Source organism: Corythoichthys intestinalis, chromosome 3, assembly GCF_030265065.1.
Source record: "Corythoichthys intestinalis isolate RoL2023-P3 chromosome 3, ASM3026506v1, whole genome shotgun sequence".
NCBI classification, from domain to species: domain Eukaryota; kingdom Metazoa; phylum Chordata; class Actinopteri; order Syngnathiformes; family Syngnathidae; genus Corythoichthys; species Corythoichthys intestinalis.
In genome coordinates this window covers 33,817,528-33,961,706 of record NC_080397.1, presented here as the reverse complement: position 1 = coordinate 33,961,706, position 144,179 = coordinate 33,817,528, and the positions used below count along the sequence as shown (strand labels likewise).

Here is a 144,179-nt window from a genome sequence, read left to right as displayed (position 1 = left end):
CACAAGAAAATCCGCTGTGCGTCCATCTCATGACAAAACAAAGAAACTTCTTTACGTGCGGTGTTTATTTTGTGTTTATTTTTCATGAACCCCAGTAAGCATCATGGAGTGGACGAAGTTGGAAAGCGCTTTCACTGCTGAGGCATTTTTTTCCCAAGCTGTCGCGCAATCGTCGCAACGCAATGTGCATTCCGTAGATATTTCAATATTGCCCCCCGTGATCGTATTCCTGGCCGGCAGTCAATTGTTTCATGAGTAAACAACTTCAGGGAAACTAAACCTGACCTCCCATGAACAGCAAGGACACCCCAAAACATTGATACAGTGAGACAATAATGTTTTGAGATCTCCCCGACGGTCTGTCAGCAAAAATGCATCTGCTCTTGGGTTGTCTGCTTGTTCTGTGAGACTAAGAATTGAAATTTCATCCCTAAAAATTAGTTATGGTGCAGGAACTTAATCCAAGCGATTTTATTGCTCGTGAAAATGCATGTGAGGCGCTTTGAGAGGCCAGGTTTCTTTTTCTTTCACTCGTTTCCCTGGTTTCGTTTCCCTGAAGTTGTTTACCGATAAAATAATCGACTGCCGGCCAGTAACATGACAACGGGGGGCAATATTGAAATGTCAATGGAATGCACGTTTCGTTGCAACGATTGAGAGACCGCTTGAAAAAAAAAAAAATTAAAAAAAAGCCTCAACAGCAAAAGCACGTTCCGACTTCTTCCACTCCATAATGCTCACTGGGGTTCCTGAAAAATAAACACAAATTAAATAACGCATGTTAAGAACCAAACTTTAAGCCCCACCCTCTCAAATAAGTCCATCCTTACCATTCTCAGATCAACCATTGCTTCAGGAAGCCAAATTTAAATAAGCAAGGTGCTCTGCCCCACCCTGTACATATATATATATATATATATATATATATATATATATATATATATATATATATATATATATATATATAAATGACCTTGAAATATAGTGAATAACATAAAACTCTTGACTCACATTCCATATTTTTCTGTAATAATGTTTATGTGTATAGCACATGTCTAATGTATCAAACTCATCATTATGTGGTACCGAGCACCTTCAGACAGACTGACAGATTCTTATTATATTGCCTTGCGTTGGCTATTTGTGGTTGTTGCAAAGAAAACTATTTAATAAATCAGTTTTTGCAGCTGTTCACATACTGCCCCTGGGTCTTACAAACAAGCAACAGACTCAAGCAAAGACAGATGAGACAACAAACATTAAACAGTCTTGAAAGAGAACTAATATCTGCTCAGGCTGGCGCTGAAGAAACTGCAATTAAGAGAACAACCTCTTTAAAAGCAAATTAATTGTGGGGCTCATGTCAACACAGTAGAGACATAGTTTGGCTATAGATTAATTAAGTGAGCGAATCATTAAAAGGTTATAGAAATACAACGAGGAGAATCATTATCATGCACGCTGTAACTTACTGAAAAGCAAACAGCACCTTTTATGTTTAAAAAAAAAAAAAAGCCATGAGCCTTTGCATGTTCCTGTAAATTCAATTTTGCGTTTTATAGCTATTTTATTTGCTTTATGTGCAGGCATGCATTGGTTACATCATAATAAAAGCAATATTCAATATTCGTCTTTGAATGGACTATGACATTGTTGTCAGAGTACTATTGCTAAATGGACCCAGTTGAAAGGGACAGAAGCAGTAAAAAAGGTTTCAAATAATCACAGCGACATTAGTGGTAGTGCACCTGGCCCCTGTGTCTCTACTGGATTTACCTTGGCGTGGACGGACTGCATTCCAAAATAAAAACAAAACAAACGCACAAAAAAGAACTCATTATTGTCCAGTTTCATTTGTAATCCATTCTTGATTAAATGTACACACTGACTGATTAAACCTGATCAAGGAGAGACTATTTAGCCTTGAGTTTGTTGATTGAATCCCATTTGATGGATTACCCGACATATGTAAAACATTCTTTCTTTGGTGTCAGAAAATACAGTTGAGTCTCCCTCATGAAAGGAAATGCTATATGAAGGATGTACCATATTGAACTTTAAACTATAAGTATAAATACTTATAGTATTAAACTACCGTATTGGCCCGAATATAAGACGGCCCTAATTATAAGACGACCCCCTCTTTTTCAAGACTCAAGTTTGAAAAAAGACTTTTTGAACACCAAATTAATTTTTATACAGAAAATAATTACAGTACATCTGAAACAAATGATTATAACAATATATTTGAGAGAAAAAGCATGTTATTTTGTCTCATTCAAATCTTAATATCTGAACATTTAAATATGTAAACTAAAGTGCAATCACATTCGTAAATGAATGGCTTCTGGTTTTTGAAATGTAAATAAACCAATCTATTGTGATAAAACAACAAAATTGTAATAACCATCAAAGTGAGGTCTAACTGGAACTGTAGTCTTGAAACAAATCTGAATAAGGAAAAACATAGCAATAAAATAATGCAAACTGGTTAAACTTGAGAGTAGCTGAGATCTATCATGACAGAACATTACTCCTCAAGTTCAGCATTCGCTTCAATGATATCTGGCGCCATCTAGCGTCGTGAATGGGTATAATGTCTAGACCCTGATTATAAGACGACTCCCACTTTTTGAGTCTTATTTCAATGCAAAAAACACTGTCTTATATTCGGGCCAATACGGTATATTTATAGGTACAGTATTAAAGTTTCATAAACTGAATATTTGGTAAGTAGAGATGCGTTTTCCCTGTAAATGCCCTAATACGTTCCAAGGTTAGCATAAAAAACATCAAAACATACAATCAATACATGTTATAATTAAATGATTGCACAATAAACATAAAATTAGAGTTGTGCAAAATGTAAAAAACAAAGAATAAAGAATAAAAGTTAATACACTCACGTAAAGCTGTCGGAACACCTGATGGACCGAGGGGTGAATGAAAAGGACGCTGAGATACACACATACACATACAGTAGAGGTCCCTTACAGCCAATGGAATGTCAGGAAGATGTTAGGCAATAGCCATTGACAAAGCAGCTATAAGTATGTTACGGTCAGTAAACTCTTAGAACTGGCAAAATTTCCCCCGCTGAGGCGTGTCGTAACCTGAAAATTCCTTATGTAGAGACGTTCATAAGTAGAGGTACTGTACTATGAATTTACATCGCATCCGCCAAGAAATACTATGTGATAGATGTACTGTATTTGAGTTCATACTATAGTATAAATAACGTTTTAATATACTATAAAAAATATAAGTACTATACGTTTATGTCACATCAGTCAAAAAATGCACAAAGAAGAGAAAAAAAAACATATTAGTTTAAGTGAAGTATATGTCGCATTTTTGGCGGGAATTTTATTTGCTCAGAGAACAAACATTGTACATACAGTACATTATAGTAATAATGCTAAAATTGAGAATAACAAGCAAGGTAGTTGTCTGAAAATGTAACCGGTTTAGATATCCAGATAACTATAGTAGAGATCTCCCGATCCGATCACATGATCAGAAATCGGGCCGATCTTGCATCGCCCCGTGGCAGTTCCTGGGCGTTCTCCTGCCTCCGCCTTCCCCTCTCTTCTCTGGCTGGGCATCCGCCCTGCGTTCCATCGCGGGTCGCTGGCTGGGCGCCGGTGTATCAGCGGGGTGTCGCCTGCACCGGCGAGGGACCCTGCCTTGCCTGGGGCTTGGTGGGCCGCTGGGGGTCCCGTGGCGTGCCATGCCGGTTGGGGGGCTGTGGCTGTGGCTCGTGGCCCAGGTGGGCGGGCGGGGTGGGTGTAGGCGTGGGGTTGGTCCCCTCCTGCCATCCCTGAAGGCCGGTTGATGGGCGCGCGGGTGGCCCGGGGGACCACCCTGGGTCCCGGGGGGGGGGAACGGTGGCTCCTTTGCTGGGCGGCGGGAGGAGGGATGGGCTGCGTATGACCCCCCCACCCCCCGCCCGCCCTCCCTCCCCGGGCTGGCTGGGTGGGGGCCGTGGCCCTGGGCTGGGTTGGTGCCCGCGCAGTTTCTCCGCCCGTCTGCGTGGCTGTCGCGCGCCCGGTGGAGCTTGCGTGCTGCTGGATGTGGTAGGGCATGCTCGGGTTGGGGGTTCCGGTGCCGGGATTGGCGATGCGGCGGCGTAGGGTTGGTCGCCAACGGGCTTACACTCATAAGAGATTCACACGATTACTGGGTTCTAGATCACAGAACTGATTTGTGTACACTCTACCCCTTTCAATCACTTAGCTTATAGTCTTATAGACACCCCCACCCCCATTCTCCTCTTTCACTGGCCAATTGGCCCCCACATGGTGTAAACCGGAAATACATCTCGCTGACGATAGCACCAGCATATTAGTAACTAGTTTAGATGTTCAATGTATTTCTTGTTGTTGTTTGTGTATGTGTTTCTTTTCTTTCTTCTCTTGTATTTCTTTTCTTCCGTCCCCCCATAATCCCTTCCTGTTCGCTGCTTTGTCATAATAAAAAGGTATTTTGAAGGATCACAATGGGAGTATGTCAGACTCTCCATGTGAAACATTAAAACTGTTCAGAATCCGGGCACTTAGACTTCCATTCTCTGTGTCAAACAGCTGAACAGGACAGGTTTTAAAAAAAAAAAAAAAAAAGAAAAAAGAAATCGGGCCGATCGCTTCATTTTTCAGAGGATCGGAATCGGATGAAAAGGATCGGGTTTGTCATTTAAAAAATATATTTTTGGTTTTTTGCTTCATGCTCGTACAGCCTCTTACCCTCTCTCCTGCCAAGCAGTGCGACCAAACTCATTTTCTTGATCACCAGTGCAGCTCGCGTTTGGTACATAAAGTTAACAATGATTGACAGTTTGTAGCTTTGATCTGGCCAGATACGTCTCGGTAGCTTTTCGATCAAAGGCACAAATGTGGTAATCATTGTTAAACTTGTATGTAACTTGTATGACATTTATGTCACTAGCCCAGCAGCATAACCATGTGACGTCACCGCCCTGGGACGTCAACAACAATGGCGACCTACTAGTTAAAAAAATTTTACAAATTGTATAAAAACGAAAACATCACGAGGAGTTTCAATATCAAATCATTTTAACTCATAATAACGTTTATCTTTTAAGAACTACCGTATTTCCGAACTATAAATCGCCTTTTTTCCCCTACATATTTTGTCACACATTATTACCAGTACATGATTTCATGATGAAATTTCATCTCGGCCACAAGAGGGTGCTCTAGGCCTGAGTTGATAATTTCAGCATTGCCGGTAACTTTTAAAAACAAGCTTAACAAAAATGGCACCGAAAAGGAAATCCTACTCTGCAGAGTACAAGCTACAAGTAATAAAGTATGCAGCCGAAAACGGCAATAAAGGTTAGTGACGGGATATGTCGTTCACTTGACGAAATGAATCCATTCCAGTTCGTTCAGTAAAAAGACTCGTTCAAACAAATCGTTCAGCGAATCGTTCGCCCACCTCATCCACCCACCCAAATGAATCGTTCGGTTAGTGAACAGGAAGTGACGCTGCCGAACGAATCTTCAAAGACCGCTTAGCAATATAACTGAACGGGAAGTGACATTGCTTGGTCCCTCCCCCTCTTGCACACAGGCTCCTATTGGCCGCTCGTTGTAGATTCAGAAGTGAGTGACAGTCTATATCATTCTGTTTTCACAGCCTCGTCTCTACCCCCCCGTTGCAATAGCGAGGGAGAACGTCCGCGTCGTCTGTCGTATTTCTATGGAATCAAAGTCATGTCTCGTGCTTGCATTTTGATTTAGGACACTGTTAAACATTTTCCCTTTGTGGATTTGGGCTCGGGGGCGCACGGACTTTCTCTAGCATGATCTTGATCACATGTACAATATAGACCCTACTCACATGACGTCACAACCACGCCTCCGCGCCATATTGTCCGTCTACTCGTCGTGTTGACACATTACCGCTACGTAAATTCCTCCTATTATGGCGTGTTTTTCTGCTCGTTAACATTAATAATCAAAATGGTGAAGGCGTGTGTGGCGGTTGGTTGCAATAACAGAGAAGATAGACGGAGAGACTTGAAGTTCTACCGTATTCCGAGAGACCCGGAGAGGAGAGCGAGATGGACTGCTGCAATTCGACGAGAAAACTGGGCTCAAAACGATTACCACAGATTATGTAGTAGTCATTTTATATCTGGTAAGATGCATGTAATATATATTTAGAGGGTTTTGGGCTTACAACCACAATTAAGATCATTGCGAGGCTAATCGCCGACAACATACAGTTTCAAATTCAAGATGCTTATTTCTTCCACCATCATTACATTTTGAATAATATTTAGCTGGTACCAAGTGAAAGAAGCTGGCCTTGTCTATGGATCATCAGTTAAACAGGTGTGTCCAAACCTTTTGCAAAGGGGGCCAGCTTTGGTGTGGTAAAAATGTGGGGGGCTACCTTGGCTGATTTACATAGAACAATATATTTAAAGAAATTTTAGCAAGCCCTTCTGTGTGTCACATTTGCTTTATTATTTTTTTAAATTCATAATTTCAACAGTCTCGTCTTTGTGGTGTTCTCTTTTGAGACTCGGGCTCTTGCGAAATACTGCTGCTGTGAAATTAAACTAGCTTCAAGTTGCTATAATTTCTTGCTGCGTATCTTCCCTGTAATGTTGTCGTACATGTCAGCGTGTCTTGTTCGGTAATATCATTATCGCGTCACATCGAACTCTTTGAAAACAGCGACTGTCTCTTTGCAAATGAGGCAGACACAGTTGTTGCGTGTTTTATTGAAGAAATAGTCCAATATCCACCTATCCTTGAAGCGTCGGCCATCGCAGTCAACTTTTTTTTTTCCTGATTGTCGCCATTTTAGAAAATTGGAAGTAAAGGGTCACACGGGGTAATGTTGCTTAGAGTGCTGCTCTTAAAGTTTTTCAAACTTTCGTGAGAATAGGCTGATTTTGTGTGGACAAGATAGTTGTAGATATCAGGGTAGCAGATGTCAGGCAGAGAGGGCGAAGACAGCGGGTCGAAAAATATCGATTTAGGCATCAAATATGGATCTAGCGAATGGATAGACTGAAGCTATACCACATAACGCCTTTTATGCAATGCATCCAATGAGTTTACAGCGTCTGAAAGCACCGGGGCTTCCATGAATTGCACTATAAATTGCACGACAAATTGAAACCATTGAGAATACGGATAAACAAAGACGGACAATATGGCGGCCGGATACAGCGACACGTCATTCTGTGACGTTGGTGAGTAGGGTCTATTGCCGCTACCAGCCTACGTGACACGCTTGCTGTCACGCAAATAAAAAGAGAAATCGAAAGTTTAATTTCTAAATATAGAACGACCAACACATTATATTTACCTCATGCTCTGTTGTGTTTTTGTTTTTATGCTCCTCACTATTATTTTTGGTAACTATCGTTAAAATTAAAGTGTAAATAGATGGTTGTCAAATGTATTGCTCTGAAATGACAACAATACTACATTTTGATACAAAACAGTGTCATTGCAAATCATTATTAAGATGATTGTATTGAAATATCATTTTGCACTTTAATAAATAAATAATCCAGTCAGCTCCCACGTCGTCCCCTCATCTCAGATTGTCAAATGCTGACGAGAAATAATTTCATAATTGCAACACGTCTACTCAGCGAGTTACGAGGCTCAACAACATCATCCGCTACAGTTAGCTCTTTACAATGTCGCCTTTCCACTCTTATCAGTCTGTTAAGAAAAATGGAGATATATTGCTACATGTTCCGTGCCCGCGTGTGTTGTTTTTGGGCGCTTGAGTAGCATATGATGGACGGATGGACATTAATTTGTCAAACCAACCAACACCCGACACGCTCTGACCCAAAAAAAAAAAATAAAACACTCGGAAAAAATTGACATGTACTGTATATACTGTTTCATTGCAAATCAGTATTATGGTGATCATACAAAATATTCATTTTCCTGTGCACATATGTGGTAAATATCGCTGCCATGAAGTTCTAACACCCCCCCGCCGTCACGCGTGCGCAGCTCACCTTTTGCTTGCCTCGTAGCTACTGGCGAAAGAGTTTTAAACTACTGTAAGTTTGATAGTATGTCGTCATATGTAGTCCCGAGTTTTTTGAGAAAAGTAGTACACTAAACCATGCTGACTAGGTTTGTGTGATGTTTTTGTGTGTTTGAGCAGCACATGATAGGCTCCACATTAACAAATATGCGAAAAAGTCATTTCCTTTCACTTTCTGACTCGTTGACTGCATGACTGCAAAGTCAAGTAAGCAGCAAGCTCGGTCAGGAGCCGGAGGACCGAGTCATTGAACGGGAAGTGACATAACTCAGTCTTGCCCCCCGCCTGCACGCTGGCTGCGTATTGGCCACACGTGGAAGTGAGTGACGGACGCTATGATTCTGTTTACGCTCCCTCCCCTGCCCGCGATGAGGCTGGCATCTGATTGGTCGTTCGCGATGTCAAGAAACTGCTGCTTGCTCAACACCCTCCCACGCAGCAAGCAAGCCCAAGCTTCCTAGAACTAATCAGTGCAGAAGGTGATTAGTTCGGTCTTGTTCATCCAAACAATTCGTTCAAAAAGAACGAATCGTTCACGACCGATACAACACTAATAGAGGTGCAGAAAGAAAGTTTGGAGTTAATAAGAAACTTGGCTAGCGAAAAGTGGAGAAAAAAAGCTAGGCTAAAAGCTAGGTGGCCACAGCTAGCGGAACGAGTTTGTACATAGGTGCTTGAACAACGTGCTGCCGGGAGAGGCTTGTCAACAGTGCAGTTGCGTTTTCAAGCTAAAGTATTTGCAAAGGAGATGAATATAAATGATTTTGCAGGAGGACCTTCTTGGTGTTATCACTACATGGAAAGCAATCGCCTCTCTATTAGAGCAAGGACAACGATGTCCCAAAAACTGCCAGCAGATTTCCAAGTCAATTCAATTCAATTCCTTTATTGTCATTGCAAGCCAAGCAAACGATGAAATTGGAAAGCTACTCTGTGGGACCATAAAACACAAGACAGTAAAATAACACACAGCTTAAACATACTTCTGAATAAAAGACAAAGAATAAATTATTGTGCAAAAGTGCAAAAGTCGCTACGTAGCAAAAAGTGCAAAAGTCGCTACGTAGCAGCATCATGAACAATTAGTGCTGTTCAGTCAAGGCCGACAGTTTCCGTGAGTTCATTAAGAAGCATGTAAGTGAGCACAACTTGACACCGGCTCATATTATTAACATGGACGAGGTCAAAATGTGACTTATACTCCAGTGCGACTCATTTATGTTTTTTTCTTCTTTATTATGCATTTTATGGCTGGTTCGACTTATACTCCGGAGCGACTTACAGTACGGAAAATACGGTACAAGTATTTCTATCCGTGGATCCCTTTAAGTACTGTATAACTCACAGGCCCAGCCGAACTACGAAAAAAAAGTGTGATTTCGGAGTCCGGAAAATACGGTATACCAAAGAAAAAGGACAATAAAGTTATCGGTCACATTGACACTTAGTCCATTGAATATAGTGTAATTATAGACAAGGCTGAATAAAAGGTCTGTATCTCCTTTGATTCCCATTAATGGTGCTTATGTTGACTTAATTGAGCTCATCTCCCTGGATACGAGACAAGAGGCTGTAACATTAGCCGTCTCTTGCATGCGGCTCATTGGGATGCAAGGAGTATGCTGTCAGAGTAAACTGCGCCTTGGCAGAGATGCGGTGGTGCCGCCGCTGCAGGGACATGACAACCATTCTCAACCCTTCCCTTCTCGTGCACGCTCCTCGGAGCACACAGCCACACCTGTGAATTCAGCTTTCAGCTGAAACATAGCCAAGTTCACTCTTTCCCGCTGTGTGCTATATCGGTGGGAGTCTGTGGTCAAGTGTGAGACATTTGTGCTGTTTCCTCAACATCTATCCTTCAAGAGGGATGCTTCATGGAGGGGAAGAGGGGAGCCGGTCTGTCTCAGAGTGTGTGTGGAGGCAATCATGCCATCTACTCCACATGTCCTGCACAAAATCAGAGGAGGTATCACAGAGCCAAATTGTCGTCTTATTTGCCATGAAAGCATGTCGTGTCTTCAGTGGACTGTGATGTCTTTCAAGATTTCCAGGCCAGATTTGGATAAAACATTCACTCACTGACTAATATATAGTGTGGGATGGGATGCAGGATTAAAATGTCACCTGCTCAATGTTGACAATAACTTGCAGCTACGTGTAATGACAGATTGGAGAGAGCTTTACTCAGCCTCTCTCATTCTGCTTCTCAGCTCAGCGTGATATGGCTTTGATTGTCAACTTGCAATTCGCCCAGCAACTGCTTCACCGGGTCTCATTCAGACCTTTTCTTAGATCTCTAAGGATTGCCTAGCAACCTTTTTTTCTCTGTCCAAATACCTGCCTGAGCACTGAGAAGTCAGCGGTGTTTAGTTAAATTATTTTTATTGTTGAATTTTAAAGTCGAACTAACTAAAATATTAACAAATATATGTCAAAACGAGTTGGTTTTTTTTCTAAATTATTATAATACTAATGTAGATGACAATTCTGCGATCTTGAAGTGGGGCTCTTGTCCAGTCACATACAGTACATTCAATATTAAATGAAACCTATCACTCAATTCTTGATACTTGTAGTAGTTTCTAAAAGGAGTGTCACATGGAGAAACTGATTTATGAAGACTGTCTATTATCCTCGCCACAAAAGCCGAGACAGCAGGCTGAAACGGCTCTGGCTGTGGTCGACAAACAGACCCGACTGACATTTCCTATTCCTCATCGAAAGGAAACAATGCTTGCCTTGTTGCACTATCACCAAATGTGCATCATTAATCCTGCTGTTAGTGGCCCGACTCTCTTGTACACTCTCTGTCTATACACATCTGCAGATTCAAGGAACATATTTCTTTGTATGATGGATGTATGAAACCTCAATCCTTGTGTGGATCGTGGCAATAGTAATGCTAGTCATATCCTTTATATTCGAAAATATCTTTCTAGCATGGTTTCAAATGGGGACTACAAAGCAAAATTTTAAAATTGAAATATAAACCTAGATATAAGGCAAATCGTCTTCAAGTCATTTTACCTTAGCTTAGAAAAATATCCATCCTGATGAATTTCAATAAGTTAGAAATAAATTGGTTGTCCCCGGGTTACGACGTTCCCGACTTATGTAATTTCAACTATACGGCGCAGGAGTCACACATATCTATACAAAGTGGGGCAAAAAGGTATTTAGTCAACCACTAATCGTGCAAGTTCTCCCACTTGAAAATATTAGAGAGGCCTGTATTTGTCAACATGGGTAAACCTCAACAATGAGAGACAGAATGTGAACCCCCCCCCCAGAAAATCACATTGTTTGATTTTTAAAGAATTTATTTGCAAATCATGGTGGAAAATAAGTATTTGGTCTATACCAAAAGTTCATCTCAATACTTTGTTATGTACCCTTTGTCGGCAATAACGGAGGCCAAACGTTTTCTGTAACTCTTGTAAGCTTTTCACACACTATTGCTGGTATTTTGGCCCATTCCTCCATGCAGATCTCCTCTAGAGCAGTGATGTTTTGGGGCTGTCGTTGGGCAACACGGACTTTCAACTTCCTCCTCACCCTTGGCGTCAAAATTATAACAGTGAGCAAAAATCCCAGAATCACACGGGGGGACCTAGTGAATGACCTACAGAGAGCTGGGACCACAGTAACAAAGGCTACTAGCAGGAACACATTGCGCCACCAGGGACTCAAATCCTGCACTGCCAGATGTGTCCCCCTGCTGAAGAAAGTACACGTCCAAGCTCGTCTGCGGTTCGCTAGAGAGCATTTGAATGATCCAGAAGAGGACTGGGAGAATGTGTTATGGTCAGATGAAACCAAAACAGAACTTTTTGGTAGAAACACAGGTTCTCTTGTTTGGGGGAAAAAGAATACTGAATTGCACCATACCCACTGTGAAGCATGGGGGTGGAAACATCATGCTTTGGGGCTGTTTTTCTGCAAAGGGACCAGGACGACTGATCTGTGTAAAGGAAAGAATGAATGGGGCCATGTATCGAGAGATTTTGGGTGAAAAACTCCTTCCATCAGCAAGGAAGATGGAGCATTGAAGATGAGACGTGGCTGGGTCTTTCAGCATGACAATGATCCCAAACTCACAGCCAGGGCAACAAAGGAGTGGCTTCGTAAGAAGCATTTTAAGGTCCTGGAGTGGCCTAGCCAGTCTCCAGATCTCAACCCCATAGAAAATCTGCAGAGGGAGTTGAAAGGCCGTGTTGCCCAATGACAGCCCCAAAACATCACTGCGCTAGAGGAGATCTGCATGGAGGAATGGGCCAAAATACCAGCAACAGTGTGTGAAAAGCTTGTGAAGAGTAACAGAAAACGCTTGTCCTCCGTTATAGCCAACAAAGGGTACATAACAAAGTATTGAGATGAACTTTTGGTAGTGACCAAATACTTATTTTCCACCATGATTAGCAAATAAATTCTTTAAAAATCAAATAATGTGATTTTCTGGTTTTTTTTTCCCACATTCTGTCTCTCATGGTTGAGGTTTACCCATGTTGACAAATACAGGCATCTCTAATATTTTCAAGTGGGAGAACTTGCACAATTAGAGGTTGACTAAATACTTATTTGCCCCACTGTATATATATATATTTTTTTATTTTTATAATGTTGACTTTTGTTTTCTGATGCATGCTTTTATCTTGGGGCGGGAAGCGCTGAGCAGGTAGTATGAATGGCACGCGAGTAAGCGCGCATGTACACATTAAGAAAAACATATTAGTGCACATGATGAAGAGCGCACAGGCACGCTCATACACGAGGAACAGCACAGCGCATTGGTTTCAAAGAAGAAGTCGCCTAGCCGAGCAAGCGAGAGAGAGGGGAAAGCCTGCACGCCTCCACGCACATTTGTTGCTTGTGAAGCATCTATAGAGGTAACATCTATACATATCACCTTTTGTACTGTTTATTGTGAGTTTTCGATTATGGTCGAATACTTGGGGCGAGTTTATGTGATTGTTTTTGATGATGTGCGGACGCTAACTGATAGATGCTAATCGTTTGTGTGGATTGTTATTTCTGTATCAGCAGCTTGATGTAAACAAATTTGAATTGCTGTTATTGAAGATGAAACTTATCTAATTTCAAACTTTTATTTTAATTACATTCTGCAAGTGTTGATATTATGAGCAGCTGAATAAAGTCAGCAAACCACACAAACGTCTGACAACGGCATTTTGGAGCTTAAAGTCGCCGTCTAGCTAGGACTTAGCTCCAACATCTTGACGAGGACAGTACAATGATGTATAATCAGGGGTGAAAGTGAAAGAGAAAGAACACCGTTCCGGCAAGAGTTTCCGAGCTGGAACACCGTTCCGGCGTACGGTGCTTTGATCCCGAAAATATGACGGCAACTGTCAAAACCCTATGTGATGGTTTGTTTAAAGCAGGGGTCGGGAACCTTTTTGGCTGAGAGAGCCATAAACACCACATTTTTTAAAATGTAATTCGGTGAGAGCCATACAATATGTTTAAAACTAAAAATACAAGTAATGTGTGCATGTTATGTAATTTCAACACTTTCAAAGTACAATAAGTCTCTAAATTCTTTTAGATAACATTGTTATGGTGTCGCTAATCAATGATGAGTGTTTCTTACCATTAATGTGACTTCTGGTGCTGCATGGTGTTGCTGATGGCTTTGTAGTCTGGTTGATATATTGTGAGGTTAAGCGTCATGCAGGCATGAGAAACTTAAGATACGCGTCTTTTCATGTTCTCGAAGAAGCGCGACGAATCCTGTTTTTTCCAACCATACACGGAGCACCATCAGTGCACACCGAAACAAGTTTGTCCATTGGTAGATTTTTTTCTTTAGCGAACCCAATGAAGGACTTGAATAAATCCTCCCCTCTTGTTGTCCCTTGCATTGCCAAAACTGCCATACTTCCCTCATGTAGTGTGTCACCGACAACCAGGGCCGGCCCAGCCTATACGCAGACTATGCAGCCGCATAGGGCCCCTGACCACTAGGGGGCCCCCAATCTGGCAATTGTTTAATTTATATTCTATTTTGTCTACTACAGTTCGCTTTATTTTACTTTTGTGAGTTTTGATACTTGATTACAAGCTTAAAAAATAAAAGTTCTTCCTTAGCTTCTTTCCTCCTTTAGAAAAAGGTTTGGCGCTATCTACTGTAAGTACCGACAATCATTTGGGGTGAGAAGTTTGAAGTATGCAGTGCAAGAAAATCTGATTAATATACAAAATATGGACGTTTGGGTTGGATTGCATGTATGGGTTTCACAGTAGACTGTGACGAAATGGTGGGCCAAAAATATGGGCCCCTTTGCATTATTTTGCTTAGGGCCCCCAAATGGCCTGGGCCGGCCCTGCCGACAACATACCTTGCGATCACGCTGAACTGAGATAAATTGTTTACGTCCGTTGACTCATCCAACGCGAGTGAAAAATATGGAGCCGAATTTATGTCCTTCACTTGCGTTGCCTCAATTTGATTTGACATCATGATGGGGCGATTGTGAACAGTTCTTGCTAACAGGGGCATGCCTTTTATCCGTTTAATAATCTTGTCTTTATCCGAAAAGTCATCAAAAAGTTCACTAGCAACATCAAGCATGAATGCTTTGGCGTACTCCCCATCTGTGAATGGCTTCCCGTTTCTCACAATTGCTAAAGCGCCAGCAAAGCTAGCCAAATTCCAGTCACCTTGTTTGGTTCAAACACGGAGTTGCTGCTGACTAGCTTGCACTCTTGATAGAAGCTCTTGACATGCTTTCTTCCTGTTGTTCCCCGCCGAATATTTCGACGCAAATGTAGTATGGCGGGTGTCGAAGTGCCGCTTTATATTTGACGTTTTCATAGATGCAATTTCATCATTGCATATTAGACACACCGCAGAACCTGCTCTCTCCACAAAGGCAAATTCTTCTGTCCATCCCTGTTGAAAAGTACAATACTCCTCCTCTTTATTTCTTTGTGCCATCTTCTCAAAAGTGTTTCTAAAATTCGTGGGGAAAACAAAACTAAAACCGTGGGGAAATTACTACGCACATGCGCACATCAGCCGCTCTTTTTGACAGCAAAATACGGCGACCCCACCCGATCAGTGTCTCTGCCTCATCTGCGTTGCCAATGCGATTGATAGACAGATAAGTAGATAGATAGATAGACACAACGACATGTATGTTTGCCACTTTCCAACGAAAATAACTGCGAAACGGCTTTCTAGTGGCCGGGGATCGTCGCCGTTTTGCGCAATGCGCGAAGGAGTATAACGAAGCTTTTTTTTTTTTTTTTTTTTTTTTTTTCTGTAATAATTAAAGATTTGTCTGCGAGCCAGATGGTGGTGGTGTTGGGTATGGCCGAACTCTTACCTTTTATGACTGAGAAGCAGACGTGTCTGACATGGCTAATGGTCAGCTACGCTCTGGTTCGGCCCACATGAAGCTGTAAGTTGTTTAAATTGATGTATGTTGGTGTAGGCCAGTACTTCTCAAATAGTGGGGCGCAGAGCGATGCCAGGGGTGGCGCATGTGACCTCGGGGAACATGCTTTTTCTTTTTTTGCCATACGAGAATAAAGTGTACTTGCGCATCCACTCAGTGGGTGGCAGTGGCGCTCTCATTTTCAAAGTGCGCGCAGTATTATTGAGGTAAGCAAGAGCACACAGACGAGATGAAGAAGAGCTATGCGTCGTTTTCGAAAGCCGTTTTCCGGCCGGGCTCACTCAGCGACCCCACTGTCTTCTCCGGTTCTCACGTGTCCGCCCGAGACGTGCCATTTTCGGCTTGGGATCTTCACGACGAACACCGTCACCTACGGTTCTCCCTCGGCCGCCGAGAATGCGCTTTTTTCGGGCCGTTTGCCTTTTGGCTTTGACATTTAATACAGTGGTAGGTGAGGAAAGACCATTGTTTACTGTGTCTAAAAATGATTATAGCGGACAGACGGAAGCCAAATCAATTAAGACGCCACTTAAAGACATTAGACCCCAATCTCATTGATAAGCCGCTTGGTTGTTTTTCAGCGAAAATGTGCCGAATATTGCCAGTAATCGTCCCGCTTTGTCAGTGTTATATAAGTAAACCAGTGAGCACTGTTAGCATGCTCAGTGGAAAATAACCCCACACTATTGCAAACTGGAGGTGATACTGTGAGCAGCGAGCAGCGAAAATAAAAACTGTCCTTTTGTCCAAAGACACTCTTTTTAAAAAAAAAAAAAAAATCCCTTCTATTCAGTTTTGATTTTTCGGTCAAATTTTTTGGCATATTGTCCACATGAGTTAATGTTTCTAATGAATTTGAATTTGTTATTATTTACTGATTTTATTTTTTCAGTATCAAATGTTAAAAATGTACCTTGAGTGTATTTTTACAGTTTGGATGTGACTTTTTTTTTTTTTTTTTAAATTCAGGCAAATTGATGCGCGTTAAATCTTGATAAAGTTATACTTTATAAGTTGATATTTTCTGTAATAGAAAAAAATGACAATGTGAGGCAGAGGCATACTTATAATAGTAATATTATAGACAAATGATACTATTTACAGTGGCGGCAGAGTTTGGGGGGGGCGCGAAACATTTACGTCTTCCTTGGGGGGGCGTAACAGAAAATAATTGAGAAGCACTGGTGTAGGCATTTGCGGTTAAGTTTGGAGATACTTTTTGTTTTGTTATGCTTAGCGATTTGCTATGAGAGAAGTGTAAATACGCTAGCATTTGTAACATCAAAGCTAGCGGACTTTATTATGCAGATTAGGCTGATTTGATTTACTAAATTTTCATATTTATTGTACTGGTGGAACGTTTGACGTATATCTTAACTCATTCACTCCCAGCCATTTTCATTGGTGCAACCCCCTTCGCTCCCGGCCGTTTTAATGGATTTTGACTGATTTTGCAAGGCCCACAGAAAATTCTGTTCTATTGCTATACAAACATGGAACCCACCAAAAGAAAGATTAGACTCTGTTCTTTCAGCAGAAAAAATGTTAGTTCATATCTTTTTCTATTCTTTAGAAATCAGCGTTAGAAAATAGCTTAGTTTGAGTAATTTTCCAATTTCTGCTGAAAAAACAGATAAATTGAGCTTTTTGTAAAAGCATACATTTCAAACATAACTTTGACTTTAACACAGCTATTTTTTGCTTTTGTGACATCCCAAACATCCCAGAAATATGTTTTACTTCTACAAAATAACATAAACAATAAGACAAATAGAGCTTTTGATGGCAAAGTAACAATTTATTTACACATAACTAAACTATTGAACTGAGAGATGACGCTAGTGTGGTCGCGACAGCCGGGGTAGACTTTTCCCTCATCGCCGCCTGTCTCATCAAGATGGATTTTTTTGAGTCTTTCTGTTGTGGTGACCACTGCCTCGTGGCGGAGTTCACCTGGGGAACTTGAGTGGGGGATGTTGTGTTCCTGGGGGGGAACTGGTTTGGCCGTGCATGTTTCCGGCTGAGTTGCGGGACACTGGAAGGTCGCGGGGGACGCAAGCAACCGATCACGGTGGTGCGGGTTCTGCTCGCACTCAACGGCATCGTCCGCTGTACTGGTGGTCCCGGTCGTTCTGCTCGGTCGTCCGCCGCCTGGCATCCTGGTCGTCGCACTTGCTCGTTCGTCGTCTGGCGTCCCGGACGTCCTCCCGGTCGTCCTGCTCGGGCTTCCCACGCCTGGCATCCTGGACCTCCTGGACGTCCTGCTGGTCGTCCATTCGGTCGTCTTCTGCCGGCGCCCCGGCCGTTCGTTTCGTTGAATCGGGTTGCGGGTCTTACCAAATGGGCTACTGCCCTCCAGTGGTCAGTTTTATTGCTTTAAAATGCATTTTCAGCATTGTGCTTTGGAGCGAAGTTGCATCAAAACCTAGAGATGTCTCTTGTGAAAAAAAACGTAAAAGACGTACAAATACGTTTTTGGGACACTGAAACAAAAATACAACGTATTTATACGTTTTTGGGAGCAAATGAGTTCAATAAAGAGAAAAACGAAAAGTAAATGTTTACATTCGCTACAATTTTAATGTACAGCCAATGTTCCCAATAACCCATAATTTCGGTTTTCCATGTAGGAAATGTGGGGGGGGGATTAGGAGATGGAGGTTGAGGTTACTGCTGTTTTTTTAAACTATTATTTTGCAAATCATTGAAAGAATACAATTTTGAATAAAAAGAGTTTTGTTGTTGTTGTTTGTATGTGTTATCGGAATAAATGTGCCAAAAGCAGTAGTGATTTTAGGAGGTTTGACGACCCCCCCACCCAAAAAAAAAAAAAAAAAAAAAAAAAAAAAAAAAAAAAAAAAAAAAAAAGAAAGAAGAAAACAATTCCGTGTTAGAGAGTTCGGGCAAGAAATTCTAGCCACTTTCACCCTTGTGAATAATACATTGATTTTGGATAGTTATTTTGAGATTTAGGGGGCTATTTAGGGGTACTTGAACGAGGACAGCACAATGACGTATAATACATGTTTTTGGATAGTTATTTTGAGATTTAGGGGGGTATCCAGGGGTACTTAAATGGTTAATTCCAATTTACGTGGAAATTTGGGTTATGTCGCCAGCATAGGAACAGAACTCTTTCGTAACCCAGGGACTACCTGTATTTTTGGACTATAAGCCGCACCAGCCCAAAAATGTACAAAGTGGAAAAAAATATATATTAAGTTGTACTGGAGTATAATTTGCATTGGAGGTAGGAAATTTATTTGATCAGAGACAAAGAAGAAAAAAGATACATTGTCGTAATACAATACATTGTAGTAATAACAATGTAATAGTGGAAGCACTGGCTAAATAGATAAGGTACACCTGAAGCCAGCCAGTGAAAAAAAAGTGAGACTTAATATCGGGAAAATACGGTAGTTCATTGATTGCAAACAATATGTGTTTCTTCTGTGTGCGACACTTTCTTTGTTGAGAAAAATCATCTTTGATCACTGTGAACACATTGCCATTTATTTAGCATAGTCACCATAATAACATGAAACTGGAGGAAATCTGTTGTTTAATATTTTTATTTCAAGTCAAAATGCAAACTGTTGGGGAATGCCAAGATGTGTCACTCGCATGCTAATTGGACATTCTGGTGGTGTACATTTATCGACCTTTTGAGGACAGTGTATCTCTATAGCTGTGTCTAATGAGACAAACAGAGCTCTGATTCATTGGCACAATTAAAACAGTAACAATAGCTTTGAAAACTTTGAAAGTCATCAAGAAATAGGTCAGATGTCTTGTGAGTGATTTGAAAGACAGTTTAGAAATATAAGACTTGATAGTTGGCCCTGTGAGGTGCTTAAGGTGAGTCTCAAGGGAAATAAAACTTCAAAAGCTGCCTTGCGTACCAGCTGGGGCATCACAATCGTGAAATGAGGACATGACTTGATTTCAAGCCTAAATTGAATGATCAATTTCACCCGAGCTGATCTGACGTGTGTGCTTAGGTTGTCTGTCTGTATGCTGTGACTGACAACCGGCCTAAAATGTTGTCAGCCTTTAGCCTGATGTCAGCTTAAGATCTTAATGTAACAACTTCACTGTATGCTACTATTCAGTGTTTCCATGCTGTTTGCAAAACTTTCTGCCCTTTAAACTGTGAAATCCATTAATTTTAAGCTAAAATAAAATGTATTTTTTTCTCACAGATAAAAGCTGTTGTTGACTCTCTATCTCGCTCCAATCAACTTACCTCAGCCTCTCGTGTAATGTCCAGGTGTCGCCTGTTGTCTTATTTTGTTTGTACTTTGTAAATAGTTTGCTGTTTTCTTTCAGTCCTTGTCAGCTGTTAGTTGCTGTCATCCCCATGTGTGTCCCTGTCAGTTCCTGCCATATTCTGTGCCCTATTATATTTTTCGTCCCTAAGTAAATTTATTCCTATTAGGTTCTCTTTTGGAACTTAGGTCATTCTTTTGATAAATAAATATATTTTGTTTGCACCTGCTACCTGGGCTTACCTCCGTTCTCCCAAAATGGGGTCCGTATTCCTACTTCTTGAATTTCTGAACGCATTTCTGACAAAAAGCTCAAATACGGGTTGATGTCACATTTTTACATCCAAAACTGATGATGTGACAGTTCGAACAAAATGAGCTGGTTTTGGGTTCAAACCATTAGATGAGAGATTTCCCATTCAGCTCATTGTTAAAGAAAAGCAACGTGCACAAAAACTACTCATCAAAATCCTTCAAAAAAGACAATTTTGAAATTCTGCATCCATCTGCCATTATCAGTGTCATTAATATTACTTAAAAAAAAAATTGATTACAGTTCCACATTACTTCTCCCAAAAAGCTATTGCGTTAGTAACTCAGTTACCTGAATGAAAGAGTAATTAGTTACTTGGCAAAGTAACTGGTGATGATTTTCTTGCCCCCCCCCCCCAAAAAAAAAAATAAACCACGTCACACAATGTGAAATTTAAAGGGTTTTTGGGACAACTGGCTACAGCCCAATTCTTTACCCTAAACTTAACTAGACACAGGGGGTATTGTAGATATTGCGATAACTAGATAGTCCCCTTTGCTTTGTGTGGAAGTCATTTAATGTTGTGAGTCAACCGTTAAAGTTGTTAAAATTGCTCCCGTTATTGCATTAGTTCCCGTCTGTCTATTTTCGACATGCGTAAGTTTTAAAACTGTTTCATCATTTAAAGATAGATTTAGGTTAAGTTTTGCCGATTTAGGAGCATTTTAGATAAAAAGTTACTAGGTTCGCTAGGAAAATTCTCTACAACAGAGCCTTCCTGAGAAGTCTACTGCTTCAGGATGGCGGATGTTTACTAACGCATCTAGTTCTTTGTTATACATGTAGCTAATGCTGCTGTGTCTGTCAGTTGCATGTAGTTCTGTATATATGTGATATCTACCAAAGCATCATGTGGGCGTAGTTTTTAGGCTATCGGCTACAGTCAGGTATTATTGGAGCCATTTAGCATAGTAGCATCGCGTTTGCAACGGCGTCACACTCCCTTGCCCCCTCCCCACTCCTGCTCTGCTCTCTCGTCTCTGTGATTCCGTCTTTTTCAGACTTTTCTCGCGTCAGTCAACCAACGTAGTAACGCATAGTAACGCACGCCTTTCCCGCCTCAGTCACGGTAACAGCGTTGCCAAGATGAGAAAAGTAATTAATTAGATTACTCACTACTGAGGAAAATAACGCTGTTATATTCTAACACCGTTATTACCAACACTGGCCATTACCATGACATCGAAGCACAACATCTTCATGAAGGCAGATGTGGAACCAAGCATGTGCCACCACAAAGCCCGGGTGTTGCTGTAGCCATGTTGCCGCTGGTGTCATGCAAGGTATGTTCTTATCCCTTCGTGTTCATGTGTCCGGTGCTCAAAACATTCTAAAGCTAAAATCCTGCCCGTGAAACGACTTGATGTCTTGGATATTATATTACGATGATGATTGTAATTATGATGATGTTTAATATTATTTACTACAACTATTTTACTGATGTGGCTACAACACATGCTATCTGCTGCTAGCCTGTTGCTAATCAGTACGTGTAGGATGGCACAATTATGTAAACGCATTAATGCAAGTGTTACAAGTTTTTCGTTTGTTTGTTTACAGGTGGAAAACGCTGTTAGGCAAGGGAAGAGAAAATTGATGTGCCTCACAACGACACTTACTGAACGTCGATGGACATATATCGAGACTACGTGCGTTCTACTTTGATGATGGAAGGCTCGACTTATGCTCCAGCTTCGTTAATATTTTTCCAATAATTTTATCAATTGTGATTTATTGACCTGTTTTGCACATGCACCAATCATTTTAAATAAAGCAAAAAATGGAATCATGTTGTCCAAATGTTTAATTGCAATCAATACCTGCAATAAAAAAGGAAAGACATACTATTTCTGTTTATATGTAGATACCTTGTACTATTTCCTTGTAACAACCAAATCCGTGTGAGCCCTTATGCATTTGGCAACTGTAATATTATTTGTAATTTCACCTCATTTTGGTTACTCAAGTCGCCGTCGTATCAATCTACACCTCAAGTCAACACAGACTGCACAGGTTGTTACAATTTTGTCAGCAAATGATCAACAAAGTGAAAACAATTTTACTTCTCAAGCTCTCAGACAGTTCTTTTGTCTTCTTTCTTTTCTCCATGCTCAATGTGGTACACACAAGGACACAGGACAGAAAATGAGTCAACTTTAATCAATTTTAACTGGCTGCACGTGTGATTTAGTCATTGTCACCACCTGTTATGTGCCACAGGTAAGTAACAGGTGCTGTTAATTACACAAATTAGAGAAGCATCACATGATTTTTCAAAGGGTGCCAATACTTTTGTATGGCCCATTTTTGGAGTTTTGTGTAAAACGATGATTTGAAAAAAAAAAAAAAAAAAAAAATCACATTCTCTTTTGTGTTTTTTCATTCCAAGCAAAATAAATGAAGATATTACTACCAAAGCATTTGTAATTGCAATCTTTTTCTGGGAGAAATTGAGCATTATTTGACAGAATTGCAGGGGTGCCAATACTTTTAGCCAGCACTGTAGATATGGGAACTATAAATGCTTACAATTTGGTGCTGACAGGTTTCTTTGCAAGTATACACTCTTCTGATTGCAAAAATGTGTATTTATGAGTCTTAGAATTGCATAGTACTCTCCTGATGATGTCCTAAATTCCAACAGAATTAGTTCATTAGATGAAATCAATGAACCACAATGAGAAAACCTTCTCTTATATTTTAAGAGTGTTTACAATGTCTGGCTCACTTTGACGGCTCCACTGAGGAAGAAAATAGTTTGTGTCAGCTTCCCGAGGATGTGCCGACCTGAAGACTAAGAAGGACCAATATAGATAAAATGTCAAGTGAATAAACAATACATACAAGATTAAAATATCTCATGCTGTGACACTTTCATTTTCTGAAGTTCAAGCCGGTAAAAGAAGCGGGCATATACTGTGCAACGATCCGTCAACCTTCTTAAGGGCATAGTTATTTCTTTCTTTTCAAAGCAGATATTTCAGTTTGACAATCAGAGGCCATAGTATCTCTTGATTGATACCTACATTACCTGTTTAAGGCAACCTACGGACATAAAACATCTCATATACCCGGGGTCCTCAATTAGCGGACCGTGGGCTACGACCGGACCACGGCACACCTCTCTACGTACCCACGGATGTACGAAAAAACGAAAGAAAACCCCCCCCGACTTTTTCCCAACATATATCATTTGTATGAATCGCCGATGTGTCGCTATGCGCTACTATTCTACCGCTAAATTCTCTTTGATTTTTAGTGAAATATCTTCCATGTTTACACTTCTGTTGTCATCGCTATCACAACGATACGCTGATTGGCTGAGAGAGCCTGCGTGGATGCGCTGATTGGCTGAGAGAGCGTGCATGGATGCGCTGATAGGCTTAGAGAGCCTGCATGCTACTAGCTAGCATGGACAAACCGCAGCAGTGTCAGCAATCTCAAACACGAGTCGCACCCGACACTTTGCAATCTGTTTGTACATGCTGTCGTGTACTTTATTTTTCAATCAAGAACGTGAGTCATACTGTGAGCAAACGTGATTTATTTATTTATTTCCCCGTTTTACCCTGGCACTCTCGCTGCATGCGGGCAACGTTCGAGATCACAACATTAAGCAACGTTTACTAACACCACAAATGCCACCAGTAGAAGATCACAATGTTAAGCAACGTTCACTAACACCACATGTGCCACCAGTAGAAGACCGAATCTAACAAAATGGCATGCTCAAAGTTCACCAAGAGAAGAAAAGTCGCCAATGAAAATTGCCGTTTCAGTGAGGAATGGAATGACAAATATGCGTCCATTTTACCAACTGCAAGTACCAAACCTATGTGCTTAATATGCTTAAAGACAGTTGCTTTGACATAAAGTGAAAATGTAAAACACCATGATCTCATTCACTCCCAGCCATTTTCACCGGAGAAAGGCCCTTTGCTCCCGGCCGTTTTATTGGATTTTGACTGATTTTGCAAGGCCCACAGGGAATTCTGTTCTATTGCTATATAAACATGGAACCCACCAAAAGAAAGATTAGACTCTCTTCTTTCAGCAGAAAAAAAAATGAGTGCATATATTTTTCTATTCTTTAGAAATCAGCATTAGAAAATAGCTCAGTTTGAGCAATTTTCCAATTTCTGATGAAAAAACAGAGAAATTGAGCTTTTTGTAAAAGCATACATTTGAAACATAACTTTGACTTTAACACAGCTATTTTTCGCTTTTGTGACACCCCAAACATCTGAATAATGTTTTCGTTCTACAAAATAACATAAACAACAAGACAAATAGAGCTTTTGATTGCAAAGTAACAATTTATTTACACATAACTAAACTATTGGACTGTTGCGCACATAACGGGAGACGCTCTCGGTTGCTCCTGGTTGAATGAGGTGACTCCCACTAATTTGATGAGTCCGGATCAAGATCGGTCTCTCTTTTTTCATTATCTTCATCATCTTCATTGTTGGTTTCAACCTCGGGCTCAGGAGTAACGCAACGTGAGCTCCACAGAACGCGTGTGGAACCTGACGCTGTTGTGGCCGTTACCGTCTGTCTCATCAAAATAGATTTTTTTGAATCCTTCTTTGATAATAGTTTCGTTTTCTTTTCAAAACACTCCTCCAGAGACATTTGCTTTTTTTTTCTGATGGATCTCCACATTTTTCTCAAATTCTCACGCGTCTTCACAAGATCTCTCCAACTTCCGTTTCCTGACTATTTTTCTTCACTTCCTTTCTTGGCCTGAGATGAGTTCCTACAAAATGCGCTATTGCCCTGCAGTGGCCAGTTTTATTGCTTTAAAATGAGTTTTGAGCTTTTTGCATTGCAGTTTAGGTGCAACAGAACCTAGAGATGCCTCTTACAACAAAAATACAACGTAATTATACGTTTTTGGGAGCAAATGAATTATTAATTAGTCAAGCAAGGTTATTGTTAAATCCATGACACAACAACAAATTGCAATTGAGTGCTCACTCAGAGTGTCGTGGGTGTTGGCCAAACATAAGAAGCCGTTCTCTGATGGAGAAATAATAAAAGAGTGTATGACTGAAGTGATGACAGCGATGTTCAAAGAGAAAGAAAAGGAGGAAATGACAACAAAAATCAAATCTCACTCTCAGATTTATCAACCACAAGGCGCACTGAAGTACTGGCTGATGATGTGGGTAAACAGCGTTGTGACCCCAAATGCCATTTCTCTGACTGAGCAGTGTTTTACAGTTGAAGTTACTGTCAATAATTGTTATTTTTGCACCTTTATGACAGAGCTTGTCATTTGTGTTCTGAACAAGTGAACCTGTACTGTACTACTTGCACATTTTCTTTTTTGTCCAGCAGCGTTTTACAGTTACAAAATGTACTGTCAATAGTTATTGTTTGCACCTTAATGAGAGATCTAGTCAATTATTTAGTGCACATGTGTAAACATTGTACTTGCACATGTTTTTTTGTCTTTTTTTGTATTTCTAAGTAAAAAAATGTTTTGTAAATTCATTTTTATTTAATCAGAATGTAGCTTGTATTTTTATTTGGTCAAAAGAAAACCACCTTTACCACCTTCAACCTGCCTTGTACTTGACTGACATTATCAAATGGACCCATGCTTGTATGAAAAAATATAATTGTGGACCTTCAAGATTTGAATTTGAGGATCCCTGTCATATACCAATGAATCACATAGCTGATTAAAAATGAGCTGTGGAAGATGATTATGTCTCATTTTGTGGTTAAAGTCAGAATGGCTCCAGAAGCGCTTATTGACTGGAGTATCATGAGTCACCAGCCTTTCTGCATAATTGCATTTAAACACATAAGTCTCAATGCAGCATCTGCTGCTTCTCGCTGTTCTTGATTTCTCAGCCAACACTATTCTGAACACTCAGAGTGAGTGCAGCATGCAATCTATCAGTGTCGTTAAACTGTTGAAACTGGGGTGTTCGGCTATAGCTCTGGCCTTCCAGCACTAAATCCTCAAGTAGCATGATTCCATCATGTATCAGACCACTTTTGCCATTAGTAGATACTGCTCAGTGCTCCATTTATGGTTTTATACCAAGCAGTGAGACACTAGTTTATGGCTGAACATGATGAATGTATTTGTCAGTCATCAAAAGGCATGAGTGGGGAAGGAGTTATTATGTTGTTATACGACAGATACTAACTACTGTGCTTGTATGAATAGTTTTTTTGAAACCTAAAATATTAACTCTTACAGTACCAAAGACGTAATGTCGTCACTGAAATCCAAGCAACCTTTGTCGTCAATTACAGTTTTTACAAAGATTGGAGGGTGAGATTCTTAGGTAGCTCTGATCAAAAGAAGTGACGTAGGTGGAAACAAAACGTTTGACAGCCAAATGCTAAAGAATTCAATCAGGTAGAGACAAACGATTTAAAATTTTTTTTTTATGACAGTCAACATCTTTCCATTGTCATACAACACAATAACATGTGGGCCTTGAAATAACAGCCAAAATGCTCTAAAATAAAATCAATGGCCTTTTCTGAAATTTCCTTGAAAGAGTTAAACCGAAAAAATATACATTAAGACAAAAACAACAATGAAAATATATTACCAGAAGTCCCACTGACCACCTTTGGTTGACCTGCCTATTGAAATATAAATTTTCTTATGTATTCATTTGGGAGAATTCTAAAGCAAGGAAGTAAATTAACTCCGAGTCTAATCAAACTATCCCTATGGCACTGGGAGTAAGGGGCTATTTAGTCAATGAACAGCAGCCTGCTAACTAGTACAGCTCTAGTTGCAGCAGTAAATCATGTTCTACACAATCCAATTTCTTGTTTGTGTATGTCGAAAGGCTAAATAAAATTAGGTGACCCTCCTAATTCCTTTAATGCAGCGTATCAATCTAACTCGCATACTACTTCCGCATGCAAATGTCGATTGCAAATCAATGATGCTATATAATGCTTCACCATTGCTAAAATCATATCTAATTGGGGCAAATGGGGTATAAATTAAATTCATGTTTGCTGCTTATTTTTTGGCCAGCACAATACTTTCAACAAACACAACCTTTTTCCTCACTTTTATTAAATCAAGATATACGGTATTTGGGTCATTACAGTATTGGAGGACATTTTACAACCCACCTTACAGAACGTCCAACATATTAAAACAGCAGTTTTAATATACAGTGATCCCTCGTTTTTCGCAGTTAATGGGTTAATGGGGATTTTTTTTTTTTTGGTGTGTTCAATGTATTTATTCAGATTTAGCATTGGAAAGAGATACAGATAAGAAATGTTTTTCCCTTTTTCCCCCAAAGCATAAAACCAAAATAACAATAAAAAAGTTCTAAACATGTTACTGTCCCACCGAATTAGTTTTAAACAAGAATAACGTAGTAAAATGCTTGTCTTTATTAAATGTTTCATTGAGTGAGTCAACTCAAATCCACTCTCGCTGCTGAGACCAGCCTTTCGTCCTTTACACAATGAGCAAAGACAGCACACTACCACTAATGTTTAACAAGCTAAACGATGATTGAAAGAACTGCGGTTTTGAAGATAGCGCTACCCAAGGCCTTAGAAAGAGGGTTACGACACTCCCATAGAGATCCATTATATGATTTTACTTTCGGGTACTTCCGGGTTATTGAGGCTTCGACGAGGGCGGACCGCATTCAGACGAATGGCTGGCTGTAAAGTATATTACAGGTAAATTGATGAAAAAACGACCCCTTTTGAATTTTCAACAGTCTGTATTCTATCAGAGGCGCTTTAGGATGTATATGTTGAGCTTTATTTTTAGGTACGTGGAGTAATTATACATATTTTTATCTTGGTTGACGAGCAATTTTCTGCTACTTTTTAAGCTGAGTCTGCTAACTAAGAATATATTGCCAGGGATAAATTCATTTCATTCATTCATTTCATTTTAAATTCACACACTCATCTGTATTTGTGAGTATTGGTAGACGACCGGCTTTCACGTGCTTATTAGCTAGATTTTGTAAGCTTTGAGGTAAGGTATCCCCCTCATGAAAGAATACCAAGTCAATGCATGACAACCTGTACTCTTTACACCAAAACGTTTGACATTATCATATTTTACAGATGTGTATAGATTGAAAAGTGATGTCAACAAAAAATAGACACATTTATAATAAAAAAAACTAATTTCATGTACGTATATTATTTTTTTAGGTTAGTCTTTCATAATCCGCATCATGCTGCTGTCGATCTATGCTCCTACCCTCACCTATGGTCATGAACTGTGGGTCGTGACCGAAAGAACAAGATCCCGTATACAAGCGGCCGAAATGAGTTTCCTCCACAGGGTATCCAAGAGACTATGTCTCTCGGCTGCCCTGGAAACGCCTTGGGATCCCGCCGGAGGAGCTGGATGAAGTGGCTGGGGAGAGGAAAGTCTGGGCTTCCCTGTTAAAGCTTCTGCTCCCGCGACCTGACCCCAGAGCAAGCGGAAGATGATGGATGGACATCATGCTGCTGGTGGTACCTGCTGATGGTGACTGCTGGCTGTGCGCACAAAGCCCATTTTTAAATAGCAACAAACAAACAAAAAAAGCCTTTTTTTTTTCATGTTTTGACGACTTACCATTGCCATCCATTTTTTCTGCTGCTCTTGGTCCTTAGGGAAACCATGCTGCACAACCAACCATCACAGGACACTGATCTATAAAATATTAGGTGTAAACAATCAACCATGACACCAATTTCACCAATTGTTCCATAAATATTGTGATTTTCTTTAGCAGAGGTAAAAAGTTGTTATTGTTATACATTACACCATGTTGAGGAATATCATAAAATGTTGTTCCTGTCTTGTAATCATTTTGTGTTGCTTCAGTCCAAAATGAAAAATGCCTCTAAAGAGGTACAGGTTTGGTTTTGGTAAAATTAGAGGCTATATTCAAAATTAAGTTGTTTTGCAGGAAATATTTGTTAAATGTCATTTGTTTGTGTTTCAGGTCAAACTAACCACCCGCGGCGAGAACAAAGAGTGTCGCGACTCTCTTTATACGGCTCTGGCGCTACCAAGCTTCTCTGGCAAGATCAAAGCAGCACCCTTGTCACTCATCGTTAACCTTAAAAAGCAAACTCCAACTGCCTGCTGCGTAAGAAGAGCAGCAGTAGGGAGAGTGAGAGGCTGTTCGCGATCCAATCAGGACATCGCTATAAAATACTGTATTTATTCATGTATTTTTTAATTGGAAAAAAAAAAAAAATCGTGATTGACTGAGGGGTGAAATTTGAAGCTCAAAATAGCAAGGAATCAATATATCCTAAATACTAAAACAGCAGTTTTAGTATTTAAAAAAAAAAAAAAAAAAAAAAAAACATGGTCAGCAGTAACAGCTGGCTAAACAGCTAGCTTTTACTCCTGAGAAAAAGGTAATATTAATATGAATATATTAATATCTTAGTTAATTAATAGTATATAAAATATCATAAATATCAATTAAGACTTGTAATAAAAATGTTAGCATTTATTTGTAGGCTGCGCATAGTATGGTAGTGTGTAGGATGACTGGTGGTGAGGAAGAAAAAGAGGGCAAAGGCAGAGCAGAGGACGAAATGGTGGAAGCTGAAAAAGAGAGTGTTTTAGGACTTTCAGAAAGGAGTTGAGACATGCTCTTGATGGTCAGGAGGTGCTTTCAGATTACTGGACAACTACAGCAAATGTGATCAGGTAGACAGGTAGGACAGTCCTTGGTGTGTCATCTGGAGGAAAGGAGATAAGGAGACTTGGTGGTAGAATGAGGAGGTGCAGACGTGCATTCAGAGAAAGAGGTTAGCTAAGAAGATTTGGGACATTGAGGAGAGTGAAGAAAGTAGACAGGAGTACAGAGAAATACGGCATAAGGTGAAATTAGGAGTGGCAAAGTTCAAACAAGGGGCTTACGATGATTTGTATGCTAGGTTAGACAAGGCGAGGCAAAGTGACAGAGATGCGAAGGACATGCAGCAGGTTAAGGTAGCAAAGGATAGGGATGGAAGTGTGTTGACAGATGCCAGTAGTGTGTTGAGGAGATGGAAAGTGTAGTTTGAAGAGTTGATGAATGAGGAAAATGAGAGAGAACGAAGAGTAGAACAGGTGACTGTTGGGGACCACGAATTAGCACAGATTAGTAAGGATGAAGACAGGCATTGAAGAGGATGAATGGCCCTACGTCCAGTTGATGTACCTGTAGAAATATGGAAGTGTTGAGGAGAGGTAGCAGTAGAAGTTTTGACAGAGTTGTTTAACAGAATCTTAGTGAGAAGATGCATGAGGAATGGAGAAAAAGTGTGCTGGTGCCCACTTTTAAGAACAAGGGAGACGTTGTGGCAACTACTGAGGAAAAAAGCTGATGAGCCACACAATGAAGATGTGGGAAAGAGTAGTTGAAGCTAGACTGAGGGCAAAAAATGCACAAATGCAAACTGCCACAACACGATCCCCAAAGCCTAAAGCACGATTGCAAATTGTCAAAAGCACGAACCCCAATTGCCACAACACGAATGCAAATGGCTTGCAACACAACTGCAAATGGCTCGCAAGACGAATGCAAAAAGCCACAGCACAACTGCAAAAACCCCAGCACGACTGCAAGAGGACGACCCGGAAGTAAAAAATAATAAAGGACAACCCTCTGTATATTGCTATATGTGCTTTGTGACCATCTCTATGGACCTCCGTATACATGTCAATCGTATGCGCTGTAAAAAAAATTTTCGTTTGTGCTGCTATCGTTTGATATATACTGCTCACAAAAATTAAAGGAACACTTTGTTCCTTTAATTTATGTGAGCAGTGTATACATTGAGATATTAATTTCGAGTGAGGACGTCATAACTCCCGTGGCTGATGAAGCGTAGCAACTCTTTCAAAAACAGAGGGGTGTCCAAACAACTAGCACAAAAGCATCAGAAACAAATGGCACCACTTCGGGTCCAATCAAGCTCCCCATTTACTGCAAAATGGACCCAAATTCGCTTGTGCTAGTTGTTGACACCCCCACTATTGAGAGCTTTGATACGCTCTGTCAGCCATGGGAGTTATGACGTCCTCACTTGAAATTAATATCTCAATTTCTATAAAATGATAGCAGCATGAACACCAATATATCACAGCACAAACAATTGACATCATTTTCATATAAATTTGCATCTGATTGGGGGGGCAACTTTACGAAGGTCCGTAGAGATGGTCACAAAGCACATATTGCAATATACAAAGTGTCATCATTTTTTTTTTTTTTTTTTTTTTAACTTGTGGCAGTTTTCATTCGTGCGTTTTTCTTTTGCATTCGTGTTGTGAGCCATTTGCATTCGTGTTGTGGCGATTGGGTTTCTTGCTTTTGCCAACTTGCAGTCATGCTTTGACAAGTGGCAGCCGTGTTGTGCCATCTTGCATTCCTGCTTTTTTTCTTTTGCAAAGTGTTTGCAATTGGTGTTTGTGCTTTTCAGCATGCGCATCTTTCGTGGCACGCCAGACCCACTTAGAGTCTTTGTTGCCAAAAAGCTCAATCTTGGTCTCATCTGACCAAAGCACACGGTCCCGGTTGAAGCCCCAATACCGCTTGGTGAACTCCAGACGTTTGCGTTTATGATTGTGAGTGAGGAAAGGTTTTCCCCGTGCATGCCTCCCAAACAGCTTGTTGGCGTGTAGACAGCACCTCATACCTACAGTGAAGTATGGGGGTGGGTCAGTGATGCTGTGGGACTGTTTCGCTTCCATATGCCCTGGGAACCTTGTTAGGGTGCATGGCATCATGAATGCTTTGAAATACCAGGACATTTTAAATTAAAATCTGTTGCCCTCTGCCCGAAAGCTGAAGATGGGTCGTCACTGGGTCTTTCAGCAAGACCCTAAACATATGGCCAAATCTACACAGAAATGGTTCACCAGACACAAAATCAAGCTCCTCCCATGGCCATCTCAGTCCCCAAACCTCAACCCCATTGAAAACCTGTGGGGTGAGCTGAAGAGGAGAGTACAGAGGAGAGGACCTAGGTCTCTGGATGATTTAGAGAGATTCTGCAAAGAAGAATGGCTGAAGATCCCTCTTTCTGTCTTTTCCCATCTTGTGAAACATTATAGGAGAAGATTAGGTGCTGTTTTGTTGGCAAAAGGGGGTTGTACAAAGTATTAACACCAGGGGTGCTAATAATTGTGACACACATTATTTGATGTCAAATAATTATTTCTTTATGTGGGATTTTTTCCCCACTGAATAAATGCACTTGTATTGAAGGTTGGATTTTTCTCTTTTTTTCCATTAAGGTCCCATATTATTTAGGAAAAAAAAAATATTAGAAGCTAAAAAACACATAATTATTATAAATCCAATAATTATGGAGGGCACTATAGATGTAGTTAAAGAGGACATGAAGGTAGTTGCAGGCATGCATGAAAATGGGTCAGGGGTTAAAAAGGTGAGGAGGGTGTGGAGGAAAAATGTTCCGGTACACTGTACAACTAGAGCTGTCCCAAAGAAGTTTCTCCCGATTAGTCAGATGACTATTTTTACAATTAGTCGACTAATCTAATAACCCCCTACCCCCCCCCCCCCCCCCCGACTTTTTTTTTTTACTATTTTAGCAATGAAATTTTTGATGATGCTTATTAATTCACAAAAACATTTTGGAACATTTAAATTCTTTATTAAAGTACAAATAAACACATAAATAATAACAATAAATCACTAATACACAATGAGGTCAATCAAATGCTGATAGCATTAACAAGTGCAAAAGAATGGAATATAAACAGTTTCAGAACACTGACTTCGCCTTTACAACATGATTCAAAACAATTATTGAAAAAAAAAATCTAGCATTAATATTGTAGTATACTAATAAATAATAGTAATAGTATTATAATCATTGCCAATCAGAATTTTCATAAAGGGTGTCACTTTAAAGCTATTTTTAGTATAGAATCTGAATTCTGAAGTATGTTCACTCTAAAAAATGATTCATGAGGCTAGTTGGTATGACTTGAAAACATGAGCTTTTTCAACATAAAAATGACTTCTTTTTTTTTTTTTACTATTTATTGTTTTATTAAGTTGGTAACTTCTTTTATGGAGTTAATCAAAATTAAATATTCAGAAAGACGTATTAACTTAAAAGTATATTGTTTTTGAATAAGCTTTTCTGCTTTCACGTAACAAAGGGAAAGATTAAGTGAGTGAAATTTAATTTCTATTCCATTATTAAGTTGTTGCAACTTCCTAAATTCCCATCACATGTGCATATTACCACGGGAAAAGAATTGGCCATTTTCTGCCTTACAATATTTGCAGTTTGAAAGAAAATGAAAACCGATTTCATTACCATACATCAAGCAGCATACTCAAAAAATTACAAAAATGTTTACAACATTTAAATAAATTATCTTAAAACAGGAGTTACTTTTCAATCACCCTATATTGTTTGTACATTTGCAAACATTTTGTTGTACACTTGTTTTGCACTGTGTGTTGTTGTGCCATATCTGTGTATCAAAGTACTGGAAGTACACTTTTCGTTTATACCTGCACCTGAAGTGAACTGTTGACAATGATTCGGATGTTTATATTGGTTTTGCTCTGCACTTTTATTTTGTCCATTCTTTTGAGTTTTGAAATATATATATTTTTTCAAATAAAACAGGAGTTGCCATGTCCAATTTATTTTAGAAAAACAAGTTACTCTTAGGCGGCACGGTGGCTGAGTGGTTAGCACGTCCGCCTCACAGTTCTGAGATCTGTTTGCATGTTCTCCCCATGCCTGCGTGGGTTCCCTCCGGGAACTCCGGTTTCCTCCCACATCACAAAAACATGCATGGTAGGCTGATTGAGCACTCTAAATTGTCCGTAGGTATGAGTGTGTGCCTGAATGGTTGTATGTCTCCTTGTGCCCTGCGATTGGCTGGCAACCAGTTCAGGGTGTCCCCTGCCTACTGCCCATAGTTAGCTGAGATAGGCTCCAGCACCTCCGCGACCCTCGTGAGGAAAAAGCGGCATGGAAAATGAATGAGTTACTCTTACTCAATAAATTTAAGTACCATTTTGCATCAACTTTTGAGTTGAGAAATTAAAATGAAGGAGTTATAGCAACCTAAATGAAGTAGTTTTATTTCTTATTAATGCTAAAACTTGGACTTAAAAATTGAGTTGGTTCTACACAATAAAGCTTGTGGAGGACAATAAATAATGATGGTTCAACTATACTAATTGAGTTAGTCCAGTTATAAAATTTGTAAGGGAAGTACTTAATCATTGCTTAGTTGAATTTACTTAAAAAATTAAATGCAAATTGTTACAATTTTTTTAAGTAGAGCCAGTGGATTTTTTTTTAGAGTGTTGGATTTACTCCAGAAATCATTATTTATATGACGAACATGACATGCTTTTATTTTGAAATGTTCACCGGAAGAACGTTCGCTAAACCGCTAACAGCAAGCTTTACACTCCGCAAAAAAAACTCTTTTGTCATTGCATGTGGTGTCAGTAATCAATTTTTTTTCATTTTTTCGTTTGTTAATGCTGTTAACCAGCGATTTTTCATGTTTGAAGTATCACCTTTTAACCGCAAGTTTGCATTTTGGAGAATACTGCCAATGTTTTATAACAGGCTAAAGTTGGTTGTCTTTTCTCCCCATTAGCCTCAATGTCGCAATGCTAACGTTTACAGTGATTAATATAGATGGGTTTCCTTTTTTTGTATGTCTGAACTTTAACTCTGAATTGATGACCACTAAACATCTGTGAAAGGGACTGGAGTCTCGCATGCCATCAACATGCATGTGTACACACACGCACATATGTATGTACCCACGCGACAATAAAACGCAGCCGTAAAAATTACCGCCCTCATTTATACCTACCATGCGATAAATGGACTCATTGTATATTGTGACAGGCTTAGCAACTTCAGTAAATTAGATGGATTTATAATATGCCAGCTTGTAATTGTCTCCTGTCATCTTCCAAAATTACAACTGGGTGACGGCCCTTTAGGTGTTCATTCATGGCCAACGTGCAGCCAAGCTTGGCATTGAAGAGACAGGACACAACAGTGTACCCTCCTTTGTTTCGTTGAAATAAGTCAATGTTTTGGCCACTATGGTGCGCTTTTTTTGGCTTTGTGCCGCTTTCCCCGCTTGCATACCAAGCGTCCTATTAGGATGGGAATTGATACGGTTTTTACGATTCCGATTCCATTATCAATATTGCTTAACAATTCGATTCTTTATCGATTCTCTTATCGATTCTAATTTGGACTAATGGACTGTATGAGGTTCTAGGTTCAATATGTTTTATGGTTCATTCGCCTCGGGGTGTCGGTTAGAACGCAAGGAGCGGAGAGTGGAGTTGGTCTTTGGCACTTTTAATCCAACTTGGCAACAGGCACAACTATATACAGGCAATGGCACTTGATATGAGAATCACTCAATGAGCAGCTGAGCGCATGCATGGAAAAATGTTGATGTATTTGTATGTGTGTGGAAGAAGACTGGAATGTGTGGGTATATGTGTGGTTCTGAAATGAGAGAAAATTACATCATATTAGTGCTGATGAAATAAACAATGCAAATTGACTGTAAAGCAGTCAATAACACACATACATGACTCGCACAGTATATTGAACACAAAGGTGGGGGGGCGTTAGTGTGCACGCACAACCCGGAAGCACACTGCGTGCACGTGCGGTCATCTTGGCCATAAAACTGGCGAAAACTAAGCACTTTACACTCATATGGATGTACAACATCATCTTAAGATGCTAAGCTAACACATTCCCTCTTAACACAAATGTGCAACGCGAATTTAGTATAATGTAAACAACGCTTTCCTCGACGCAACGAGGATGAGCGGGAGATGCAGTGATGACGAGCGGGAGCAATCAGCCGACGTAACAGTAAAAACACGAAACGGTTGCGCTGATAACGGCTCAAACTTATCATAAGAACTTTATGACATGAAGAGGAAATACTTACATTCTTTCATGGACGCACACAGATTAACACTTCCTCAAACACATCTTAACAGGTGACCGCACTCTGCTCGAAATGCGCACCGTACGCCTATTCTCGGTCCCAGAATGCACAGCGTGTGTAACATAGGACAATAGCAGGAAGTAACTGACTGGTTGCTATGGGAACGAACGCATACCCAAGGAACCTTTCTAACAGGAGTATTAAAATTGCTAATAAAATTGTTTAGGAATATTTTAGATGGATATACAGTGGGGCAAATAAGTATTTAGTCAACCACTAATTGTGCAAGTTTTCCCACTTGAAAATATTAGGGAGGCCTGTAATTGTCAACATGGGTAAACCTCAACCATGAGAGACAGAATGTGGAGAAAAAAAAAAACAGAAAATCACATTGTTTGATTTTTAAAGAATTTATTTGCAAATCATGGTGGAAAATAAGTATTTGGTCAATACCAAAAGTTCATCTCAATACTTTGTTATGTACCCTTTGTTGGCAATAACGGCGGCCAAACGTTTTCTGTAACTCTTCACAAGCTTTTCACACACTGTTGTGGGTATTTTGGCCCATTCCTCCATGCAGATCTCCTCTAGAGCAGGGATGTTTTGGGGCTGTCGTTGGGCAACACGGAGTTTCAACTCCCTCCACAGATTTTCTATGGGGTTGAGATCTGGAGACTGGCTAGGCCACTCCAGGACCTTGAAATGCTTCTTACGAAGCCACTCCTTTGTTGCCCTGGCTTTATGTTTGGGATCATTGTGATGCTGAAAGACCCAGCCACGTCTCATCTTCAATGCCCTTGCTGATGGAATGAGATTTTCACTCAAAATCTCTCCATTCATTCTTTCCTTTACACAGATCAGTCGTCCTGATCCCTTTGCAGAAATACAGCCCCAAAGCATGATGTTTCCACCCCCATGCTCCACAGTGGGAATGGTGTTCTTCAGATGCAATTCAGTATTCTTTCTTCTCCAAACATGAGAACCTGCGTTTCTACCAAAAAGTTCCATTTCATCTGACCATAACACATTCTCCCAGTCCTCTTCTGGATCATCCAAATGCTCTCTAGCGAACCGCAAACGGGCCTGGATGTGTACTGGCTTCAGCAGGGGGACACGTCACGTCTGGCAGTGCAGGATTTGAGTCCCTGGCGGTGCATTGTGTTACTGATAGTAGCCTTTGTTACTGTGGTCCCAGCTCTCTGTAGGTGATTCAGTAGGTCCCCCCGTGTGGTTCTGGGATTTTTGCTCACCGTTCTTGTTATCATTTTGAGGCCAAGGGGTGAGATCTTGCTTGGAGCCCCGGATCGAGGGAGATTATCAGTGGTCTTGTATGTCTTCCATTATCTAATAATTGCTCCCACAGTTGATTTCTTTACACCAAGCGTTTTACCTATTGCAGATTCAGTCTTCCCAGCATGGTGGGAGTGGAGTTTGGAGTGGGACTGACTGAGATTGTGGACAGGTGTCTTTTATACCGATAATAAGTTAAAACAGGTGCCATTAATACAGGTAACGAGGGGAGCCTCGTTAGACCTTGTTAGAAGAAGTTAGACCTCTTTGAAAGCCAGAAATCTTGCTTGTTTGTATGTGACCAAATACTTATTTTCCACTCTAATTTGGAAATAAATTCTTTAAAAATCAAACAATGTGATTTTCATTCCCCCCCCCACACACATTCTCTCTCATGGTTGAGGTTTACCCATGTTGACAATTACAGGCCTCTCTAATCTTTTCAAGTAGAAGAACTTGCACAATGGCGTACCGCAAGCAACACGTCACTTCCGCTCATTAATATTCATGACATTAGCTACTGTTGCTAAGTAGGGACACCGTTTGTCCTTAATAGGAAATGAATGGAAATCGTGTACGAAGGAGATGTTTACAAAGCTAAACCTAACAATTCTCTCCGAAAATTATGTGCCTGGTGCCAAATTCACTGGCAAAGATGTGGAACAACATAAAAATGTTCAGTTAAAGAGATGGCTTGAGTGTCGAAGGCTGAAAAAGACGAAAAAAAACGAGTCGACCTAAGCATAGCTTTAGCTTTTTTATCGACGCGACTGACAATGACAGTCTCCTGTTTCAACAACCTATCCTTTACCATCAGCCCTGTCTTTCTTATATATCCTCTGGTTGTCCTACGTCTCTTACCGTTCTTGGGGGTAATTTAGTTAGCTTTGTGTAGCGATCGCAAATGCTACTCAGTGACAGCCAACGAACACTTTAAATTTTTTCATTGATAACACATCTTAATTCTATAATTTATTTACACTTCCCCCTCACTAAAGTTGTTTTGTATATATATAACAGAAACGGTAACAGTGGCAGTCAGATACCATTGTACTTCTTTTCAGGTCATTCATTGTCAGACGGAAGCAGTATGGCACAACGTAACGCTAAAAAAAATAAGTTAAAAATATAAAAATGGCTTACCTCTTTGTCCTCTGAAAGACCATGCCAACCCAACATAATGTTTACTGCATATGAAATGTGAATGGATTCACCGAGTTGGTGTTAAAGTCCGTGCAAGTTGATTCGGTCTTCACATTTTTTCCTCTCGAGTTTTTGGTTTCCGGAAACATATGAAGAAAACATCCTTCATGTGTCGTAATGTCTAGAGTTGTTTCTACAAGTTCCAAAAAAGCAATGCATGATCGGCATGTTCGTTTTTGAAAGATTACTGGAGAAAAGTAGCACAAATTACGTTGTGTCTATGCGAGGGTGGGTCTATAATGTCCCACTTCGGCTTTACTTCCGCTTTACTATGTGACGTCACGGTCTAAAAATAGCCTGCGTGCGGTACGCCATTGGTGGTTGACTAAATACTTATTTGCCCCACTGTATGTTATATTTTTCTTATATAGTATTTGACGAGGAATACGACAGACCCATTAATAGACTTTTTGGGAAAAATCCCCATTTCTTTAAGTAGTCTCATGATTAATGACCTGGCCTGTGAAAATCAATCCAATCGGATTCAATCCACCCGGCGTCGACTCTACAGATTATCCTTGGTGAGTGGTCCCTCTTTGAGTACTCATGTAGTCTTAACTTGCAGAATCAAATGTGTGTTCCATGCGTAAGTCACGTGACGTAAATCGTACTGGTTGGAATCTACAAGAGTATCGTTAGATAAACTGCCAAACGATTCCACGGAATTAAAACACACAGAACCTGTTCTCTAAAGGAACCGGTTCTCGATTCCCAACCCTACGTCCAACATTAAAAACATCTCCCGAACCCCTCCTCCCCTTCCCCTTAAAAAAAAAAATTCCTCGGATCTACACAATTCACGTAGGTCACCCTTTTTGACTTCAAAACGGCGAATTTTGCTGAAATGTGAGAAATGTTCATGCCTGTAGCTGGTGTGAGAGCAGAAGATGCAGAAGACAGGGTTAGATGGCGACTACTGATTTGCCGTGGGGACCCTTGAAGGGAAAAGCCGAAAGGAAAAGAAGAAGCAGGAATGTCTTCCAATTATGACCCTTTTCCCTTTTTTGATCAATGTAATTCAAACGATAATCAATTGTTTTGTTTGTTGTGACATTCCAGATAGAAAATTATTATTGGATGGTAAATTGCATACCACTTTTCTACCTTCAACCCAGTACGATGTCCTCATTCACATTCAGTAGATGGTGCATCTGGAAGAATTGGGGGTTCAATATCTCACTGTAGGATACTTCCACATGGTTCCAGGTTTTGTGTTCGGAGACAAAAACTCCATATGCTGTTTTTGTGCAGACTGCACATAACATTGTGAGCAACGAGGGTATTTTCACATCACTTAGACTTTAAAATTTTAACATGATGTTCAACCCTGCTCTTTAGTGTCACTCATCTCTACAACAGTTCAAATCATTTCACTGTTCATGAGGAATAACACAAAACAAGGGATTTACCACAATTTATTTTCCATATAATATGTAACATCCTGTAAAAAGTTCACGCATGTGGTTATGTGAGCACACCATAAGAACACATCTGGGGAGGAAAAATAAACAATTTATACAGGAGAGCCTAAAGTGATGAAAAGCTGGCCTGTACTTACACTTTTTTTTCTACTCTGCTTATGTCTCTGTGGAGTTAATTATAATGCAATGGACATCACAAATCATGAAGAAAAATCAATGGTCTTTATACTATTATCTTGAATGGCGTGTGGCTGTAACTGTAGCACTTTGACGTTTATATATATTTATTTGAGTGGTTAGTTGAGTGCAAATGAAAATTGTACAGGGACATCTGACTGGCAGTATAATAATACCAATAATATCTCAAGAAAAAAAGCAGCAGAAAACTTCAAATCGGCAGTTCTTCCCGCTGTTCCCCTGTTTATAGCCTTTTCCATTTGATTACTTTACCTGACGCAGCATAGGTACCCAGTGACGAAAATACAGAATGTTTAATAGGATTAACAAATCACTGAAGTATTACCTCTAATACTTCTCAACAAGCAGAGCGGAACGTTGAAAGTCAAACTGCTGTTCAGCCTCCTTGGCTAATTGAGGATATAGAGAGTTCGATGGGTCAGAACTCGTCAATCAATACGACTGCACCCTTATACTGTATTTCCATGGAGAAATATTTCATCCTCATTACCCTGGATGCTCTGCAGAAGACTTACTGTTTCTGTTGCTTCCCTAGCAGTACCACTCTTCAACACAGTCTATTTTATTTGAAAAGTCTGCTGACTATTTAATAGTATGTGCTGCTCACTGGCAGAGGCAATTGGTCCGGGGGAAGGACGGTCACCGGGCCTCGCTGGTACCCGCTCGGCCTCAGACCATCCATCTCCGTAAAGTGGGGCTCCATCTTGACGTGCAGGTGAGCACGGCAGTAGTCCAGCACTGACGGCTCACAACTGTACGTCAGGGATCTCAACTGCAGCGGGACCTAGATAAAAGGAGAAAAGCACACACGTGAGCTTTCTAAATCAGTCGAAAAGCCTCCATTTCAACATTTCATCCGCTCAAAGAATATTTGAAATTGGCTTCATTTGCTCATGGCGCTGCACTGTCATTAATGCAGTCTTGGCTGGCGATATGGAGCACGCCCCGAGACCTGAAATATGCGGTGCTCAAACACCCAACTTTCAACTCCAATGATTTATATGCAAGATGAAAGCCTTGAGCAAGAGTGCACACATACTTTCTGCCCTCTTTTAAATGGAATCAAGGCTCCATTTAGAAGAGAGTGCTTATTATATTAGCACTTAGCTGATTCCTTTACAGGGAGGTATTTAGGTTTACCTGCAAGTAAGATCGGATTCGTATCAAATGAATGACAAAGAGGTCTCTAATGCACACCATCTTTAGATGTGTAAGGTATAAAGGTCATTCTAGAATTGGAGGACATTTTTGCTTCAAAATTCCTGACAAATAAGCCTTCTTTTCTATAGTTTTTTACTACATATTCATCAATATTGGCAGAACAATGGTAAGCTTTTTATTACATGATTTATTTAACATTCAAAATATTTGGCAAACACAGTAACAGGGTTGCCAGTCCATACTAATATTAGATTTTTCTTTGGGAGTAGAAACTAGCTAAACAGTTATTTTCAGTTATTGTTAATAATTATAACATCTTCAAGACCATAGACTTCACTATCAGTTGACGGGAAATGGGGCCGCTCAGTAGGTGGGCCTGTTTTCAAAAACAGGCACCTCCCTTAGGGGTATATGAGTCTCCATCAGCAATGGCATCAAAAAATTCAGTCTTTCCCTGATAAAATCCCAAATATTTTTTTTTAAATGTAAGTATAACAAATTTTTTTCTCAAATTTTATGCTAGATGCACAAAAATCACTAAATGCAGAGATAATTCCCTATATCTTCAGGTTCAATAGCAATATTTAACATATCATATAAGTTTTTACCCGAAATTGCAACTTTTTTTTTTTTTTTAAATTTAGTTCAATTTTGACATTTTGACAAGTTTTAGCAGCTAATAAATCACTCAATTTTCACATCAAAATTTTAATACTTGAGGAAAGCATGCAGAATTCTCTTAATTTTACTCAGCAAAACCCAATTTTGCATTTTTCTCTATACAATCACAACTTATTTAAGTTGAATTCTGATGTCAATATTGCCTCAGCATGTCCTGCTGGCTATCTGGGCATCGGCGATGTTAGATTGTCATGTTAGATAAAATAAAGATATAAAAGCCAATTTTTTTTTTAATGGAAGCAGAAATGTCTAAATTACTTTTTTTTTTTTGCCAAAAAACGGGCAGTTGTTTGAAAATTACCTGATTATTTAAATGTAAAGTTACTCTATTGTGTATCGACACAAAATCCAACATGGCGGCCATCACAAAACAAAGAGCTTTTTAAGTTACATTTTTTTTGTAAATAAATGCATAAATCCCGAATTATCTACAGATATGAACGAAAAAGAGTCTAGATTCTTGTTTAAAAGCAAAGAAACCAGGCAGTTATCATTCATTTTACGTAAATATTTTAAACAAAGTTACGCTAATTTTTTCCATTCATTTTTTTCCCCACAACGTTTCAAAGAGCATGCATAGTGCTATTTTAGATAATAATGACCTTTTATCCTCGACCAAATAACTCTTGAGACACTCCTGCCTGCTTGTATGCACTAAAACCTTTTTCCTGTTTCCACCTAAATCCAGCTTTAGAACGCGCGATGTCTGTAGGAGCTGTCTTGTCAACAGATAGGGAAGTCTATGTTCAAGACATTTTAAATTATTATCCATAGACTTCAGAATGATATTGATGGGTCAGATTCGACCTTCAGTGCGCTACGCCTTCAAATAGGAGGCCATTCCACAATCCGCTTCAATTTTTCGCAGACCGTCGCAGCGACACATGCAGCGATCCAACAACGGATTTATGTTGAAAAAGTACGAAAGCTGTACCAAATACAAACAGGAAAATCAACGGGAGAAAAATAACCGCATTGGCGTCATAATTTGCAACATTTACGTAAAATAAATGCTAACTGTCCGTTTTTTTTGTTGCTTCTAACCAAGAATCGAGTCCATATATATAAAGAATACAGGGATTTAAGCATTTATTCACAAGAATTTTCAACGGAAAAAGCTCTTTGTTTACATATGGTGGCCGCTAATTTTCCTTACTGACTAGCCTCATAGTTCGCAATTTTTACGTAAAATAAATGCTACCTGCACGTTTTATTGCTTATAACTAAGAATCGAGACTGTTTTACGTCCATATCTATAAGTAATTCAGGGATTTAAGCGTTTATTCACAAAAATTTTCAACGAAAAAAGCTCTTTGTGATTCCACTCGGTCAGCTTTGACGGCCATGCCAACAATGCAGGCCCTCTTTTAATTTGGCCCCGCGTGCCGTCAGTATCATTTATTTATTATTATTTATATTTATTTATTCACAAGAATTTTCACCGGAAAAGCTCTGTTTACATATGGCCGACGCCACATTGACTGACAGACTAGCATCGTACTTCGACATATATACGTAAAATAAATGCTAACTGCACGTTTTTTGCTTTTAACCAAGAATCGAGACTGTTTTACATCCATATGTATAAAGAATTCAGGGATTTAAGCATTTGTTCACAAGAATTTTCATCGTAAAAAGCTCTTTGTGGTAATAAAGCGGCGCCACAGTGGCTTAAAGACTAGCAGCACATACGACATATTTACGTAAAATAAATGCTAACTGCCCATTTTTTTTTTTGCTTTTAACCAAGAATCGAGACTGCTTTTCATCAATATTTATAAAGAATTCAGGGATTTAAGCATTTATTCACAAGAATTTTCCCCAGAAAAGCTATGTTTACATATGGCGGCCTCCACATTGACTGACAGACTAACATCGTACGTCGACATATTTAAGTAAAATAGATGCTAACGGCACGTTTTTTTTGCTTTTAACCAAGAATGGAGACTGTTTTAAATCCATATCCATAAAGAATTCAGGGATTTAAGCATTTGTTCACAAGAATTTTCAACGTAAAAAGCTCTTTGTGGTAATAAGGCGGCGCCACAGTGGCTTAAAGACTAGCAGCACATTCGACATATTTACGTAAAATAAATACTAACTGCCCGTATTTTTGCTTTTAACCAGGAATCGAGACTGTTTTACATCAATATTTATAGAGAATTCAGGGATTTAAGCATTTATTCACAAGAAGTTTCAACGAAAAAAGCTCTTTGTGATTCCACTCGGTCAGCTTTGACGGCCATGCCAACAATGCAGGCCCTCTATTAATTTGGCCCCGCGTGCCGTCAGTATCATTATGAAGTCTATGTATTATCATTTGATTTAGTCTCAGGATGAGTAAATTGACTCACAAACTGCTTATACTGTTTTAGGATTTTGTTTGTGAATTTATTTAAATTTGCAGGTTGGGACATAAAATGTCCTCCAGATATGGAATGCCCCATAAAAATGAATCATTACTCACCTGCACATTAAGACAACCAATTTATATAGTACAGTATAATATACTCTGAAAAAGTCTTACGGCTGCCGTTATTTGATGTAATGACATTTTTCACAATAATTTTTTTACCTAGCAGATATTTAATTCATTTTCTGTTAGCCGATATAGACCCTACTCACATGACGTCACAACCACGCCCCCGCGCCATATTGTCCGTTAACTCGTCGTTGTTGATGCATTACCGCTATGTAAATTCCTCCTATTATGGCGTGTTTTCTGCTCGTTAACATTAATAATCAAAATGGTGAAGGCGTGTGTGGCGGTCGGTTGCAATAACAGAGAAGATAGACGGAGAGACTTGAGGTTCTACCGTATTCCGAGAGACCTGGAGAGGAGAGCGAGATGGACTGCTGCAATTCGACTAGAAAACTGGGCTCCAAACGATTACCACGGATTATGTAGTAGTCATTTTATATCTGGTAAGATACATTTAATATATATTTAGAGGGTTTTGGGCTGACAACCACAATTAAGATCATTGCTGGGCTAATCGCCGACAACATACCGTTTCAAATTCAAGATGCTTATTTCTTCGACCATCTTTATTTTTTGAATAATATTTAGCTGGTAACAAGTGAAAGAAGCTGGCCTTGTCTACGTATCATCGGTTAAACAGGGATGTCCAAACTTTTTGCAAAGGGGGCCAGATTTGGTGTGGTAAAAATGTGGGGGGTTACCTGGGCTGATTTACGTAGAACAATACATTTAAAGACATTTTAGCAAGCCCTTCTGTGTGTCACATTTGCTTTATTTATTTATTTTTTTAAATTCATAATTTCAACAATCTCGCCTTTGTGGCGTTCTCTTTCGACCCTCGGGCTCTTGCGAAATACTGCTGCTGTGAAATTAAATTAGCTTCAAGTTGCTATAATTTCTCGCTGCGTATCTTCCCTGTAATGTCGTACATGTCAGCGTGTCTTGTTCGGTAATATTATCGCGTCACATCGAACTCTTTAAAAACAGCAACTGCCTCTTTGCAAATGAGGCAAACACAGTTGTTGCGTGTTTTATTGAAGAAATAGTCCAATATCCACCTATCCTTGAAGCGTCGGCCATCGCAGTCAACTTTTTTTTTTTTTTTTTTTTTTGATTGTCGCCATTTTAGAAATCACACAGGGTAATGTTGCTTAGAGTGCTGCTCTTAAAGTTTTTCAAACTTTCGTGAGAATAGGCTGATTTTGTGTGGACAACATAGTTGTAGATATCAGGGTAGCAGATGTCAGGCAGAGAGGGCGAAGACAGCGGGTCGAAAAATATTGATTTAGGCATCAAATATGGATCTGGCGAATGGATAGACTGAAGCTCTTCCACATAACGCCTTTTATGCAACGCATCCAATGAGTTTACAGCGTCTGAAAGCACCGGGGCTTCCATGAATTGCTCTATAAACTGAACGACTAATTGAAACCATTGAGAATAGGGCTAAACAGAGACAGACAATATGGCGGCCGGATACAGCGACACGTCATTCTGTGACGTTGGTGAGTAGGGTCTATACAGTATAGTATGTATAGTGTTCACAGAGTATGTGTTGTGGTAGTTAGTAGAATAGAAAAAAAATATATTAATAAAACACCTATTGATGTCTATTGCCACCATTGGCAGTTAAAAAATTTAACTTTGTCATGCATGTTCTTATGATCTTAACATTTTTCTATGTAGGCTTAAAAACAATTATACAATCTGAAACAAGACATCTAATGCTAACCAAGACTTTTTCAGAAGTGCATATCGAAATTTCAATTGCACAACACACACTATACAATACAAAGTACATAACAGAATGATGGACAAAGGATAACAAGCTGCTCATCAGAATAACAATTACAGGCACACACAACAATGTGTTATGTAATTTTAAATATCATGTTAGAAGCAATGTATCATTTGGGTCAGTCAGTCAGTTATTAAATTGCCGCATTTCTTATAATGGAGAATGATGAATGACTACATCCATGATATTGTTTGTTCTTTGTTCCAATGTTATATCAGCACGAGTCTCGAGAGGCTTTTCAAAGGCTCCTCATGGAAAAATGATTGCTCACTATCATTATCGTGCTGAGGGATATTTATGTATTATTAAACATTCTGTCTTAGAATATTTGCTCAAACCAAAAGGGATTTACTTCAAACTAATTTGATTCCCCATTCTCTCTGTATCTAGTGTTGGTCAAGATTCCCAATGCCGTCAGCAGTCCAATCTGCAGCTTTGTTTGTTCGCTACTTAAATTGGAAGATTAGTTGGAAACTCCTTTCTGTCTACGTCTGAACTTTGCACAAACCTCTTGAAGAAGTAATGAAAAGTAAATACGCCGCTGTAAAATAAGGTGAGTCTCTGCGTGTCTTTATCTGGGCTTCCTTTGTAGAGATTGTTGAGGAAAGAGGACATTGTGGTCTTGTTTTCTCCAATTAATGGAACCGTAAAAGTTGGGCTTTAAGTGGTGAAGTCGATATAAATGCGTTCGGTTGAAGCAATCACCCTTTCCCGCTGGCTCTACAACTGTAGTTGGCTAAGCACTTGCAACCTTTATCTCCTCGACATTTCCTGCCTTGTCTGTTTAGTTTCTCTGTTGTTAGCGAATCCCGGCTGTAATCCAAAGGGGCCATAAAATAACCTGAGCTGCTGTTACTGAGACAATAAAGTGTTTGTTTTTTTTAATACTCAAAGGACCTCTACACATCTGTAAAAATATGAAAAACCTAACCCTTTGAAAGCTGTAGTTCTAATCACAAAACACTCTGACTAGGCCAGACAACAGAAAAAGACAACTTGAGCACTTTGAAGTAGAAATTCACTCTGTTTCTTTGTGCAATTTTATGGATGACTGGGTACAATAATATTTTTTAAGTGAATATGAAAAAAAGAAACAGAAACAAAATTCAATTTAAAATGTGGAGCCTGTTATGACCAACTCAATGACACGGATGAAAAAGTTGAGGGTTCGCACAGGGGCCGAGAATGGAAGTACAGGAGTATCAGCAGTCAAGCCGCCAAATGCTATTAAAGTGTGAGTGTACTCCATATTCAATGATCTCTTGACACTTGATTTCTTAGAGCATTTTGAACTGCAGAACATGCCCAATTCGCACTTACTGTTCATATCTTTCGCTGATCCTTTTGCACTTTGTCTGACTGACGACTCAATATTCCAGGGTCTTCTGTTGAAGTTTAAGTGATTCACCTGACTTGTAAATCACCTTGGATACTGACGTTTGCCAAATGAGAGAATGTAAATGCCCTGCATATGAGTCGGCGACTTTCAAAATGCCTCAGTAACATTCAGCTGACTGGTGGAGTAGTAAAGCTAGGTTGTATTTAACACTTTATAATAACTATCCATTTTAATTAGTTAATCAGACTGTAAATAAATGATATATTGTTGACTTTGTATGTGGTATTAACAGTTTGCTGTGATTTATGGACATTAAATGCCCCTCATAAATTAAGTTTATCTTGCGTTTAGCACAAAAACCTCGTGGGTTTGTTTGATAATGTTGTATTTTGTTGTTCCGCTAAGGGATGGCTCAGTATGTTTCAATGCATTAAATAAAATGTTTAACATTTCATTTATGGTGTTTTTGTAAAGCACAGCACACAGAAAGGCCTATGGGTGGAACAATCTTGAGGTACAAAAATTTTATATTTTAAATATCACGTCAAATTTCTTTACCTTGAACTTGTTAAACCTATTTGGTATTGTTCAAAGTTTAATAGATGTTTAGCACTCTTAACGACTGATCTGTAAAGTGTGAGTTAATATATTAAGTATTAGTTGTGTGTTATTGGGACATTATTCTAAAAGCGCACTCACAGTGGGGCAAATAAGTATTTAGTCAACCACTAATTGTGCAAGTTCTCCCACTTGAAAATATTAGAGAGGCCTTGTTACGTTTCTGGGTGAGCGGGGGACCCAGATGCAGAGAGGAAGGCAAGGTGGCAGAGTTAACAAATGTTTATTGCAGAATATAAAGATGGTCCGTGTCCAAAAAGTCAGGCGGCAGTTGTTGAGTGACCAGGTGAGTTGTCAAGGCAGGCGAGCAATGTAGAATCTGTCAAGTAGAGTAGTTGATCTGGCGATGAAGTGATGCCAGGGACTGGCTTAAGTAGGCTGCTAACGATGGTCGACTGCACCTGGTCCCAGGCTCACCCATCTGCCCAATCCTGCAATCAAGACACACACGCACGCACACACACACACAAACAAGGAGGAGCAGGGCTCAGGGGCCTGAGGCCCTGACAGTACCCCCCCTCCTACGGGCGCCACTTGGCGCACCAGCCAGCCGACCGGGGTTCCGACGGTGAAAGTCACGGATTAGGGACCGACACAGCACATGGCGGGCGGGGATCCAGCTGCGCTCCTCAGGCCCGTAACCCTCCCAGTCCACCAAGTACTGGAGACCCCGACCTCGTCGGCGGACGTCCAGCAGCCTCCGGACAGTGAAGGCGGGATGTCCATCGATGAGCCGGGGAGGAGGAGGAGCTGGCACCGGAGGAGACAGCGGACTGGATGAGACTGGCTTAATTTGGGACACATGGAATGTGGGGTGGACTCGAAGAGAGGCAGGAAGCTTTAGGCGAACAGCGCTTGGGTTTACGACTGCCACGATCTCGTACGGGCCCACAAACCGAGGTGACAGTTTTTTAGACTCAACCTTGAGGGGGATGTTATGGGCGCTGAGCCAGACCCGCTGTCCGACGGTGTATGTGGGCGCGGGGGTGCGGCGGCGATCGGCTTGCGTCTTGGAGCTTGAGGCCGCGCGGAGTAGGGCAGTACGAGCTGTCTTCCAGACCCGGGCACACTTGCGCATGTGGGCTTGCACCGACGGAACTGCGCATTCTGTCTCCTGTGATGGAAACAGGGGAGGTTAGTAGCCCAACGAGCATTGAAAGGGTGACAAACCTGAGGAAGCGCTTGGCAGCGTGGTGTGCGCATACTCGACCCAGGCTAGGTGTGTGCACCAGGAGGAGGGAAGCGCGCTGGACATACAGCGCAGGGCCGTCTGCAGTTGTTGATTGGCTCGCTCTGCCTGCCCGTTAGTCCGTGGATGGTATCCAGACGACAGACTAACCTTGACGCCGAGAGCCGAACAGAAGGCCTTCCAGACTTGGGAGATGAACTGGGGACCTCTGTCAGAAACAATATCAGCAGGGATGCCATGGAGGCGAAACACATTGTGGACTAGCAGATCTGCAGTCTCCTTGGCAGACGGGAGTTTAGGGAGAGCAAAGAAGCGGGCAGTCTTTGAGAAACGGTCTACGACTGTGAAGATGACTGTGTTACCCTTGGAAGGATGGAGACCAGTGACAAAGTCCAGGGAAATGTGCGACCATGAGCGTCCAGGAACGGGAAGCGGCTGAAGAAGACCGGAACTTGGCTTGGTGGAGGTTTTGTTCCGGGCGCAAACTGTACAAGCAGCCACAAAGGCTTTTGCGTCTCCTTCCATGGAAGGCCACCAAAATCTCCGTCTAATAAAAGCCAATGTTCTACGCACGCCAGGGTGGCATGTCAAGGGTGTGGAGTGCCCCCACTCCAATACCTGGGCTCTGACGGAATCTGGCACGAACAAACGGTTCCTGGGGCCTCCACCTGGGTCTGCTTGTTGTACTTGGGCTCGCTTGACCACCGACTCGATCTCCCACTTGAGACTGGCCACAAAACAGGTCGGGGATAGGATGGGTTTGGGCTCTGGTCTTTCACCATCAGGTGCAAACTGGCGTGACAGAGCATCTGGCTTGGTGTTCTGTGATCCCGGGCGATAAGACAGAGTAAAGGCAAAACGGTCGAAGAAGAGAGCCCACCTCGCCTGCCTGGAGTTCAGTCTCTTGGCCGACCGAATGTACTCCAGGTTCCGATGGTCAGTCCAGATGACAAAAGGGTGCTCCGCCCCTTCCAGGAGGTGGCGCCATTCCTCCAAGGCAAGCTTCACCGCCAAGAGCTCCTTGTCGCCAATGCTATAATTGCGCTCCGCTGCTGAGAGCCTGCGGGAAAAGAAGGCGCACGGGTGTACCTTGCCATCCTCCGAGCGCTGAGAGAGCACGGCTCCCACTCCAAGATCCGAAGCGTCCACCTCAACAATGAACTGGCGAGTCAGGTCGGGGTGACAAAGGATAGGTGCGGAGCAGAATCTTTTCTTGAGATCGCTGAATGCCACTTCAGCTTCACACGTCCACTTGAACGGCGTAGATGGTGAGGTCAGGGCTGTGAGGGGGGCGGGCACCCGGCTGTAGTCCCTGATGAATCGCCTATAGAAGTTTGCGAAGCCCAAGAAGCGCTGCAGTCCTTTCCGCGTTGTCGGTCTGAGCCAATCAGCGACCGCCGTCACCTTGGCAGGGTCCATCTTCAGCCTTCCCTTAGCAACGACAAAGCCGAGGAATGTGGTCTGGGAGACATGGAGCTCACATTTCTCTGCTTTGACGTACAGCTGGTTCTCAAGTAGTCTCTGGAGCACCTGCCGCACGTGGTTTACGTGAGCTGTGGGGGATTCGGAAAAAACAAGTATATCGTCCAGGTAAACGAAAACAAATTTGCCAATCATGTCCCGCAGGACATCATTGACCAGGCACTGGAAGACAGCAGGCGCATTAGTTAAGCCAAAGGGCATCACCAAATACTCATAGTGGCCGCGATGAGTATTAAAGGCTGTCTTCCATTCGTCCCCCTCACGAATGCGGACGAGATGGTAGGCTTGGCGCAGGTCGAGCTTGGTGAACAATGAGGCACCATGAAGGTGAGAAAAGGCAGAGTCAATGAGCGGGAGTGGATACCTGTTCCTGATTGTAATGCTGTTTAGGCCTCTGTAGTCCACACAAGGCCTCAGGGTCTTGTCCTTTTTTCCCACGAAGAAGAAGCCAGCCCCCACCGGTAAAGAAGAGGGACGGATTATGCCCGCAGCCAAAGATTCAGAAATATATTTATCCATATCTTGGCGTTCCTGGCGTGAGGTGTTGAATAGCCGACCACTGGGTAGAGGCTCCCCTGGCTTCAAGTTGATGGCACAATCGTAGGGCCTATGAGGTGGTAGCGTCTTGGCGCGGCTTTTGCTGAAAACAGGAGCAAGATCATGATAACAGGCTGGAACGAGGGACAGGTCGACCTGCTCCGGAGCTGGTGGTGGAACAGCGACATCGGCAGCAGATCCTAAGCAATTATTGAGGCAAAAGTCACTCCAAGCCGCTACGCTGCCCCTCCTCCAGTCGATGTTGGGGTTGTGGGTCTTTAACCAGGGCAGGCCGAGAACTAAGGGCACTTGTAGATTCTCGAAAACATAAAACTTTGTTACCTCTCTGTGGTTTCCTGAGAGTGCCAAGGAAAATGGCGCAGTCTCCTGAGTGACACAATACAGCAAGTCGCCATTGAGGGCCCGAGCCTTGATGGGGGTTTTTAAGGGCAGCAGAGAAACCCCTATCTGATCCACCAGGGTGCGGTCGATCAGGTTATCGTCTGCACCAGAGTCAATGAAGGCATATAATGGCATGGACAGATCTTTCCAACAAAGCATGGCAGAAAGCTTCAAACGAACAGTGGTAACGGTTTGATTATGACTCACCGGGCCGACCCTTTTGGGAGGTGTAGTGGTCCTCCTCCCTGACCGCAGTGGGCAATTGGCGACATAGTGGTCATCACCCCCGCAGTAAAGGCACAGATTGGCGCCCCGCCGGCGCTCCCTCTCTTCGGTGGATAGCCGGGCACGGCCCAGCTGCATCGGCTCGGGCCCAGGACTGGGGGGCGACGCAGCTGGAAAGCCATGTCCCCCCTGGGATGAAGGGTGGAGCGGGGTATGTGGCGTGGCAGACGAGTGCACATTGAACCAGAAATGCTCGACAAGTCCCCAGGTCCCCATAATAAGGAGCAGGTGCCGGAACGAACGGCTCTCTGAGGGCATAAGGGGCTGTGTTGGACACATCTGTAACGGGCGGAGCGTGCTCGGAGGCCTGAAGGGAGGAGAGCCCAGCCTGGAGGCGATTAAGGGTTTCAGCAAAGCCGCGCACCTGATTCATGAGGGCTGTGATCGCCTCACTGTGTTGCTCCAGAAGGCCGTCCTGGGCAGCTACTCGGCGACGGAGCGGGTTGGTCTCTGCTGGGTCCATTCTTTGGCCAGATCAAGCTGTTACGTTTCTGGGTGAGCGGGGGACCCAGATGCAGAGAGGAAGGCAAGGTGGCAGAGTTAACAAATGTTTATTGCAGAATATAAAGATGGTCCGTGTCCAAAAAGTCAGGCGGCAGTTGTTGAGTGACCAGGTGAGTTGTCAAGGCAGGCGAGCAATGTAGAATCTGTCAAGTAGAGTAGTTGATCTGGCGATGAAGTGATGCCAGGGACTGGCTTAAGTAGGCTGCTAACGATGGTCGACTGCACCTGGTCCCAGGCTCACCCATCTGCCCAATCCTGCAATCAAGACACACACGCACGCACACACACACACAAACAAGGAGGAGCAGGGCTCAGGGGCCTGAGGCCCTGACAGGCCTGTAATTGTCAACATGGGTAAACCTCAACCATGAGAGACAGAATGTGAAAAAAAAACCGTAAATCACATTGTTTGATTTTTAAAGAATTTATTTGCAAATCATGGTGGGAAATAAGTATTTGTTCAATACCAAAAGTTCTTCTCAATACTTTGTTATGTACCCTTTGTTGGCAATAACGGAGGCCAAACGTTTTTTGTAACTCTTCACAAGCTTTTCAGACACTGTTGCGGGTATTTTGGCCCATTCATCCATGCAGGTCTCCTCTAGAGCAGGGATGTTTTGGGGCTGTCGTTGGGCAACACAGACTTTCAACTCCCTCAGCAGATTTTGTATGGGGTTGAGATCTGGAGACTGGCTAGGCCACTCCAGGACCTTGAAATGCTTCTTACGAAGCCACTCCTTTGTTGCCCTGGCTGTGTGTTTGAGATCATTGTCATGCTGAAAGACCCAGCCACGTCTCATCTTCAATGCCCTTGCTGATGGAAGGAGATTTTCACTCAAAATCTCTCGATACATGGCCCCATTCATTCTTTCCTTTACACACATCAGTCGTCCTGGTCCCTGTGCACAAAAACAGCCCCAACGCATGATGTTTCCACCCCCATGCTTCACAGTAGGTATGGTGAAATTCAGTATTCTTTTTCCTCCAAACATGAGAACCTGTGTTTCTACCAAAAAGTTCTATTTTGGTTTCATCTGAGCATAACACATTCTCCCAGTCCTCTTCTGATTGATCCAAATGCTCTCTAGCGAACCGCAGACGGGCCTGGACGTGTACTTTCTTCAGCAGGGAGACACGTCTGGCAGTGCAGGATTTGAGTCACTGGCGGCGCATTGTGTTACTGATAGTAGCCTTTCTTACTGTGGTCCCAGCTCTCTGTAGGTCATTCACTAGGTTCCCGCCGTGTGGTTCTGGGAGGGAGTTGAAAGTCCGTGTTGCCCAAAGACAGCCCCAAAACATCACTGCTCTAGAGGAGATCTGCATGGAGGAATGGGCCAAAATACCAACAACAGTGTGTGAAAAACTTGTGAAGAGTTTACAGAAAACGTTTAGCCTCCGTTATTGTCAACAAAGGGTACATAACAAAGTATTGAGATGAACTTTTGGTATTTACCAAATACTTATTTTCCACCATGATTTGCAAATAAATTCTTTAAAAATCAAACAATGTGATTTTCAGGTTTTTTTCCACATTCTGTCTTTCATGGTTGAGGTTTACCCATGTTGACAATTACAGGCCTCTCAATATTTTCAAGTGGGAGAACACAATTAGTGGTTGACTAAATACTTATTTGCCCCGCTGTATTCCTCATTTACTAACAATTAAGAAATGAGGAGTAGTTGCTTTAGAATAACTTTAGAATAACGTCTCAATAACATAAATAAACTATCACCTGATACTTAATCTTTAGTCGGTATGTTACTATCTGTAATCAGGACATCCATTGAACGACCGCGATATCTCAGATTTACGATGGCTTTATATTATTATTATATCATAACAAATTGAATGATAATCAGGGGCAGACAGTAAAAACATTTATGGGTGCACAATGTAAATATTCAAATTTCTACTCATATTCACTCATTCATGGATTATCACAAACAACTTGTCCAAATAAGTCAGGAGTAAAAGTTTGTCAGCAGAAAATAATAATTAAAAAAATAAAAAGTGAAAATCAAGAATAATATTGAGTTAAGAAAAAAATCTGTGAAATTACTGGTTGCACAGGAACGAGTACTGTACATAAAATATTGGCTCACTGTGTCAGATTTAGGGGAAAATACCTCCATTTTGGAGAAGTATGGAGATAATACCAGATTTTTTAAATTTACTCATTTATTTTTAACCCTTTGTAAGGCAAGCGTTATGTGATACTTAAGTGAACATTTATCATACAAGCATGGTCTACGTCAATGATCCCGGTCATGGCGCATTTGCTACCGGGATGCAGAGAAATAATAAATAATTTGGCAATCTGATCTGTGCCTCTTGACACCTCAATATGCCTGTCAACGTTATTGAGTAATGCGAGTAGAGATTTGTGTACGTCACCGACCAGTGGTTGGCCGCCATTACTGGGGTGTTTGCACATCTATAGCAGCCCAGCATCAGTCAATGTAAACATTAATGTTAGCTGCTGTTGGAGGTGTGCTACGGGCTGCAATGTCTTCGGACAGCTTTTTTTTTTTACGGGAAAAAGACAACCTGCTGACCCAGAAGAGGAGCCTACAACCAAGTCCTTTCTGCATAATACGTGGCTAAAAGCAAGCAAACAAGGCAACAAAAGCGAATGCACTAAGAGCATCATACCTCGTGGTGAACCGTATTGCTGGAGAAACCAAGAAACCTTTCACGATTGAAGAAGAACTCACTATGCCTGCGACCAAGGATATTTGCCGTTAAGTTTTAGGAGAGGTCGCTGTTGAAAAAGGTTGCTTCAGCGTATGGTGAGTTACTGTTTCCCTGTACTTAAACTTAGTTATTTCATATTTACTGTCATTTTGTGCCACACATTACATAGTGTGATGAATATGATGAAAAACACTAAAGCTTTTATTAATTTATTTTTAGTTCATAATATTTCATTAATTGTCTGCCATTGCCTACAACAGCCTTCCAATTCATTTCAACAGCGAGGACTTGCTGTGAATGCTAATGTTTCAGTGCCATTGATGGCAAAACATGTCTAATCACCTGACAATGATCGCTTCCACCCCCTAGTCAAAACAGACATGACATATTGTGGTGTAAATGGCAGTGGATAGGTTAAGTGAGTGCCCTAAGGTTAACTGTTTTTGATACTACAACCCAGTAAAAACGTCTTTTCAATAACTATTTCATTTAAGGGGAATTTATAAAAATAATGTGGCGAGCCCCCGGACCTTGAGTTTGACAACTGTGTAGTGAAGTCTGGCTGATGGAGCATATACAAAGCATATACACATAAATAAAATGAAAAATGTCCCATAAAATATAATATAATTAAGGAGAGGATCAATGAAGTGAGCAATTCTTTTATATTGTATTCATTCATATTTTTAATACCATTATTTTGCCTTTTACTTACATTCTTGTGCATCTTAGTGCAAGTGGAATAAAAGCCTTTTTGGCCAAGTATCCATTTAAGGTTTAATTAGAAATATAGGGGAATGTTGGCTGTTATGGGAGGAACTTTCAGAGAGGTGAGTCACTTGCTTTCACACTGGACTGCTGCCAACAGCTGCATGGAGCTAAAGGATGCGTACATTCCATTTTGCTCCAGGCATCATCGTCATACGCACAACTTTAATGACTGAGGGGGTCCTACCTAGAAGTGATGTACAGCACATGAACCTATCGAATTAAATCAAATCTCTTGATTGCAATCGCTATCTAACAATTGACTTCAGTCCTCTTGATAATAACTCATTCTATAGTGAATCACTGGCTACTGGCCAAGGTAATAAAAAAGACACCTGGCATGAGCACCGTCTTTCTTTAAGGGGGGACAGCCAAAAATCTTTTTCAGGTGCTGTTATATACATTCAGACTGGAAAATGCCATTATAAACCCTTAAATGTTTATGATGCATGTCCTATTTTCCACCTTGAGTTTGCTTATTTAAGTGCCCCAAATACAATTCTGTGTGTATTCCTGGAATTATTATTTTTTTTTTAGAAAGCAACCACTTTGTAAAAAACATTTGGATACATTTTGTTGTTTGATCAAATCTATCAATATACACATTGATGGTGGGAGTAAATGCTTTTGCACATCGAGAACGAACATCACTTCCCTCATAATTTGCTATCGCAACTCACCCCCGCAGGCACTTGCTACCGACATCAACGTGAAGTGTCACAAGAGGCTTCCAAGTCATCAACGCCACCGCCGTACATGCACTTAAAGATGATTCCTAATTTTAGAACAGTTTTGGGACATGATGATTTTTAACATGTCATACTGTTTATCCATGCATCCAAATAAGTAAGAGTTCATTTGAATTTGTATCATGCATACATGAATATCAGCCTCAGTAGAAAAGTGTGCAAGCAGAGCAAATACATGGCCAGTGGCATACAAACAGCCTGTCTTGGGCTCTTAAGATTTATAATTCACATTGTTCTGCTACTGCGGCACTTTTTCTGATAAGTACAAAAACTAGGAATTTACCACTTTTCTTAACCCTTTCATGCACAAATTATGATTTTCTTTCTGTCTTTTTTTCATTTTTTAAAAACCCACTCATCTAATTCATTGATTTCCATTGACATCTAGCACCGTCAAAGGCAATGAAACATGAGCATTCATAGCCAGTCTTCCCGCTTTGAATGAATTGGACATAAATCACCATCAATGGCATGCAATGAATTAAATACTATGAACTAGGGCTGTATGATACTGGAAAAAACGGACATTGCGACTTTTTGGTTTCGATATATATTGCTATATTAAAACAGGAAGAATTTTTACCAGATATCTTGAATAGCTTTATTTGGAAAGACTTTGGTTGACTCACCATGAACACATTGTATAACGTTTAATCCAGGCTAAGGGGTTTCATCTGCGAATGATGAAGATTGCTGTATATAAAATGGATCCGAGAGACCCTGTCTCTGCACGCTTGCTGATTTAGTGAAGCAAAACAAAAGTCTGCGTGTTCAAAAAAAGGAAAAAAAAAAAAAAATGCACATCCTGCGATGGGACTATTGCGCATGCACACATCACGATGGCGATATTCAAACCATACATTGTACAGGCAAACTATGATCTTTTTTTATTTATTTATTTTACTTGGAGCTGTAATCAGTGTGTATTTCTGTTTTTATTCATCTTTTTAATAATTTAGAAATAGTTAACATTGCATTAATCTATGAAATTATTTTTAATTAAAACAACAACTAATAATTTTAAAAAAGTATATGATAATTGGTATTATTTAAAAATTTTTTAAATGTCTAAAAATAGTCACTTTCTTTATAAAGGGTTAAAGGTCATAAGTTTCAACTTTTAAATAGATATCCACTGCAGTGACCATTGTCCTAAAGGGTTAAAAGCAATCAGTTAAGATTTTGTATATTGTTATTGTTAAAAAAAAAAAAGAATTTTTTTTTTTTTTTTTTTTTTTTACGGCGTTATTAGTGGCCATCACCAGTTATTTCAGTTTTTATTCAAACATTATTTTTAATTACTTTTGTTCATCATCAATGTATGCACATATACAGTGTATCACAAAAAGTGAGTACACCCCTCGCATTTCTGCAGATATTTAAGTATATCTTTTCTTGGGACAGCACTGACAAAATGACACTTTAACACAATGAAAAGTAGTCTGTGTGCAGCTTATATACTAGAGTTCATTTATTTTCCCCTCAAAATAACTCAACATATAGCCATTAATATCTAAACCCCTGGCAACAAAAGTGAGTACACCCCATAGAAACTACGTACAGTGGTACCTCTACATACGATCACTTCGACACACGATCTTTTCGACATCCGACGTAAAATTTGAGCCGCCATTTGTTTCTACATCTGACGAGTTGCTCGAAATACGACGACATGACAGCACTGCAAACGAACGCACGGTGGATTTTCTTGTGTGAGAAATCAACACAGTTTTCAAAAAAAGTTGATACAGTTGGAGAAACAAGGAAAAAAGTGATGCTTACCTTTGAAATGAAGATGCAAGTTATAGAAAAATATGAGCTTGGGGTGCGCGTCCCTGAACTGGCTCAACAATACAGCTCCATGGTCCTCTTCCGACCACCGTTCGCCACTATTTATAAGTTAAGGTGACAATTATTATTGTGGTAACATTGCCAAGGAAATCGCCAGCTTCGTCACGTTTTTATCATTTATTTAAGAACTTATCCAACACAAAACGCCCATTGTCTTAAGCAGTTGACCGCTCTCAAGAAAACGAAAGTATTATCTCTACCGCACCGACCTATCTCACTGAGACGTCACCTTCGCGGTGCGTTCAGGGACAGTAAAAAGTGTCCGCCATATTAGAATCCGATTCGTTACATTATTTACAGGAATAATTATTAATTATTCTTCTTATTATTATATTAGTCTGAATTATTTATTTATAACTTATTTGTTTTTCTATGTTTAATTGCCATTTGTAACAGTGCCAGCAGTATTTATTAAGAATTTAGTGTATGTTTTTAGGCTTTGGAACGAATTAATGGAATTATAATGTATTCCTATGGGAAAATCCTGCTCGACATACGACCATTTCGACTTACAAACAAGGTCCTGGAACGAATTAAATTCGTATGTAGAGGTACCACTGTACATCCCTAAATGTCCTAATTTAGTACTGCTTGTCATTTTCCTTCCAAAATGTCATGTGACTCGCTCCAGGAGTGCTGTCACCATTGCTACAGAGATTGAAGAGGTGGGGGGGGTCAGCCTGTTAGTGCTCAGACCATCCGCCGCACTCTACATCAAATTGATGTGCGTGGCTGTCACCCCAGGAGGATGCCTCTTCTGAAGACGGTACACTGTGTCACTGCCTTGATTGCACAGATGGTAGCCTGGGAGCAGGTGCAGCAGGTCATTGTCAGCATCTTACTTAAACCGGTTCTTGGCCTCACATCATCGTCAGATCAACAACTCACCAACATGACTTTCAGCTAACAAAGAATCTTGTAATTCTGATACTGAGCTCATTTTTGCCAGAACGCCTGCCTGTCCGTTCACCTGTTCGGTCACCAAACTGCCCACCGGATTCTTCGGACACTATCTGCCACTCCCTCTCATCGTCAATGATCTCTAGTTACCACTGCCAATTGGTCTGTCTCTTTGCTTAGGTCCCCCGTTACTCCAGAACCTTTACAAATACAATATGTTGTATAGTTTAATCTTTAATGTGGTCATCTTTAATGTGGAGTTTCTTGTTCCAATTAAAATATTCTGTGAAGAAACAATTTTGTACTGTTACGGTGCATTAATATGCTAACATTGATAAATGGTATGAAAAAGAAGTGTTGTTTAGATGAATTTTTCTTTTATTCCAGACAATAGTTATAGGTTGTTTTAATTACCTGACATGTTTCGGCAAACACTTCCAGCTTCATCAGAAAGTCCAGAGATTTTGGACTCTCCGATGAAGGCAGAAGTTTTCACAGAAACATGACAGCTAATTAAAACAACCTATAACTATTAAGTAGGATAAAAGAAAAATTCAACTGAGCTATAAGTATAGACAAAATGAACTCAATACAACAACTAAGAAGTGTTGTCATTATTGCTTTTAATAGACAAAATAAATTTGCAATATAAACACATTATGATACATTAAACAAAATGGACCCCAAATTAATAAAACAAACAGTTTTGATGTAAATCTAGCCCAGATTGGGAAACATTAATGTAGTGTCTGCTACTTTGGACCAGTTCTGGTCCCAAACTGGTTGCTGATCCAGTAAGTGACTCCCTACTGAGTTTGGGCCATTGTTCAAAAAGGCACTGGAGCCAATCAGCTTTATGAAATTGGGCAAATTTTCAGTACATCTGGCCCATGTCCGCTCCAGTTATATTTTGCTGTCTGGGACCCTGCGTGAACCCCTCACCTTTATTATTTCAACTTCACTTGACTGAGAAATTTCTGTATGGCCCACAAACTGAACTTGATAAAATGATTAGGAATACCCACAATAACAAGTTGCAAAAAAAAAAAAAAAAAAAAAAAACACTTAATATTTGAATTATATCAACATGAAAAATAGGACATTTTTTTTAAATTTTATATAGTAATTTAAATTTATAAATAATATTCAAGTGTGAGGGAAATATCCTTATAAAGCGTTACATTTTTTGCAATTTATTGTTTATCTACTGCAGGGGTTGGAAACCTTTTTGGCTGAGAGAGCCATGAACACCACATATTTTTAAATGTAATTCTGTGAGAGCCATACAATATGTTTGAAACTAAAAATACAAATAATATGTGCATTTTATGTAATTTCAACACTTTTAAAGTACAATAAGTCTCTGAATTATTTTAATAACTTATATAAATAATAATTTAAATTAAATAATAAATATTAAATCATATTAAAATAGTTATTTTAATATTTTATTGTGTCCACAGATAGATTCACCCTATGTTTAAAATGTTTCATCTTATTTCGTTTTTTGTGGAAAATATACACACAAGTTTCAGCCGGAAAAGACTGTTGTACTTACGCTTTTAAACCAGCAGGGGACAGCGTTCGCTTCTTAGCGTGCATGCGCAATAAGTGTTCGCATTTTAGAGCGATTAAGAAATGACTCGTCTGTGGTGTTATGCGAGACGGACGTTGTTAAAAGTATTTTTTTCTTGTTTCAGGTGAGAAAAAGAGTATAATTTGACTCTGTATATTAGTGGATTGCTTTATTTTAGGATGAGTGTGACGTGTACTGTGTGTTAATATAGTTCAGAAATATTTTAATCGTTATGTATGTTTATGTATGACTGCAAATGTGTTCGTAATGGCGAGCGCACGACAAGTGAATGCTAGTAGTGTCTAACATGCAGAAGTTAATTTTTTTGTCACAAAAAATTGTATTTATTTATTTATTATTATTATAATTGTATAAGAATCCACATTTTAGAGCGATTAAGAAAAGAGCCTTCTGTGTGCAGCAATGCAGGACGGACGTCTTTATTTTTTTCTTGTTTCAGCCGTACAAGAAAAATGAAAATAAAACAAAATTAAATGTGTAGCAACAGACAGAAGTATTTAATCTCTGTCTGCACCACGCTAAAGATGCATAGATATTATTTCAACTGACTGCCACACGCATCATCAGACTTTTGCGTTCTCCACTGCCGCACCTGTCCTGAAATTTGAATGCTGATCACTTGCTTGCCAAAAGAAAAAATGTGAGCGCCCCTTACTGGTTGCTCTTTTTAACGCTCCCTCTGTGGCCCTTACGCCTGCCAGTTTTTCCCCGAGGTCCTAGCACGCTTCCCATTACATAACGAACTCTTTTTTTTTTTTTTTTTTTTTTTTTAATAATTGAAGATTTGTCTGCGAGCCAGATGCATCCGTCAAAAGAGCCATATCTGGCTCGCGAGCCATAGATTCCTGACCCCTGATCTACTGTATCTGTATCAAATAAATATTAGAGAAATCAGTGCAAACAGTTTTTAGAACTTCGTGCAGTCTCAATAGCTATAAGTCGAACAAGTGACAAAAAGGTTGTCAAATGTAGGTGCTACAATGTTCAAAATGTGTTTTTAAAGACTTTCATACCCACTTTGTAATTACATATTCTTTCCAAAGCATTTGTCAAAATAACCATAATCCCACAGATGTGGGGATTTATCATCTCCTAATGCTGCTTATCCTATTTTTTGCTCATCTATGTTAGCATTGCATGCTGAGATTTGCTTTTATTTGCTGTGTGGACTGTGTGTGGAACAACATGGTGCTTTTCAATGATGAATGTAGATATAAATAACCCAGTTTTGGTGCCAAAAAAGACTGATGTATGAATTAATTCCCACTAAATTCAATATGTTATGAGGGAAATGCATTTGAATGTTGAGTATGTATTTTATTTCTGTGACAGTCTGACTGGGTCACCTGTATATATGTAGGCTACATACTGTAGGTTAAACTGTTTCTAAATGATCTTCTTGAAAACCAAAAATTTGTATATTCTTAGCATTTGCAGTTGTTGACTTGAAATGATGTATTTTTTAATTTCTCATAATAAAGGCTGCAATAATAAAAACACCATGTATTTTTGGTCGAGCTACATGCTGCTTTCAATCTTTACCAGCATTGTGGGTTATAAATACAGCTGTCCAGGATGCCGTTCCGCTAATCTATATGACAAGAAAAATAAATCTGCAGCATAGGCTTTTTTTCCATTTGGATGGGAACCTACAGTAATCCAATTTGATCAAATGCCAGATGCTGTTATCACATGCACTAATGTATAAAACCATCTTACACAAAATATGATGAGGCATATGATTTTTGTATGGTTTTGCCAATGCAAACAATATTCCGATTGAATTAGTGTAGAGCTGAGAGGGACACACCACATCCTTTGTTTGAATCCTTTGCGAACGTACACACTGTTTCTGTTGACTTTTAGCACCATAAAACACTAAAATGAAAAATGAGAAGTGTCACTATGTATTTCAAGTGACTATAATCTCATTCTATACTTACTGGCCACAATATGCTTTCTCTAATGACATTAAAAACATGAGTTAAAAGCATTATTAAAGATATGTACTGGTAATTGTAATCTAAGCAGAGGCGGGTGTTTGACACGGAATGCAATTTTCTGTGGCGACATGCTGTATGTATATGTATATACAGTGGGCCAAATAAGTATTTAGTCAACCACTAATTGTGCAAGTTCTCCCACTTGAAAATATTAGAGAGGCCTGTAATTGTCACCATGGGTAAACGTCAACCATGAGAGACAGAATGTGGGAAAAAAAAAAAAAAGAAAATCACATTGTTTGATTTTTAAAGAATTTATTTGCAAATCATGGTGGAAAATAAGTATTTGGTCTATACCAAACGTTCATCTCAATACTTTGTTATGTACCCTTTGTTGGCAATAACGGAAGGCCAAACATTTTCTGTAACTCTTCACAAGCTTTTCAGACACTGTTGCTGGTATTTTGGCTCATTCCTCCATGCAGATCTCCTCTAGATATTTTGGGGCTGTCGTTGGGCAACACGAACTTTCAACTCCCTCACCCCGTGGCATCAAAATGATAACAAGAACGGTGAGCAAAAATCCAAGAACCACACGGGAATGACCTACAGAGAGCTGGGACCGCAGTAACAAAGGCTACTATCAGTAACACAATGCGCCGCCAGGGACTCAAATCCTGCACTGCTAGACGTGTCCCCCTGCTGAAGAAAGTACATGTCCAGGCATGTCTGCGGTTCGCTAGAGAGCATTTGGATGATCCAGAAGAGGACTGGGAGAATGTGTTATGGTCAGATGAAACCAAAATAGAACTTTTTGGTAGAAACACAGGTTCTCGTTTTGGAGGAGAAAGAATACCGAATTGCATCCGGAGAACACCATACCCACTGTAAAGCATGGGGGTGGAAACATCATGTTTTGGGGCTGTTTTTCTGCAAAGGGACCAGGACGACTGATGTGTGTAAAGAAAAGAATGAATGGGGCCATGTATCGAGAGATTTTGAGTGAAAATCTCCTTCCATCAGCAAGGGCATTGAAGATGAGACGTGGCTGGGTCTTTCAGCATGACAATGATCCCAAACGCACAGCCAGGGCAACAAAGGAGTGGCTTCGTAAGAAGCATTTCAAGGTTCTGGAGTGGCCTAGCCAGTCTCCAGATCTGAACCCCATAGAAAATCTGTGGAGGGAGTTGAAATTCCATGTTGCCCAAAGACAGCCCCAAAACATCACTGCTCTAGAGGAGATCTGCATGGAGGAATGAGCCAAAATACCAGCAATAGTGTGTGAAAAGCTTGTGAAGAGTTACAGAAAATATTTGGCCTCCGTTATTGCCAACAAAGGGTACATAACAAAGTATTAAGATGAACTTTTGGTATTGACCAAATACTTATTTTCCACCATGATTAGCAAATAAATTCTTTAAAAATCAAACAATATCATTTTCTGTTTTTTTCCCTTTCTGTTATTTTTTTCAACATTCTGTGTCTCATGGTTGAGCTTTCCCCATGTTGACAATTACAGGCCTCTCTAATATTTTTAAGTGGAAGAACTTGCACATTTAGTGGTTAACTAAATACTTATTTAGCCCACTGTTTATACATATATACATACAGTATACATAAGTCGAAAATAAATTAATGCAATAAATTATGCACTGCAGGAATAACATAATAGAAGTGACTAAAGGAAATATGATATGAGCAGCCATCTTTTGAATACATTGTACAAGGCCAAACCATTTCATTTACCAGTCCAGGTTATTTCACACATGGATAATGTAGCAAATCATAGATAATGAGGCAAGCACAAAGGTATTATGAGGGCTAGACTGACACATACATGCTTAATGATAATGCAGTATAGTATAATCATCTTAGTTCAGATTGAATGCTCATTGTCAACCTGCTTGGCTGCTTTAAAAACACCATTTTTGTTGACAGACAAAATTTTTCTCAATCTTTACACTGCTTTAGTTTTAGGATTTCAATAAATACTGAAAGCGGCATTCCAAGAGATGTTCTTCCAACAGGTTTCTCACAATGTGTACTGTTGCTGAATCAAATATTCTGCCTTGACCTAAAATAATAATGTCTTGCTTTTTTTTTTTTTTAAATTCCTTTTTTTAATGTATTATTATTTTATTTTGGAAATCAATGAAACATTCACTGTCACACATTTTGAACTGCTTGTTGATAATTGCTTGTGTTGAATTGGAGTATGTTTTGTTTTGGGAAGTATTTCATACTTTATACTTGAATAGAGATTAAATAAATCAGCCAATAACCTTTCAACAGATAACCGTTTATTTATTTATTTTTTAATTCCTTTTTTTAAAGTATTATTATTATTTTATTTTGGAAATCAATGAAAAATTCACTGTCACACATTTTGAACTGCTTGTTGATATTTGCTTGTGTTGAATTGGAGTATCTTTTGTTTTGGGAAGTATTTCATACTTTATACTTGAATAGAGATTAAATTAATTAGCTAATAACCTTTTAACCGATATCCTTGAATACATTATGGCTCATTGTATTGTGATACCCCACTAGATGCTTTAATAGTGATAAATGTAACAACGTAAAGGTTTTCCAAATAAACATTCTGTGAAAAATAAGAGAACATCTGTAATTAAAGTTATGGAAAAAGTGCCTATATTGCACAACTATATTTACTGTTGAAATCAAAATTATGCAAACATTGGTTTTTGGATTAAGTGCAAGTGCAAAATGACAATAAGACACTTATTCTGTCCTGTGTGTGTGTGTGTGTGGTATCACAAATCGACAGGTAGCAAGCTCTATAGAGAAGTTAGACGCTGGAGTACAGTTGAATTGGCTTTACGGTCGTTATCTTTCTCTTCACAAGAGCACGCATACTTTTTTTTCTGTAAAACAACAAAACATTGTGTCAATAGTATGAAATAAAGTCGCAAAATAAAGCAAAGAATACACCACGTGTCAATTTGAATAGCACCTGGTAGTACAACTTGCCAGCGATGAAATGACATAACCACATTTTACCACAAATGCAAACAAAACAAAATATACACATCTACAAAATACTACACAACACTCATGAGTATAAAACAAAGGAAGAATATAACTAGAGATGTCGGACCCGATCGATCGGCACCCCTATCGATCGGGTCCGGTCACGTCATTTTCAAAGTATCGGAATCGGCAAAAAAATATCGGACATGCCTTTTTTTTAATATATATATATTTTTTAAATTATATCATTTTCTAATTGTATTTAACGTTACAAACATAATATGTTACACTCATCCAGAGTCTTTAAGTTTAAGCTAGGGTTATCAATTTCATCCCGATAGCGGCGGTTAATATTTAAAATAAAAATTTCACATTAAAATATTTAATGCAATCAATGCATGCGTCGCACAACCCATTCTCGCATTATCGCGCTCAACCTGTAATGGTGCCATTTTATCCATATAGAGAAACGGAAGGCAGCATTTGACGAGTAGGGTGAAGATAAGCAACCTTTGGAGCCACTTTTAAATGGCTAATGTTTCACAACCCCACTCTTTACAATTAGACATATCATGGCCAGCAATATGGTACAGCAAAGTAGCAATTAATAATTCCCTTACCAACTTCAATAAAACCCCAACGCAGAGAAGTTATATCAATTGGTTGCACTACGCACAGTCATGGGTGCACTTCCCATCATGCATTTGGGCAGAACTTAAATGCCTGAATTATCATTTACTGAAAGCTCATAAAAATCCACTAGATGTCAATATTTAGTCACAATTAGAATTACAAGTCTTTTATCCGTGGATCCCTCTCACAGAAAGAATGTTAATAATGTAAACGGCATCTTGAGGATTTATTGTCATAATAAACAAATACAGTACTTATGTACTGTATGTTGAATGTATATATTCGTCCGAGTTTTATTCATTTTTTTCTTAATGCATTGCTAAAATGTACATGATTGGGAAAAATTATCGGGAATGATTGGAATTGAATCGGGAGCAAAAAAAAGCAATCGGATCGGGAAATATCGGGATCGGTAGATACTCAAACTAAAACGATCGGGATCGGATCGGGAGCAAAAAAACACAATTGGAACATCCCTAAATATAACCCTAAGGCACAAACCATGTGGTGATATGACAAGAACTGCACTGTTACAATGGATGCAGACGTTAGCTCGCCCATTTAGCTCTCTCCATTCGCTATGAGCTCGCGTCGACATAAGATTACGTCAGCAGAAAGTTCTGGAACTTATCAAAGTAATTACTCCACAGCGCCAGCAGGGGGCGACAAAACACCGGAAACACAGGCTGGCAATAAGTGGTTGATGTCTATAGTATTCGATAGCATTTTAAATGCTTTTAATTTACAATAATGTCATTATTCAACTTTTGTGGTATTCTCTTTACATGAAGACCAGATACTGCAGATACAGTAACTTGACTGCACTACAGCAGCATCTGAAGCATTACCGCAATCTGTCCCTCTTTTCACTCACTCTCCATGCAGGACTAATTGCTTTACACTCAACCCGTAAATTTTATGTATTAAGTCATGTGATAGGTCATGCCAGGGATGATGAGCTAAAACGCAGATGTTACGCTACTCACGCGTGAATTCAATTAACAGAGTTTGAGTAGAGTAAGAGTTTGTGAGTTAGGCGCTAGTTCACGCATGTCCTTAATAAGGATAAGTGCGGGGAGGGATGATGCAGATTCATTGGGAGCGCTACATAATTGACGGTCCTATCTGGAGGTGACGGGAACACGACATCTGAATCCGTGTGACTCAATCAATCTTCAGCGATGATTAAGAATCTATTTCTTGCTTTCAAGGAGCTCACTAGCGATGTTAGTCATCGTCAATCAGCTAAATGTATTTGAAATTACCTTTTCACTTTCTGCTTTCTCCAGTACCAAATGATCCACAGCTCAGTCCTGGCCCGCGGCATCATACTTGGGAACCCCTGCAACAAACGCTACTTAACCTTGAACCAAGATCCCTCTATATGACCTAAATGAAATCATTTTCTTCCATGTGGGAGCAATGGACAGAGCTCTGAGAGCAAAACAGCCATAACCATCCCACCAAATAAAAACACCGAGCCATAAATACTCAAGGCATTCATTGGGAGTCCAGACACTAAAACAAAGACAGGTTAATATTCACTCTCTTTCTTGTTCTGGTCAGATCAAATCCTTAGATGGCTATCTGCCTGCCAAGCTAATTAATACCAGAGATGATTTGCAGATTGAGCTGATTTAGTTTGCGCAAGCATTTGAATGAAGACTGCAAGGTGATTTATTTAACAAACCACTGATTAAATGTTTTTTGCCTTGTAAAGTTGTTGATTTAACATTATAACACAATAGACATAAAACACTGTAATAATCGTAGGATTTCTGAGTTTTTTATTGTTTTACCTTGTGTCATAAATGAATAAGGTGATTACATTAAAAGCATGACAACTGTTAATAAGGTGTTATAATTTGATTGCAAATCAGCAGTATGGAAAATAGCAATGACATTTATGCTTACATGACCTTTCTTTTCTAATACATCTTGGTAGTGGTATTCAAAATGCTAAATGCAAAATGCTAAAAAATAAGAAAATCATAAACAGTTCTGTGAAAATAGGAACTTGGGACTTGATGTCTGCATATTGTACCTGTACAGGTAGATGGAATTTAAAAAATGTGACTGCTACGGAATGAAAAGGCAGTTATGCTGTTATTTGACCTTTCTCTGCTATAAAAAAAAATGCAGTTTGAGTTATCTAACAATAATACTGAAAATTTGGAAAAATAATTGGGCACTGAAATGGGTTAAAATATACTGATGTCCAGCTCATTTTAAATAGATTTATTCATAATTTTTTTTTTTTTTTTTTCAAATCAGAAGGGCACAAGCAAAACTTTCCATTTGTGGTATTAAACATTAGTGTAAGATTCTTTTGGCTGCAAGAATTTAGGTGTGGTGTGCCTGTACGTTCCTTAAAAAAACTCCCTCATATGAAATAGTATATTAAAATAAAAGTTGTATTTCTACAGTTTGGTCTTTTTTGGGAACACATTGTATTTTTAGAATATAAATCAAGCTAACATTTTCATAAGCAACTGCACTGAATTACAGTGCGCGTACTTTAACCACCTTTGCAATAAACCTGCAATACAATCCCATTATTTTATTTTTATTTTAAATACCTTTGAGTGACAATATTTGATAAGTAATAATAAGAAATACTGGAAAAGTTGTCATGTTGCATAAATGTCACCTTGTTTTGGCCTGAAAATGTTGTGGATCCAGTGCTCTCAGCACTATAGTGCGGGCTTTTCACTCCAGTCCAGTTGCCATGGCAATATTTGAAAAGAATAGCCTGTATGTCCAACTCTTCATGCTGTGGAAGATTGTGTATTGGGGGTGTGCGTGCATTTTGTTTGTTGTACTCTCTCATTTTGTGAATACTGCATTTAGTGTCCTCTCCGACATCAAATCTTTACTATCGACCAGAAAACATGAACACACACACGCACACAAGCACAAACATTATTATCCTGCTGTAGATTTCATCTCCCTTCAAACACGGGATTAGTTAAAGAACCAACATAGTTAAAGGGCAACATTTGGTCACACAATACAACCGAGACAATGAATCACAGGGATAAAAAAAAAGTACTTGTTTGATCCTTTTCGGACACATATGCTACAATTGAAGGGGCAAAAGGCCAGCCACTGGTTTTAAGTCCGACTGTCTGATTGAATCTTGTAAAAAGTATTCGAAAAGCAATTTCAAAGACTCACAAAGATCCATAACTATTAGAATTATGTATTAAAACTAGTCCTGTCAGTTTACGCGTTAATAATGGAGTGTGACGATGTCAATTTAAAAAATTTTAAACGAGCGACTAGATATGGCACACGCAGAATTGGCGTGAATTCCCCATGTCAGGTGAAATGTCAGTTTGTTTTTTTAGCCCAAAATGTGGCACTCTGAAGCAGATTTTGACCTATAATGTCATTTATTGATCAGCAATGCGCAGATAAACTGTGAATGAACGTGCGGAATGAAAGAACGTGGACACCATGAGAACTTCCAGAACGGGGGCTCTGGGCGATTCCACGTGCAGCTGCCTGAAGCTCGCCATTTTCGGGGACAGGGACACGGAGGATCAGGGTGAAATCCATGTTCTCAGGCAAAATGTAACGTTGGTGTTTTAACCCAGAATGTGGCTTTCTGAGGTGGATTGACGAGCGCAAATCCCCCTAAAATGAAATTAAGTATACAAATGCTTTGGAAGACAAGCATTTTGGTGAGTTTATATATTTTATCTCTTTTTTTCAACATTTTGGGGAATTTATTTCATAAATAATATTGAATCAATGGCAAAAAATGTTATATTTCATTAAGGTATACACTCACCGGCCACTTTATTAGATACACCTCTCCAACTGCTCGTTAACACTTAATTTCTAATCAGCCAATCACATGGCGACAACTCAGTGCATTTAGGCATGTAGACATGGTTTAAGACAATCTCCTGCAGTTCAAACCGAGCATCAGTATGGGGAAGAAAGGGGATTTGAGTGACTTTGAATGTGGCATGGTTGTTTGTCCCAGAAGGACTGGTCTGAGTATTTCAGAAACTGCTGATCTACTGGGATATTCACGCACAACCATCTCTAGGGTTTACAGAGAATGGTCCGAAAAAGAAAAAATATCCAGTGAGCGACAGTTCTGTGGGCAGTAATGCCTTGTTGATGCCAGAGGTCAGAGGAGAATGGCCAGACTGGTTCGAGCTGATAGAAAGGCAACCGTGACTCAAATAACCACCCGTTACAACCAAGGTAGGCAGAAGAGCATCTCTGAACACACAGTACATTGAACTTTGAGGCAGATGGGCTACAGCAGCAAAAGACCACGCCGGGTGCCACTCCTTTTAGCTAAGAACAGGAAACTGAGGCTACAATTTGCACAAGCTCATCGAAATTGGACAATAGAAGATTGGAAAAACGTTGCCTGGTCTGATGAGTCTCGATTTCTGCTGCGACATTTGGATTGTAGGGTCAGAATTTGGCGTCAACAAAATGAAAGCATGGATCCATCCTGCCTTGTATCAACGGTTCAGGCTGGTGGTGGTGGTGTAATGGTGTGGGGAATATTTTCTTGGCACTCTTTGGGCCCCTTGGTACCAATTGAGCATCGTTGGAACGCCACAGCCTGCCTGAGTATTGTTGGTGACCATGTGCATCCCTTTATAACCACAATGTACCCAACTTCTGATGGCTACTTTCAGCAGGATAATGCGCCATGTCATGAAGCTGGAATCATCTCAGACTGGTTTCTTGAACATGACAATGAGTTCACTGTACTCAAATGGCCTCCACAGTCACCAGATCTCAATCCAATAGAGCATCTTTGGGATGTGGTGGAACGGGAGAATCGCATCATGGATGTGCAGCCGACAAATCTGCACCAACTGTGTGATGCCATCATGTCAATATGGACCAAACTCTCTGAGGAATGCTTCCAGCACCTTGTTGGATCTATGCCACGAAGAATTGAGGCAGTTCTGAAGGCAAAAGGGGGTCCAACCCGTTACTAGCATGGAGTACCCAATAAAGTGGCCGGTGAGTGTACATGTACTGTATATAAAAAGGTAAAGTATATAAAATAAAGATGTATAAAATAAAATACAAATGTTATAGATTGTCCCAAAAAATTAAAATAGAAACTCCACGCAGGCACTTTGTACCTTTGAGCTCAGAACTGTGAGCGGACATAATTTTATTTGAAGTTATTTTAGGGAAAATGGATATTTAAATGATCTTTATTTATTTATTTATTATTTATATTTATTATCCAAGTTGCCCAACTCTTGTTTCTGATGAGGCTTACATTTAAATTATGTCAGGTAAGCACATCGATCAACTCTTGTGCTAATAGGTGTACATTTAAAACTTAAAATATAGAGACAAGTTTCCTGAGCGAAACATGGGCGGCGCCAACTTTGACAGTTACTGCTACGGACTTTTGGTTTAGACAGAACAACATGAAGTGCGGTTGAGGTAAACAGTGTGTAGAGAAAGTTAAAACTGCAAAATCAAACCAGAGGAACCGACGGAATCTCCATAAATGGATTCAGCACGACGTAGATGAAGCTCCAGGAATTTCTGTGTTGTGCGTTTGTTCTTATCACTTCGTTTATCGTTCGTGGACAAAATTTTAACAATCTGTGCACCCTGTGTTAACATGAGGTGCAGAGTGATATGCCGGCCACTTGAATGACTAAAATTTGGCGAAATTACAAATAATATTACAGTTGCCGAATGCAGAAGGGCTGACACAGATTTTGTTGTTATAAGGAAATACTACAAGGTATTGTTCATCTGTTTAGATTATAGTTATGGTATTATGAGCTCATCACACATGGTCATATGTATAAAAACAAATAGGATGTCAAACTTTTTTTTAATTGCAGATATTGATCACAATAAAACTTTTGGACAGCATGATTCCATTTCTTTTTTTATCTAATACAATTGGTGGATGTGCAAACAGGTAAATAAATCACAAATTATTAGAAAAATATTAACGAAGTTGGCAAATAAGTTGAGCCTTCCATCATCAAAGTAGAATGCATGTAGTCTCGATATGTCCATCAACGTACAGCGAGTGATGTTATGAAGCACATCAAGCTGTCTTCCCTTGCCTAACAGTGTTTCCCGCCTGTAAACAAACGAACAAAAAACTTGTAACACTCGCATTTATGGATTTACATAATTGTGCCATCCTACACGTACTGATTAGCAACAGGCTAGCAACAGATAGCATGTGTTGCAGCCACAGCAGTACAGTAGTTGTGGTAAATAATTTTAAACATCATCATAATTACAATCATCATCGTAATAACAATATCAAAGACAACAAGTCATTTCATGCCCAAGACTTTAGCTTTAGTTTTTTTGGAGCACTAGACACATGAAAATGCAAGAATAGGAAGAACATATCTTTAATAACACAGCGGCAACATGGCAACATAAACACCCGGTCTTTGTGACGGCATGGGCTTGGTTCCACATCTGCTTTCATTAACATGCTGTCCTCCCATGTCGCGATGATGGCAGATGGATGCGGTATTTCCAAATTGTCTTTTTTGAGGGATTTTGATGAGTAATCCCACTCCAGCTCCACTGTTGTTATGGTTATAAAAAGTGTAAAACGGAAGTCGCGAGCAGAAATGCGGAAGTAGAGCTGAAGTACCTCGGAAACTTGTCTATAGTCGTTTTTGCATTTAAAAAAATGAAAATAATGAAAACAAAATGCGATTAATCGCTAGTTAACTATGGAATGCATGTGATTCAGCTTTTACTCGCTTGACGGCACTAGTATTAAAATTTGATAAAATAATGGGACAGAAATCAAGGTTTTTTTGTTTGTTTTTTTTTTACAAAAAAAAGAGTTAACTACGAGTTAAATATGCAAAAATGTGATTAACTGCGAGTAATCACTTGGCAGCACTAATTGAAACAAATCTTTTTAGTTGTTTGCATCAGCAGAAATATCACGATAAAGACAAATTCTAATAGGACTCGACTTTGATTGCAGATAATTCCGAGTAATGTTACCATTCCAGCTGGAAGTAATTTTACTGTTCTAGCCATAACTCCAAAAGTGAGAGCACTATGAGCATTAGCTTTCCCTCTTTTCCTAACAGTGTTATGGTGGCGACAAAGCTCTGAGTGTGTAAATACATCCATAGACTTCATCATAATATTGATGGGACAAGGGGCGCGGGGCCAATTAATAGGGGCCTATCTCCGTCAAAGCTGACCGAGTACAAATACAAAGAGCTTTTTACGTTGAAAATTCTTGTGAATAAATGCTTAAATCCCTGAATTCTTTATAGATATGGACGTAAAACAGCCTCGATTCTTGGTTATAAGCAAAAAAAACCCAACAAAAAAATGGGCAGTTAGCATTTATTTTACATAAATATCTTGAATGTGCTGCTAGTCTTTAAGCCACTGTGGCGCCGCCTTACCACCACAAAGAGCTTTTTATGATGAAAATTCTTGTGAGCAAATGCTTAAAACCCTGAATTCTTTATAGATATGGACGTAAAAAAATCTTGATCCTTGGTTATAAGCAAAAAACAAAAACAAAAAAAAGGGCAGTTAGCATTTATTTTACATAAATATCTTGAATGTGCTGCTAGTCTTTAAGCCACTGTGGCGCCGCCTTACCACCACAAAGAGCTTTTTATGATGAAAATTCTTGTGAGTAAATCCTTAAAACCCTGAATTCTTTATAGATATGGACGTAAAACAGTCTTGATTCTTGGTTATAAGCAAAAAAAAAAAAAAAAAAACGGGCAGTTCGCATTTATTTTACATAAATATCTTGAATGTGCTGCTAGTCTTTAAGCCACTGTGGCACCGCCTTACCATCACAAAGAGCTTATTATGATGAAAATTATTTTGAATAAATGCTTAAATCCCTGAATTCTTTATAGATATGAACGTAAAACAGTCTCGATTCTTTGTTAAAAGAGAAAAGAACCTGGCAGTTAGCATTTATTTTACGTAAATATGTCGAATGTGCTGCTAGTCTTTAAGCCACTGTTGTGCCACCTTATCACCACAAAGAGCTTTTTACGTTGAAAATTCTTGTGAATAAATGCTTAAATCCCTAAATTCTTTATAGATATGAACATAAAACAGTGTCAATTCTTGGTTAAAAGCAAAATTGTTTTTAAAAAAAAGGGCAGTTAGCATTTATTTTACGTAAATATTGCGAATAATGACGCCAATGTCGTAGCGGTTAATTTCTCCCATTGTTTTTTTTTTTTTTTTTTTTTTTTGCAACGTTTCAAAATGCATGCATGGTACTAAAAATGTAATAATTACCTTGAATCCTCGAACAAATCACTCCTGAAACAATCCTTCCTGTATGCGGTACAGCTTTCGTATTTTTCCAACCTAAATCCAGCGTTGCATCGCTGCATGTGTTAAATAACTGCGACCGACTGCGAATAACTGAAGCGGACTGTGGGATGGCCCCCTACTTGAAGGCGTGGCGTAGAGTGTCCCGTCAATATCATTATGAAGTCTATGATGCATCTTTCTTTTTGTTATTGTTATTTTTTAATCTTTCTAAGTGCAGCTGTGTGGAAAAGCAAACAATCATAACCGAAGTCAACACGAGTAACTGTAATTACAACACCAGGAGCGGCCCTTTCTATACAGACACAACGGGAAGTCGCCAAGGGTAGAATCCTTGTAGGGATGGCAGTTTGAAAATTAAAAGGCTACATACTGTAATGTCACTGCTATGTCAAACCTCCTTCCCGCTTTTGTGCCACTTGAGCGCTACAGCTTGAAAATAAAAGCAAACATTCAAGGTAATTTGTGGTGAAGCAGCTGCGACGGAAGCGCTAACAAGAAAAGCACTTTGCACCCACTTATGGGTATATTTGCTGCTGCCTTGTCAGGCCTGTCTTAAATTTTCAAGACCAAGCAGATGGTAGCAGGAAGAGCCACAGGTAACGAACACCCAGTCCATCTTTCTTGCCATGCACCACTCATCACTCACTCTGTATTCTAATCATCGTGGCTTTGTGCCAGACATTGTCATCACTGTAGCGATTTTGCATGGCACTTGCAAGAGATTAGTTGTCAACAGTTTTTCCCCCTTGGATTTCCTCATCACAATGAATTGTTCAACTGTGGGCGATGCTATTGTCCTTGTTTGTTCACTGCCTGTGCCAATAACATAGTTTTTATTATAGACAAACTGCTGGCACCTTGAAATGCATCAGTGACATGGCGGATGATCAGATGATGATGATGGCATTTCCTAAAGTGCTGTATGTCACATTATTATGAAGGACATGTACTAAATCACGTAGAGAAATATAGTCGCTGTTATGCACGATATTTGGATGAAAATGACAGCTTCTAACTGGTAGCACGCTGGGTTCCAGTTAAGGAATGAGCATTTTTATTTAATCTGAAATGCTTTTCCATGGCCCCGTTGGCTCCTCTCCTCTCTCTCCTTGTAAGCCTTCCTCTGCTTAACTAGTTACTCTGCAGCCACATCACTTTGATGGTCCACTTTATGAAGATAAATGACTCTTATCCAGCCAGTGTGCTTGTCATATAGCCTAATGCAGGTCAGCCATCACCTTGAGAAACCTGACAGCATTTCCCCAGAGGTCACCTTGGGGAACAAGTTCCTTGTCCCGGTGCAAATATTTAGTTAATCTGACAAAGCAGGATGTCTCAGTTAGTCCGTCTGTCTTTCTAGGTCAAACCTCACCTGTGAATGTGCTCTTGAAGCGTTGTAGAATACCGTAGATGGACACAAAATGATCCCAACATCCAGTGAGCTCCATTTGATAATTCAACAATGCTCACAATAGAGCACGGATAACAAGCAGATTAAGGACTGACTATTAATCTACTACGTTCACCAATCACATTAACTCCGAAAGAGTTCTCGCCTGAAAGCTACTGCCTTATTTTTAGCATGGACAGTGGGGAGACTGTAAAAAGAACAACTAGTGTCTTAGTCAGACAAAGCTGATTAAAGTTCATGCCCTAATAGTATTACATTGTTTGTTTTGTACAGTTTTAGTTCACTTTCAGCACAGGAGTTTCCTACAGGTCACCATTCTCCAGTCACGTCAAATAGTTGGGTCATTCCAGAATTGGAGGATATTTTACATCTCACTTCTCTCATTTTCACAGCATCCACATATAAAGTAAAAAAACATGCAGTTTTTCAGTAAATCTACTTTTGTGGAGACCACAACTAAAAAAACAACAAAAGAGTGCTTGAAAGTGTTTTTAAAAATACTAATTAAAGCCCCTTTCACACATATCTAAACACCATTAAAATCCAGGGATTTAAACGGGTAGCTCTTATGTGTGAAAGAAATTTTCTGGGTCGATTGACACGGAGATGACGTGGACATTTACCGAGTCGCTTCCTAGGCCATGTCTACACGAAACAGGGTATTTGGCAAAAACAATAACTTTTTTTACGGTTTGGCCTATCATTCACCTGCACATTTAAACAAGGGTTCTTAAAAACGCCGTCCAAAGAGAAGATTTGTGAATTCTGCCTTTGTGGGGCCATCATGTGGACAATGATAACTGAAGATTTAACTGTGGAAACGTCACTGACTACGACAAACTTTGTCCCTACTTCACACATGAGACCAATGTTTACATTTGGAGTAAAATAGGCAGGTGCTTTTTTGCTTCCATTCAGCTGTGGAAGCTTTTTTTTTTTCTCCAAAAGTGATTTATGTGGACGTAATTATTTTTTCCCAGCGAATTAGGGCAGGATCCTCGGTTTTAAAAAACCCTGCTAAGTGTAGACATAGCCTTTGTATAATGTCCGGGACTTTCCCGGGAAGCGGTTTGTGTGAAAACAGGCGTTAAATTGCCGGGTCACAGCACGATGGCTGATGACGTAAATATCATGGCAGGCCGACCGTCATTTCCTCTTTCTTCGAAGTAAGACGAAAAGCGGTAAACACACCAAGGTTGTGGGATGGATGGGACCTGTTGGGGGGGGGTGCTAACGGTTACCTCCTCACGGCAGGCCCCGCCATTCCCGCGTGTTTGGTTGGGCTCGCGTGCAACTGGTTGTGATTGGGCGCGCTCGGGTGGGGGGTCCCGGTGCTGGGATTGGCGGTGGGGCGGCGTAGGGTCGGTTGCCAACAGGCTTACACTCACAAAGGATTCACACGTTTACAGTGCTGATTGTGTACACTGTACCCCTCCCAATCACTTAGTTTATAGTCTCCCCCACCCCCCTCCCCTTCTTTCCCTGGTCAACAGCCCCCCCCACATGGTGTCAACCAGAAATACATCTAGCTGACGATAGCACCAACATATAAATACTTAGTGTATTTCCTGTTGTTGCTTTTCCTTTCTTTCTTTTCTTGTGTTTCTTTTTTTCTGTTGCCCCATAATCCCTTCCTGTTCGATGCTGTGTCATAATAAATGAGGTATGTTGAATGATCCCAATTTGACTATGTCATAATCTTAATGTGAAACATTAAAACTGTTCAGACCAACCGAATACTTAGAATTCCATTCTCCGTGTCAAACAGCTGAACAGGACAGGTATAAAAAAAATAAAAAATAAAAAAAAATTAAATAAATAAACAAAAAATTTTTAAAAAAAATTTTTAAAAAGAAAAGCGTTAAACAAACATCGCAATTATGGAATTGGAAAACTGAAAACATAATGAAATTACTTTTAATTGCTCCTGGATCGTAGAGCCGAGGAAGAGAGTCCATCGCCCATTTTTGGAAATGTGTGGTTTATTTTTTTGCCGTAATGTCTGGGTTATAAAATCATGCCAGCCGCCCTCCCCAAACACAGAGCGCCGAGTCGGCAACACGGGACAAGTGTGCGAAAGTGTGCAACCCACGTTATTCTATGCGTGAGTGCAATGACGTGGGTAAATCCCACGTCACCTTAAATGGGAATTTACCGGGATATTTCTGAAAGGGTTTAAGTCTGAATGGGGCATCCCCTAAAATATTATTATTGTAATGTTGAAATTAAATCTAGTATAAAACAGTTAAAATGACATTTGGGCACTGTTTCCTTGCTATTTTTCTATAACTGTGGGAACATTCGTTTTGGGAATCATAATGCTGTATTTCAAATATTTGATTTGTATTCGTGAAACATGAAACCAACTTGCATGCAAAAATGTTACGATAACCATTTTTAGCATGGTAGAGGAAGAAGAAAGCAATAAATCACATGACACGCTGGATCTGACATGATCAGTTTTCCTAAAGAGCAAATTATTATTTTTCATAGTTTTATAAAATATTCAGCCTTGATTGATTGTTTCACTAGAACTCTTACAGCCCTTTGACGCATATTTTAAGAGCAAGAAATAAAAATAAATAAAAATAATAAAAATACAAAATTCTTGGCTTCTCTAAATAAGGAACCTTGGCCTATTTCTCAGCGGTAACAGCTAGCTAAACAGCTAGTTTCACCTGAGAAAAAGCTAACATTAGTACAGATTTAGAACCCTGTTGCTGTGATTATACCAAATATTGTAAAATATCAAATGCATCATGTCGTTTAGGGATGGGAATCGAAATCTGATTCCAATTCGGAAACAGTTCCGAGTGTTTCGAGGCCTCGACATCACAATGAAAAAGCCTTAACGATCCCTTTAACGATTCCTAAAGACGCGTATTGCGTCGTGACGTGTGTTGTTGTCCAGACGCATCAAACTAGCATGGCGCCCAAAAAAATTCGCTCCAAAGTTTGACTACACTTCACCAGGAAAGAGTGTGAAAATAAAAGGTTACGACGGGTAAGCACGAGCATTGCAGCCATAAACATAACAATAACAGCACGTAGGTTCAAACGCTCGAAAGTGTGTCTTCACTTCACGAGGAAAAAATACAACAAAGCGACTTGCAGTCATTGCAAGGTGGAGATAACTGCATCGGGAGGGAATACGACTGCGCTGTCCTCACAGAGAGGCTAAGGCTCAGTCCTGGCTATACAGCTAGCTAAACTCCCAAATGACGATGCAGAAGACGTTGGTATAATTTGCTGACTTTATTCAACCATCACTTGAAGAGTGAAACTAAGAATAGAAATGAAACAAATCAATTTCGTCCCCAATAACAAACAGGTTTGCATCAACATAAATCAGCGATGATTAGCGGGTAATAACAGTAATAACAAATGGTTAGCATTCGTTCACTAGCATTAGCACATCGTTCAAACCACTACACAACTGGATTTAAGTGTCGGATCGCGAGTGGAAACACAACAACAACAACACAAAAGATGATATACAGCCGTTGCCTCTGTAGATATTAACATTAACAAAGAATGTAGGCTCGTAGAAGTGTTTCCCTCTCTCACTAACTCGCTCACTCACTTGGATGCGGCATTTCTTCTTTGGGTGTAAGCACGCTCTTCTTCACGTGAGCGTGTTCTTCTTCGCGCGAGGAAGCGCAAGGGCGCCCCCACTTGAGCGTGTAAGCGCCACAAAAACTAAAAGGCATGCAATTCAATGTAATGGTAAAAATAATACACGTTAACCTAGCAGTCCCCAAACTGCGGCCCGCGGCCCAAATACGGCCCGCCTCCACATTTGGTCCGTCCATTTTGAATTTTTTTTTTTTTTTCTCAATCGTGTTATTTATTTCCTGGCCTTTTCCTTGAATAATTCAGAGAGGGTTATTTGGTTATTATCTATTTAATTAATAGTGTTTTTATTATTAATTATTATTATTATTATTATAAAGAATCCAGAAAGGGTTATTTGATTGTGGCTTTCTGAAAAACAATAATTTTTTTACATTTATGCACTTCTGCAATCGTCACACTTTTTCTGTTACAAACTGACCCCGGCCCCTCATCAGGGAAGGGAAAAGTTATGTGGCCCTCACAGGAAAAAGTTTGGGGACCCCTGCTTTAACACATATTGCCAAAGGCAGAACAAAAACCTATCTGCCAATATATACCAATATTTTTTATTTCTATTAGATAAATGTTTCAGTAAAATGTTACACATTCTTGTGTATTTGCCACTTATTGCCACAGTTAACATTGAGGCTTTGGGCCCCTTTTGATCTGTATGGTTGTTTGTATGGTTGTGACTTCTGATTAAACAAACTCGATGCCAATCAAAACGTTTGTTCTTCTTTTTCCCCAAATTAGAATCGATAAGAGAATCGATAAAGAATCGAATAGTTAAGCAATATCGATAATGGAATCGGAATCGTAAAAATCCTATCAATTCCCATCCCTAATGTCGTTTTACAAAAATAAAATACAAAACAAAACATCAAGCTGGTTAAGGATTATTGATGAATAGGGTTAGAAAACCAGACAAATGAAGCCATATTTTTCAAAGAATACTGGAGCCAAAATGTCCACCAATTCTGGAATGACCCACTCTCAAAAACGAATAGCAGCATATGAACAGTAGGCTTAATGTCATTTCAGCTTGAGGAAATAGTGGAAAATGTCATTTATTTATTTATTTATTTATTTATTTGACAGCTGTAATACATGCACCAATGAGTGTCACCTGCCTAGCGACAGTTGTCTTTATGCACGATGCATGATGCTGGGTAACCTTGATTCAAATAAGGCCACTGATCTCATTTCATGGGGCAATGAGATGATTATGGACGCAGGCCACAGGGGCCTCTCAGATATTAAATGGCTTCCTCAGAACCCTGGTAAAGACCAAATGGACTTCATAGTAACACGGGAAAGTGGAGGGCATGAATAGTTGAGAGAGAAATAGAAATGAAAACAGAAAAAGAATGATTTTTGTTGAAAACTGAGAAAATCGTACAGTAGCCTACTTTGGACGCACATTAATTGTCAAAACTCTTGACTGACTTGTTGTGACTTTTAAATATTTACTATACAAATGAATTTGGTTTCTAAATGTCAACTCCACGGCAAATTGTGAATATGCTTCATTGTCTGGGGAAGAAACACTTTACATGAAGCTTCAAATGACTATTAATTATTTAAAGGATAAACATTCCACTATCTCTTGTCAGTGTCTACTATATTGATATTCTCACACATCTTGTGAAATCAGGTCAAGGCTGAAAATAATCCCTTTCAGATGCAAAAGCGTTCATGATGGGAAAACAAATACGAGGTTGAAATCTTTTTGTTTTTCTAAATTACCGCAGAAGGTGATAAACCACATCTCAGACAGATGTCTGGTCGACCGTATCATTGCTGCATGAGTGATCAGTGTGCATCTTGACTGGTGGTAAAACATCACACTGATGCCCTTTACTTTTAAACTACTCTGGTTGATACAGCTAGCAATTAAACCACAAGTTCAAATGGAAGATTTGCAGTTTTTTTATGTGTATCTGAATGATTTTGCTTCTGCCAAATGATCAAAAAAGCTGAGTGGGTGGGGACAAGTGTTGTCACAGATTACTTGAAAAAGTAATTTTAATTACTGATTACCGATTACGCCTAAAAAAAATCTAGTTACTTTACTGATTACTTTATTATCAAAGTAACTAAGTTACTTTAAAAGTAATTTATCGGTTACTTTTGATCAATTTTTCTCCATTTGCTGCCTCAACATGACAATGACAACAGAAAAATGTCATCGCATGTAATTGACTTTCCGATAATTGAATTTATAGGGAAAGATCAGAATTTTTCACATAAGGCTTAATCTTCGAGTTAGCGGGGGTTTAATTAGTCGAGGGAGTTGATTTCAACCAGCATTGACTCACGCTAGCTTAGCCACTCTGGAGCCCTGAAAGTAACAAATAACTGACAAACTGCATGGGATTTGTTGAAATCAACTCCACCGACTAATTAAACACCCACTAACTCGAAGATTAAGCCTAATGTAAAAAAATCTGAATTTTGGGTTAGGGTTAACAGCATATCAGTAACAATGCAAAACAATGCAAATTGACTGCACAGTAATCAACAACACACAAATGAATTGCACAGTGCAATAAACACAAATGTGAGGGGCTGGCGCAAATGCGTGCGCACAACCCAGAAGTACGCCAATTTGGCTGCAGAACGTGGAGGCAACTAAGCACTTCACACTTGATCGGACTTACAACACATCCCAAAAATGCTAAACGAACACGTCACCTCAAGGCATAAGTGCAAAACGAATGTGATGTAAACAATTCTTGCGGACTTCGCGAGGACCAGCGGGAGCGACGACTACCCGCAGTTGCAACCACAAAGCTACGAAACGTAGCAGCTCCAACCTATCGCTGGAACCCTCCAGAATGAAGGAAAAATACTCATGTTCATTCATGGATGCACACAGACTAAAATTCCCTCCCACATTTCAATGGGTGGCTGCCCTCTGTTCGAATGTGCACCCGCGGTGGCCTGGCACACATCTTTCTCAGTCCCAAACGCTTAGCCCTCGAGAGACCAAAACAGGAAGTAACTATGAGTGGTTACCATGGAAACGAACATTTTTTTAATTCAAAATGCTCTTCAGACATGACTACAATATTCTTCATTCAACGTACATTAACTCATTTGCTCCTAAATATGTATTTTTAATTGTTTCAGTGTCCCAAAGACTTATTTAAGAGACATCTCGGGGTTGTGATTCAATTTAGCTCCAAAGCACAAAGCTGAAAATCCATATTAAAGCAATATAACTGGCCACTGGAGGGCAGTAGCGCCTTTGGTAAGACCCGCAACCCTATTCAACGGCAACGAACGGCCAAGCCGCAAAGCCAGGGCGCCGCCGGAAGACGACCGAATGGATGCCAGGCGTCAGACGACCGAGCAGAACAACCGGTAGGACGCCCGGGATGCCAGGCGTTAGAAGACCGAGCAGAACGACCAGGACCACTAGATGCTGTTGAGTCCGTGCTACTCGTGAGCAGAGCCCGCAGAGACTCCGAAAAATTCATCTTTTTGAAACAGGCGGCGATGAGGGAAAAGTTTAACCGGCTGTCGCGGCCACAGTAGCATCATCTTTCAGTTAGTTATGTGTAAATAAATTGTTACTTTGCTATCAAAAGCTCTATTTGTCTTGTTGTTTCTGTTATTTTGTAAAAGGAAAAAATTATTCAGATGTTTGGGATATAACTAAAGCAAAAAATAGCTGTGTTAAAGTCAAGGTTACTGTATGTTTGAAATGTATGCTTTCAGAAATTGAAAATTGCTCAAACTAAGCTATTTTCTAATGCCGATTTCTAAAGAATGGAAAAAGATATGAAATTACTTTTTTTTCTGCTGAAAGAAGAGAGTCTAGTCTTTCTTTTGGTGGGTTCCATGTTTATATAGCAATAGAACAGAATTTTCTGTGGACTTTGCAAAATCAGTCAAAATCCAGTTAAACGGCCGGGAGCGAATAGCCCTGCTCCGGTGAAAATGGCTGGGAGTGAATGGGTTGAAAGCAATAACAAAGTAGTAACGCACAGACACTAAGGAAACTAATTTTAATCAAATTACTAGTTTGAAAAAACTAAATGTGTTACATTGCTAGTTACTGAAAGAAAGTAATCAGATTATAACACTGGTGGCGACCACCATGGCAAACAAAAAAGAACACAGAATCCTTGTAATATTAAACACTCTACAAATCAGTCATTTTTGTAACTAATTAGAATCATACCATTGCATTTTGGCTTGACAGTGATATGATCTGTCCTGATACCTTTCCACAGTAACAGTCATGACATTCTTCATCACCTGAAGGTTTCAGTCCATCAATGCAAACAACAAAAAGCATTTGCAGATCACGGCCAACAATGGCTCATAAATAATCACATCAACAGTCAGAGCACTACCACATTATGCGAGTAGCATCCAGTTATGTTGGCATCCAGGACCTCACCCATGCCTTGTACTCATTGAGAGAAGTCCCCAAGACCTCAGCTGCCCATTCTGCCGAGCAACTTTTGTAACAATGACTGGTCAGCCCCTCAACTCCTAACCTTATCTGAACCCTCATCCACTGCTCACCCTGCCGCATGAACTAACCAACTCCTCGGTGAGACTTTTAGTGTGTCATCAGTCTACCCTGAGGCCTCGCTAGGGAAGTATCCGAAAAAGATTCCCGAGCAATTTCAGTTGGCTCTTTCGATCTGGACCTCCTGCAGGGGCAAGAGTAGGCTACTTGCAGTGAAAACTAATTTCAGCCACTATCATCGGCAAGCTTGTCCTTTTGGCCAAAACTCACGACCACAGGTGCGAGTAGGAAATTACATCGACCGACTTGCACTGTGTGCTCACTTAAACACAGCAGTCCAGAGTTTTACATTAACTGTGTTACTTTTACTCAACTTTTCTATTAAATTGTACTTGTTAATGTAGTTGTTTTGAAACACAGTTTTATATTTTATAATAGTACTTTTGTCTGGTGCCACACTACACTGCTGGCCAAAAGTATTGGCACCACTGCAATTCTGTCAGATAATGCTCAATTTCTCCCAGAAAATGATTGCAATTATAAATGCTTTGGTAGTACTATCTTCATTTATTTTGCTTACAATGAAAAAACACAAAAGAGAATGGAAATAAATAAACAAATAATTATCACAAAACTCCCAAAATGGGCCAGACAAAAGTATTGGCACCCTTTGAAAAATCATGTGATGCTTCTCTAATTTGTGTAATTAACAGGACCTGATACTTACCACATAACAAGGCACATAACAAGTTGTGGCAATAACTAAATCACACTTGCAGCCAGTTAAAATGGATTAAAGTTGACTTAACCTCTGTCCTATGTCCTTGTGTGTACCACATTGAGCATGGAGAAAAGAAAGTAGAGCAAAGAATTGTCTGAGGACCTGAGAAGCAAAATTGTGAGGAAGCATGGGCAATCTCAAGGCTACAAGTCCATTTCCAAAGACCTGAATGTTCCTGTGTCTACCATGCGCAGTGTCATCAATAAATGTAAAGCCTATGGCACTGTGGCTAACCTCCCAAATGTGGACGGAAGAGAAAAACTGACGAGTGATTTCAACGAAAGATTGTGCGGATGATGGATAAAGAACCTCGACTAACAGGTTCAAGCTGTCCTGCAGTCTGAGGGTACAACAGTGTCAACCCGTACTATCCGTCGGCGTCGGAATGAAAAGGGATTCTATGGTAGGATACCCAGGAAGACCCCACTTCTGACCCCGAGACATAAAAAGCCAGGCTAGAGTTTGCCAAAATGTATCTGAGAAAGCCAAAAATGTTTTAAAAGAATGTTCTCTGGTCAGATGAGACAAAAGTAGAGCTTTTTGTGAAAAGGCATCAACATAGAGTTTGCAGGGGAAAAAACAAGGCTTTCAAAGAAAAGAACACAGTCCCCACAGCCAAACATGGCAGAGGTTCCCTGATGTTTTGGGGTTCCTTTGCTTCCTCCGGCACTGGACTGCTTGACCATGTGCATGGCATTGTGAAGTCTGAAGACTGCCAACAAATTTTGCAGCATAATGTAGGGCCCAGTGTGAGAAAGCTGGTTCTTTCGCAGAGGTCATGGGTCTTCCAGCAGGACAATGACACAAAACACACTTCAAAAAGCACGAGAAAATGGTTTGAGAGAAAGCACTGGAGACTTCTAAAGTGGCCAGCAATGAGCCAGACCTCAATCCCATAGAACACCTGTGGAGAGATCTAAAAATGGCAGTTTGGAGAAGGCACCCTTCAAATCGCAGAGACCTGGAGCATTTGGCCCAAGAAGAATAGTCTAAAATTCCAGCCAAGCATTGCAAGAAACTCATTGATGAAGACTAAAGCGGTTATTCGCAGCTATTTTGTCTAAAGGTTGTGCTACCAAGTATTAAGCGGAGGGTGCCAATACTTTTGTCCAGCCCATTTTTGGAGTTTTGTGTAAAATGATCATGATTTATAAATTTTTTTTCATTCTCTTTTGTGTTTTTTTCATTGCATGAAAAATAAATTAAGATATTACTTCCAAAGCATTTGTAATTGCAATCATTTTCTGGGAGAAATTGAGCATTATCTGACAGAATTGCAGGGGTGCCAATATTTTTGGCCAGGAGTGTATATTGAGCTAGAAAGTTAACGAGTGTTAAAAAAACACCTGTTTGGAACATTCTACAGGTGAACAGATTAATTGGAAACAGGTGTCATGATTGGGTATAAGAGGAGCAGTTGTTCATAAGGAAGAGGAGGGGAGATTTATCACTCTGTGAACAAATACGTAACTGCTAAAGAACAGTCAGCATATAATTGCCAGAATTTCATCTTGTAAGGTCCATAATATTATCAGATGATTCGGAAAGTCTGAAGAAATCTGCACATTAGCGAAAGGTTGAAAACTAATATTAAATACGCATGTTCTTCAATCCCACAGGTAGCACATCATTAAAAAGCAGCATCATTGCGCACTGTAAAAGATATTTCTGCACTTCCGAAAAACAGTGTCGAATAGAATAGAATAGAATAGAATAGAATAGAATAGAATAGAATAGAATAGAATAGAATAGAAGCACTTTTGGTCCACTATTATCTATTTCACTTCAGAATTATTTTAAACTTCTAATTTCCATCATTCAGTAATGTTAATTTTTATTAAAGCCATATTGCCAACTGTTTTATGCAATTGAAGGCATCCATCCATCCATCCATCCATCCATCCATCCATCCATCCATCCATCCATCCATCCATCCATCCATCCATCCATCCACTGCTTAGTCTGGGGTCGAGTCGCGGATGCAGCAGCTTTATCAGGATAGCCCAGACTTCCAATCTTTGACCCATTGGTCAAATAGGTCAAATTAGGTAAAATAGATCCGACCTATTGGTCGTATTGCAAAGTCATTTAAAATGTTTGTAACAGCATTCCACAACATGCTTCCATTTGTGTAATATTGTGGTTTTGCACCGGTTGCTGTCCCCATTTCCTTGTGCTTCACTGAATAACAAGCAAATACACTTGTCTCTGTCTCCCACAATGACAATAAACATTTGTTGTCATTGTCCTGTATTCGCAATCTTACCCATGTCCAATGGCTGGAGCCAATCCCAGTGTGCATTGGGTGGAAAGCAGGGAATCACCGTGGGCAGACATTCAGCATGCATAACCACAAAGCATGCAATTTGGTGTCATTACAGCACGTTATCTTCTGATTTGTGTGGGTGTGATGCTTATTGTCTATCCATCCCATGTTTAATATCAACCAGGTATTCAATGTATGTGTGGGTGTAAACATGTTGCTGAAAACAAGAGGTGCCATTTGTTATATGTCCATTGTGAAAGCCATTTACATAATGTGGTACACTTAGAATTTCAAACAGCTTTGAAAAAACGAACGCAGTAAAGGAAAAAGAATGAACGTGCAATAATGTCTCTCCTTGTTTGTTTCATCCCAATTTTCTCAGAAGTCTCAGACAAACAGCCTCTTTTAATAATCAAAATATCCATACAATGAATAAATAACTTATTCCTGAGATGTAACACTGCAAAGACTTCTGTACTTGAACCACAGATACATCTATCTATAAAGAACTGTACCAACTGTATGTTGTTCATTCATTAAAATAGTTGCTGAGAAAAAAGATAACTGATAAAAAAGAAATATACACTAAGCTGCGAGTTGAGTAAACATGACTCAAATGCATACTTGTTCAATGTGTGTGGGTGCAGCTGTGAGATGCAACAACCTCTTGTCACCACCAAACAACAATGTGGGCTGTCTGTGATGTGTCACAGTTTTCAAATGAAAAAAAAAACCCAGACAATTGATGTCAAAGATGTACCGTGCATGTGTGCTTATAATTACAATATTTCAGACTGAAAGTTAATTCGATGAAAGTCTCTAAATGAATCTTGTACTGTATTGAAAGGCTCTATAACTAAGTGATACATTCAAAATCAATAGGTATGCATATTTGTACGATATGACCAGTGTTGTCACGGATTACTTAAAAAAGTAATTTAATTACTGATTACTGATTACACCTCAAAAAAGTAATCTAGTTACTTTACTGATTGCTTTATTATCAAAGTAACTAAGTTACTTTAAAAGTAACATCAATTACTTTTTACCAATTTTTCTCCTTTTGCTGCCTCAACATAAAAATAACAGAAAAATGTCATCGCGTGTAATTGAGTTTTTCACATAAGGCTTAATCTTTGAGTTAGCGGGGGTTTAATTAGTCGATGGAGTTGATTTCAACCACCATTGACTCACCCTACCTTAGCCATTCCGGAGCTCTAAAACTAACAAATAACTGATAAACTGCACAAAATTTGTTTGAATAAAATCCAATGACTAATTAAATCCCCGCCAACTCCAAGATTAAGCCTAATGTAAAAAATTCTGAACTTCCCCTTTGAAATAAACACCTAGCCACTAAAATGTCTATAAAAGCAATAAAACAACAAACATTAATGAAATGAACAAAAATCCTACAACGTACAGTTTTCAGAATGAGTCAAAATCATTTTTCAAACAGATCATGTCACTAACACCTTGGAGACTTTGCTTTGCTTAGCCAAAACTACACCAGAGGAGGCAAGATGGATATTTAGAATTTCTTTAAACCTAAGCTTTCAAACGCTACCAACAACAACTTGAACAGTTGATTGAACTCGAACAAAGGTGGATACTTTGAAGAATGTAGAATACAAAACCTGTTTTCAGTTATTTCACTTTTTTTTGCCATTCCACATGTTCGTTCATAGTTTTGATGTCTTCAGTGAGAATTTACAATAGCAGTGAAAATATATAAAACCCAAAAATTATGAAGTGTGTCCAAACTTTTGACTTTCATTTCAGCCTTCAACATGCTTCTCCCCCCAGGTCCACAAATGTAAAACTCCGCCTATGATTACAAACTAACTGTAAAATGTACATAATTGCACATATTACAAAGGCTGGTTGCAAACTGTTGAAGTGCTGGCTGTCTCGTTACCTGTCGGCATTGTTTCGAGATTTTTTCGCGACGCGTTGTGCTGTAATTCCAAGTGCTTCCTTGTTGAATTGGATGTCGAGTATATAGCGGTCGACAGTCTTTCTGAGAATTTGCAACGCACGTAGATATTTTTGTCATCTTTATCGGACGGATATGTGAAGTAATGGCTGTATGTCCAGTGAGCAAATGCAACCGTTTGTTGTATCTCTCCGGCACCTTTACAGTTAGCATCCTGATAGGTAGCCAGGCTATGTGGCACATTGGCAGACGGCGTGCACACAGCATATTAATACACGTGACCTGTTTTTTTTCCGATGAGAAAACGTGAGATGTGATGTCACTCCCAAACTCAAGAGTAGTATTTTCTATTCAAATGCTCTTCTTACATGACTACAGTATTCTTCATTCTACATACAGTATGAGGCAACAACAAAATAGTGACGCACAGGCACTGAGGAAACTAACTTTAATCAGATTACTGGCTTGGAAAAATGAACGCGTTAGATTGCCCGTTACTGAAATAAAGTAATCAGATTACAGTAACGCGTTACTTATGCGTTACTGACAACACTGGATATGACATTGATTAATTTAATTAAATTGCATTGGACATCTTCCGCTGTCAATTGCAGCTAATGAGTTAACACTCATTCAATGCTAGCTTTCCCATTTAACATAGATATTTGACATATCTGCATCCCGGACATGATGTCTATCTTTTTAAAGTCCGATTTGAAATGCATCTTTAATATTAGATCTCTTAAGATATTGCAGGTGTCTCCAGTGAAGTGTCCATTGAGTGGATAAGTTACTTATCCAGGGCTTGGTAAAAATTTCAAGCAACATTAACTTAATGAGCTCAACCTCAAAGCTGAAGATTCAGCACTTGATCCTCCCCTTAATCTGAAGCTAGAAGTGACCAAATCAGGGCCATTACGGACAGATGTAGCCAAATGTCATTTCTTTTCAGAGCGGCGAGGTTCACATTGCATAATCTGGTGGCTCATCAAAGAGATGTGTTGAACCTGAATATCTGCCCACTATTTCGCCAGGTTCGGACTGATGACTCATATAACTCAGGCCGGTTATTGCTGTCCCTATTTTTATTCTGTAATGTTGATTGTATTTGCTGAAATGACCCAAAAAGCATGTAACACAATTAGTGAGCCGAAAAACACATTCACAGGTGAGTAATGGTTATCGCTCATTCAGAATCTTAGGTCTGCCAATCAGCGTTAAAAAAAATCTATTAAAAAAAAAAAGGAAACAGAAGGAATACTACATCTACAGCATTGCAATCACATGACCTCCCTGGTCCTCCACAGCGGTAAGCTCACACCTATGAGCTCTATGGAAATTGGGATTGACTGTGATCCACAAAAGCACAGAGGTCTCATTCTTGTCAAACACGCATGGGTTGCAGGATCAATACAGAGTACTGATCTCCAATTGATGAGATGTCTCAGCCTAGGAGAGAATCTCCCCCACTGATTTGACCCTCCGAGTACTGTTGTGTGGAATCCCTCCAAATTTGCTCAGACACGACTCTGCTGTGCATGTCGTTCCATCTTTTTATTCTTAAATAATAACAACTATCTATAGCTTTTACAGTACCTTAAGAAGCCCGAAATACTTTCCTCTGTTTCTAACTATAATTTCTGATGGCTTCACGTACGACCTATGAAGCATTTTTCCAGAAAATTCTTCTTTGAACACCAAATTTTATGACTCATATTTGGAATTTTCACGTCGTTTCGGATCAATAAATTACTGTGTATTTGATTTGAATTGAATACGTCTCTTACATAGACAGAATAAAACTAGTAAAATTACCTTCATTTAAAAGACAGTTGCTCAAAGTATTTAAAGGTGCTATATGGAGTTACGTTTAAAAAAAATTTTTTTTTTTTACTTTTGACGGCCAAAAAAGCAAAACTCCAGTCTGTGTTCAGCCCGGGCATGGCACGCTTCTTTGTACGATAATCATGCCAATAAAGAAACGTGTGTCCGGTAATCAAATCAGCACCAGAAAAATAAAAACAGCAATCATGATTGTTTACTATTAGTAGTGCGTTACAATAGTGGATTAGAAAAGTGCTTTTGCCAAGAGGAGACTGGGCTCAGCAAAACTGTTATGCTGCCATGTGGACGTGCACAGGCACCCGAGCACTCTGTATTGAACGGAATAAAAAGGGCTTTTTGGGGCAGTCACTGTTAAAATGGCAGGGCTCTGTGTACTCATTAGGGTATTTGTCGAGCATATATGGAGTAGAAGAGTAAATTGACATTAAAAATTATTTCCAGTACTTTTAAGCATGTAAATCGCACATTTCTTAGGCTTCTGATGCTGGAGAAAATCATGCTTAAACAAACATACACACACAAAAATGACAACGCTTACGAGCTCAGCCTTTTTGTAACGTCAGCAGTGTTGTTTTCATCAACGATGACAATAACAAAAATATTTCGTCAGCAAACACTTTTTTCATGACGATGATGATACGATGTTGGGCTAAAAACGTGTTTTGGGAGACTAAAACATAACGAGACGAAAGTCAGTTTTCGTCTGACGAGACGAGAACGAGACGAAAATGCGCAATCGTTTCCGTCACATGTTATGTGTCGTTAGCTTGCATCGTAGCAGTGTCTGGTTGTGTCACTCGTGATGTGCTGCACCCCCCCAACCCCTCTCCACCAGTGTGTCGTCTCCAGTCTCCATGCAGTCTTGCACACACAGAAAGATTTGTTTTCTTGGCCAGAGAGAATATGCAATTTTACTTTAGCCTTTAAGGCAAGGGCGTAGGTTTGCATAGGAACGGTAGGGACATAACACTACCAACTTTTCAGGATGCTCAAATTGTCCCTACCAACTTCTAAGCAATCTTATTTGCGCTATATAATGACTTATATAGGTCATTTACACTGTCTTCCCATATGTTTTAATTATTGAAATTGACCCAACCATTATTAAGTGAAGTGCATTTTTTCATTATGTTCAGACTTACATGTACCTCTTTTCATTTGCTGAATGTGCTGGTCCCCCCCCGCCCCCCCCGAAAAGTACATTTGATTGGCTGATAATTTGACCCCCCCCCACACACACACACAGACACATACATTATATATTAGAGATATTAGGGATATTAAGTTTTATTTTCAGACAGCAGCAGCCACTTTGAGAAATGTAAAAAGAAGTCAATGTTGTGGAAGTGGGGAACACACCACAAATTTTGCTACTGAAAGTTGGACCTGCATCAGACTTAGCATAACATTAAACTGTGTGAACTCGCTAACCTGCGAAACTCGAGTAGGAAGCTGCTTAGAGAGGAGTGTTCACCTGTATATGTTTTCTACTGTTAACGTTAAATTAACTGTAAGAAATGTAGTGAACCGAGGTTTTCCTCCTTTTCCCCAATTTGAGTTTTTTTTAAATGTATGTGGTCCTAAAGCAGCTTACAAGGGAACTTTAATTTTTTTGTTGAATTTGGGTGTGCTTGTGGACAAAAGCAGTAATGTTTTACCTTAAGGACTAAATTTTATTTATTTTTGTCATTCCCTGACAAAGAAATTCTTTCAGTTATATTTAATTTCTTTATTTATATTATAAAACAAATATTTTTCTTAATTCCTGGATAGTTAAGAGATTATTAACAAGCTTATACTCATTGTGTATGTTAGTATATTTTAAGTTATGTTCATGAATGCAATTTAAATTTGCTCATAAAATCCGGACATTTTTTCGGGAAGTTTTCAAAATGTTTCTTTAGTAGTTTTTGAAAACAAAGGTTTGAATTGAACGGTGTAGGCTGAACCAATATGGTTATGGTGTTATGGTGTTATACTTATATAGCGCTTTTCCACCTTTCAAGGCGCTCAAAGCGCTTTACACTATCTCACTAATACACATACAGTTGCACTGATCATTATGAATGTCCCGTCCCCAGCAAAAAGTGTACATGCAGGTTATGCCATTTCATCCCTATCAATGTTGAGACCAAATCTACGCCTTTGCTTTAAGGTTTTGTAATTAGTGATCATCTCACACTAAATGTAATTCACAGCGTTTGCATAGCATTCACGTTAACATTAGGCTAATGCTAATGACGAGTATCCTTTTTTTTTTTTTTTTACACACAGTTATTGGAAAATAATGTGCTGTTTCCCTGCTGAATTTGTATAATCACCAAGTTTGCGTTGTCTTTGTAGACGCTACAATATGTGCTCTTCTGTCAATGTTAATTCGAAATATTTTGAAACCTTGATTTTTTAATGTATTTATTTTTTTTTTTTTTCATTTTACAGACGAAAACATCTTTAGTAAACGTCGACTAAAACAAGACAAAATTAGCGAAATTAATTTCCGTCAACAAAAACTATTCAACGACAAACACATTTTGAGATGACTAAAATATAACTAAGACTAATTAGAATTATCGTCCAAAAGACTAAGATTATGATGATAATTGGAAGGGCTGATAAAGACAATACTGGACGTCAGTTATACTCACGCAAAAATACTGATAGACTTGAACACAGGTGCATGGGACAGTGATGATTACTGGCATCACTAGGATGGATGGGAATTCTGGGATATTTGCATTTGATTGGCTAAAATAGTAGCAGCATGGATAAAATGCCAGGCTAAAATTTCCTGGAAAACCTCTTTTCCACTATTAGACATAAAAAAAAATTAGTTTTTTTTTTTTTTTTCCCATTTTTTATCCCAAGATTCATCCTGCAAGGATGCCCTTGAGAAAGGTGTTGTCTGTCCCTTTAATTTGTTGGGGTACATTTGAGGTCTAAAGTACATTTTCCCTTTGTTTATTATCCAATTTTATCTTATTTCGAAGTCATTTTCTAACAATGGTGCAGACTGAATAGCTCATTTCTGAGAAGATTGTATTATGATGTTTTTCCCTGTGTGGTCATTTTCAAAGTACTTAGTTTTATTTTATTTATTATTTTTTCATTATTTTATTTTAAAGGCCCAGTGCTGGAATAGTTTTTTATTGATGGCCTAAAGAAGACAATCAGCAGTTTTCTGACCCCTTGCCAGTTTGCTCTATGTAACCTGATTTGTTTTGTTTTGCTTATTTTTCCACGCAGGAAAAAAATGCCTGGAAGAATTTGTGATTGGAAAGAGAAAAAAACATTGCATTGAACCTTGAGTGGGAGTATGAAGAGAATGGAGAGTTGAAGAGACAAAAGCCTCAAATCCGAGGTCTGTTTAAATTCTGCTCAGTCATAGCACATCTAATTCTGCCTGGATGTGAAGCCTCACATTCTGTAAACACTACTGTTTTTCTTCTGTGAAAGTCCAAATTTATTTTCATTTCTTTGCCAGCACGGAGCTCAGGCTTCTTATTTGCCTGATGTCTGCTCAGTCAAATCTGGTACATTCTACACGTTTATTGCGGAAACACTTCAATGATCAGAGTGCATTACACTGCTCTCGAATTGGCCCGCGGAAGAAAGATTGTCCCTGAGCAAAGGCACAATGCTTTTGTTTAGGTTGAAAAGGTTACATGGGCAACCTGCCAAATTCTGCCTACACATGTATACAATTTGCATCACATGAAATGACAAAGCTATGATTAATTCTACATATTTACCCCAAAATGTTCATTTGTACGAACAAAAATGATCTGCGTTGCTTGCAACACTTCAATGATTAATCAATGGATTAGGTCAAATGATGCAGCAATGAATCTTAAAGGGATAGAAAAAACCATGACCATGTGCACCGCAGCAGAAAGAATCTTGTTTAATGAAGTGAAAAGACACTGATTTTTCCAATTTTACGATGTGCAATAATGGAGAAAAATGTGAATAAAAGCCAATATTTCATAGAAGAAGGCAAAATAGTCGTTGCAAGTAAGTACTATTTTAGCCAATCATATGCGAGCATCTCAGATTGTCACGCTTACTCATCAAGGCATTGGCTCCCCACTGTAGTTTGCGTGGCTATTGGAGAAACAGCCTTTCATGGACCTAGGAAGATAAGCAGTCTTCATCTAAGTTTTAAATGGAGAAAGGAAGCAACAAACTGAACAGGTACAGAAGCTATAAAGAGTGTGTGCCCATTTTCTTAGCTACTTTTTACCTGTTTTGGATTTATTAGCATTTACAGTATGTGCTGTATGAGCATGGCCTTGACACAATGGCGGTGAGCAATGATTCGCAAGCGGTGTCATTTTTTTGTGTTCAAACATTGTTTTCTCCATGATTAGAGGTCAATGAAATGCATGATTTGCATGCTTTAATCCTTTGTGCAACCATCTTTCACATGAAGGTCATTTATACTAGGTGCTGTCTATTGCTTTTACAATACTCTGTATTCGCCAGAGGTGGGTAGTAACTAAGGTAACTAAGAATTTGCTGGTATGATGTTCTGATGGTATGATAACATTAAATCAAAATATCACTGTTTCACAGTATTGCAATTACAGCTCTAAAATGGGTTACTTTGAGATATCTGGGGTTTTAAAAAAAAATCAATTGAACAGGATTTTTATGTTTCAAGATATTAGCAAATTGGAGCAGAGGTATAAGATGGAAAACACAGACAAGGGTGAAAAAGCAGTTTCTGCTCTTGCACCCCTCTTTGAAATAAACGGCTGTATTTTAAGCCAAAATAACCATTGCGTCTGATAGAACAATATGTCTATATGCTGCCATAGCAGATTCATGGCGTATTAAGCCCCCAAACTATTTTTAATTTGTCAGTTTTACCCTGTAGACCCTGGTTTACATGTTTCATCCATAAAATCCCCCCCAAATCTAGCTGTGGCTTCAGTGATACGTGCTACATGGAGTTTTTGGATCGAAAAGAGGTAAGTACGCAATAATATTTGGTTAAAATCATGGCGTCTTTGATTATGCTCTTCCTCCTGCTCTCACCTCCAGTTAGGGTTTTGCTGTTCCATTTTCTTTTTTTTTTTTTTAAATGCCCTCCTGTTCAAAAATTTTCTTCCCCCAGAAAATTGAGATTTTAAACTTTCCAATGGTGTATCACACATGCATAGACAGTGGGGCAAATAAGTATTTAGTCAACCACCAACTGTGCAAGTTCTCCAACTTGAAAAGATTAGAGAGGCCTGTAATTGTCAACATGGGTAAACCTCAACCATGAGAGGCAGAATATGAAAAAAACAAAACAAAACAGAAAATCACACTGTTTGATTTTTAGAGAATTTATTTCCAAATTAGAGTGGAAAATAAGTATTTGGTCACCTGCAAACAAGTAAGATTTCTGGCTGTCAAAGAGGTCTAACTTTTTCTAAAGAGGTCTAATGAGGCTCCACTCGTTACCTGTATTAATGGCACCTGTTTTGACTCATTATCGGTATAAAAGACACCTGTCCACAATGTTAGTCACAATCCAAACTCCCCTATGGCCAAGACCAAAGAGCTGTCGAAGGACACCAGAGACAAAATTGTAGACCTGCACCAGGCTGGGAAGACTGAATCTGCAATAGGTAAAACGCTTGGTGTAAAGAACTCAACTGTGGGAGCAAATAATAGAAAATGGAAGACATACAAGACCACTACTTGTATTGAGTTGATAATCTCCCTCGATCTGGGGCTCCATGCAAGATCTCACCCTGTTGCGTCAAAATGATAACAAGAACGGTGAGCAAAAATCCCAGAACCACATGGGAGGACCTAGTGAATGACCTACAGAGAGCTGGGACCACAGTAACAAAGGCTACTATCAGTAACACAATGCGCCGCCAGGGACTCAAATCCTGCACTGCCAGACGTGTCACCCTGCTGAAGAAAATACACGTCCAGGCCGGTCTGCGGTTCGCTAGAGAGCATTTGGATGATCCAGAAGAGGACCGGGAGAATGTGTTATGGTCAGATGAAACAAAAATATAACTTTTTGGTAGAAACACAGGTTCTCTTATTTGGAGGACAAAGACTACTGGATTGCACCATACCCACTGTGAAGAATGGGGGTGGAAACATCATGCTTTGGGGCTGTTTTCCTGAAAAGGGGCCAGGACGACTGATCTGTGAAAAGGAAAGAATGAATGGGGCCATGTATCGAGAGATTTTGAGTGAAAATCTCCTTCCATCAGCAAGGGCATTGAAGATGAGTCGTGGCTAGGTCTTTCAGCATGACAATGATCCCAAACACACAGCCAGGGCAACAAAGGAGTGGCTTCGTAAGAAGCATTTCAATGTCCTGGAGTGGCCTAGCCTGTCTCCAGATCTCAACCTCATAGAAAATCTGTGGAGGGAGTTGAAAGTCCGTGTTGCCCAACGACAGCCCCAAAATATCACTGCTCTACAGGAGATCTGCATGGAGGAATGGGCCAAAATACCAGCAACAGTGTTTGAAAAGCTTGTGAAGAGTTACAGAAAACAATTTGGCCTCCGTTATTGCCAACAAAGGGTACATAACAAAGTATTGAGATGAACTTTTGGTATTGACCAAATACTTATTTCCACCATTATTTGCAAATAAATTCTTTAAAAATCAAACAATGTGATTTTCTGTTTTTTTCCACATTCTGTCTCTCATGGTTGAGGTTTACCCATGTTGACAATTAGAGGCCTCTCTAATATTTTCAATTGGGAGAACTTGCACAATTAGTGGCTGACTAAATACCTATTTGCCCCACTGTAAGGCGCACTGTCGGCTTTTGAGAAAATTGAAGGCTTTAAGGTGCACCTTTTAATGCAGAAAATATGGTAATCATAAAGGCACATTATGTATTTATAGCCAACAAGATAAATACATACAGCATATGTTGCTTTCATTATAAGGCTTTCAATTTTTTGCGGCTACAGACATTTTTTTGTTTGTTTTTTTTGCTCCAATATGGCTCTTTCGTCAATTTGGGTTGCCAACCCCTGCTTATCACACTGAATCTCACTGACCACACTTCAGATCTTATGATACTTATGGTTATTGCTTTTGCCATTGGTAGTATAGTGACAACATCCTGTCCCAGAAACTATTCAGTGCCGATCAGAAGCCTGGATAAAGAGGAGGTCTGCGGAAGGGCAGCTGGCATAAAAACTGTGCCAAACAAATCATGCGATTAACTTGCTGTGGTGAGGAGGTGCTGAAAGCCAACTACGGCATACAACTGCACTGCATCATATGGAGAGCTGTCTCTTATAGTTTCACTCTGCCAATCCTGAACTCTTATCTAGTGAAAAAAATACACTGGCATCCCCGTTTTAACAAGTAGAAAGCATTGGAGAGCCACTGTAATGCTTCATGTACTTACACGGTCATAAATGGGAAGGATTTATAGCCCTTTTGGGCTAACCTTTAAGTTCACTCAGTTGTATTTTTATTGAGGTGAATCATAACAGTAGTTATTTTCTGACATATTTCATACAGAGAAGCTTTAGAACCGCTTAATAAATTTACACTGACTCAATTCCTTTGAAAGCAAGTGCTTGGGGGCCAAGCTCAAGTTGATTTTACTTTATTTACTAACGTGCCATATTGGGTTTTTGTATAGTGCAAATATCGAACCCCGATGAAAATTATGTGTGTTTATCTATTCAATATTTTGAAGTCTCCTGAATGCAAAAGAAGAGGAGATTAGCGAAGAGCTTGTGTGATTTATCCCTCACGACAGACAGCTGCATGAAAGGATGTTGCAGCAGTTGGTCTGTTGTCCTTAGATATTCATGTTATGTCATGTCTTTGCGCAGAGTAGCTTATCAAATCGCTTAAAAAGTTTTCTCCCCCAGATCCCTAAATTAACCTTTTTAAGCAGACAACTTTTAAAGTGCTTTCATACATGGCCCTGCATCTAAAAGAAATGTAAATCAGGGTGTTATATTGATAAAACTGCTGCAAAGTTGAATTATAATTCTAGTCATTTAGTCTTTTTTGTTTTAGAGGGGACACATTACAGAGAATTGACTTTTTATGTTTGTATCCAAATAATGAGGTCTCTGGAGTGTCTACCCACCCATCCAGTTTGAAATTAAACACCCAAGTAAATCTCAAACTGTCTTCCTATTTCACAAAATGTGAAAGATTGCACTTCTGGCCCATTACTATGAAACGGTGGCACTAACGACATTATAAGGCCCCGTTGCATTGAGTTTCTGATAAGAATAGTATTGCAAAAAGGAAGTTGGAAAAAAAAAGTTCCCATTCATTTCAGAGTCAAAATACTACACATAGATTGAAATAGTTAATATATAGTTTAGATGTCAATAGCTTGCAAACCCTGAATTCATTCTTTTGAAAAATTAAATATTGGGAAAAAGTTAAATATTAACACTCATATGTCACACCTTAATCAGCTAAATAACTCAATACGCCTGGTCCATTCGCCTTCAAACTGTCGCTAGGTCTGGGTCAAGTCACATTTGCCCAACAGTACTCACTACTGCAAGAAATATGATTTAAAATCTAGCGGTACCGATACGGCACAAAAAGGACATCGGTTTTGGGGTAGTACTAATAAATAACATGCCAATGCTGTGCAATATGTACCTTTCAAGATCTAGTTTTCAATTGTTGGTCGCCCTACCCAAGATGGCTGCCAGCTATGCAATCGAGATGATGATGGACTTCCAATCCTGTATCATTCAATCATCCTTGTGCTGTGAACTTCAATGAGTTTATCACACGCATCTACCTACATACCTACCTACCTACCTACCTAGTACCTACCTACCAACCGACCGACCCACCCACCGACCCACCTACCTACCTAGTACCTACCTACTTACCTACCGACCGACCCACCGACCCACCCACCTACCTACCGACCGACCGACCGACCGACCGACCGACCGACCGACCGACCGACCGACCTACCTACCTACCTACCTACCTACCTACCTACCTACCTACCTACCTACCTACCTACCTACCTACCTACCTACCTACCTACCTACCTACCTACCTACCTACCTACCTACGGTAGGGTTTTGCCTTAAGAAAGACTGCTTTTCCCATGAGGACCAGTGCTGCGTTTCCCATGAGGACCAGCGCACACCCGCAAAGTGTTGTAAAATCATCAATCCATCTTCCGGTCGCCTGCAGATGGATCAAACAACATTTCTGTTTCCAACGGCTGTGTGACGGGTGAATAGTAATAAGGTAATTCATTCAGTGCATATGACGGTTAGTAACAGTGTGGCTTAGTGTGACTACCCCCTTACCCAATCCTAACTCATCAGCGCTGACGAGTTATGTTGATAAGGAGGGTCGGGGTGGGTGGCGTCACGCCAGCGAGTGAAAGCCGGGCTTTTTTCCTTATCAGAAATTTTTTTTTGGTCTCTTTTGTTATTCTGCCATCTTTGCAGAATTCACAAGAATGTGTTCGCTTGACTTCCGTCTTTATAGTGAAGTGGGTAAGGGGGAAGTGACATATGTTGTAAAGCAGTCAGCACATTTGTAGTTTTTTTGTGTGGCAGGGTTCCTGCCAACCTCTTCAAAGTTAATTAGTGCCGGTGAAAGTGATGCAAACCCCCTCAAGATATAAAAGAGGTGTCATTCAACTAGTTTTCAGTCGACATATCACAAATGTTATGAAAATATTTCATAAAGGTTTAAAAGTTTCGAAGTGTTGCTTTGACCTGAGGACTGTTTAGAATTTGCAAATGAACATTTCTTTTAGAAATTAAAAATGGCACTTTTTGGTACGATATCTACGTTTGTTGCACATGCCAGTTTGACTTGGCAGCTTTGTGGTCCGATCAAGGCCAACAAAGCCCATGCATAATTGAAGCAATCCGAATTCTACAGTTGAACATAGCAACAGTCACATTGATGTAGACTGGTATTATTTATATGGTACCATCCTATCACATGTGTTGCATCAATGGTGAGGTCTGGATTCCCACATCCCAGCTCTGCCATGGATGGCACACTTGCTTCCTATTTGCAAAAAATGTGGTTTGCCCCTAAAGCTCCCCTAGAACAAAACATTTTGTACTTTTTCACTTGAGTATTTTAACAGGTGCCTTTTTAATTTTACTTTTACGATAAGGCACACATGATGTGGTCAAGGGAGTATGTGCAATTTTAACAGTTGGGCTCCAGGTGGAATTCAGCTCATTTCATTTTCAAATGTTAACGTTTTATTTTCCCTGCACAGAGTAGCCTTGTTTTTGTTTTTCATGAAATTGCTGCGTACCGTAGAATTAGATAGAGAACGGCTAAAGTCAACGTTAGAGACGCCTTTATACCGCTTTCAAGCCAGTATTAAGAAATATGTCTGTCCACAAAATGAAAATCCCTTTCTGTAAATGACATCAGTACAATTCAATTGGGGTGGGAAAAAAAAGAATTACAAACACTCTGCTGTTGTGTAGAAACCTGGCTAGACTCTCAACCTCTTAGAATGCAGTGAGGCTTAACACTTCATTTTCCGACTTTGAAATCCCTCCCTAGTGTGTGAACGGGCCCTCAAGAGGCAGAACAACACAGCCCAGCCGTATACACGTAATAATCCTAATTAAATCAATCATATGGATATGAAGTAAGGAAGAAACAGCTGGAATTGCTTCAAGCAGAGTTGAAAAATGAATGTCTACTGTAAAAAAAACAACGTATACAGAATTATTTTTAGGTTGCATTATTCATTCTGCCTGTGAAGTCAAACCTTCCGTGAAGTGGCAGGTTTGTCGAATTTCATTCTACCTGAAAAATCTGTGATCGAGTAAGCTTGAACATTATAGGGGGAATCCAGGTCATATGATTGCTGACAGATATGTGCTTTGATACGTGATATGGAATCAACAATTTTTTGGAGCGTGCAGATTTTTTCCATTGCAGAGATATCTCCTTGACCTTCACTTCCTTAATATACTTACTCTGTGCATGCCAGGTGTGATTTGCCAACATCCCCACATCTGCTTGGCCTGCACTTAGTGATTCCTGCCGTTTGCCTGAATGCATTTCAACAGCTGCCAGAAGGACAAGTGAGCTAGCTGCATTCTGTTCCGCGTTCTGGCAGAGCGCGAGAGTGAACGCAACAGACGTGTGTGAGCGTGTGAGAGCCACACGCGCCCTCGCTCACTTCACCACGTATCGAGGCGGCGAATTGCATTACACTCGATCGAGCCCCCTGTCACTGGACGCGTTGGTTTCACTGCCTCTTCTATAATGCATTTCTCTCTTAAGACGGATCGTTGAATTGTGTTGTAAAGCTGTGAGCCAATCTTTCAGCGGGCCTGACACCAAAACTAGATGGGCTCCACAGAAGTTATTGCAAACTGGAAATGTTTCAGCCGATGAGACACTGGAGCTTCAAACAGTGCTGCAAAGTCACCAAGTTTAAGTTACACTTTCTTATGGGCAAGTGTATTTCAGTGGCAATTGCTCTAAAACTGCAAGGGAAGCTCAGCCTCCCCCAAAGTGTACAAAATAAGTGATCAAATGTATGCTGTTGTGTGTTCATGTCATTGACTAAATTTGCATTACAAAGCATTAAACTTTTGTTGAGAATTATCTTCTTATCACTGGTTAAAATGCACCTGAGTCCTTTTAGTCTGTACAAAGGTGGTGTGAGTTGAGAGTACATTGTTTCACTACTCTGAAACGAGTGGAGTTATTGGCTAAAGGCTTGGTTTATCCCACTCATTGAAAGCTGTGCGTCTCTGGGGTCTACAGTGTATCACAAAAGTGAGTACACCCCTCGCATTTCTGCAGCTATTTAAGTAGATCTTCGTCAAACCCTTTCTTTTATCCCAGGCAATAGTAGGTAGTTTTATTTACCTGACATGTTTCGGCGGGCACTTCCGCCTTCGTCGGAGGGTATATATATACATATATATAAAGGTTTTGGGAGATGTTTTCATTTCCTGAATAGTGAATAGTGAAGTGTCTCAAAACTATTAACTACGGATGTAGAATATAGTCGTGATTATCATGCCCAAATCTTTCCTGACTCTTCCTGTCCGTTCTTGGTGTATAATCTCAGTAAATGAAGTCAAAATGTACAGTACTGTATATACAGTTTAGTATATACAGTTGTGGTACATACATGTAGCACATGTTAAGTGAGCTAGTAAGGCTTAACTTTTTCTTGGTTAAGCCTTGGTGGCTCGGATGTTAATCCGCAATGAAAAATAATGAATTGCGTAAATTAATTTGTGTTTAGTAAATTAACTCCAAGTTGGCCACTGGTGGTTAACTTGCCCAGCCTTATTCTTTTATTATTATAACTTTAATTACCAAACAGGTCTGGAGCAGGGCCGGCCCAGGCCATTTGGGGGCCCTAAGCAAAATAATGCAAAGGGGCCCATATTTTTGGCCCACCATTTTGTCACTGTGTACTGTGAAACCCATACATGCAATCCAAGCCATACGTCCATATTTTGTATATTAATCAGATTGTGTTGCGCTGCATACTTCAAACTTCTCACCCCAAATGATTGTCAGTACTTACAGTAGATAGCGCCAAACCTTTTTCTCAAAGAGGAAAGAAAGAAGTTAAGGAAGAAGTTATATTTTTATAAGCTTGTAATCAAGTATCAAAACTCACAAAAGTCAAATAAAGCAAACTGTAGTAAACAAAATAGAATATAAATTAAACAATCGCCAGATTGGGGGCCCCTTAGTGGTCAGGGGCCCTAAGCAGCTGCATAGTCTGTGTATATGCTGGGCCGGCCCTGGTCTGGAGTACGCCCTAGAATGCATTTTTTCTCACTCGTCCCAGTATTTTCTTTACTTATTTACATAAGTATGTCCAATTGGTCAGCAGTAACAGCTATTGTCGCTAAACAGCTTACATATACTGCAAGAAAATATAACATTTGTACAGATTTGAAATCCTGTTACCTGTGATTGTGATTATACCAAATATGGTAAACACCAAATTAATTATTTAATTAAAATGTATCCATTGTTCTGTAAGTTAATCAAGTTGATAAAGCCTTTAATAGCTTATTGCTAATTTTTGATGATTATGTAGCAGAAAATCAGAAAAGCGAAGGTTTATTTGTCCTCCAATCCTGGAATGACCTTGCTACAATTAATGGTATGTCTTAACAAAACAATAATCCTTGGTGTTATGAACATAATTTACAGAGGTAGTGCTTCTCTGCATCGTACTGAGAGGTCATTCTAATATTTTGACTGGCTGACTGAAATATTATTAAGACTTCTTAGCATGTTACAGCCTGCTATAAAAGCGCTCCTAATTTTTCATTTTAATTGATACGGCAGCACACAAAGGATTGGGGGTGTGAATAGATACATCAGGTCCAGGGACACATTTTATTCTACAGCAGTTATCAGTAGCTCATTTAATGAAGGTGGCCGCTCACATTGTCTTGGCAACCAGCTAGTGAATAGAACCCACATCAAAATAGGTTTTTAAAAGGGTTAATGGATATAAAGGCTTAAAGGGGGTGTGTTTACTAGTATTTAAATTGAGAAGTGTATGTCATCCGAATGAATAATACACTGGATTACAAAATACAACTTAATCAGGTTTTATTTTAGCTCTAATTCTTACCGAAATGCACCTAGATATGTAAATCTGATTTACTTTTTTTTTTTTTTTTTTAATGTAGATTATGGTGTTTTCTGCAAGATAAGAGCAGATCAGCAAACATTGTTTTTTTCTGGGGGCAAATTACAACTCAATCCGCTTGATGTTTAATTCAAGGAGTGTTTTTTCCCTCTACATCATCCAGCTGATTATTGAAATCCTCTCTTTTCACTGCCTGGAGTGTCAAATTTTCATTATCAGAAAATTGGTGTCAGCTGCTTCGCCAGTGTCTTCACGTTGTGGCCTTGAAAACTTTGCAGCAACACAAGACGACGGACTCACATGATTTGTTTTGAACGGACAGCCTAATTTGATCTTGGCTTTAAGTGAAGGACTAGGTAATCGTCTAATATCAATTGCTTCGCTGAGTTAATGATGTTGTCAATCAGTGCTGACCTCAATTTCAAAAGGAGGTTTGGAGGTTAACAAAGCAATGACTTTCATCCCTTTTTTCTTTGCAGCAAAACGAGTCCTCGTTGATCCACCTGCGACAATCACGAGGCTGCTCGAGTGAGTAATGATCGGTTGGAGACACGAACGACAACATGTTGTATGCACGGTGTAAACAAGCACATCTAACCTGAAGCGAAAGACAACACTTTTATGAGCTCAAACTGCGCCGAGTAACTTTATTGTATATTTTATTACTAGAGACAGATGTAGTGTTTATCGCTATCTTATTAGTTCGAACATTATAAGTACAGCACATGAGCTGCAGTTGTTATAAAACCGCCTTACATTCTTTTTAACAAGAAACTGTACTTTTACTGTAGATTGGACTTTTAGCACCAAGATCCTTGCGGCTAACTTTGAGAAATATTATTCCACCTCCTCAGACAAACACTCATCATACAACCAAATGAAACATCCTAAACTATGGTAGTATGAATCATACGCATCTCATGAGTGGGTTTGTTTAGGTTCAGCTCAGTTCATAGATATAGTCGGGCAAGTGAGGAGGTGAGGTCTGTTTACTGCTAATGAATCCAATGGGGTCTGCATTTACTGTATTCAGACATCAGATGCATCATTTGGTACTATATATTGAAGAAATCTATGTAAACAGAGCTTTTTTTCTCTCTAGAGTTAATAAGTTGATTTGAACATGATCTTAAAGTGGGAATAAATGGTAAACAAGCTAAATGTGGCTTTCGTAACATTGGACCTGCTGACACAATGAGCTGTAAGCTATTTCTCATGCAAATTTATTCAAATCTGCACTGAAGAAAGATGCATTTCTTGAGTTTTATATGTTTCTTTCCTTGGGAAACAGCACTCGTGGAACAAAACATCTTGTACTTTATCACAAATCTGGTTATATGACCACTTATTACAAAAGACATCTGACAAGGATGAGGTACAGTGATCCCTCGTCACGGTTAATTGGGACCAGAAGCCACCGCGATAAGTGAAAAATGTAAGAGGTACGTAAAAGAATAATAAAAAAGACTTATGGATATATATATTGTTTGTTTGATTTGAACATGTTTATTTTCTAATATTCAATACATAAGTACCAATAATCAGCAACAATAATCAAATACAAGAAAACAAAAAATGAGTATTTGAAAATGAGTGAGAAGTAAAACTATATTTTAATGGTTTTTAAGCACTTCAAATATAATAATTATGATAAGTTTTAAATATGTTACTGTCCCACCAAATTATTTAATTATTTAAACAAGAATAAAGTAGAAAAATGCCTGTCTTTATTAAATGCTTCATTGAGTGAGTCTATCCGCTCAAATCCGCTCAAGCTGCTCACTTAGACTCAATGAGTTGCCACAGCAACTGTTTAACAAGCTAAACGATGATTGACGCATGCAGCGCTTTGACGTTTCAGCTTCCAAGCGTCTCTGGCAAGATCAAACCTTAATGTCTGTCAATCATTGTTAATTCCAGTGCACTGCCCGACCAAGAAAAGCGGCAGGAGGGAGAGTGAGACTACGTGATCGGATCGGGACAGCTCATTGGTATTTATTTATTTATTTATTTTAAATATTTATTTCTTTAATTGAGATATAAAAAATCCACAATGGACTGAGGCTGGGAAGTTTGAAGTGCGAAGTAGCAAGGGATCACTGTATACAATTTCAATATTTACTCTGCGATAGACATACACAACATCCCCACGTCAAAATGGATATGATGTTTATGGCCGTTAATAACAAATTCTCTGAATACGATGCTACATGGATTGGCAGTTTCCAACTGTCATTGTTGGGATCTTTGCAAAAAGCAAAGCACTGCACTTGTAATATTTGTACAGTTTTTTTCATGTCCATTTTTTTCTCTCATTCATTCGTCTTATTAATTTCCAATGGCAAAAATATTTAATTTGTCAAATTTCGAATTGTATCTCGTCCTATATCTTTAATCCCAAAAAATTCAGGAAATCAAGGCACAAAAAAGTTCTACACAGTTTTTGCTCAAATCGTACGGTTACAAGAACATTTGACAAAAACATTTCCATTCATTGCCAATGGGCCCATTCATTTCCAATGGGTGAAAAATGACCTGATATTAACAGCAAATGAAAAAAAGCCCTGAAATATACAAAAAGTGAACCAGAAGTGCCTTGAAACCAACAGGAAATGATCCAAAATGTACAGGAAGTTACTCCGAAATGCCCCAAAATATGCAAGAGGTGACCCATAATCAACATGAAGAGACCTGTAAGTACCCTAAAAGTGACAATTGCCACGTTTACATGGAGCCAAATATTCCAATTACAATCGGAATATTTGTTCAAACCGAATAAATGTGTTCCATATAAACACCTCATTCGGAATGAACAGGCCCAAACCGAATGGAATTTCATTCCGATTCACCGGGTGGAATATTCCTTTTCCCAAACCGATTAGAAGTAAAATGATATCATGTAAACAGGGAAGCGGAATGGTGTCTGGTTGCGTTCTTTCTGCGCATGCTCCGTACTAACGTGGTGACGTCACTTGCAACATGGCTTCCAAGCACACGCACAGCGCACTCACACAACTTTTTAAATGAACGGCGTATCATTCTGAAGTTTTGTTTCCACTCGAAAAGTTAAAACAGCAGCTGATCTGACGATCGATCTCCATGTTTTGCAACGTGACGCTTTGTTTTGATTAATCTGCGCATGTCAGACGGCAGTTGTCAAACGTCCTTTCGGAATAAAGGCAGTCACATGTAAACGCTGGATTGGATTAGATGAAGTGACATGTAAACAGCTGATGTGAAATTTCCATTCGGAATGATTTGAATCGGTATGAATAAAAGTCAGCATGTAAACGTGGCTAATGACTAACTCTTTGCCCGCAACTGACAACAATGACATCCAGTTTGTGCCCAAAATGTCATCTTTCAGTGCCATTTTGACTGGGAGGGGCAAACAAACAAAAGTTCATTGGATTGGACATCTAGCGCTGTCAATAGCAGCCAGTGGGTTAGCAAGGAAGTGACTTGACTTTTATTGGAGATGGCGGAGAGCAAAGAACCCCCATATAATTTCTCCAGGAATTGGCGAACATTTCTAGGTGTACCCTGCTTGCTTCTCATAGTGAGCTGGGACAGGCTCTGGCTGCTCTTGCATGAATCACTGCCTTTTACTTTTGCTTACAGTGAGGAAGCCAACCATTTCGACTTGTCAATCAACCAGCCACAACAATTTGCCTGCACAATCCAATAAGTTACAATATGGAAGACTGTATCCACAATTATCGTATTATCTGGACAGTAAATAACACTTTTTCTTTTCATAGTCTGGCTGTAAACAACTTATGTTGTATTGTTTACGCAATAGTTATCCGAATAACTTAATATTTTATGCTAACACACGCAGACATTTACCCTGTTGTTCTTCATTTTCATTGCTATTATAATGTATAATGTTTGTTTTTTTTCTACAGTGCAATTTTCACTCCAGTACTACATATATATGTTGTCCCTCTCCATTGTGCATTTTTTGGCAGGTGTTACTTATAGTCTGAAAAATACAGTGCATATTTTCCCCCCCAAATTTGGGGGACAATATCAAAAACCTTTCTTTTAACATTATGTCCATTATTACTATACAGTCCCTGACAAAACTCTTGTGGCTTATCCATTTTGTAGAAACAATTGCTAATAACCTGACTTTTAATTATTCAATTGGTTTCAGAAATGGCTCATATGAAAGCTAAGACCCTCCCAAATGATGTTGAATGTACAAAAATATATTTGTTTCACTGAAAAAAAGATTTATCTTTTAATGAAGACATAAAGGTCCAATTTTGGCAAGACAAAAGTTTTGTTGCCTACAGAAAGTAGTGTGAAAATTGAACAAAAAAATGTACTTGAAATACAAATAATATGTTACATAACATAAGCTAATTAAGTAGTGGTGCTGTGAGATCCAAATTTTAATATTTTGTATGACTTCCATGGGCTTGAAGGACTGCGGTTCGGCAAGGATTTATACAGTTTATTGATGAAGTCATCAGGAACATCAAAGAAAGCAGTCTTGCATGCCTCCCAGAGTTCATCAACATTCTTGGGTTTCGTCTTCCATGCTTCCTCTTTCATCCTACACCAGACATGCTTAATGATATTCATGTCTGGTGACTGGGCTGGCCAGTCCTGGAGGATCTTGATCTTTTTCCACTGCAGCAGAGCTCCACGAGACCTGGTCACCTGAAGTCCCTGTCTCAACCAGAACAGTCTGTCGAATTCTGTCTAGAAATTGCCTACATGGTCGAATCAGAGCCCAGAAACCAGCATTAAACAAAAGACAATTTTAAAAACGGGTGGCAATTTTCCAAGGCCCACAGCCTGTCAAAAGGATGGACGCTGGAAAAGTGGCAAAAGGTGGATTTTTCAGATGAATCTTCCATTGAATTACATCACAGTCACTGCAAATTTTGCAGGAGACCTACTGGAGCCCGCATGGATCCGAGATTCACTCAGAAAACTGAAATTTGGTGGTGGCAAAATCATGGTCTGGGGTTACATCCAGTATGGGGGTGTGGGAGAGATCTGCATGGTGGAAGGCAACATAAATAGTCTGAAATATCAACAAATCTTAGCTGCCTCTTACAGTACATTCCTAACCATAAAAAGGGACAAATTCTGAAGCAGGATGGTGCTCCATCGCATACTTCAATCTCTACCTCAAAGTTCCTCAAGGCAAAGAAGATCAAGATCCTCCAGGACTGCCCAGCCCAGTCAGCAGACATGAACAGGATGAAAGAGGAAGCATGGAAGACGAAACCTAAGAATGTTGATGAACTCTGGTAGGCATGCAAGACTGCTTTCTTTGATGTTCCTGATGACTTCATCAATAAATTGTATGAATCCTTGCCGAATCGCATGGATGCAGTCCTTCAAGCCCATGGAAGTCATACAAAATATTAAATTTGGATCTCACAGCACATATTTTTGTATTTGAAGTACATTTTTGTTCAATTTTCACACTACTTTCTGTAGGCGACAAAACTTTTGTCTTGCCAAAATTTGACCTTTATGTCTTCATTAAAAGATAAATCTTTTTTTAGTGAAACAAATATATTTTTGTACATTCAACATCATTTAGGAGGGTCTTAGCTTTCATATGAGCCATTTCTGAAACCAATTGAATAATTAAAAGTCAGGTTATTAGCAATTGTTTCTACAAAATGGATAAGCCACAAGACTTTTGTCAGGGACTGTAAAATAACAACCACTGCAAAGCGAAACTAAATTAATAAACATACCTTTTACATGTTTCACTGAGTTCTAAACAAGGCTGATTTTCTTCTTGGTATTTCAAACATTTTTAAAGAATCTACAGCTTGCCCCTTGTGTTAACAAAAGCAAACAATAAACAAATATTTGGCCAATACAGCGTGCGCACAGCTGCACAATGTGTTCAGGGCAAACACAACTTACATCCGTTGTAGACATGAATGTTTTATATAGTCAGAGAGATGGATTCAATTTGCTACAGTCATGTGGAAGGTCCCTGCCTAGAACACCCAAGCTCTGGGGCTCAGATAAAGCCTTGGAATTATATTAGACTTTGTTCCCTGCTCATTATGAGGTCACATAAATTGACTCTCACGCATGCACACATGAAGTCACGCTTGAAAATTGCAATGTCAAATAGTTTCATTTGTATAGGCTGATATAGAGGTAGGATGAAATGACCGACTGGTAAATGGCTACGTACATTTGACAAATGGAACTAGCCATTGTTCTGAAACAGGAAACCCACACTTGGAAAGCTTTAATAAAGGAGGCTAAATATGGCCATACGTACATACATTAGCTCACAATTACATTTGTTTAAAATTTATGATGGCTGGTATTGTATTACAAGTTCATTTCACCACGAGGTTTGCTGATCTATCAAATATTTCAAAGCTTGCCACTGTGAAAGAAAGTGAAATGCGTGTGAAAGGAAATGCAAGTAGAGGCTTGTTCTAAGAACAATGGTTATTTTGTCACAGCTTTGACATTTCATAGACACTTATGGCATGTAAATTTTGTTATGACTTCAAAGTTAAACATACTTAAACTAACCCTATATCGGCTATTTAGTTGGTCTAAGTTAGAAGTCAGGATAATGATAATGGTTTTTATGCGTTATATGACACCAACTGTCAGGAGGGAAAATAAGGTAAAATTCTATTATATCCCACCAATCTTTTTGCTAATTTTTGTACTTTATCTTGAAGCAATATGAAAATATTGTGTGCATTGTTTAATAGTTTGTCTGAACAGGGCATCTTGGAGTTCCTGAAAATGGTAACTAAGTAGATGACAATACATACACTATTAAAAGACTTAGAGTTGCTGTGTTTAATGGGAACCTCGGACTTAAAGACTTATAGGCCCTAATAAGCCACAATTGTTCTCTAAAATATGTGATTAAAACACATAAAATATTGCCTTGATTTAAAAATATATAATATTTAGTACATGTTTTGACCTATGGAGGGCGCCATGTTTTATGCACGCAATGGAGGGTCACGGTGATTACGTAGATTGTCACTGTCACTAGAACACTACTGGGTTACTCCACTTCCTTCTACGCGACGAGACGTCCAACGCATGCGCACATCAGTTAAAAGGGGGGAGTACTTACTGTTTGTGTTTTTATTGAGTCTTTTATTACCTTTTCATTACCTCAAAATACTCTTTGCATGTGTTTCCCTCTCATACTTTTGAGCATTGTATTTTATTGTGGTTAGTCACGTAGCATATTTAAATCACCCTTATTTGATATTACTAGATTTAAGTATTTTTAAGGCATCTTTAGTATGATGTGTTTGTATGCATCTAAACAAAAAGAGCGGAACACACACGGTGGTGCTTTTGGTGTCAAATTCCTCTCTTGTAGATTGTTTCGCCAGTGTAGCACATTTTGGCAAAACACCGTTTTTTTTTTCCTACTCTTGTCACGTTTCATCCCGCCTTTCCTGTTCATTTTGCTTTTGTTGCTCGTTTTGTGAAACCTCGACAGTGCTGTCATGCTCATAAAATTCCTCTCGGGTTCCAATTGAAAGGGTTGAACAGATGACATGTTTATGTCGCTAGAGTCATACTCTGGAAGCCCGGCAGCGTAACCATGTGACGTCACCGTCTTCAACAACAATGGCGACCTGCTAGTCCAACTAATTTTACAAATTGTATAAAACGAAAACATCAAGAGGGGTTTCAAAATCAAATTATTTTAACTCATAATAATGTTTATCTTTTAAAGGACTGCAAGCCTTTCTAGTTGTGGATCCCTTTAAACAACATGAACTGAAATTAACTAAATACAGTCAATTTGAAAAAAACACATTGTCTATTAGCTTAACGAAACTTACTTTCCTTCAATGCATCACTTTTAAAGCAAGCCTGAATCAACAATTTGATTGGATGTACAGTATTTTGTCACATGGGAGTTACAATATATGGAGTTAGTCTTTCTACTGTATTTCCTTTGTGAAATCCCTACCGCAAGGCAGCGGTGGGCATCGTTGCCTAAAATTCTACTTAAGTAAAATTACTGTCATAATTGAATAGTATGATTTAAGTTAGGGCTGTGAGATGTTAAGATCAAGATGGTAGATCAAAGCATTTTTTAGATCAATCTCAGTGATCAGCTGTGTCGTATTAATCAATCATTTGCAGGTGAAATGAATAGTTTCTTTAACTGTCTCTCGATGCTGATTATTACACTCCAGGTTAGGTAAATTGTAAAAGTTAACACACATAACAGAGAAAATTACACACCACCATGCACCAAGCACATACTGTATAAATAATGCAGTTTGTATACTTGTGCAGTTGGTGCGGTTTAATACAATACTTTTGTCTCACGACCAGTTCCTGTCTTTGCAATTTGAAATAGCAAAGCTTAGCGTCATCGAAGTACGATTGCATTCCTGCGATGTATCATAGTCTCCAAATGCCAACGCCCACGAGCTTCTCACCGACACACCCACTCTACAAACAGCAAATCAGAGCAAAGAGTTGAATTTGAAATTGAAATATTGAATTTTCAATTTGGATAAAGTCAGCCGCATATTGTAGATACATATTTCCATTTAATTAATTCGAACTGTTCATTTAACAACGTTGCATATAATCATTCTTTGTTCTCATATCAGTGTGTTTTATTGACTGGGTAAACATCTGCCGCCAGTACCTCTTTGTGTGCTGTTCAAGGTTGAGCAGGGAGATCTCATCTCCTTAAGTTAAGCCTGATATGTCTCTCCACTGTTTTTTCAATGGACCGGCACTAGGTTGTTACGGCAAATATAAACGGTATGATTTCAAAGGTCGAGACAGTTCGGCTCGAGACGTCTCGGTGGAATGTTCTGGCTACCCTCCGTTTATTCTTATCTTTCCTTAATGAATGTACATGTCTTAGTTGATTATTGCTTTCGTTTTGTTCCTGAATGGTGTGTCGTCATCTCCTGATCGTTAAAAGCATAAAATAACCGTTAAAAGGAAAAAATCAACTTTTTTCCTTTAATATTACTGAGAACCCAAAAAGGACTAACTAAAATACCTTTAAAAATGACATTCTGGTTTGCTGTGCAAACCAATTAATATACAATCCAAAGTTATATACAGTGGTACCTCGACATACGATCTTTTCAACACACGATCTTTTCGATATCCGACTTAAAATTTGACTCGCCATTGGTTTCCAAAGCTGACAACATGCTCAAAATATGACTGTTTATAACAGCGCCGCAGTTTCTTTGTTTTCCAGCAAGAAGGAGGAATGGCGGATTTTCTTGTGAGAGAAATCAACACAGGTTCCAAAAAGGTTAGTGCAGATGGTGAAAAAAACAGTAAAGGTTAAACTTATCATTGAAATCAAGATGGAAATGATAGAAAATATGAGCGTGGTGTACGCATCCGTGAACTGGTTTGACATTACGGCCATAGAATGTCTATGATCTCGACGGTCTCCCTCCGACTTCCGTTCGCTAGTCTTTATAAGTTAAGGTGACAATTATTATTGTGGTACTATCGCCAAATAAATTGCCAGCTTCGTCAGGTTTTTAATAATTTATTTCAGAACTTGTGCAACACAACATGCCTACTGTCCGCCACACTTGACGCGTACAACAACAGAACATTAAAAGAGAACGTAAAATCTCTACCGCACTTATCTCAGTGTCACGTCTGCCACGCGGTGCGTTCAGGTACAGCACGCAAAACACATCGGCCACATTAGAACTGGATTTGTTACATTATTACAGGAATTATTATTATATTAATATTCCGATTTTTATTTATAGTGTATTTGTTTTGCTATGTATAACTGCCATTTGTAATGGTACCGGCAGTATTTATCATGGATTTAGTGTTTTCCGGCTGTGGAACAAATTAATGGAATTATAATGTATTCTTATGGGAAAATCCTGCTCGGCATACGACCATTTCGACTTACAAACAAGGTCCTGGAACGAATAAAATTTGTATGTAGAGGTACCACTGTAGATAAAAAAATAATAATGTAACAAAACAAAAACAAAACTTTAGTGCCACTTTAAAAAAAAAAAAAAAAAAAAAACTTCACGGGGGATTTAAGGTCTTTTGAGATAGATTAGTGTATGGTAATGGAAATGCAAAGAAGGCGACCAACTTGATTTTCCTTCCATATTCAGTTCCTTTTGCTTTAATAGCTAGGGTTTTCAATAGTTTTATTCCCAATGCTCACATTCCTTTCTTTTCCCCTCTTGTTAATTGTCGTTGAACAGGCTGTTCTCACTTTGTTAATGCCGGAGATTTCTTTGTAATATCATTCGTGCTACCTTAGCAGGGTTGACCTGTGGGTGGACGTCAACTTGACTGCGGCTGCGGTGGGAGAACGTATGTTAAAGGGCCACAGGGAGGCCGTGGATATCTGCGGTTCTTATTGTTTATCAAATTCACAATGCTTAGGTTCAGCTTTCATTGCTGGTGGAAATCCATAGCAACGCTTTAACGAGACTGCTGGTAAGGTAACAGTATGTAGTTTTATCTTCACAACTCTAGCAATGTGTGCCATTCAGTTTCTTATGAAAAGATGTCTTTATGTCTTCTGGTGAATGTGTCATTCTAACACAAAACCTGACAGTCTCTTTCTGTGTTGTGTGTTGCTGCATTTCCAACAGTTGATGCCGAACATGAAAAAAAAAAAAAAAAAAATCCCATTACATCTTTAACAGCTTGGGTTGCTCCCTTGAGCTGTAGAGGGCAAGGAATAACAAAGCTGAGGGAAGTCGCGGCTCCTTACCTCTGATGGGCTATTAGTTATTCTAGTGAGCAGGAGCGCCATTAGGTCTGCCATTTAATGCTCCCATGCCACAGTCACACATGAAAGCTGCAAGATTGAAAAACTGGCCATTTTATGTACCTCAAGGATGCCTTATATTCAAGAAATGCTTTGCTGCAGATCTCTGACAGGGAGCTGCTTGTGTGCCTGCGTCTCATCTGTCATATTAGTAGAAGCAAAGACATCTGGGAACGAGTAAGGCAGAATTTTAAGGCTGGATTTGCTTCACAGGTCTTGGCATGTGATTTCATTTACAAGTACTTTCAAATGACCCGTGCCCAACATATCTGTGCTTACATTTACTAAATGGGTGAAACAAATCACATACACACCTCAAAGTTACATAACAACCCAGTGAAACATAAACGTTACAGGAGAACACGCTACATTTCTAAATCATGGTTGACCACCATTTTGTTTGGATTTCAAATTCATTTTTTCCACATGCAAGTAACATACTTGTGTAAACTACCGAAGTGTTTATCTTAGGGTTGTCAAACGATTAAAATTTTTAATCGAGTTAATTACAGCTTAAAAATTAATTAATCGTAATTAATCGCAATTAATCGCAATTCAAACCATCTATAAAATATGCCATATTTTTCTGTAAATTATATATATATTCTGTAAAATAATTTGTTGGAATGGAAAGATAAGACACAAGATGGATATATACATTCAACATACGGTACATAAGGACTGTAGTGGGCATTTCACTCTACTGTCATTTAAATCTCTCTATGCTGTCCTCACTCCGAAGCGTCTACTTTTTCCAAGGCTAGACAGCTAGTGAACGACGCCTTAATAATCAGACTTCTTCCTTTTTCATCTGATTTATTAATAAAATGGCCTCAAACCACTGACCTCTTTAGACCGTAGTGAAACTACAAAAAAAAGTACACAAGCATTGCATTAGCAACAACGTTAGCTTAGCACGCTATAGACCCTACCCACCGACGTCACAAAACCACGTGCTCGCTGTATGGTTCCTCCCACTTGTCCGTCATTTTGTCTCTGTATTAGCATTGGTTTCAATTGATCGAGGAATTTAAAATGCATTTCATGGAAGACCCGGTGCTTTCTGATGCCGTAAACTCACTGGATGTGTTGCATAAAAGGCGTTATGTGGAAAAGCTTCGTTCTATACAGTCGCCAGATCCATATTTGATGCCCAAATCGATGTTTTTCGACCCACTGTCTTCGCCCTGTCTGCCTGACATCTGCTACGCTGATATTTACAATGATCTTGTCCACACAAAATCAGCCTATTCTCACGAAAATTTGAAAAACTTCAAGAGCTTGGAGGCTTATAAATACTTCGTTGCTTGTTGGGTGAAACAGGTCCTCGTCCACGAAAATTCGGCAGGAATCTATCTTGTGCTTGGAAAGGTGAGTTACGAAATTTTCAATTCAAAATCTTTTGTTATTGCTAACATCCACTGTCAAGTCTAATGTATTTCATGTCGTTTGTCAATGGAGTTAAGGCTTTTAATGTTTATATGGTTTAGCGATAGCACTCTCACTACATACATACGTGTATGTTGTCGGCGATTAGCCTAGCAGTGATCTTAGTTGTGGTTATTTGTCAGCCCAAAACCCTCTAAGTATATCTTAAATGCATCTTACTGGATATAAAATGACTACTACATAGTCTGTGGTGATTTTTGGTGCCCAGTTTTCACGTCGAATTGCAGCCGTCCATTTCGCTCTCCTCTTTGGATCCCTCGGAATACGGTAAAACTTCAAGTCTCTCCTTTCATCTTCTCTGTTAGTGCAACCAACAGCCACACACGCCTTCACCATTTTGATTATTAATGTTAAGGAGCAGAAAAACACGCCGTAAATAGGAGGAATGTACGTAGCCGTAACAGGTTAACACTATGCTTTGACGGACAATTGGGCGGTACCATTCAGGAGAGCGGAGTTGTGACGTCACGTGGGTAGGGTCTATACAGGTTCACTAAACATAAACAAAAAGCGTCTCATACAAAAAATATAACATTTCGCTTACTAACATAATATGTACATTCTTTACAACAACCATACTTACGGACAAATCTTGTCCAAGGATCATATAAGCACAAGATTACAACATAGGCGTCAGCCCGAGACGTCGTGCAGCCATATTGAACTGGCAAGAAAGCAATAAACCATGTCGCAAAGCGACCACAAGACTTCGCTGTTTGACAGCACAAAAAACCTTGCTGTAAAACTTACCAAAAAGGCAGAATACTGTCTGAGCGGGACATGTGCGTTAATTGCGTCAAATATTTTAACGTGATTGATTTAAAAAATTAATTACCGCGCGTTAACGCGATAATTTTGCCAGCCCTAGTTTATCTGTAACTCTTTTGCTGAATTCCAAACGTACATTGTCATTTAAGAGTATACGGGGGTCTGCTGTTGCTTTACAGTGAAATTCAATCTTGAAATCAACTTTATTGTCTCACAGCTACCAGCAGATGGCAGCGACGCACCTTTTGAGAAATGAGATTAAGCAGTCAAGTTTTTGAGTCCACATAAAAATGGCAGCATTTTGATAAAACTTACCCATTTTCTAATGAACAGGGGTTAGAAACACTGGGGCATGGGACTAAATAGGTATCGTAGGTTGAGGACACTATAACCCGAGGACTCCCTATATATTGGAAATAATAATTTGAATTACTACTGAAATACCGAAATTGAGCACCTTGAAAGGTGGAAAAGCGCTATACAAGTATAACACCATAACACCATTTACAGTATTATCGGGGGTGCTCATTGTTTTTTGCTCAAATATCCACTTTTCAATGACTTCCCACAACCTACCTTCCTACCTTAACAGCCGAGGGGGTGTTGCATAACCTCTAGGGGTGTGACAATATATCAAAATGGTGATATATCGTGATACTTTGTATCCCAAAAGGTTATCGATATGGTCCAGCCAAGAATCGAAATGTCGTTTTAAAAAGGAGTCAATGTCTAAAAAAAAAAGAAATAAAAATGAACCAACAAGTTGCTAGCAAAATCTTCCACCATAATAGTGTCTCAATTAACTGTAAGGCTGCATTGACGGTGCTTGACGCCCAATCCATTTAGACTGGGAACGTTCGTTCATTGGAAACCAGAGCGTTCAGTCATTCTGTCCGATTTTCAGGGCATTTACAGGTCAGTTGCTGTTGCGTTTGAGTCACTGCCTATTCATTTGGGTGATTCCCAGGTCACTTCCTGTTCTGTAACTCAATAAGGAAGTGACCCATAAAATACCCCAAAATCAACAGGAAGTACCTGAAAAACAACAGGTAAATGACCTTAAATGACCCAAAATTACCTCACTGCCTGGCATTGGCTGCCAGTGATGGCCATAGACGTTCAATCCGTTTGGAGTGGGAGGGATTCAAACGGATTGGACGTCTACTAGTGATAAACTCATTCCAATTCACAGCAGAAGCTTGTTTTTCTGTTTATTAGTTGTTTGTAGAATATCCTAGAATGATTTCCTGACCAATGTATCGATAATCGTTGTATCGTCAGATCATCGTTATCGTGAGCTTTGTATCGCAAATCGTATCGTATCATGAGGTACCAAGAGGTTCCCACTCCTAATAACCACATATGTTGCTCACACAATATAATTAACTATGTACGCTATATTAAAAATAATAATAATAAAATAAATTTGTATTTTTTTTTTTATGCCATGATCTACTCACACTAGCACTGCTGTAGTATACATTCATTTTATTTAAATGAGTGTTTCTTTTACAATGAGGGGTTATGAAATAGATGACTAAAATTGCGATGTGATGCACGTTGAACTAAATTTAAATACGCTGAAGTTGTGATATTTATGTTAAGATATTTATGATGTCTGTACTACATCATACATGACAGCCGTCATCGATGACGTAAATGCGTCGACGAGCACACCAACCCATCGATGGTTAATAAAGGGTTAAAAGAATATATATATGCGTGGAAAGGAGAATGGCGGACACTCGGGATTCAAGCAGGGGAAGCGATACAAAGTCATAAAAGCGCACCAGAGATACCAAAGCATGTATTTATTTCAACATAACTAAGGAGGGTACACTGTGCAGACTGTGTAATGCCAAGCTTGCATACCATGGCAGGACGGCGGCCGTGAATGAACACCTGGAGCGCCGTCACCCAGGTATAATTTTGGAAGATGACAGGAGACAACAAGCTGGCGTATCTTAAGTCCATATAAGGACATTTTTTATTGAAGTTGCCTTTATGTGGGTTGTACGACAAAGTATTAGGGGCTAATGCCACGCTAATGTTGCTGAAAGCATGTGTTTTAGAATCAGTTTTACAAATATGGAAATCCTTATTATTTTTTGCTTCATCTACATCAAATTATTATCAATAGAATACCTTATACAAATGCTTTGTTGTAGCTCCCAGCGAAGGTACATGTACTGTATGTGAAGTGCATAGTGGCTCACAGCTACATTACCCCTACGTAATAATGCGACTTGTGTTTCTCCTAGCAATATTACGAATTCAATTAAAAAAATTTTTTTTTTTAATTTGGCCCTAATACTCAATCTTAGCGTCGTATCAACGTGCATCATTAAGTTTTTTTCACATATTTCACACCAGTGAAACATGATATTTATCTAATCTGCTGGTGCTCACTCTAATGCTGAGAACAATATAGACATACCACATTAAGAGAAAGTAAGAATTGTTTTGAATCCTGTTGGAAAAGTAAGTCACAGTGTTCTGAATCTGTTTACATTCCATTATTTTGCACTAGTTAATGCCATAAGCATTTGATCTCATAGTTTTTTGTGATTTATTATTGTTGTGTTTTTATTTGTACTTTAATAACAAATTTAAGTATTCCAAAATGTTTTTGTGAATTAATCATCAACAAAAATTTAATTGCAAGATTAGTTTAAAAAAAATATATATATATATATTATACTAGTCGACTAATCATTAAAAAAGTCTAATCTAAAGACTAATCAAGAAAAAGGAATCATTTGGGACAGACTGCCCTATTTGATATAGCGATCATAAAAAAGCCACAAAGAAGAAGCATACCACATCACAGTTTTGAGACTTGGGGGCAGTTTACATAGCGACTATGCGACACGAAGACGCAATGACTGAGTAGCGGAATTGCCTTGCATGCATATGGTGTCGGCGAAGACGGAAGGAGAAGACGAAAAATTCTCAATCCTGCCACCAAAGTGGATAAATTCGATTGAGGGGGGTTGAGGGGGCTGGCTCCGCATGCATATCAAAAGCTCCTGCCGCACGGGACCCGCGCCGATAACGTCAGCACTCTTACACGTCACATTGGGCATGCGGAGTGGTGCTATTAAACATTAAAAACAGCTAATGGCGGAACGTCGGCTTTAATTTACTGTTTTAATTATATTTTTAAATTTCAATATGTTGAATGTTTCCATTTTTGTGCCTTTATGAACAAAAGAAAATGCCATTGCTTGGAGTGGGCGGGCATGTTGTCTTCCGGGCTGAGGAGGTCAAAGTGCATCATTCGCTGTCGCCTTGTAAATCTGCACTGCCCCCTAGGCCCTGGCATGAATACTACATCGTTTTCATGCGTAATTGCGACATTGTTCGAATGGAGACGGAACCATATAAATGCACATTTGAAATATTTCGTCTTTTCGGAGAGTTACCATGTAAACTGCCCCTTAGTATGACCAATTTTTCAAGTCCAAAGTTTTGGGGCTGTTTACATGGTGACGCTGCGACACCAAAACGCAACGACTGTGTTGCGGAATGGCCTAGCCTTTACACAGTGACGGCAAAAACGGAAGGCGAAAACGCAAACCAAGGCGAAATGATTCGATTGCGGGGATGACTCCACAACCATATGAATGGAAGGCTCTTGCTCCGAGGATGTCAGCACTCGCAGACATCACTTTGGGCATGCGCAGTCACTGCTACTAAACATTCAAAACAGCAAACATGGTGGAACGTTGGCTTAAATTTACTATTTTTACAATGAATATATTTTATGTTGGTGTTTTTTGTGCATTTTGAAGCAAAAAAAAAAAAAAAAAAAAGCGGAATTGCGACATCATTTGAATGGAGACAGAACCAAGACGGAACCATGTAAATGCAGACATGAAATGTGTCGTATTCTCGGAGCGTCACCAAAAAAAACAGCCCCTTTGTGTGTCTTTGGTCAAATTCTGAATAATATAGCTCAAGAGGCATTTAAATTAGGATGTCCTGATGCATAATACTGTCTCTCCCTCATTTGGCTTCAGAGGCAGGTAATTTCAGTTTTACTCCACTAACTGCCTTTGGCCAACGTGTTCATTATTTAATGGTCAATGCATCTTCCCTGCATTTCCGCGGGCTGTAATTATTATTTACCATCTGTGAGTGCTATTTTGTCAACTGCAGGTTGGGTTGTGCAGTTGTGTATGCCTTGCGTGTGCATATTTTGCCAATGTCTGGCTATCAACCTCGACATGCGACTCATCTCATTTTCTTACATATGACTAAAGAGTAATGTGGAGCTATAAGTTTTCAATTAATTGTTGTTTTTGAAACTACTTTGCATATTTGTAACACTTATTGGATCATGGTTTGTAGGCTTTAATATAGTATATACTATTACTGCTTACTGTGTACAATATTTTAAGTATTTACGATGAGACAAGTCAAGCCAATGCTCAGCTAAGATCCTGGTGACACTCCATCATCCCAGGCGCAATAGCTCTAAATCACACTCAACTAAATGATGATAAGCAGCAGGACAAAAGAAAATGTGTAGTGCATGTAGAAAAAGGCTCCACATGCAAAAATAACAATAAAAAAATGAAGGTTGAAGGGGGGGCTAATTGAGCATGAGCAAATTGATCCGTACTTCCCGCCAAGACTTTCAGTATAAGTCTCTCAGTGCCAGACAGTGTTTTAAAGTCGCTCACATAAAACAGCCCAGGTTTTGTATACACTCTACTAGTTGAGCAAAAGGTTTGCTGTTGTAGCAAGAGAAACTTTTATTTAGAAATGACATTTCGTAGTAACACATAAAATATTGCCATTGATTTAAAAATCTATATATTTAGTACATGTTCTGACCTACTGAGGGTGCCATGTTTTATGCGCGCAATGGACGCTCGGGGTGATTATGTTGTTTGTCACAGTCACTAAACGAACATTACCGGCGTTCTGCAATTCCTTCTACGCGGCGAGACATCCAACACATGCGGATATCGGTTTAAAGCAGCGAGTACTTAATATTTGTGTTTTTATTGAGTCTTTTATTACCTTTTGTTTCCCTCTCATACTTTTAAGCATTGTGTTTTCTTGTGGTAGCTTTAAATCAGATTGTTGATCTGTTGACCACATTAGTCAAGTAGCGTATTTAAACAACCCCTAAAATAAACCGAAAGCGCACGGTGGTACTTTGGATGTCAAATTCCCCTCTTGGCAGAACACCGGTTTTAGTCCTTTGTACTTTTGTCTTGTCTCATCCCATCTTTCCTGTTCATTTTGCCTTTGCTGCTCATTTTGTGAAAAATGACAGTGCTGGCATGCTCATTAATGTTCCTTTGGGGCTCAAATTGATATGGTTGAACAGATGACATGTTTATGTCGCTAGAGTCATTCTCTGGAACCCTGGCAGCGTAATCCAGTTACATCACCGCTATGTGACGTCAACAACAATGGCAACCAACTAGTTAAACTAATTTTACAAATTGTATAAAACCAAAAACATCAAGAGGGGTTTTAATATCAAATTATTTTAACTCATAATAACGTTTATCTTTTAAGAACTACAAGTCTTTCTCTGTGGATCCCTTTAAACAAATAACTTGTCCTGCTGAATTCTACAACTACAGGTCAGATTCTTTCATTACAAGTGATTCTTTTTTACTACCGTGTTTTTCGTACAACTACAAGTTACTTTTCCACAAATTCTATATATATATATATATATATATATATATATATTTATTTATATATATATATATATATATAATTCTCCATATATATAAATGAATTAATGAAGAGCACTGGATTTAAACAATATTACTCTAGGGCACGTATTGAACCCAAAATGCAAATGGCTCGTCATCATTCAGCTGCAACCTATATGTTAAAGCCTGCACTGAACTTTGTGACTCCAACTAATCAGCAATGTAATAAGTATGCAATTGCTACGGACATTACTAGGGAATGGAAACCACGCCATCAATAAATGTGATTATATTTATGATGGATGGCGCTTCGGGTCATTTACATATTCAACAAGACAGAAAACATATACCAGGATTTACATGACGAATGTGTTTGCCACCTTAGTAGCAAACACACAGGATTGCAGAGGCCCACCTGCACTGTGACTTGATCTCATCTATTTGGGAGACAGCAGCCATTTGTGAATAAATAACACACTGGCTGACAAGATTGAGATACATCAATAGCCTCTTTTATGTCAAGAATGAAAGATTAAGCTACTTTGTTTATAATTTACTTTGCGTGTGGCCCAGGAAATGGAGCTGCCACTCAGATTGCAACTAATGGGGATTCCATTCTAGCAATAAAACTGCATGACTCAGAACAACAGCTCTGAAGAACTTAAAGCATTACCAAGCAAATCACAGTGCACTGACCTTTACTTCCTTATTCCAAAAAAGACAAGGGCAGAGGGAAGTAGGGGGTGTTTGTCTCCACAGATTGTTAGAAAATTTACCTCTCATGCCTCGCAGTGGAAATGGATTTTTGGAGGGCAACGGTCATACCTCGCATTCCCTGGAGCCTGAGATCGTGTAAGTGTAAGGTCCTGTCCCATTAACCAGCACATCCATTGTCTCCGAGTTTGACGGCTTGTAGTCCACGTAATATTCTTGCAGCGGCGAATTAAAGGAGCGCTCGTTCTCCCGAGCCTTTTTCTGCCGCTTTTTAACCGCAGAGCCTTGCTGAAGCCGCTTAATGCTGCTGGGATAGTGCTTCCACGAAACATATATAACAAGCAGGATTATAGCCACGGACAGGAGGAGGGCCAGACTACCGGCGATGATTTTATGGAAGGACACGTACTCAGAGTCGGGTAAAGGGATGGTCGGAGATGCTTGGGATGGAGTAGGAGTTGTCCTATTCTCCGCCTGCTTTTTGTCCACTTCAGGCCGTGTGGGAAGAGGGAGCAGCTCTGTTTGAAATGCAGACGTGAGAGGCGCCCTCGTCGAGGTCACAGGGCTCGGCGTTACTGTGCAAATGTTATAAGTCTCCACCACATCGGTGACTTTCTCTCCTTGCGCCTCTTTAGGGCCTGTGCAAATCATAGTGGACTCCTTGTTTCCCTTGAAGGCCTTGAGCCAGTCCACTAGAGGGCATATGTTGGGGTTACAGTGCCACAGATTACCAGCGAGACTGACGGTGGTGAGGGAGATCCAAGTCTCCACCGTCTGTTGCGACACATTGTTCAGTTTGTTGGAGTCCAAGTTGAGGGTCTGCAGGTTTGGCAGGCATCGAAACGTGCTGGGATCCAACGTCTGGAGCTCATTTCCGGACAGGTCCAGCTTTTGCAGCGAGGTCCACATCCAAGTCAGGCCCTGAGTCAGCAATTTGATGCGGTTCCATTGCAAATACAGTGCCCTCAGATTAGTCAGGCGGGGGAAATGAGCAAAGTTGATCTTGGAAAACTGGTTGTGTTCCAAATGCAGCTCAACCAGCTTAAAGAGTCCGGCAAAGGCGTTACGCGTGAGGCTACGTAGCCTATTGTAGCCGATATCCAGGAATTCTAGGTTGCGACAATCGAGGAAAACACGCATCGGGACGGTTTTCAAGGAATTGGATCTCAAGTGCAAACTGAGTAACTTCCGCAGGCCCACAAATTGATTTGGTTGGAGTGTCTGCAATTTATTGTAGGAAAGGTCAAGATTTCGCAAGTTGGGAACATCGTGGAATGTGTTGTTCTTAAGCAAAGTGATCTTATTGGAACTGAGAATCAGTTCTTTGAGTCTGCGTATACCATGGAATGCTTGGCCATCCACAGAACCGATGTAGTTGTGATCGAGGTACAGCCACACCAATTGACCGAGGCCTGCAAACTGGTGGGGTCTCAGGCTCATCAGGCTGTTGTAACGCAATGACAGGCCTTGCGTTCCCACCGACACATTGCTTGGCACGTCACGGAATGCATTGGATTCGCAGTAGATTATTTTGCCGTCACATCTGCAGCTTCCCGGGCACGGACGCTCACGCGTGGGGTTCGGAGCAGCCAGCAGCCAGGCGGGCACCGCCGCAATGAATACAAGCCATCTGCAAAGCACAGGAAGTCCTGCACACACATACACACACACCCAGACACAGAGGCTGATTAAGGAGAAAGCACATGAAAAAGTGCAAGTGCACAAATCATGAATACATTAACCCTTTATAGGGCACTCATTTAACTCATTGGCTCTTGGCATCCAATCCATTTTGACTGGTAGAACCTGGCAGCAAATGATCGCTGCCAGCATTCCCAGTCAAAATGGATTGGGCATCTCGCACTGTCAATGGAGCTGCAGCATGAGCATTCATCCACCAAATTTAAATGAACTGTTATTGTCAATGGCAAGGCAATGAGTTAAAAGTAAATATCCTTTCTTTCTTCATTCATTTAGTTTTTTAAATGTTTTTTTTTTTTTAAATATTTAAAACCCATAAGGAGGGAAAATAAATATTCTCTCATTTAATTTCTTTTTTTTTTTTTTTTTGAAGTTAAAATTAAAAAGATGAACGACAATCATCTATTTATTTAAAATGTATATTAAATTTTGTATTATATATTTCTTTAATTATTTCAAAAATAATGATGACTAACTTAAAAAAATCATTATATTATGATAACTGATTTGGGTCATATAGATCACACTTGTACTGTACTAAATGATAATTTTGTCTTTTGTGGCCTATATGACCCAAAATGTCATGCGCACGTATATCTAAGTTTTTAATTTTGCAAAAATAATCACTTGCCCCTATAAAAGGTTAAAGAAATGCATTTTCATTCACTTAATTCAAATTACAGGATGAATTTATTGTTTTTATTTCAGTGCATAGCCAGATTCCTTTTATGCAACGATAAAAATCGGTAATGAAATGCATCAGGTAATTTGTCAAATGGTTGATGAGGGGCAACCCTCAGCATCCATCCCCCGCAGTCATATTTTGGAAGCCTCGAGGGGTGCAAAAAAAGAACCCAGCATGACATGATTAGGATAAAATTCCAATACAATTAATTTTTAATAATAGAAAATAATGTAACAAGTAGTGCAAAGACATGGCACATACCCATACTTGTGCGGTGTCGGCTCCTCCTCATGTTACAGCTTTCTGTTGCATGCGTCCCAGCTCCACATGTTCCACCAAGCTGGCCAAATAGTGGAGCACGTCCCCAAAATACTATTTTCCCCCCTTCTACAGACGCACACCTGTCAGTGGCTCCAGAAGAAGTGAGCTTTTACTTTGCAACGTTACCGTAAAGGATGATCTGAATGTTGCCCGCTTGTGACAGCCACCTTGCAGAGCCCTTGGCACGAGAAAGCCCGGAGCCTCGCCGCGTCTCGGAGGAAAAGATGGTCAAACATCCGGCGGCCAATTGTTGAATCTGGCTTAATTAGGTGTCACGAAACGAATTGACGACTGAGCGTGTGGCAAGAAAGGGAGTAGAAGAAAGTGCGGTCCGAGCCCGACAAGTTGAACGGATCCGCATCCGGCGTCCAAACGCAGCCCCGGCGTGGATCACAGCCGTTGACCGTGTCATCAAGAATGAATCAGTTGAGTAGCAACAGGAATTGTGTCGGCGGAGATCCCCGCGGAGCCCTCTGACGCACCTTTCCTGGACCTCAAGTGCCCCCTGCTGGTCACGTTTCTTTATCCATATATGGCTGTCTTGATTGATCACCGTCTGGATGCTTGAGCTTGTTGTTCGATCTCCTTGTTATCAATCTTAACTCTTTCACTGCCATAGACGACGATAGAAGTCCAATCCATTTTAACTGGGAATGGCTGGCTTGATCACTGCAGCCTTTCCCAGTTAAAAGCAGTACTGGAATGTACATACATAGTATTTATGTACATTTCTGTATATAATAATAATTATATATAATAATTTTATATTTGCGGCACTGTGGCTGAATGGTTAGCACGTCCGCCTCACAGTTCTGAGATCAAGGGTTCAATGCCGGGCTTTGGCCTTCCTGTGTGGAGTCTGCATGTTCTCACTGGGCCTGCGTGGGTTTCCTCCCACATCCCAAAAACATGCATGGTAGGCTGATTGAACACTCTAAATTGTCCGTGGGTATGAGTGTGTGCGTGAATGGTTGTATGTCTCCTTGTGCCCTGCGATTGGCTGGCAACCAGTTCAGGATTTCCCCTGCCTACTGCCCTAGCTGGGATAGGCTCCAGCACCCTCGTGAGGAAAAGCGGCATGAAAGAATGAATGAATTTTGTATTTTATATATGGCAAAAAAAACACTCAGGTGACTTGAAGTTCCGGACCCCCAATTTGGCCAAATTTCAAAATTGTCCCATATGCATATGAGATATCATTGGAAAGCTTAAAATGTCAATTTTCTGGGGGAAGATAATTTTTGAACATGAGTGCGTTTTAGAAAAAAAAAAAAAAAAAGTTTTTTTTTTTTTTAAACAGCAAAACCCTAACTGGAGGTGAGAGCATGAGCGAGCAGAATTAAAGACACCACGATTTTAACAAGATATTATCGCGTACATACCTCTTTTCGATCCAAAAACTCCACGTAGCCTGTATCACCGAATGTAAAGACACAGCTGTGAAGGGCCACAGCCAGATTTTTGGGGAATTTTAAGGGTGAAACATGGTAATATAACAAGGGTCGGGATGCAGAAATTTAGACATCAAGGAGTGGTCGAGATTTACTTTTTCATATATTTTCCCTTTTAAACTTTTTTTTCCAATTTTGCTTTGTTCGGATCGATTATTTATCATCCCAAATAACAGGGAAAACGCGACAGTTACAAAAACAAAAAACACACAATTAAGCGATAATTATGAGGTAGATATCAGTGACTTATTTATACAGACACCATTTTTTTCATTGTGACGTCATTTGTTTAAAAATTTAAAGTGTGCAAGTGAATAATTTTTTTAAATCGTTTTTTAAACGAAATATTAGAAATGAATTAATGATTCTAAGCTAAAATGACAGACATGTTGAATAATAAATATAATTACTTCCCTTCTTTTTATGGCTGGGTTAAAACAAAAGCAGTTGCTAGACGTCTGTAAGGGGGGGTTTCCAGGGTAAGACAGACAAATTAAAAATATTTTGGCGGCTTAATGCGCCATGAATCTGCTATGGCAGCATATACTAGTAGACATATTTGCCTATCAAACACAACAGTTCTTTTGGCTTAAAATACAGCAGTTGACTGGGTGGGGCAAATAAATAAATGCCTGTTCTCCTCAATCAGTCAAAATTGATTGGACCATGGGAGACAATGACTTTTAAGAGTGCCCTCCTGTAAGGGTTAACAAAAAGTCATAATTAATGCATGAAATTGATAAATAAAGTAATATGGGGATTACTGTTATCCTTAATGTCACTTTCACTAGTTTTGGTTTGAATTTCACCGTTGGGCTTCCTGTATCCGCGTATCCATGCATTTTCTCTTGTTACTGCAATTTCATCCCACTTTCCCAAAATATACATGTTAAAATTGCTATTGGCTGGCAACCATCCCAAGGTGTACCAATGCTTTTTTCCCCCCAAATGCTGTACATCTATACATGCCACAGTTTTTGAGGTGAGATAATCCAGGACCTGGTGGCGAAATTATAGTCTCTCTTGTTGGGAAGGGGAAAAATCTGGGAATCACCTGGGAAAAACTGGATGATGTGTTTGTGGACCATGGATACATGGGAAAAAGATGGATGATTGTTTAGCCATTGTTCATAATCATCATTGTTTGCACAACCTGAGAAAGTTTTTTATCATTCAGAAACACAAAAACTTGAGGAAGCAAAAAACAAGAAGACCCACCCCCCACTTCTTCCTCTGGCGTATTTTGTTACCTGATGACAATAAAATTGATCATGCATAAACAAAGGTTGCAATGAATGCCTCATTATGGAGATTTGAGTTGGGGTCAAAGTCATCACTTCTAATGGCTCCCTCTGCCTCCATACTTAATGGCAAACATAATTGCCAGTAATGAACATTAATGAACATTTACGCACAAACTGCCTATAGTCCATAGTCAGTCGAAACAAAAATAAAAGTGATGTATGTAACAGTCCCTGATTTGATTTCCATTGCTAGATATATTATTTAACTGGATTTGAAGGCCTGTTAAGTGAGCTACACAGACCCACAAACACACATCCACGCACATAATATGATGACACAATGAACACTTATTTCAGTGCTACTTTCTTGTCACTGCAATTTCTTTGAGGACATCATCGAGCACCATCACAGCCTTTTCTCTCTTTGAATGCCTTTAGTATGCTTTTGTGCAGAATTGTACAAGGGTGTAGACTAAGAAATCATGAATTGTTTAAACTGCGGCAAATTTCAAAGGCTTCAACTTTTCTTTGAATATGGAAGGTAAACATATAACAAGCAATGCATTTTTGAATAATTAAGTGCAGTTGTGTTAATCCTATGTGCTAGAAATTGACCAATATAGGTTTTTTAGGACCAATACAGAAACTGATTATTGGTAGTTAAAGAGTCCGATAACTGATTTTTGGAGCCGATGTTCATTTGCAGTAAAAGTGTAAAAAAAACTGGCTAAATAATTTGAGAATAATGCAAACGCTGAACTTTATTAAAATGGGTTAGGGTTAGGGTTTAGCATGTTTATTGAATCACACAAATAGAAAAAAATAGCTACCGTATTTTTCGGACTATAAGTCGAAGCTTTTTTACATAGTTTGGCTGGGGGAGCGACTTATGTGTGAAATTATTACCGTTATTGGCCTGAATATAAAAAGGCCCTGATTATAAGACGACCCCGTTTTTTTTCAAGACTCAAGTTTGAAAAAAAGACTTTTTGAACAACAAATGAATTTTCATACAGAAAATAATTACATCTGAAACGAATGATTATAACAATATATTTGAGAGAAAAAGAATTCTATTTTTCCTCATTCAAATCTTAATATCTGAACATTTAAATACGTAAACTAGAGTGCAATCACATTCTTAAATGAATGGCTTCTGGTTTTTGAAATGTAAATAAACCAATCTATTGTGATAAAACAACAAAATTGCAATAACTGCATTAACTATCAAAGTGAAGTTTAACTGTAACTGTAGTCTTGAAACATATCTGAATAAGGAGAAACACTGCAATAAAATAATGCAAACTGGTTAAACTAGTAGCTGAGATCTGTCATGACCGAACATCGCTTCAATGATATCTGGCGTCATCTAGCGTCGTGAATGGGTATAATGTCTAGAACGCGAATATAAGACGACCCCTCTTTTTCAGTCTTATTTCAATGCAAAAAACACCGTCTTATATTCGGGCCAATACGGTAATTAATAAAATTATTGTTATTATATCATTTCACATGTCATTTTGGTGTTTTGGAGTGACACTGGTGGTTTGGTAAACTTGTTAGCATGTCCTTTATGCTATAGTCATCTGAATAACTTTTAATAGGTATGTTACGTTAACATACTGGCCACGTTCGCATTTCATTGTTCATGCATCATGTAGCATTATCATAAAGTACACTTATTCAGCATTTTGTTCTCTATTGTATTTTTATTTTAAATTGGCTTTCTGGATGAAATATCTCTTCTATGTGTTGAATTTTATCAAGTAAAATTTCCCTAAAACATGCGTTTATACTCCGGTGTGACTTATACAGTGTATGTTTTTTTTCCTCTTCGTTGGGCATTTTATGGCTAGTGTGACTTATAGTCCGAAAAATACGGTAATAATAGGGAGTGGCGTGGTTCAGAGGTAGTCGTGCCCCAACTCAGTTGTTGGTTCGATTCTCCGCGCTGATGACCTCGTCTAAGTGTCCTTGAGCAAGATACTAAACCCACGTTGCTCCTGGTGCTGTGTCACCAGTAGGTAGATGAGTGTGAATGTGAATGTGTGAAGCGGTTTGAGGGCCTTAAAAAGCTGGAAAGGGGCAATACAAGTGTAACTCCATTTACCATTGCCGTTTAACCATTTAGAGGAGTAGTGCAGGAGAAAGCAGGCAGGAGAGAGAGGCGTGGGTGCATCTGAGCCGAAATACCTCAGTTTTATCTCTTCATCTCTTCTTGTATCTTTTCATCTCTGCCGGTCGGCAAAAAAAGGCAGATACCAATATAAGTCAAATTTTTAAAATATCATCGCCGATAACCAGCCTGGCTGATAATCGGTCTATCTCTATTATGTACTAATTTAAACGTATTAATTTGAATACATCTAGAATTTCTTCAATAATGTTTAGTGAGTATTTCAACAGACGTACAGTAAGAGTATTTTGGTTTAAAGAGGTGTCGTGGATTTGGATTATACAGGGTGTTCCAAAATGGTTGACCCCATTCTAAATGCCAATATCTCGGAAACTACTTGATGGATCTTAAATACGCTTTATGTTGAAGGTCATAAGTTTAATTGGTTAAATTAACAATGAAAAGTACAAATATTTGTTGGTTCTATGACAGATTTGCATAAATGTTCAATACAAGCACCGCCTGTAAAATGCCTTATCAAAATGCCTTTTCTTTTGAAGTGAACAGCATTTCTTAAGCGGAAAAGAGAAATGCCAAACGTTACACACAAAAACTTGGAACGTTTCTACACAAGCTGTGAAAATTTGAGGTCATTCCAACGAAAATTTTCAAAATTATTATTAGGGCAATGCAGCAGAAAATTGATCAGATTTTAGGCAAGATTTGAAGACACTTTTTCATTAATCTTTATTTTATTTGCTTTGATGGGGAGGTTCAGAACATCTTTCATGCAATGTGCACTTTGGACTAATATTTGTTCATTTATGTTAGGCTACTTATTTATTTCCTTATAATGTAAATAAATCATAAAATTTTAATATTAATAAAAAATAATGTCAGGGAGTTCCAGCAAGAAATTCTTGCCACCTTCACTCCTGGTTTTAAGTAGTATTTAATTAGATCGAAGAGTATTCAGGTCACATATAATTGACTATTTGAATGAGTTGAATTAAGGTTTAGGGACAATATCATAAGATTTATGAGTATTATTGTAATTTTTAGGGCCATTTGAGTAAATCTTGAAGCATTTAGATAAATTTTGGCATATTATGCAACACTATTTTCATGATGGTACTTGGAGAGGATAGTCATTTTGGAGGTGGTACTTAGTATAGACCCTACCCACCGACGTCACAAAATCACGTGATCGCTGTATTGTTCCGCCCCCTTGTCCGTCATTTTGTGTCTGTATTATCAATGGTCTCAATTGATCGAGCAATTTATAATGCATTTCATGGAAGACCCGGTGCTTTCGGATGCCGTGAACTCACTTGATGCGTTGCATAAAAGGCGTTATGTGGAAAAGCTTCAGTTTATCCATTCGCCAGATCCATATTTGATGCCTAAATCGATGTTTTTCGACCCGCCGTCTTCGCCATATTTGCCTGACATCTGCTAGCTACCCTGATATGTACAACTATGTTGTCCACACAAAATCAGCCTATTCTCACGAAAGTTTGAAAAACTTTAAGAGCTTGGAGGCTTATAAATACTTCGTCGCTGGTTGGGTGAAACAGGTCCTCGTCCATGAAAATTCGGCAGGAATCTATCTTGTGCTTGGAAAGGTGAGTTACGAAATTTTCAATTCAAAATCTTGCTAACATCCACTGTCAAGTTCAATGTATTTCATGTCATTTGTCAATGGAGCTAGGGCTTTTAATGTTTATATGGTTTAGCGATAGCACTCTCACTACATACATACATGTATGTTGTCGGCGATTAGCCTAGCAATGATCTTAATTGTGGTTGTCAGCCCAAAACCCTCTAAATATATATTAAAGGCATCTTACCAGATATAAAATGACTACTACATAATCTGTGGTAATCGTTTGGAGCCCAGTTTTCTCGTCGAATTGCAGCAGCCCATCTCGCTCTCTCCTCTCCGGGTCTCTCGGAATCCGGTAGAACTTCAAGTCTCTCCGTCTATCTTCTCTGTTATTGCAACCGACCGCCACACACGCCTTCACCATTTTGATGATTAATGTTAACGAGCAGAAAAACACGCCGTAAATAGGAGGAATGTACGTAGCCGTAACAGGTAAACATGATGTGTTGACGGACAATTGGGCGGCACCAGTCAGGGGGCCGGAGTTGTGACGTCACGTGGGTAGTCTTTAAATACGTAGCTTGAAAACAACTACCCAAGTATATAATTTGAGTTCGTCTTCAAATTTGTGTAAGCTAAAATGTGCAAGATCTTAACAGTGATGTGTGTAGAGGTACATGGATGTAATTTAAAACTACTTTTAAAACATTTTGTTGCATTATAATTGATTTGTAAACTTAGGTGATGACGTGTACATCTAGGCCTATGCACTTTGAAAGTGGGTCAATTTCTGATTTCGGCAATTTTAACAAAGCAATAAAATATTCATTATGACTCAGTGAAATACTACTATATTTGTGTTGATTTCCTAAACTCATTTCTAATGGCAAGCGTGATGGCTAATAATGCACATATAGTATGAGAGAGAAAACTACGGTTGTATATTCTCTGTGAGATACCCTAATATATACGTAACATACTGCACAATTTTAGGTGTGTTAAGCACAAGTTTGCCTTTGTCCTCACCTCTACAACGAATCAATTCAGTCCATGTTATGCTCTGTATATTTTCCTATTTTTGAATGACATATGGCAAACAGATTATCATCCATTGCCGTAATCTCATGTTTCTAACTGGTAGCCTGCTGTCACGTAACATTTATCACACTAAATTCCTTTAAATTCCCTCTTCAGAGTGCATCTCTTCTTATTTATGTTGTGGAACAAATCCGCAATGACCCACTTCCACATCAGAGGTTCTTTAAACTGTACGGTGATAGGCAGATGTTGACAAGGCATGAATATCTGGATCATCAAGTTTCACTTTTCCAGTTAGGGCCTTTAAGACTTATATGGAATTCTATTCATTTATTATCAACTGTTTTTTTTGTATTGTACAAGTGTCTTGGCCACCCAGTGAAAGGCAGTTTTGTTTTGTGTCCAATCAGATATCAGTGTCTATTTGTTGCTATATAAATGCAGTCTGTCCAGGGCTTTCAATGCTGTAAGCAATGGCTCATGACATTTACAAACCATGAACAGTCACAATCAGATTTGAGATTTCATTCAGACTCAGAGGCAGAGGTGGGTAGGAACGCAATACATTTACTCTGTTACATTTACTTTAGTTTTTTTTTTTTTTTTTTTTTTTAATTAAAGTGTACTTCTAAAAGTAGTTTTACCATGCGTTACAAGGGTGACAGTGGGTCGGAACGGTCCTGAACACCATTCCGGTAAGAGATTCAGTGCCGGAATGGGGTGGAATGGTGCTTTGATCCCGAAAATATGACAGAAACTGTCAAAACCTTTGCTAAAATCAACCTGCCTGGCTGCCACACAGGCATCTCCAAGAGGAAAACAATCTACTAACGTCAGATTTACAAACAGAAGTGTTAACAACAAGCACTATAAAGTGCTTGTGTAGCGTCACCCGTTTCCACTGATATATGGCGGAAAACACTCAGGTGACTTGAAGTTCCGCTCTGAGACCCCCAATTTGCCCAAATTTCAAAAGTGTCCTATATGCATGTGTGATACATCATTGGAAAACTTAAAATCTCAATTTTCTGGGGGGAAAAATTTTGAACAGCAGGGCATTTAAAAAAAAAAAAAAAAAAACAGCAAAACCCTAACTGGAGGCGAGAGCAGAATTAAAGATGCCACGATTATATATACGATATTATCGCGTACCTACCTCTTTTCGATCCAAGAACTCCATGTAGCATGTATCACCGAGTGTCAAGACAAGGCTGTGAATGGCCACAGACGGATTTTTGGGGAATTTTAAGGGTGAAACATGGTAATATACTGTAACAAGGGTCGCGATGCAGAAACTGCAGACATCAAGGAGTGGTCTAGATCTTCATTTTCATATATTTACCCTATTAAACGTTTTTTTTTTCATTTATCTTTGTTTGGATTGATTATTTATCATTTAAAATATTAGGGAAAAGCTGACAGTAACGAAAAGAATATAGTTAAGCGATAGTTATGAGGTAGATATCTGTGACTTTTTTACAGACGCCAATTTTTTCATTGTGACGTAATTTGTTAAAAAGTTTAAAATATGCGAGTGAATAATTTTTTAAAGTCTTTTTTGGTTTGAGTATCTGCCGATCTCGATATTTCCCGATCCAATTGCTTTTTTTTCCCTTCCTATTCAATTCCAATCATTCCCGATAATTTTTCCCGATCATATACATTTTGGCAATGCATTAAGAAAAAAATGAATAAAACTCGGACGAATATATACATTCAACATACAGTACATAAGTACTGTATTTGGATATTATGACAATAAATCCTCAAGATGGCATTTACATTATTAACATTCTTTCTGTGAGAGGGATCCACGGATAGAAAGACTTGTGACTTTGTATATTGTGACTAAATATTGCCATCTAGTGTATTTGTTGAGCTTTCAGTAAATGATACTGCAGCCATGCCCCAATGCATGATGGGAAGTGGAACCATGATGGGAAGTAAAACCATGAGTGTGCGTCGTGCTACCAATGGATATATCTCTCTGCTTTGGGAAATAACTTAAGGTGTTAAGACAAAGATCAGTTGCCACCTTGCTTCCCCACATTGCTTCCAATGATATTTCTAATCATAGGGGGAGGGATTGCAAGGTTTTAGCCAATTGAAGAACAGCTCCAATGGCTGCCAAAATTCACTCTACTCATTTAGCGCTGCCTTTTATCTCTGTATATAGGTAAAACGGCGTCATTACAGATTGAGGGCAACAATGAGTGAGAGGGTCGTGTGGTGCTTATATTAATAGCGATAAATATTTTAATATGACACATTTTTTAATAAATTAATCGCCGCCATTATCGGGATATTTCTGATAACCCTACCTTAAGCCTAAACTAAAGACTCTGGATGATTGTAAAATATTATGTCTGTAACGTTAAATACAATTAGAAAACGATTTAATTAAAATATATATATATTGAAAAAAGGCATGGCCGATATTTTTTTGCCGATTCCGATACTTTGAAAATGACGTGATCGGACCCGATCGATCGGCATTGATTGGGACATCTCTAATAAATACGATTACTTACCTTTATATGGCTGGGTTGAAACGAAAGCGGTTGCGGGGCGTCTGTAAACAGGGGTTTCCAGGGTAAAACGGACAAATTAAAAATAGTTCGGGGGCTTACTGCGCCATGAATCTGCTATGGCAGCATATAGACACATTGTTCTATCAAACACAACAGTTCTTTTGGCTTAAAATACAGCAGTTTATTTTAAAGAGGGGTGCCAGAGCAGAAACTACTTTTTCAGCCTTGTCTGTGTTTTCCGCCATATATTATTTATTCATTCCACAGACAGCAAGGAGCTCCACAGCTGCAGCAGATATCTGAGTCTGACGAGTCGCATTGATGTGCGCATGCGCTCAGCTAACCACCCTTCCTGCCTGGACTCCAGTTATCTGTTCAATTGGCTGACATACAGACATGTGATCAGCGTGGATTGTTAGCTCTGACTGGTTCAAATGCACATTTTCTTGGACAAAAAAAAAAAAAAAGAACAAGCTTGTTGAATTAATGCGATAAAAAAAGGGCAATGCAACAGAAAAATAGATCTTTACGAGAGAGTTGAACAGACTTATTTTATTTTCTCTGATGGGGAGGTCAGAACATCATGTTGCCCGTTTAATGCCCGACCCAAGAAATAATGAACAGCAACTTTTTTCCCCCCAATTTCAAAGCTTTATGTGGTCCTTAAACGTAATAAAAAATTGAACATTTTTTAAAAATTGTGTATATGGCGGAAAACACAGACAAGGCTGAAAAAGCAGTTTCTTCTCTTGCTCCTCTCTTTAAAATTAACTGCTGCATTTCAAACCAAAAGAATTGTTGTTGTTATGGTGGCTGGAATGTGTGATCCAGGAGTGCAGCAATAACGAGTCAGAGATGACTAGGAGCCTGAGGGCATGTTTATTAAACAAAGAAACATTTTAAAAAGGAATTGACAAGAGGTGGTGGTACTGCAGATCCCTCAGCAGATTTAGGAGGCCGAGGTGGCTTGGAGTTGCTGCGAAGAAAAGGTATACCAACAAGTCAAAGGTTGGTCGATAGAGTGGCCTGTACTTTAGCATGTGAGGTTAGGTGAAGCTCTGGTGTTGAATGATTTGCGGACCGGTCTTTTGTAGTGGCAGGCTGTTGATTGTGAAGTGGTGGCAGGTGTGGAGATTGGTGACAGGTGTGCACAGTCAGTGAGGAGGAGGAAGTGAAGGTGAGGGTGAGTGAGCCGTAACAGTTGTGTTTGATAGAACAATATGTCTATATGCTGCCATAGCAGATTCATGGCACATTAAGCCCACAAACTATTTTTAATTTGTCCGTTTTACCCTCAAAACCCCCGTTTACAGACGTCGCGTAACCGCTTTTCTTTCAACCTGGCCATGAAAAGAAGTTAAGTAATAGAATTTGTTATTCAAAATGTTTGTCATTTTTAGCTTAGAATCATTAATTAATGTCCAAAATTTCGTTTAAGAAAAAAACGACTTCAAAAAATTATTCACTCGTATAATTTAAACTTCTAAACAAATTATGTCACAATGAAAAAAATGGCGTCTGTAAAAAAAAGTCACAGATATCTAACTCATAACTATTGCTTAATTGTATTTCTTTTGTGACTGTCGCATTTTCTCCGATATGTTAGATCAGGGGTGTCCAAACTTTTTGCAAAAGGGGCCAGATTTGGTGTGGTAAAAATGTGGGGGGCCGACCTTGGCTGACGTCCTTTACGCGGAACAATATATTTAAGCAAATTTTAGCAAGCCATTCTGTGTGTCACATTTGCTTTATTTTTTTTATTTTAATTAATAATTTCAACAATCTCGCAACTAGCGTTCTCTTTCGACTCGGGCTCTTGCGAAATACTGCCGCTGTGAAATTAAACTAGCTTCAAAAGTTGCTTCAATTTCTTGCTGCGTATCTTCCCTGTAATTTTGTCGTGCATGTCAGTGTGTCTTGTTTGGTAATATCGCCTCACATTGAATTATTTAAAAACAGCGACTGTCTCTTTGCAAATGAGGCAGACACAGTTGTGCGTATTTAATGGAGAAATAGTCCAATTTCCACCTATCCTTGAAGCGTCAGCCGTCGCAGTCAACTTTTTCTTTGTGGATTGTCGTCATTTTAGAAAATTGGAAGTCAAGGATCACACGGGATAATGTTGCTTAGAGTGCTGCTGCCTTTTAGTGGGTAACTGAGGAGCAGCATTTGGTGTGTAAGCTACTTCATATGCTGGTAGCAGTACTGCTGACCAATTTATTAAGTCTGTGTGCGGGCCAGACGTTACTGATCTTATGACAGAGGCTGGGGGCCGGATGAAATTTGACTGCGGGCCGCATTTGGCCCCCGGGCCGCACTTTGGACATGTCTGTGTTAGATGATAAATAATCGATCCAAACAAAGAAAAATTCAAAAATAACGTTTAAAAGGGTAAATATATGAAAAAGAACATCTCGAGCACTCCTTGAAGTCTGCGATTTCTGCATCGCGACCCTTGTTATATTACCATGTTTCACCCATAGAATCTCCCAAAAATCCAGCTGTGGCCATTCACAGCTGTGACTTGACACTCAGTGATACATACTACATGGAGTTTTTGGATTGAAACAAGGAAAGTACGCGATGATATCCCATTAAAGTCATGGCGTCTTTAATTCTGCTCTGGCACGCTTTCACCTCCAGATAGGGTTTTGCTGTTTACATTTTTTTTTTTTTTTTTAAATGTCCTCCTGTTCAAAAATTTTCTTCCCCCAGAAAATTGAGATTTTAAGCTTTCCAATGATGTATCACACATGCATATCAGACAATTTTGAAAGTTGGCAAGTCACCTGAGTGTTTTCCGCCATATATTTGATACACTTTTTTTTTTTAATGATTTTTTGCACCTCTGAAACCATTTGTTGGAAATGTGCACATCGTAATTGGTCAATGTTTACAAAAGGAGTCTGAATAAGGTGAATTTCTGGTTCCAAAATGCCTAAGGATTTCTCTAAAAACAAAACCACTTATAAACTCGTCTTAGTTTGGCTGAGTTCAGCTGGTTTGACTGACATAAAGGCACTGGTGAGTTGCCTTGTTTTCTCATTACTCCTGACATATGTGAACGTGGAGGAAGCACAAAATGCAGAAGTACTTGCATAATAAGGTGTGGTGTGACAATATATTGTCACTGAGCTCAAATTTGTTTATTTGCAGAGCATTCTGACTTACAAAATATAAAGCAATCAAATCACAAACCACACTCACTCATTTTATTGTAATTTATGCATGAAACAGTGGGGGAAAAAAGTGGAACTCTGAGGGAGGTCAACATTTAGATGGAAACCTTCAAGTGGAAGTGACTGAGGTAAGGGTTAATTCGTGAATTATTTAGAAAACATTCTTTTTTTAAAAAATGTAATGATATATAAACATGGCCTCTAGATGGCATCATATGTCATTCTGACTTTCAAGAAGCGCCTGCTTTTGGTGGAACGGCTCACAAATTACAGCAGTGCGTGTCATGCTTAGAACTCTGTGGTATTCATAATTACGCAAAGATGCCTGAGGCAGAGTAATAACAGACATGATTAAAAATTCATATTCAAGGCGCACTTTTCAAGAGTTAGTGGACATTGTGACTAAAGGTCGTCAACACCATTAATGAATGGCTTGTTTCAACATGGAAAAAGGAGTTTCGCGTCAGTCGCTTTCTCTGACTTGTATCATATCTGGCTCAGAAGAGCAATACAGGAGGGAATTTGTCTAAAAATTATGTTTAAAAGATATGTATTTTTTAATGTAAGCTTTTAAGTTACACTATCAGATAAATATTAATTAGCGTATTATAACATAAGTATTAATGTAGTGTAGATGTTTTGGCCAGTTTAAAGGGGAGATATTTGAAGATAAAAATTTACAGTGGGGCAAATAAGTATTTAGTCAACCACCAATTGTGCAAGTTCTCCTACTTGAAAATATTAGAGAGGCCTGTAATTGTCAACATGGCTAAACCTCAACCATGAGAGAAAGAATGTAGGAAAAAAAAAACAGAAAATCACATTGTTTGATTTTTAAAGAATTTATTTCCAAATTAGAGTGGAAAATAAGTATTTGGTCACCTACAAACAAGCAAGATTTCTGGCTGTCAAAGAGGTTTAACTTCTTCTAATGAGGTCTAACGAGGCGCCACTCGTTACCTGTATTAATGGCACCTGTTTTAACTCATTATCGGTATAAAAGACACCTGTCCACAACCTCAGGCAGTCACACTCCTAACTCTACTATGGCCAAGACCAAAGAGCTGTCGAAGGACACCAAAGACAAAATTGTAGACCTGCACCAGGCCGGGAAGACTGAATCTGCGATAGGTAAAATGCTTGGTGTAAAGAAATCAACAGTGGGAGCAATTATTAGAAAATGGAAAACATACAAGACCACTGATAATCTCCCTTGATCTGGGGCCCCCGTGCAAGATCTCACCCCGTGGCGTCAAAATGATAACAAGAATGGTGAGCAAAATTCCCAGAACCACACGGGGGGACCTAGTGAATGACCTACAGAAAGCTGGGATCACAGTAACAAAGGCTACTATCAGTACCACAATGCGCCGCCAGGGACTCAAATCCTTCACTACCAGTTGTGTCCCCCTGCTGAAGAAAGTACACGTCCAGGCCCGTCTGCGGTTCGTTAGGGAGAATTTGGATGATCCAGAAGAGGACTGGGAGAATGTGTTATGGTCAGATGAAACCAAAATAGAACTTTTTGGTAGAAACACAGGTTCTCGTGTTTGGGGGAGAAAGAATATTGAATTGCATCCGAAGACCACCATACCCACTGTGAAGCATGGGGGTGGAAACATCATGTTTTCGGGCGATTTTTCTGCAAAGGGACCAGGACGACTGATCTGTGTAAAGGAAAGAATGAATGGGGCCATGTATCGAGAGATTTTGAGTGAAAATCTCCTTCCATCAGCAAGGGCATTGAAGATGAGACGTGGCTGGGTCTTTCAGCATGACAATGATCCCCTTCGTAAGAAGCATTTCAAGGTCCTGGAGTGGCCTCGCCAGTCTCCAGATCTCAACCCCATAGAAAATCTGTAGAGGGAGTTGAAAGTCCGTGTTGCCCAACGACAGCCCCAAAACATCACTGCTCTAGAGGAGATCTGCATGGAGGAATGGGCCAAAATACCAGTAACTGTGTGTGAAAAGCTTGTGAAGAGTTACATGAAACGTTTGGCCTCCGTTATCGCCAACAAAGGGTACATAACAAAGTATTGAGATGAACTTTTGGTATTGACCAAATACTTATTTTCCACCATGATTTGCAAATAAATCTTTTAAAAATCATACAATGTGATTTTCTGTTTTTTTTTTCACATTATGTCTCTCATGGTTGAGGTTTACCCATGTTGACAATTACAGGCCTCTCTAATACTTTCAAGTGGGAGAACTTGCACAATTAGTGGTTGATTCACCCTCAAACCTCAAACACTCAAAATTCTCCCTTATTTCTGACATAATTTCCTCCAAATGATTATTTTTGGCTTTTTGCTTGCGTGACCTGAGCTTAATCCGTGCTCATTGCTCTCGTCTTTGATGATTCCCCTTAAGGGCCTATCAGGGAGAAGTTCACCCTGTCAGAGAGGCACACTAGTGCCTTCTCTCAAAATGGGAAGAACGCAAGCTCCAAGCCCAACAAACAAAGGTGTAGTGTCACCACATGCACTCACCTCACTTTGCAAATAACTCCGCCACCAAATTGCTTCCCATGAAACTTTAATGACTGTCTGTGACTGACTGAGCCCTGAATAATAGAGCGAGTGATGCACCTGCTTTTTATACAGAATAATGACTCCCAAAGAAACGGTGCACAACTGTATAAATTTTCTAATAATTAGAGCAAACAAAAGGTTTCAAACATTGGAGAAGCAGGTCTTATTTACTCTGAACCCAATTTCTAAATATATAGACTAATTATCTGCTAAATTACACTTACAAAATGTGTGAGCAGCAGGTAAGCATCTTTGAGACGGGGAGATGCACCAAAACATCTGTCCCTCAATCCCCTGATGAGAATAAAAAGAAAAAGGGTGTTGCTCACTTGCCTTCGACTTTGCTACAAAAAAAGTTAGAGCTTGTCTGAACCCTCAACTTGATGCCTTCATCCTGATCCCAATCTGACCAAAATTCTGTGATCAACTTCTAAGAGCTTTTTATGAAACTTCAAACATCAGCTTGACACAACTCAAAGATCTGACGAGGACGATTCTTGAGCTTTTTGGGGGTTTTTTTTGGAAGATGAAAAAGTGAAAAATCATCCTGTCCTGGATACATATTGCGTTTTATTTTCGGGAGCCTATGATTAGCATTTAATCTCTTTAGATAAAGCCATGCTGCGGAGGCACCAGAAGCGGAGGCGACTCAACATGTATTAAGCTAATGAGAGGAATCTGGTTTGAACACTGTTTAAACACAACATTTGTCTGAGGAATCTTTATTTCTTGCCACATTGGATGAAGGATGATGACCCTAAAAGTTCACACGTTTTTTACTAAATATCACTTGCATGTGTAGAAAAACACACTTCCACCATTGTAGGATTTGGTTTAAAATGATGATAATTGACCCTGACACTTCAATCTCAAGAGAATCCACCACTTCACTCCTGAATAAACACTTTTCGTGCCTTAGTAATGTACAAGAGATTTTTTTTTGCACTTTACTTTTGAAATATTTTCAAATAGAATGCACCAGAATGGGGCCACTGATGGAAAGTGAGGCATACTTTATTGTGTCAATTAACAACATGTGTAGCAATGCGTCACATTTACCCTGTTACATTTACACTCCCGCCAAACTTTTGAACCGTATTGTATCGTGGGAATTTTCATGAGGTGCACTACGGTTCAAAAGTTTGGGGTTGCTTAGACCCCAAACTTTTGAACGGTAGTGTACTTGGGTAAGTTTTTTGACAAATATGTTCTTCTAAAAACTAGCTTTATCACGCCATACTTTTTACTTTAACTTGAGTAGGTTTCCGATGGAGAAACGCTACTCTTACTTTGCTACTTTGAGCTACACTAGTCGTTACCAGTGTTGTTAATCTTACTTTTAAAAAGTAATTA

The 144,179-nt window shown here is 39.4% G+C and overlaps 1 protein-coding gene across 3 annotated transcripts; it reads right to left on the bottom strand.

Annotated features, from left to right (window-relative positions):
• Positions 1-37,740: 37,740 nt before the first annotated feature.
• LOC130913093 (leucine-rich repeat transmembrane neuronal protein 4) lies at positions 37,741-127,585 on the bottom strand. Of its 3 annotated transcripts, none has more exons than XM_057831406.1 (3): positions 127,068-127,585; positions 124,532-126,069; positions 37,741-40,914 (listed from the first exon to the last, which is right to left on the bottom strand). In XM_057831406.1, exons 1-3 carry the CDS (start codon positions 127,096-127,098, stop codon positions 40,717-40,719), a joined length of 1,767 nt encoding a protein of 588 aa, XP_057687389.1. In that variant the 5' UTR covers positions 127,099-127,585; the 3' UTR covers positions 37,741-40,716. The 3 variants fall into 3 exon arrangements, with proteins under 3 accessions (XP_057687389.1, XP_057687390.1, XP_057687391.1); XM_057831407.1 differs by having other exon boundaries at positions 40,779-40,914; positions 124,483-126,069; XM_057831408.1 differs by lacking the exon at positions 37,741-40,914 and adding an exon at positions 72,671-72,838 and having other exon boundaries at positions 124,483-126,069.
• Between the last annotated feature and the right edge of the window lie 16,594 nt (positions 127,586-144,179).

Bases quoted from the DNA above. Each gene is read 5' to 3' on its own strand.
- LOC130913093 (XM_057831406.1), bottom strand. From the start codon at position 127,098: ATGAGGAGGAGCCGACACCGCACAAGTATGG. The intron at 126,070-127,067 runs GTATGTGCCATG...ATGTGTGTGCAG, and splicing joins CCGACACCGCACAAGTATGG to GACTTCCTGTGCTTTGCAGA. The intron at 40,915-124,531 runs GTATGACCGTTG...CCTTTTATCTAG, and splicing joins CAGGCTCCAGGGAATGCGAG to GTCCCGCTGCAGTTGAGATC.